Here is a 134,065-nt window from a genome sequence, read left to right as displayed (position 1 = left end):
ATACGCAATCGCATCGTCCCCAATCTCCGCAAAGACAGCATCGACAGCATCAACAACCTCCTGCGGAAGTGGCCCCTGCTCAAAAATCTCCAAGTTCTCGTTCAGCTGCTTGATGCTCGAGGCACCAATGATGATGGCATCGCCACGCTCGGCGGAAAGAGCGCTGTGGTAGGCAGTCCATCGAAGAGACGCCGCATGTCCAGAGATGCCATGATTTGCGGCGACTTCTCGCACGCGATCGGCGGCAGCATCGATGCTCGGCTTGACATATCTCGAAGAATAAAAGTTGCCAATGTAATGCTGAGTAATGATTAGCATATTGACTCCCCCTGTATAGGAGCTGGGACTTACAGAGGTGTCGTAGCGACCTCCAGCTTGGGCGTTCTTGTGGTTGCCATTGAAGAATCCCGCAGCGCCAGGACTGTCATGAAAAAAGTCAGTCATGAATCTTTCCAATCGCAGCTGTATTGAAACTCACCTCCAAGCGTAAAAGGCAATGTTGTGTTTCTGCAACACTGGGAGGAGCTCTTTTTCTCCACTTCTAACGATAGGGTTGTACTGTCCTTGGTAGACAGTTGGCTTTACAAATCCCTTTTCTTCGCTAATCTTGATGAACTGCTCAACCTCGGCAGCTGTGTAGTTGGATAGTCCAAATCGCTTAAACTTGCCCTCCCGATAAGCCTTGTCCATGGCCTCCGCGGTCTCTTCAAAAGGCACGCTCCGGTTAGGTTGATGTAGATACATAATGTCAACTTGAGGAACTCTCAATGCCTCCAAGGAACCATCAACGCTGTCTGCAATCTTGTCCTTCGAATGAGCTCCCTCGGGGCGTGAGACAACCTTGGTGCCGATAACGAACTTATCCCCGACATTAACTGCACCGAGACGGGGCTCACAGGACAGTGGAGCGTGTGGTGAATAGCCTCTGGCGGTATCTATCTGGCGGTAGCCGCTCTTGTAGAAGACATCGAGAAACTCTTGAACTTCTGCTGGTGAGTCAAACTTGGCCATTGGGTCTCTGGACATGTCTCCAACCTATTGTCGATGACCGTTAAATGGCATGATCTTGGATGTCAAGGCCGTGATAGCTGACTCACATTTCCTGTTCCCAGGACAATCTCAATTGGTGATTTAGGCATATTGGCAGTATATTCAGTTCAAAATAGCTTTTGATGGTATAAGACAGATTTTTTGAACTTCTTGTCGCTAACCAAAGGTCTTATCCTCTCTTCTGTGCTGGATGGCGCCAGCCAACACTTATATACTTATCCATACCGGAAGGTTCCTCGGTATACATAACAATTTATGGGCCGAGTTGCCGACTATTCATTGGATGTTGCTCAGTGTCGCCATCTGAAAGGGCCAACCCGATACGCGTAGCTGACAAATGCGCTAGCAACTCAGAGCCAATCGTGTTAGTTAAAACGACTCAAGCATAGAAGATTGCAGTTGCCTAAAAGGAATGCTAGAGCGAAAATACCTTGGTAAATATGTAAAGACCATTATATAATCCGATTTTTATATAGTACAGAACCAGGCCGATTGAGTACCGAATAGTAATCACAGTCTGGCGGAGACAGCTCGGCCACGAATTTATAAGCAAAAGGGTCCTGCTCAACCTCTAGGATGGTTCACTAAACTGGTACGAGCTGAATTAGCTAATGCCTTCTGGATTGAGGGGCGCCCTACTTGTGACTTATATTTCGCCCTATAGATGACTTGGAATTTGAGTTCGCCCTATTTCTCGAGCGACCTCAGCTCTTTGACTATATTGTGTTTCCGATTGCCTATTTTCCACCGAACGGGTGGCGTGAGATCGATCTAAATCGACGATCAAATTACCTACATGCTCATCACATGGAGTATCCACAGCGACATGGTCCAGGCGGCTGAATCTATTAAAGTCAGCAATTACGACTAAAGGAAAATCGTCTGCAGATTCATTTACCATATCTGTATGTTTGCATGGGATGGCACCAGTAAGACAGCAACGTTACGGTGCACTGGCTACGTGCCTGATGCGACCATAATGTCTCTTTCTACAATAGAACACAGCTGAAGGATCAAGTATGCTTTAATCTGGCTGCCCTTTTTGGCCAGCATATATATATGCACTATATATTTTGGATGGCATAGTCAATCCTGATGACTTTCCTGGTCGCTGCCCTAAGCCAGCACCTCATCGCCTCAGCACCCCAATCTCAAGCAAGCATACCGTGCTACTATGTGCTGATGACGATGACCCAATTGGGCGACTTGCATCTGGTCTGCAGCGAGCTATTTCGATATAGGATTGTGAAGAACGCAGTAGATCGTTCAACGTAAGCTTTTAGCTATTGGCCTCAGCTGTGGTCTCGCCTAAGGCGTCATGAAGGTAGTATTTTAGGCTATTGATGTGCGATGCGACACCTCGTGTTCTGTTCACATGATAATTTTCCCCAAGGTGGCGAGTGAAACGTGGTGTAGGAAATAGAAAGGTGTCACGATACTCACGAAAGAGATTCCTTCACGATGAGATTGAAGATCTATTATATGCACTTGAGCGCAGTATATGGACACTGATTAGAGCAGGTGTTGCGAGGACATTGCCCTCCAGTTGTTTCAGGTAATCCTGCCGCATTTGAGGTATGACATGTGGTCAGGTATCTTCTAAAAGGAGTCTTAATGAATTATGCAATACACTGAACAGTATATTTTCGGCATAGAGGCTTACTGTAACGCCACAATACCAAAACAAGACAATATTTAATCTTCGCGCACAGCAATGGTGTTACTCAAGGATTTGTAACGTTGTATTTTCTATGAGCTTGGCATAATGGTATTCTCGGAGTATTAGAGCATAAAAGATCTGCGCCTTTTATGATTGAGTGATTGCAACTGAGCAGCTGGGTTGTCTTTAAACTTGATAAAGTTGCCTTTTGATCATCAGCAAGCATGTATGACGATAAAGCACCTGCTCGGTCGGCAGAAATCGGTATGTCAGTGATCACCCCACAAACACATCTTCCGGATGGAATTGCACTTTTATCTCCGGACAAGATTGATCATCGCTCGGACGAAGAGATTGCAGCATGGCTTCAAAAGCGCCACCCCGTTACCTCTGACAAGAATATCTGGACATTCTGGCACTCTGGCTTTGCTCAAATGCGGCCATGGGTACAGCGAAATGTTATTAATTGGGTCAAAAGGCTGGGTCCCGATTGGACTGTCCATGTAGTGGATCGCGTTGATGGCTCGGAGACAAGCATCTTCAATTACATTGATACTTCTCTCTTTCCGCAGACTTTTATTGATGGGACTATGGATGGTCACAAGGCGCATCAGGGCGACTTGGTACGCTTACCTCTGCTATGGAAGTATGGGGGCCTATGGATGGATGCAGGCCTGATACTGCTGCGACACGTCGATGATATTTGCTGGAAGAGAATTGAGGATCCCGAATCTCCTTATGAACTGAGTGCGGTGGCTTTGATGCACTTGCCGGATACTTACACTCCACTCAACGGCTTTCTCGCCACCAAACGCAACAATCCCTTCATCAAACGATGGCACGATATCTATGTTGCGCTTTGGGATGGAGTCACCAACGCAGCCGGGTTCCATAAACATCCGCTGTTGTGCCATTTGCCTGTGTTTTGCCCTCCCAAGGATGCGGCCAATATGACACCCGTGGAGGTGAATTATGAAGCCTTTACCGACTATGTGGCCCATTACATGTGCTGTGAGCGACTGAGAAAGCTCAGCGACCCAAATGATGGCTTTAACGGCGCAGAGTGGTATAACAAACACATGCTCTTACTCAACGCCCGAGAAGAAATGTTTTACGCTCAAGAAATATCTCATTGGGATGCACAACGCCAGTTCGATCTCTTGTCGATGCCCCGGTCTGGGGACGATGTTGTTGTTGATAAGGAATGGCAGGAGGCTGAGGATTTTGTAACATCAGTGCTGGCAAACACCTCCATGGTGAAGCTGCCTCACGGGCCGGGGAGCGGCGGATTGGTGTTGAAGATGCTAGCTGATATTTGGGATGACGAGGAGAATCACAATAAAGACAACGAAGAGGGAACGTTTGCTGCTTATTTGAGATATGGTTCTACGCATTTTGATCAGACGCGGGAGGTTAAGAAGCTTGATTGGCAGAATCCGGAAGAAGAAGTTTATACTGTCGGCTATCTGGAGCCTATAAAATGTTAATTAGCTACGATATTTTAAATTGTCCTAAATATGGCTTTATTAGGCTAAATCTCACAAGTCATAGTGCTGTTTACTATCAATTCAAGAATAGCCTGTCTGACATGAGCTGGCGCTTGATCAACAACATCTTCACATTCGTCATGGCCTATTTAATCTCAAATCTCTTTCAGCGTTTTCATCATCGAAACGGGCCTCAGAGATATAGTATTATTAGCCAAATGATTTAATTGCGCTTCTGACACATGTAGCTGCATGTGAACTCAATGCGGATTGAATGTTCAAGTTATAGTTGCAGACAACCTTACACTTATTCCGCCATGGGAGCCCTAAACGACGTCGGCTTTTTGGTTAGAAGCTAGACTACATCATCATTCCATGGTCTAGCAGGAAGTTTCGAAGGAAAATAACTCTCCAAAGCGGTGTGAAATAATCTCCTAGCAATAGGTAATTGTCCTAGCCAAGTTCGCTCTTGTATTTAGGATATCCAGTCCTATCACATAATCGGAAAAAGCCGATCTTGATAGGCTAGTGTGGTCTTTTAGGCAAGATCTGCTACTTATATGTCCCCAGCTAGCAGCCTGAATCGTATCTATGAGGCAGATTGAGCATTAAATTTGCATTCTACGTAAAACCTTTCAAGAAATGAGTATAATTCTGCTAGAATTTTGTAAATTCGATGGAGGTAAGAGGAAAGACGCCCTCGAAACAGTTTTTCGGCTGTGGAGTGCCGTTTGGACCCGCCTTCGCCGCGGCTCATGATGAATAAGACGCATGTAAGACATTGAGCAATTTGGGTATGCGGGGTTATAAAAGAGAGGAGACCAGCGACATATATCTGTTGCCTTTATCTCTCAGCTCTAGCAGTAAAGACTTATCAGGAAAAAATGCCCTACTCACTGAAAGGAAGAAACGTTCTAGTCACCGCTGGCTCTAGGTATGGTCCGATGATTCTGCTGCCTCACTCTGAAAGAGAGCTCCACACTAACCACCGCGATAGAGGTCTTGGGGCCATCATCTGTAAGAAGTTCGCCGAAGAGGGGGCTAATGTCGCAATCAATTATTTCTCCAATTCAGCAGCAGCTGAAGAATTGGCCAACACTTTGACCAAGGAATATTCTACCAAGATATTCATCGTCCAAGGGGTAAGTATTTCCGGTACGAATGCGCTTTGTACTACTCAAGTCTGTGGCTAATGCTAATACTCTAAATATAGGATGCCGAAAAACGAGAAGACAATGTTCACATCGTTCAAGAAACAGTAAAGAATCTTGGCGGACTCGATGTGATTGTTGCAAATGCCGGATGGACAAAGCTGAGCAAATTTGGCGATCTCCATGCCTTGAATGATGATGAGTGGAACAAGGTATGGGTGTAATAAAGGAGAATGCTGGAATCAACAGTGGCTGACATCTGATATAGTGCTGGGCAGTCAATGTCATGTCTCATCTGCAACTCATGCAAGAAGCCGCGCCAATCTTTAATGCGAATTCCGAAGGAGGTGTCTATCTGATTACTTCTTCCATCTCAGTAAGTAAAGCCATCATGTGCATTCTGGGTGAGTACGAGCAAGGGTTGAAACAAGAGAGTAACATTTTCAGGGAATAAGCAACCGCGGTAGTAGCATGGCCTACTCTGTTACGAAGGCTGCTGGACTGCAGCTCATGAAGAACCTCGCATTAACACAAGGGCCCAAGATTCGAGTGAATGCCATTCTCCCTGGCCTTATGCTTACTGAATGGGTTTGTTACCTCATTTTCTCTTACCTCTCCTGTTGATTTTTTTGTTTGAAATGATAAGTATTTTTAAACATCGCTCACCTGTTCGATGATAGGGCCAGCGTTTTGGGCCAGAAATGATTGAAAAGATCAAAAGTGCATCTACGCTGAAGCGCGAGGTATGTGAAATAGCCCCTTCTCTCGCTCATTTCCCAGTAATTAACTGGTTTGACAGACTGATCTTGATGACACTGCCGACGTCTTCATTTCCGCGGCTAAGAATTCTTCCATGACTGGCCAAGAGATTGTTATTGGTAGGTCATACAATCACTCCGCTATAAGATTTTGCTAATACTGCGTTTAAAAGATTCGGGCCTCACTATGGGAACGTATTGAACCAGGTAGAAAACAGGTTCCCATTCAGTGTCAATGCCCGGCACACCTATTTTATTCGAAATGGCCATTCACCAGTGGCAAAGACTTGTGTTGCAGCCGTATAAGAGAAACTTCTACGCCAACTAACAAATCTGTCTCGATCAGCCTGCGATCATGAAGCAATTCAGCTTCAGAGTTTTCAAGCATCACAACAATTGGGCGAATGGTCTAGTGGTATGATTTTCCCTTAGCATCTTTCTCCGTCTCAGAAATACTTGAGAGGGACCCGCTTGGGAGAGGTCCGGGGTTCAATTCCCCGTTTGTCCACTTTTTGCCTGTTTTAACCTCCCGACCTTGGATTTCCTTTCTCAAATTTTGTTTCTGTGTATATTTTGAGCTTCCGGGAATAGTGAAGCCGATATTTTGCAGCTCAATTGCAGCTCAATTGGTACGGCTTCATTCTTTCGTCCTTCTTTATAAACACAATCTGAATGTGACGCTCACGGTCCGTTCCCTTCCACACTTTTGACAACTCATTTGAGCTCTCAATCAAGCGGATTTAAGATAAATTATATGAGGGATATGTGACACCCGTGATATCATCTACTTGGCGAGACCGCGTTGACTCAAAGTTTTGCTGCTGTATTCTTAGGGACTATCCGAATGGCACTACGCTGAAATGTCTCTTAGCACAGCATGTGGGCTAGATGCATGTATCGGGTGAGGCGTATATTGTTAATAGCACTGAGCTTCAAGAGGCCATTAAATGCATGTTTCACCGGCATCGTGAAAGCTGCTAAATGCTACGTCTATCTCGCAGATGTCACGAACAACAAGTTCTGTACCCAGGCCTAGGAATCGAGGTTTTGGAAGAATAGATAGTTCACGCGTGGATGGACCCTTCAGGAATTTGATGCTCCAGCTTTGATTGACTTCGTTTCTGAACAGTGCGCGCACCAAAGAAACAAGCGCTCGCTGGAACAACATATCCATAATGAATGGGAGTTCCCGTCGAAGCTTTTTGGGCGGCCCGTTATGTGGCTTTAGTGTTCCAGAGTGAGTTGCTTGAATGGTACATCGAGAGACAACACGCAAGAAGACAAGGCGTACTCATTGCCTGGAATTCTCGACGTTCAAATGTCGCTTATATGGCGAAAGGAGGGATACGGCGTTCAGACGGCTGCTGGAGGAGGTCAATAAAGCTGCAAAGGACGAGCTAGTGATACCAATGGCCAAAGACGCCGCATTCAAATCCCAGGCCGAAGAATACAATGCGCAATGACATGTTGACCCCCGCATCGACTTGTGAACCCTGATAGAATTGTGGATTGATGATGCTGAAAGTGGCTGCATCTTCTAGCTCAATGGCATGGCAGGTACTGGGAAGTCAACTATTTCGTGCACAATAGCCTCAGGTTTCAAGGAACAAGGGTTCTGTTTCTTCTTTAAGAGAGGAGAGCGTGACCCAGCTGATGCGGCCTTATCCTTCACGACAATTGCTGACCAGCTTGTTTCGAAGAAGCCCCGGTTGTTGCCATTCGTTCGGGAAAATGTTGACCTCAGTCCCAGGATTGCCATAGGCTCTCAAGGAGTGGTTCGAGAAGCTCATCTGGCAGCCGCTTTCTCAAATCCTTTCCCAAATCCACCGTCCTGCCGAGAGTCACCAGACAGTTGTCATCGTCATTGATGCGTGCATCATTTGAAACAAAGTGGAAGCTGAGTCGCGGATGGAGGCTAATGCCACCTCTTGCTAAGCTCATCTTCTTCACTGATTTGAAGCATACCGCTTGCTGGAGGCAAGTTATTACAATGCATACGTGACTCTTATCGCACTATATCTGCTAATGTTATTAGCTAAAACTGCGAAAGATATTTTAAATTAAGCCAGCTGAATGATCAACAGGAGTTACTGCTAGAGTTGTCGCGTACATAAAACAAAAACTGTACCTCATGTTTATTTACTCATTGTATTTGAAGTTAAGAATGTATTGCTATATGCTATTTGACTAATCTTCGTCTTCTTCATCAAGCAGCGAAGTCCATGGAAGACGAATACGAGGCGGTCTAGATGCACCACTCACTTTCTGAACGGCGCTACTAGATCCATGATCCATTTCTTCCAAAAGCGATTTGGCCTGCAATATAATAATACATAACAAAATATTGTCCTGAAGTGATACCGGAATGTCGACCTCTGGTACGGTCCGCTTCGTAGACTGTTTGGTATCTTCCTCAGAAGACTTGGACTCTGTGACATTCTCATTCGTATTAACATCATTTGTTGTAGTCTTTGCAGGCACCACAGAACTCGACTGGGAAATTGTATCCTTGACAAAGTAGCTGCTCGCAGCGTCTTTAATCTCACTGACTTCTTCGACGCCACCCCTGGCAAGTAGAAGAAGCGAAGTGATGAAGAGTTCTTTGAGATATGCGAAACTGTATTCTTCTGTCAATTGTGCAATAACAGTGCACATTTCGTCCGGAAAATCCACGGTATCAGATTCGCTGAACTTTTGGCGCCAATAACGACAATACGCGATGCGCTCATCTTCATTTGGAAGCTTGAAATGATACTTGCGGTCAAACCGGCTAGGTCGCTTTGTCACAGCTGGATCTAGTTGTTCAATATGATTTGTAGAGCCGATCATGAGAATGCCGTCATTAGACTCAAGGCCATCGACCTCGTTGAGAAAATAACTGCGGGTACTGTCACCAACAAGGCTGTCAAGATCTTCGAAAATAAGGAGGCACGGAGCCATTCGGCGGGCCTTCCGAAATATCTGCTTAATTGACCATTTCGGCCCGGAGCAGGCGTCCAGTGATTTCACATAGAGAGATTGGACAGGATGCGGGCGCTTAGCAAGTGCGTTGATTATCGCTTTAATGGATATTGTCTTGCCGTTTCCAGGCACGCCGTGAAAGATCAAGCCACGCTTCCAAGGAATTTTTAGTTTTCCATACATATCTCGGCTGTTGAAGAATCCTTCAATGTCTTGAACAAGCTTGTCTTTCATCGCTGGATTGAGAATCACATCGTCCCACGAAGAGCCTTGAACGCTCTTCCAAAGCCCCTTGCTCTTAATCCACTCTGAGTTATCGTATACCCAGATTTCTTCATGGAGCTCAGTTGTCCATGAGCCTGAAGCAAGCAGTAGCGCATCAGTGAACTCATGGTGGCCATGATGCACAAACTGAGGCAAGTTGGAAGCTAGGACAAAGAGGAAGTGGATATTTTGGTGAAACTGGTTAACGTAGGCCAACTGATATACGATGAAATCTTTGCCTTGCCACTCGTATTTCCAACGGGCAAAATTCACAACGTCTTCAAGTTTTCCGGATGTTTCGTCCATCCTCGATGAAGGCAAACGATAGACACGAGTCGCGTCAAGGTCTTCTTCAAACTGGCGGATGGACGTGGCATGCCCAGCTCGGGCGTATCCCAATAAGTCGCACTTAGACGGAACGGTGCGTGTAATGTGGTATTCTGGATATGCTCGACGAAGAAACTCATGAGTGGTAGATTCAGTATCGATACGACCCACGGAATTATGGGCATTCCAAGCCGCCAGGGATTCTCGGTGATTTGTGGATTCGTCCGCCATTATGTCGGAACAGTCAAATAGAAAAGACTCCCTTTGTTTTTTTTATAGCGAAGTAGTAGGTTAAGAATTGTGAATGACCTTCCATATTGTGTGCTGGATGTACGGGTTCTTATACCCGTTGTAAGATAGAGGCATGCGGCGTTTTCCGTTCTTGGTTGGGCAGTGTTTTATGCTCTTTATTGGTCAAAGATCTGTCTACCCCGCAGCTGCTGCCTAGTTATCCTAACCTTTAGCTATTGAAGTATTATTGGTTAAAAGTATTTTGAACAAGACGCTGTCATGTCACCCAATGCGTTGAAGATGGGCGGTGCGATTCTGGGCATCTAGTCCTATTCCAAGAGCGTAGTTACAGATACATACCTATTACACTACCAATGTCCTGTTGAACCACTAGCAGCACTCCCATCTCCTTAACCTTTAGAATCACAGAAGACCTGAGTTACGACAAATGATTTTTTTCTTTTCTTCCTTTATTGATCTGCAGCTACTACTTTCACCAAACTTCCGACATTGTCATACACCTACATACTATATAACGATCTCTTTATTCGCCGCAAAGGACAACGCCATCAAGGTAATAACAAACACCATCATTAACTTTACACTAGACATATCATTTATGAGAATTTCAGACAGTACGGGTGATATGCTTAGCATTAGACTTACGTTGTATCCATTGTTGCAGCCATAAACCTTTCCATTTGACAATCTGCAAGTATTCGCATTAGGGTCGCAAAACTGAAATGAAACGAAGAAAAACAACGTCATTAGCACAATATCGACAACTTTTAGCCTACACCATAGATAGGAAGACATGATAACAGGTAAACTTTCCACTCACTCCTGAAGATGTCTGTCGTTTGACTAAATCGTTGGCGGGATTACTGGAGGGTGCTCCATTACTTGGAGCAACTACCAGCATGAAAAGCCAAATTTTTTTGACAAAAAGCATTTTGGATGGTCAAACGATCTCTCGAGTAATTGGGAAAGAGAGGCTTGGTGAGTAAGTTATTGAAAGATTTGGCGTTCAGTTTATGTATCATACGGTGGGCTATATAGGTATACTTATCCATTTATATACTACAAGCACAAAACAAACAAACGCAATTACAAGAACACGGGTCCTACTGCTCTAGGAAAATATTCATAACCCACTCTACATAAAGATAAAGAGTACTCAAATACATGCAGTTGCCTTCTTGGGTATAACATTTTGTAATTTTCTTCTGTCAGCTGCAAGTAAGAGATTCACTGTCAGCCATATGCTTTTCTTACTCAAGACGCTGATCATTGCAATAGTTCGCTGGATATCCCAATATAGGATCATACTATTTCTTTCGTATCGACATGAAGGAAGGCGACTCAAGCCCGAAGGAAGAACTTTGAAGGAAGATGAACTGAAGTTTGAAGGGAAGGATTCAAGTATGATGGAAGGCGATTCAATTTTGAAGGGAGAGGATTGCGATCTGCGGATTTGTAGGATTTAATTACGTTACCTTTTGATCTTGGTCATTTTCGGCTTTGCATGCCCGCTAGTTTATTTATAGGGCGCGCAAGTGTTAGGTGGGTGTACAGCCCACTTCAGCATATGGCTATTACTTTCATGGTACTAGAGTATAACGACCTCTATTGTATTGTGCAAATGTATTACAAAAAGAATATTAGAAAATATTGAAAATAAAATGGATATATTGAACTGAAAATAGTAAAGTATATCCTTAGTTTCAATTGCACTAGGCCTTAAAAACAACTGTTAACATGCTCATTCATTATCGCGGTTATTTAAAGAAGACTTTTCACACGCCGTATCCCCAATCTTTCAGCGTTATACGTTAACTAAATACCTCTTGTATTCTCCATTAGTAACTTCGAAATAATTTTACTCTTTACTTTACAACAAACTTGTTCTTCTTCGAATATCTGGACAAAATGAGAGCTTTCGCCTTTGCGTCCTTGGCTTTTCTCTTCACCGTAGTCACGGCGAATCAGGGAACTTGTGAAAACCAGTTCGTGGCTGCTCTTACTCTTTTTCGCTTATGATTCTAATCAACACATAAAAAACAGAGCCGACCCAGATAGTGGCATTGGAAACTACTGCTATTGCAATGGAGATGGTAGAATTACGTCTCACTGTGGAATTATCAAAATTGGCTAACTTGGTGCCTTTAGGGAAATGCTATTTTGACAGTCCTTCCACTGGCTGCAACCCTCCTGACTCGATTTCCATTCCCTGTCCTTAGTGGTGTTGATGACGGAGTAAATAGACCAACAAACGAGATAGACTGTTTGGAGGGAATAGTGCGCTGAGCATAGATAGCGTCAATAATTGACTTGAGAATATGCAAAAGTTCACGGAAATTCCAGGCAGTTAAAACACGATTATGTGAAAGCTAGAAGCATTATTCCGCTAGCCCTGTTGTTGCCGCAACACTCGTTTTTTCGTGTCGTATCGATGGTTAGACTAAATCGAGTTGATACAGGGCATCGTGGTCACTACATGTAGCTAGCTCCCTCTATATTGTAGCCAGTTTGCAGAGGAGTGCCGCACCTAAAGTTTGCGATGCTATTATGCGCCAACATTAGCTCATTATTGGTATCTAGTGATGGTACATGATGAGATAGATTATTCGTGATATTGTATTATGGTGAGCTAAGCTGAGTGGAAACAGTGAGAACTATAGTGTCGTGCATTAAAGCACATCGCGAGTTCAATTTGCGTCTTCTGAAATCAAAATGCTAGGTCATGACTATTATTACTACTTTTGTAACTCTACCTAGATATTAATGAATCTCCCATCAATATTCCTTTTATAGTTGTACTTAATGGCTCACATGAGATGGAAGAACGTCAATCGACTTAAAAATCGGTAAAGCAATGTACATATTCGGACATCTTTCGCTGCTCAAGACGTATCTAGCTCTAAAGACTCACTACTGCCACTGCTAAAATGCCGAGGCGCTTTGGTAGTAGTCTGTCATGGAAACTAACATTAATGACACCCGTTTCATCAACTCTGATCCTCAAACTTATTAGATATTCATAAAAACGTTCTTTAATCTCGCAAAGTCCGGACTACCAAGACCTGTCACAGCGTCCCAACCTTCAGTAGCCCTAAAAGCAGGATCGGCGCCACACCCCAGATTCGCGCCCGTTGTAATATCGTTCAGCGCCTCAGGGTGAGCATACAAAACTGGATTCACGAAACCCACTGTAGGCTTACCCGCGTTCAGTCTCTCGTTGTTGATGAGGGCTATGATAGAGGCAAAAACGGGAGCCGAAGCTGAGGTTCCGTAAACTGTCTCGAGCACGCCTTCGATATAGACTAGATATGTGGATGCGAGGGTAGAGACGTCTGGGAATCCCCGACCAATTCTTGTGGCATTGAAGAAGCCATTCTTTTGAAGGGAAGTTAGGTGTGCACCCTCGTGGCGCTGATCGAAGTACGTGGAAATTGCCTTCTGTTGATAAGATGGTGCTGGAAATACGTTACTGAAACCTCCACCCGATGTGGAATGCACTCCTGGTAGAACGGCACTGAAAGCAGTCTCTGCAGTCGCCAGTCGTGAGTTTCTTTTCATGTCTGTAGTTCCGGTGATGGAATCATTTGCGCTTGCAGACAGAGTGACACGCTGAGTTCCGCCTACTGAAGTGATCCAAGGGCAGCTTGCAGGCCATTGGGGGCTGAAGTCACCAGTCGTGGCGTTAGAGACGCCCGTTTTTCTGTCAATACAGGTTCCAGGTGAATAGCCACTTGCTGTTCCGTAATCACCACTGCTCACGACAACGGTGACGCCCATCAGCCCCAGTTTGAGGAATTCGATGCACTGCCGTTCCAAATAGGCTGCGGGGAAGCTGTCTTCAGGGTTCGTATATGAGATTGACAACACTTTTGGTGGCGTGACATTGCCGCAATCAGTGTGGTTGTAACCTCCTGGCTTCGTATCAGGGTACTGGGGATCCAAGGACGAGTTTAGCGATCCGCAATAGTATCTGAAAGTGTGTTAGTGCATTTCTCTTTCTCCTTGACGGCCACTCGCCTGCAATGTATGATGGGGACACTAACTTATCGAAAGCCGCCAACATGTTATTGACGTCTCCTGAGACAAACTCATCACCAACTTGAACATCCAATACTGGCATGGGACTCGTTAAAGCTAGCGCATATTGGAAGTCCAAATCGGCTTCTAGGTTGAATGGGGTAGAATTGTAATTTGTCTGCAGATATCCACCGTCGATAGGATCAACGACAGGGCGCTGGCCAACCAAATCTGGCTGAAACAGGCCGAAAAACTTATCAAGATCTTCAGGAAGCCAGGTCATCCAAGCGATCTCGTAGATTCCGAAAGTATTAGACGTGTTGACAGAAATATTTGTGCTTGGGGGAATATTGTAAAATTCTCTCAGGCACGAAGGAGCAGTGTATAAGCTGCAATTTACTGATGCATTATTGGACAACTCAATCTTGTCTTGCATCCGGTTTCTTGAATTGGTCCCAAGGGCGGCTCTTCGTTTCTCATTGTTGGTTGTTCGAACTGGCCGAGACGCGTTTAGACTGCTTATTGTGATGTAGTCGACTAGATGAGACAAAGATTTCGGAATGGTGTAATCTGTGCATTTTATCATATCCGTCTGACGGCTGTTGTAGGAACAAGTAACATTGAAGATCCGTTCGGCTTCGCCCAAAGTGGACCGGATCAAAAAGTGTCCTCTGGCGTGCGATGGCGACAGCCGAGCAGGCAGAATACCCTCATTGCTTAGCCAGTCCATGACAGTTTTTAGGCTCTGTTTTGAAGGAGCAAAAGCTGTAGCAACCTTTTGTGCAGACCAATGCTGTCCATATTCTTTTGATGTTGGATCTGAGATCTTCAACAGAGAAGCTATTGCTAGATCCACATTATCTTGAGACATGGCAATTTGAATCTGAACCGGGAACTCAGGCTCCGATAATTTGTTCAGGTTTCTACCTGCCGAGAAACCATTTCTGGGACGCGACGTATCTGCATTACAACATACCAGGATATAGGCTAAGGAAAATATGAGAGTCTGAAACAGGCAAACCATTTTGAGAGCTGTTCGTTCCAGCTACAAACAGAAAAGTGTCACAATGTGAAGCTTGTGTCGCTATTTTTCTGGCAATTGTGTATGTTATGTTCATATACGGCAAGGCAATTTGCAAATATAGTATCAGATCTTTTTAAGCAAGCACTAGACATGAAAAATGGTATATTATTCTGCATGTAGTAGTTTTTTATTCTTGTACTAAAATAATACTTATATACATTTAATTTACGAGGTATCCATATGCATTTTCTCAATATTATGACAATGCATGTTAACGTCTGGTTACAATAAGGATCAGTTGCTTACTATACCGTGAAACTCATATATGCCTTATCTGGAAAAAGGTGATGCACATCATATATTAATGGTAAAAATTATATGCGCTTTGTTCCAACAAAGGCATGCTCCATAGTATGTCATCGGGTGCCACTTCAAACATTAGACATTCCAACGGTTTAGTCTTCACTAAGATTTTGGGACATAGCTTCGGGAATATGTAGAAGGAATTGGTCCCACTCTTCCATACATACACTAGAGAAAAGTAACGAATAAATTATAAGCCCCCAAACATTGAGCTGACTTGTTGGAGGAGCTAGTTCTGCAGATCATGAATCCTTATTGCCGTGTGCTGAGCCCCAACTACTCACAGGAACAAGCTCTTGCCGATCATAAATCCTCAGCCTCTGCGTAGGCACTAAGCCTCGATATCTAATTCGACTTTATAAAGGACCTAGCTCTGCCGATCATAAGTCCTAGGCATAATTATTATAATCTTACCAATAGTGAAATGGTAATTTTTTCAATCTGAACTTTTGTTAAGTTCTCACCTAGCTATAAACATGCGCTTTATTCTATTCCTTTAGGATTCATTCAAGCGATTCGGTAAGGAATTGAAGCATTCCATTAGGATTTACAATAATAGTTTACTTTATTCTATACGAGAATATGACCAACAATCATGGAAATATTATGTAAATTGTAATGAAACTGCCTTTATAGTATATTTCGAACAGCTTGGGCTCCTGTAGGATTAGGCAAGTCTCACGAGATACATCCATCATTCTATTATCCACTCATTTGTATCTTTTTGTACAATATTGGAACAATAGCGAAGTAGAAGACAATAGCTTGCTGCAGAGGTATGTACAAGAAATATATATATATATTCACGTTTGCCCTTCTTTATTGTGCAGTTCAGTCAAGTTTCAGGCAAACGCGTACCCATTTACATTTACTTCTACACTATTTGAACTTGTCAGACTATTGTCACTCAATATGAAGTTTCTATACTGTTCCATCATTTTCGCTGCAGGCATTGCTTCTGCTGCCTCTATTCCTTCAAAGCTTGACCAACGCGCAGCTGGTATTCCGGTAATTCTTGTTGTATCACACTACAGAGCTCATAGCTCATGCTAACTTTTTGAGTGATAGGGAGCCGCGGTATGAGTTTTTCTCACAAAATGATATATCATATAGTACAAACCTAACGAATTGGTTTTCTAGCTTGCGTGTCTAGCTGAATGCGCACCTTTGGCTGAAGCCCTCCCAGCGTATGCTGCATGCCTCGCAATTTGCACTGCTGCTGGTGAAGAAGGGGCTCCTGTTAACTCGACAGCGGTCATCTCTACAAAGCGTGCTGATTAAACATATAGAGGGTTTGACGCAGAGAATCTTCCTCTCACTGCTTCAATCCCATGGCCTGGGGATTCAGTGTCTAACATTGTACCATCGGTCATACTTGGGAGGATCTGGCACGATCTTACTTTCACTCATTCTCGTAGGTGTGGAAAAACTGAGCTGGAATATAGCTGAAGTTGTAGTTATGTAGTAAGAAGCTTTTTGAAGTCATCATGAAGAATTATATACGTCTTTCAAATGTGAACTAGGTCTCATTTCAGCTGCTCGGCTCCCTGGCAAGCCCGGAAGCGCTGTGGTCATGGTGGTAGCTTATTGCCGTGCATGTGTAGAGTGAAATGGCGAATCACTATGTAAGTATCATTACCTACATAACTAGTAAAGGATAGAGAGAAGATGGAAAATCTAGTCCCTTGTTAGTTAGTACTCACGGGGCGAAGCAGACGATTCAGGACTCACTCTGGACTGCATCGACCGCCTCGTTATCGGGCATTGCGATCTCCCCGTGGGGTGGCGCCTTGACCAGGCTTTGCTGTCGCGCAACAACGCCAAATTTACAAAATATGACACGTTAAGGCTGGCCACATAGATCGGACACGTACACAAGGTCAGTCGTGTAAGTCAGTGCTGCCATACCCGGAGACCTGAAGTCATCAATAGCGCTAAATAGCGGATAAAAAAGGATATTCAAGGAGGATATGACTGGACTGACCTTCTTCAAACGGTTGGAAGCGGCAAGTGGGTCTAGGAGGGCAAAAGGCAGGCCTAGTTTGAGAGTATAACTGGGGTAATTCCAAATAAATCCAACCACAGGAGACTCCTGTTGAGCAGGAGTAAAAGTGGGCTTGCTGACACTTTTATAATCTCAAATTAGGAGATCTTACTGTTAATGTTACGAATAACATCACGATTAAATCCCCCCTTTGAAGATGGGTATCAAAAGTGGAACTAACAAGTAGTTCTACCCCAACTTTTTGTTGAAAGTCATTGAATGTGCACGTGATCGATAGGCGAAAGAATGGTTCTTCGCATCCTCCAGACCGTCCACGACTTCTCCAGATGTTGAACTGCGTTCAAAACACGAACCTAAAGCGGTTTACAATGTCGGCTCCAAGCCCCACAGGAGGCATGCCTGCCTCCAATACTGCCCATCATTACTTCAAGAGAGCTTATCAAGCTTGCATTAACTGCCGCCGTCGAAAGGTAAAATGTATCATGGAATGCAATGGTCAGGGGCTTTTGCAAGCATCTTGCACAAGGTGTAAGAGAGAACTACGCCATTGCACGTTTAGTGCAGAAAGAAATTCTCAGACCAACCCTCAAGATGGCGGGGATATGCAAAGGACTGTAAATGTTATCGAAGGTATTGCAAGCTAGTTACCCATTCAAGGGAATAGGATCTTTTATTAATGTTTTGACATTGACTTGCAACAGCTATGCCTGCCCATCCGGTTGAGGTGACAGGGCAAAGATCAAGGCAAAGACCAAGGCATAGGTCAGCTGAAGACTTCATTCATGCACAGGCTCGTGAAGAAAATACTGGTATAGACTATTTTGCGATTGCTTTTGCAAGTTTACCATGCCATTGTCAAGTTAACGGAATAGAAGTGTCGAATAGATCACGCAAACGCCGGCGTCAGAGTCCAAGAAGAATCACGAGTAGAGCAGTATTCAACGCGGCGGACGTCCAATCGCCGGGCCAAGAGAGAGAAGACCAGCAACCCGCAACAGGATGCTTTCCTCAGCAAAGCGGCCTCCCACCCATTGGTGCTGCGGATGAACACGACTTGAGGCCCGAAACACATATCCGGTCGAATAACAGCAGTTCAAAAACACCGGATCCGACAGAGAGAATGGGTATAGATGTACAATTGGCGGACCACGATTTCAGTTCCGCCGAACATGTCACCATATCGGAGCCCTGGCTTTCTTTTCGCCACCCACTCTCATCCTCATCCCCGGATACGTTACACCTCTGGAGCTCATGGCATTTTGTGAGAACTGGTCTAATCACTGCACAAGAAGCAGTCACGTACATTGATTTGTTTTTTCAGAACATGAATAGTCTATCCCCAATCCTTCACTGTTTCTATAGCAATCACATGAAGCACGGTGATCTCATCTCCCGAGAACCTGTTCTTTGCTGTGCCATAATTGCGCTTTCGGCACGGTATCATATATTGGATGTACATGGGGCCGTCACACGGGGCTTTTACATCCATGACCGCTTATGGGAACACTGCCAAACATTGTTTCAACGCTTGGTTTGGAACCAGCGGCGAGCGATTAAGGACCAGATGGCTCACCTCGGTACAATTGAGAGCCTTTTGTTGGCTGCGGAATGGCACCCACGCTGTGTCCATCTTCCTATCGAGACCGAATATTGGCAGCCAGAGATGGTTCTCTCTGATGACGAGCAGACGGCATGCCGCAGCAAAGGTGCGGAATGTCCCGCTTGTATCTTGTCGCTTCAACTGACGGCATCAAGTGCCAAACAAATGGCTTCGGGAGGTCGAGGAAGCCGCGCATAGATCAGATCGCATGTCTTGGTTAGCAGAATCCCCTCTCTCGCATCTCATTCCACGATTCTGAAATAATATACATTCCGTATTTTTCGCATTGTGTGCAACGCAAGGGCTCACTCACTATTTAGGATGCTCCTTGGAAATGCTTTATCTCTAAGTCACGAATTAGACATCTTTTCTGATCAAGATGATGCCCTAGCAGGTGCGCTTGAGTCAGCATCTGAACTGTCATTCACAAATTTTCTTCATCTCCGGCGCCACCGAGTGGGTAAACTTTTATTCGTATATATAAACCAGCTTGCTTCACGAATTGGTTGTGCCTTACCAAGAACGCCGTTTCACGATAGTGTGTTGCGCTCATTCCAAAACCCCGAATCCAAGTTGGACCATGAATGGCACGAGTGCATGACTTCATGGACAGAACTCAGCCGGCTAATAAGGACATCGTCCGACTTTCTCTTTCCCTCGAAGAAAGTGACGCAGGAGCTCTTACGAAGCGGCCGGTATGCAGCCTTTCTGGGGCATTTTAGCCCACTCCTTTCCCAGTGGTTGGACAAGTTCAAGAGGCATGCAAGTAAGTAAACGTCCTTTTTAAAATTATTCTTTATGCCGTAGTCCAATGGCTTATGTGTAGCAGCCAAGGCCACTTGCTGGCAGCTTATACTGGTTGATTACCATTTTGTTCGTGTCTACATTAACTCCCTGGCATTGCAAGCCGTTGCGGGAAGAATGTGGAAAGATGACGGGCGAGTGAGTCGTTCACAGGTTAAGGATAGCCAGGATTGCGACTTTGTTCGTGAAGTCATCGATGCAAGCAGTACAGTCCTGGAGATGGTGATCGAACTGTCTCGAGATGGCAAGTTAAAATACCTGCCTGTCCGCATATTCATTAGGGTCGCTTCTGCCTCGATGTATTTGATAAACGTTTGTTATACTCTTCCAACCATGGTGGATGGGGTTCGGTCACTCAAGCTGATTATTCAATTTTCTAGGCTTTAGCGCTGGGTGTACGCGGTAACGAGTTGGACCGGTTGTTAGGTCTGTTAGATCGTACAGTTGAAGCGCTATGCCTGAGCGCCGTCGATGATGTGCATCTCGGCTTTCGATATGCCGTATTATTGAAAGAAAACACAAGGGGCCTCCGGGAACGGTTCATCCGGGTTCATCCCCCGCCTGTGGAGGCGTCATTTACCTTCAATGATGCAGATGCATTTCTTCCAAACCTCGCGCCGCCAAATGAAATTGAGGTTGCACAACTTAGTGTTCAAACAGATATACCAGACCATGGAGCCGATATAGGGCCGAATTTTCTAATGTATACTCCAGAATCAGGACAAGAAATGCTCAGCGAGACCTCTATACCCAGTTACCTCCCAGCGGCAGGTGACTATTCCCAGGATGAGTGGTTTGCGTTGCCATTCACTTCTGAAGCTGAGCTTGGAAAGCCTTTCATGTCATACTTTTTTGGCATTGATCCTGGAGACGAAAGGTACTTTTGGGACGTTGCCTAAGGGCGTTTTAAGGAAGTGTTGGCAGAAATCAGGCAAAACCTATGCAGATAATCTATTAGCCGGACATGCTTAAGTATGTGTGAATAGTCTCTTTCCCTAGTTCTCCATCTAACTCTCGGAGATACTCTTCAATGTATCGTGTTAGAAGCAGTGGCTTTGGAAAGCTCTCGTGATATGAATGAGCTGCGGAATAAAAGTGCCATGCCATGCCAAACAATTTGCAAGTTGTAAATACTTTTGAGATGATGTTTACTGCGGCGGTGGATGTTTTGGAAGACTGGATCTTGAACCCATGTACCGCGCTGGTTCTTTCACTATGCGCAATCAATCCAGTGTTTGACCTCGCAAAGAGCTGAGAATGCTGACCACCCTGTTCATATCCCAGTATTTTGCTTCCATTTTATCCCCAATAACTGTCAACTGCATGTTCCTCGTATCGCATTTAGGCCATGGAGAGCCATCTGAGAACTGAGGTATTCCACTTTGAGCAAAGGTCACCCAGGCATTCTGGACATCGTCCGCAATCTGCACGTCAATCGCATCAAAGTCTCTGTCCGTAGCGGATAGACCAACATCGACGGCCGATGCCTTGTTTGCGAACCATGGCTGCAAAACTCCATTGTGTGACACGTTACCGAAAATATAAGGTATTTCGGCACCATGGTAGGCAAGCATGCCGGAACGACGGGTAGCAGGGGAAATACGCGAAAATATGAAGCAGTAAGTCGTACGCTTTAAGGCAGAAAACCTGTGGTAAGTAGCCATTGCCGGCTCCGTCCAAATAGCTGCAGTGCATAATTCTGTGAGCGCTTGATACGGACTGAACTTGGCATTGGTAAAATATTTCGTCATCTCATGGTCGCCACCGCGTGCTAAGATCTTGGCCATATTGGCCAAAGTGTCAACGGTATATATTTCTGACGGTTCTTGACCAGGACTCGTGTGAAGACCCGTTGGACGCCAAAAAGCTCGGGCTTCATGCTGCGTGCAGCCAAACAGAACTGGGACATGTTCATCCCAGCCGGAGAATTCTCTCGTTACAACCTCGTCATCGGGCACCGGGTACCATGCTAAATTTGCCGGAGAATGAAGGTATCCAGGAGGCGGTCGAGTCCCGCATACCGTAAATGAGGCGGCCCGAATCTGCTCTGTGGGAACACGACGGAGTACCTCTAGATCTTGGCTTCCCAAGAGATTCAGGAGTTCCTCGCTCGCGTCGTTGACACGCTCTGCATTTGGCGATGGTGTAGCAGCGTAATCCTCAAAGCCAGCACTTTGGATGATTGCACGGTGAAAAAGTCCACGAGCAGCTGGGGTACATAGCAAAGTCCGGACTGCGACTGCGCCAGCGGACTGGCCAAATATAGTGACATTCTGGGAATGTCCGCCAAACACCTCAATATTCCCTGATACCCATCTCAAAGCGGCAACCCAATCTGAGACGGCAAAATTGCCACCGGCCTCTGGGTGACGCAGAAACCCAAAAGCGCCGAGACGATAGTTGATGGATACGACAACCACTCCGTGACGAGCGAGGTTTCGACCGGAATAAACGTCCATCGAGGAAGATCCATTTAGGAAACCACCGCCGTGAATCCAGACCATGACAGGTTGCTGCGCTGACGGATCCACAGTCGCAGTCCAGATGTTCAGATACAGACAGTCTTCACTAGACTCTGCGCCAAGTTCTACCCCAGTATCAACAATTTGAATTGCCGCCTTTCCGAAGCGAGTTGCATCCCAGACACCATCCCAAGCTGGTGGAGAGGAAGCGGGTCGCCAGCGGCGGTCGCCCATGGGCGGTTCGCTATACGGGAGACCCAAGAATGAATAGATGCCATCTAGTGCAGACCCTTGAACGACACCCTGCTTTATGCGAACAGCAGCCATTTGTCTAGTGAAAAAATGAAAAATTGCAGAGCGAATGTTCAACAGAGGCACTGCAGGAGAAGCTTAGGCTTGACATTGTGGGAGGATGATGCCGGGTTTATAGGCGCTTTCATTGCAAAGTAAAGTGACTCCACCTCATCCGGTCTTAACCCACCATAACCGGTGTTCCAACGTTTTGGCTCACTGGCCTTGTCAACTTTGAGTTGTTTAATGGCCCTTCGGCAAGGTTTCCCTGGTGTGGTGGGGAGAAAATAAATGCCGCTGCATCGAATGTTAGGTTCATTTGCCCTTTTAACTATTCTGATCCTTGATGTAGACAGGCAATTTTGTTTGTCACGTTATCGTCAAGTATTATGCTACGTCTCTTGAAGTCCGATATATGTGATGAATTACATTGATGCTTTCCGATCATACTTGCTCCTCGAGCTGCCTCGTTTCTAGGTCTACTTTTACCAGCTACTTTGACAATTGTCGTTCAGCGGGTTGTCAAAGTTACTGTGTTAGTCTCGAGCCGGGAAGCTGGGCTTGTTGGTTTGCGTTACGGAAGTACTGGTCCGTGAACTAAGACATTAAAACAAAATTATAAACCCATCAGAAGCTTCGTTTCTATTGAATGATACTACATGATCCTACATAGAGTCCTTCAGCCAAGCAGCCAACCCATTCCGGAGATATGGGTTGGAATTGCTGGTGGTACGTCTGGTCCCACGTCAATGGAACATATTAGAAAGCCAGGTTGAACGCAAGGCTATCCTCGCATATTTGTTCGCGCATGTCATGGAGTCTTCTATACGTAAGTATTCATTCCGCATATCTAGAATAACCTTTGCTAACCTGAGATGATGTGGGTCTTTAGCGAACGATTTAAGATGCTCTTGGGTCTCCAATTGGAGAAAAATACCCATATCGTACCCTTGAGTCCTCTGCATATCGAGAGCTGGGCCTACTTCTAGCGACAGAACACCTGTAGAGGCCAAAAGATTAGATAGATCCAACCGGCATCTAGGCTATTTCAATTCATGGCTTTACCTGGAATCTTCCTTCCTCCTTCCTTGGATTCGGTGATAAATTGTTCAACTTGGGCTGCTGGAGCATCTTTCTTTAACCGAAAGAGTACTACTTATGGGGTGGAATTAGCAAGGGACAAGCATCAGTCTCACTTGAAAGGAGACATACCAACACGATAGACTGGCATGATGCAGTTGGCTGTGGGTGGGATACGAATATTGTAAGGAAAGCAATGGGCGAAAACGGATATTGTTCTGTAAGATTTTCCTCTCTAAATATGAAGCTGGAGATGACGACTTCACCATACAGCCCCCACTGTATGGTAAACGCCGGGATTTATACCTGGGAGCCCGGCTATTCACGGCCGTTCAAATAATCATTGTGATAATCTACTCGTGCTACAACTGGAATTTTTTGCCTTGTATTAAAGTTATAATTGTTCATCGCGGGGATGAATTTCTGATCATCTCGAACGACTCCATTTACTTGCCAAGGCCTCATTATATGATGCATTGGCTTACCATCACTATTCTCAGCTATGAGGAATGAGTTGCCGTGAAAAAGAGAAAGAAAGGGCGAATAGCTAACAAATTAGACACATATCTTTGTACCTAATGAGCAGACTATTCCCAACTTTAGCATCACTCCCGTCTCTTGCCCGGAATAGCCAGATAATTGGGGTATTGGGGTCACTAGATGGCCGAAATTAGATAGAGCACCGGCTCCCGCGGTTCGTTCCCACTCAGGCAACGAAAAGTTTGGTCGACACTGCGTAGAGACTTTCGGCACTGAAGCAAAACTAGTTGTGATTTTCATAGATTCGAAACCGGGTCTCGAAAAGGAGGTTTTCTTGGATATCTAAGTCCCCACAATGTGAGCATAGAAAATTGCAAGCCATACTTAGGTTGCTAGATGTCAGAACATCGTAAAGTGGTTGTTAATTTGCAAACTCAACGATGAACTACAAAGAACGACAAACATGTATTTACGAAGACGGGATGGTGTTCATCCGCCTCCGTGTATTCTCAGTCAATTTCGACGGACCAGTCAACAGATCATTCCGCGAATGTTTTGCCAAACTACTCTTCGCGACTTGAGTGTCAAATTATTTGGTCTCTTGTATAAAAGTCCAGTTATTATGGCTCCGATTGGCGTACAGGCAATTGATCACGATGATAAAGAGCTCGGCAGTGCGGAGGTCGCAGCTTCACTAGGCATTCGCGACTAGCAGCATTGTAGCAGAGGCAAATGCGAATGGATCAGGCCATCGCTGGTTCCAGCTTTACTGGCCCAAGGAGGTATGGGAACACATAATGGGTTTTCAGGTCCCATCTTCCAACAGATAAACAGACAGACTACCGGGAACGAGATTGAGGGCGATGTGGTGGCTGCAGCCCGTGCGTGGAATGGTGACCTCTTCTCTAGCCAAGGTGGTAGGCACACTTGGGAAGACATTGCATTTTTGTGTAGCCACCGGGATGGGCCAATTGTTCTAAAGGAGATACAAGACGTGGATAATGCGGTGATGGCGCTTTAATCTGGTATCTAGAGCATCATGGTCAGCAATCTTGAAGTGCGACAGGTAGATGGTGCCGTCAGAAGCCTAGATGTACTACCCGAAATCGTTGATGCCGTGAGAGATAACTTGGTCGTTCCTTTTGACTGTGAAATCCGAACCGGATCTGATATTGTGACACCCTTAACCCTTGATGTCAAGGCAGTACTTGTTGGACGGCCTTGGGTTTGTGGGCTCGGCATTGGGGGCAAGAAAGGGGCACAAGGCGTTTTACTAGGCCTTCTTGCGGTAAGTCGCCCCAAGGCTACCAGTGATATTGATTCTAACGTTTGCTGGGATCTCAGCCTTACGTTGGGCTTAGAAGGCCTGCAAGGAGCTCAGGACTGCAAGAGAGCTATTCTTCGGAAAGTGGCCTTCGGAAAGTGGCTTAGGGAGGCGATATTGGCTCAACATATTGAAACGCAGCTGCTCAATTCTACGCAATCTGACTTGAGGGTGAATCTTATCGATTTGTTCAGAATCTATTAGTCAAAAGACAGGTAATCCAGTCTAGTCGTATATGAGTAGTCACACAGTCCGATTATAAACTAGTTAAATGAAGGGGAATAAAGTATCTCGATATGTTTCTTTGCATAATTCGCGATGTGGTGTCTCCTTCTGCTCTTGAGTGGTGTGTTGAGCTCCAGCTTACAAGTTCATCTCTCACAGCAATTAGGCACTTGATATCTTGCTATCCTATCGAAAGATGCCTTACGATATCAACTGTGGAGATGTTTGGTTCGCAGCTAAATATTTGGGACATTTTTCGCAACCCTGGGACATGAGCTCAACTGGTCTGGTGCTTGATATTCGATGTGAGGGATCTCTTCGGCTGCCACAAGGTCAGTAAACACATAGTGTATCCAACAGCGAGGAAGTAGCTATACCAACAGTCATAAGGATATCAGCCAAAATAGCAGTATTAGAGATACCATGCGGTTCTCTTCACCGATCTACAACAGTCCATGACGTGTTACTCTCAGTTGGTTCCCCATCCCGCCTCGTGCCGAGCTTCGGTCAACTCCATCGCAAGCGGGCTTGTCTCGGACGGATAACAACGGGGATCTGGGGACCATGATGATCGCCACGATCAATCCTATGGGGCTAGCCTCCACTCCCCGGAAACACACGGGGTTTAATACTGGATGTGTGTACTTAAGCTACATGTTTTGCTAAATTTAGCTTTAGTTCAACAAATTCTACGCTCATCCGACTCCGTATCAATATCCCGTTACTTTAGAACATTGTATCTACTACCAGACTTACAAATCTCATTCCCCAACTTCAAGTCATGTCGGAATTACCGTATTTGGCAATCGTTGGAGGGGGAATTGCGGTAGGATAACGACGAATGTTGTATTCGTTGTTAGACACAACTGACAGCCATACATAGGGACCTGCACTGGCCCTCAGCCTCAAGAAACATCACGGGATTTCTTCTACTGTCTATGAGCTTCAGCCCAAGTACGACGTGCGAGGAGTTAACATCACTCTGGCACCTAACGCGCTGCGTGTTCTCCAGCATGTTGGAGTCTACGACACGGTCCGCCCCCAGGGCTACAAATACGAAAGCATTCATATGAGTAACGCCAGATCCCAGGCCCTTGGAACATTACTGCAGGGAAGTCCAAAACACTATAATTTTTCCAGCCTCAGGATACACCGAGCTATTGTCCAAAAAGCGCTATTGGACGAATTAAAAGTACAAGGAATTCCAGTTGTTTTTGGCAAGAAGCTGGTTCAACTACACGAAGAGGAAGAGTTTGTCGAGTTGGAGTTCGCTGATGGAACTGCCGCAAGGGCATCTTTTGTCATAGGAGCTGATGGCGTGCATTCAAGGGTTCGGGATGTCATCATGGACACTAAAACAAGCTATAGTGGGTTCATGGGCATCATTGGTATGGGCGTCAAACGCGAATCTCTTCACAAGTCAGCGGCCAAAGTGCCACTGCCAAACTTTGTATTCGGCAGCAGAGGTTTCGTTGCCATCATGCCATCCAGTTACGAGGGGGATATGGTTGACTTTTTCTCGACTATGCCCTATCCTGCCCGGTCGAGGGAAGAATGGAATGAGCTCGCCAATGACAAGATGAAAGTCCAAGAAATCCTTCAACAGAGATTTGGTAACGAGTGGCCCCAGTTTATTTGCGACATCACCAAGGATTATGACAAAGAAGGTCTGAGCCTGCTGCCGTGAGTATTGTAACCGTAGCGCATTGCAACTTGCATTTCTGACATGATTGTAGCTTTTTCGAAGTGCCGCCTCTAGAGCGCTGGACGAGTGTCAAGCGACGGGTGATTTTAATCGGCGACTCCGCTCATGCCTTTACACCTCAGGGCGGACAGGGTGCTGCGATGGGTCTTGAAGATGCTGAGACACTCTCGCATACTTTGGCTCGCCCGGATTTTAAATCAGACTACATGCGCCTGCTAGCCGCCTGGGAACGCCACCGGAGTGAACGGCTGCGCCTCGTCAAAGATTTCACTGACCTGAACGGACGATTGAGGACACCCGACACTGCCGTCATTCAATGGCTCAAAGAGTTACTTATCTGGGGCCGCTTCAAGTGGACAGGTGAATTGGGAAACTTGCAATGGCTCCATGGATACAATGCTGAAGACATTGTCCGCTGTTTTTAGCTCACCTTGTCATAGTACTTTAGAACAGTTCTACTGTATATAGGATCAATTGCCTCTATGCGAGACTTGTTATGAATCTACATGTATCATGGAATTAGGAGTGTGGTTCATAAACAGTTAAATAGGTGTTTTAACAATAATAGACTATATACTGCATCTTTCAGGCTAATGAGTTCATTAGAACCAAGTATGGAAGCTTGGTTGTTATATTATCTGGAATTGAGCATCACGCTACACTATGTTGAATCCTACCACAAAAACGAGTAGTGGTTACATTAATTAGTATCAGCCATTTAGAACGAGGCCAATTTTCTAACAAGATTTGCCTGGTGATGGTAAGCGTTATCATTGTTAATACTGTGTAGGTAGTCTTCATATGTGTTTTGCTTGTACTCTTATCCAGCTGCTGCTGCTTTTCCTAAAAGAGGCTGGCTTAAAGGCGGTGAGATAAGCCTTTTTGCAGCGACCTCTGTAACAAGTAAGTTTCTTTGACGCTAAAAGCATTGTGTCATGTTTAACATTATAGTATAACACCAAACAAGAAAAAGAAGCAAAAGTAACACGGACTGACTCCATGGCATCTCCTAGAAATGCATGCAAACCATGTAGAAGTAGTAAAAGAAAATGTGACCGCACTTTACCAGCGTGCTCTACCTGCCTGCGGTAAGATACGCCAATGATCCCATCCAGCTCCATAGGGCCACAAGCTAATGGCATCAATAGCATGGGCCGGCTTTGTGCGTATGACGAAATTCCGGAGCAGGGCTCGGCCTACAGCATTATTCCAGAAGAACAAGGCCTTGATAGCGCTAGAACATCAGTATGTCCTGCTCTGTTTGACGTTTGTAGATTCGAAACCCGCTGACAACTAGCAGATGCTCAGCGCCACATTTGGAATAGCGCTGCAGAGAGAAGTTCGCAGCTTCCTAGGCACGCCAGATGAGATGCGCCGAACCTCGAATGCCTACTTTAGTTCCATTCACTACCGGCTACCTATCATTTCAGAGTCGAGGTTCAATCAGAACTTTCCAAAATTGTTCAATCCATCAACCATAGACTTTACGACACTATGTTTGTGCATGAAGCTCGTTCACACAAGTCCTTCACAACAGGCTGTAGGAGGAACAGATGCTGTATCGCCATCCTATCTTATTGCTAAGAGCAGTATTGGTTTACTTGAAGCAACCGGCTTTCTTACCTTGGATGCCATTCAGTCTAGACTGCTTCTTGTCTTATACGAGGTGGGCCATGGCATTTATCCGGCAGCTTCTGTTTCCATTGGTAGCTGCGCAAGGCTGGCTCGTCATGCTGGCCTGAGCCGGGATTTCTGGCATGCTCAAGAAGCAGCCGTTGCAAATCCTGATGCAGAGGAAAGAAGGCGGACATGGTGGGCCATACATAATCTTGACAGGTACGTTTGGAAACAGTGTTATCAGCATCTCAACGCCTTGGAAATAACTCGAACCATTCATATCAGATTCATTGCTCTTTGTGGAGGAGATGCGATACTTGCTTCCGAAGATGCCACACCAGATACTCATTTGCCTTCCGACCCTGAGCAATTGCCGTGCATAGTGAGTGTATAATTGTGGAAAGAAAGGCCGGCATGTTTAAATCAGAGTCTCACCAATAGTCGCATATAGGTCACTTCAGAAGCCGCCAGGCCGACTGTTTCTACGCCAGCCCCGTTTTCTGTAGGACCATTTGCGAGAGAGTGTCAGGTAGCGCATCTGATGGGTCGCGTTGTTCAGCACATTTATCATCCGGTTGCCGACCTTGAATTTCGCTCTCGCGAAAGTTTTCAGCTTGAAAGTACATTGAAAGCTTTTTTGCCAATCTTAATTGAGGAAGAACTCGAATTTAGCTCCTACTGCGGTGCTCTGGGAATTTGTATAAGGTAACAATCTCGGCATTGCTCTTACATGTTTTCTTTCTTTTCTGCCCTTTTTTCTAAAAAATAAACCATTCGCTGACCATATCCAGTTCGCTCTACGCATTATATAGCGCTCCTACTGCTCCTATTAATCACAACAGTGAGGGCGATAACCACAACTTAGAAAAGATTTCTACGCAGATGACAGGACTTTCACAGCATCTGCTCAAAAGCGCCGGTGATGAAAACACTCTAACAATGATGTCGCTTTTCATCCCATATGCCTTGTATCAAACAGCTGCGATACAACTGAATTTATATCAGAGAAGCCGAAATTTCGCCTTCAAGGCAAACGCTGAGTTAATCATCGAAATCTTGACGTGCATGAGTAAGAGATGGCGTGCCGCAGGTCAGTATTCTGTTTCGCTACCTTAGCAAAGTATACCATAACTAATTGAAAATACTCCCGCAGTGAAATATCTGGCGGCGTTAGAGTCTGACAGCCCTCTGGTGATGTTACCACCTCAGGGATTTTATCTCGGTTATTCGATCTTGGATGAAGATGCTGGCAATCAGTGACAGTCTAGCGATTGAGCAGCATCAGAAGTCATACCACGATAAGGCTCGAAGACAAGATGTGACAACAAAGAAGCTAATGCACCTATAACAAGCTCTGTCGGGAACACTGGTTTGACCCGCACTCTGAGCGGAGAGCTATTCGAAAGGGGCGGATATTCATGCTCAGATTGGCAATCAAGTGAACAGCCTTGCCTTGTGTTTTGGGACTTAATGATGCTTTGGGGTTATAGTCCTTAGGGCAGTTAAACACTGTCCTGGGTGGCTTTCATACTCCGCGAGACTTGTTTCGCTAATCTGTTGGCGAAGTCTGGACTGTATACATATAGGCAAAACATACAGGGTGAGAATTTCTTACCTTACTATAGAGGTCTAAGAAGTCAGCGTTAGGGATAATTATATTAAAGGATTAATGCTTTAGTTAAGTTAATAATTATCTGGTATTGTACCTGCTTCCCTTTCATAAAGGATATCAACCCGTCTGCCTGGAGACCGTAGATTTTGAGAGCTAATTGGCCACTGGCAGGTATACCGTTCGCGATTCAAATGGATCTGGCGCACAGTGCCGCTTTTCATCGGAGCATGATTATATATAATTTATAACACATTTATTATGTATAGGGACCTGTTATCAATGCTAAATTACTCCTGCGCTATCCTTATAATAAAACCACTATTAACTAGGTTGGTGACTATAACTACTACTAGTGCTGTATTACAGCGCTCTTTTACTCTAGCATACTTAAAGATACTTCAGGGACTTAGTAGAAAACTAATGACTACCTCAAGTAAGAGATGAAAAGTCTCTTTACTTTGCGGGCTGATTATAGAAATCTGCGGGCTTGATAAGGTGTCCTTGTATACATTATTCTTTATTCTTTTTAAATACTTTTTGCTATCTTTGAGTTATTAAAGCTCTTTAAACTATCTGGTATTACCTTGGAATAGCTGAACTATATGGAAAAGCAATACGAAAGGCAATCTCGATTTCGTCTAGTATAATACAGCAGTATTGTTAGTAATAAGTGCAAAGTTATATATTATAATATCTGTGGAAGGCCCTTGGTAAATAATTTAACTCACCTCGCATGCCCGCAATTGCTTCAAATGCAGTTGCAAAGTTGTTCATTGAAGAAATGATATCTTCCAAACCATGCCGAAGTTCGTCAACAGTGCGCTCTGTATCTTGGGACAGGTTTCCCAATAGTATCGGCTGAGCATGGGCGGCGTGAAGTTTATAAAATTGCATAAGTAAGACGTAACTAGCTTGCATAGCACAGCATGTGCATGTAGGCATTGCCCGAGAACTGGTTATCCCGATGGATGTGCTAGGGAAGGGTAGTCTTTGTAACTGTCTTGCGATTGTTAACGCGGATGACACACAAATCTCGGTCGACTGATCATAAGTGAAAGCAGGCGATTGGAGTATATCGTATGGAGCAATATTCGTCTCATTCGAGATGTTGGCGGAGGTATTGAAGCTGTTTATGGTCTTGAGATCACAGTGATTCGCGCTGAAGAGGGGAGTATCCGAAAAGGCTTGAAATCGATGGAGGCGAATTCTCGTGCTGTCGTATGAGAAAAGGAATTAGTCTGAATCCTGCTACGGCATGGGATTGGAGTTATAAAAGACCTAGATAATCTGATTCGTGCAAGTCGTCGCATTACTTGCGCAGTAGCAGACTCGTATGCAGGATCAAGTTCCACGGAGCCTGAGACGGGTACATAGCTCTCTGCGCGATTAGAGACTTGTAGAACCCATCTGTCGAGTAATTTCATCTGTTCATTGACAGCGGACATGTCCGCGTGGGAATGTAGTTGTTCGTTATAGCTGGACGTAAACTTGACACTTGCTACTCCGACTCGCAGAGCATCGAGGAAGATTAACCATGCCTGGAAGTGTCAGAGCCTGATGTATATACTAATAATACACTGAGTAAAAACTGACTTCTGGATCGCATTCTAATCGTGGATAAGGTGTTGTGAATTGGCTGTCGTCATCAATATTTAAACATGCCTAATGGGAACAGAGCTAGATCAGCTTGTGTCTTCAACTTGCAGGACTAACGTTGTGTGTATCAACTCACGCTTTGTCGAACCAAGGAACACAGATGCGCGCAAAAGTAGGTCATCCACCAAGCCCTTCTCCTTGCTTCAGAAAAAGTGTCATTTTCGAGTCCCAATCGATGGAGAGACATGTTCTTTGCTATTATCAAAGCTTGACTTGCTCGGGCTGTCATTTTCAGCAAATTGGCTCGTTCAGTGTGCTCATAGTTGCTCAAGAGAAGTAGTGCTAAGATACTTTCCAGCTCCACTGGTGCTTGTGGATGAAGAGGGTCTCGGGGTACTGTGACTTTCCCAGCGACGGCTGCTGAGCCCACATGAAGATCTGAAATGAAATCAAGGAATTCCGAATCAGCGTCGACGCGCTGCAGTGCCGCTTGTACAAATCTTTGGGCTAGAGATTTTCGAAAAGAAACACATGCCGCCGAAGCACAGCGCGCCTCTTGTGGTAAGGGAATAAGTGCAAGTATGGCAGAAAGGGCGAGACTAAGAGGTGATTCTGATAACTTCGGAAGAGCCTTCTTTGTTTCCGCCAGCGGCCAAGGAATAGGGCAATCGGGTGTTGAGCGACTTTTCGGCGGAGGGAGTATTGGGAAATAAGGATGAATGAAGATGTAATAAGCGTTTAGTCTTTTTCTATACATCAGCCCGATTCAAGAGAGACAGTGAAGTTTTGGATATGATAACAGCCACACTTACATCTCCTCTTCCTTTTCATATACTCTAGCTCCATGATTACCAGCTGGACTGGCTATTGAAAGGGTTTTGTCTTTCCTATATGATTGTCCCTGTTGTTCAATTGTTTCTGGTCGCTTTAGGCCGGCTCCTGGAATGACAAGGTGTTCGATACTTTCAAGAGTGAGAACTTCTAGGATGAATCAGCAATCCTGTTTATAACACAAATCTGGCGGAGATGACAGACGTTGAGTTGGAGGTGACCTTGATATTTCGTCTTCGGTTACGTGTTCTTTCTGGACGCGCTTCCTTCGTGAACCGCCCCTCCTACTGGGGATGTAGGAGCAAACCCGATCTCTTATCTTACACTGCAATAGAACAATCAGATCCTAATTTGTGCAATGGTCATGCTCTTCTTCCTGTTACTTACCCCATAGCATGGTTGTTCGCCGTTGCAGCGTGTTCTCGCTGTCCGGCTATATTCTGTTAGAAGTAAATATCAAAGGGAAGAAGAAAGCATATGTACCAATGCAAACATGCGACCTTGGCCGGCGGCATCGGTAATTTTCCCCCTGTAATCTTTTTCTGAGACATAGTGTGTGGTAATTGGGTTAAATAATGGGGTGAATGTGAAGCAATTTTTTCTTTCACAAAATATTGTAAACGCGCGCGTCAATCGGAAATGTATTTGTCTAGTGGACACAACCAGGCTGAGAAGTGCGGCTGAAATATATCCATGGTGTTCGCTCTTGTCCGAGATACAAACGCCGCGGGATCTGACTTTTGGCTAAGGAGACCGACTGACTAATAATGGTGGCAAAACGATGCTGCCGCAGAAAGCTTGCGGGAATACAAAGGTAATAACCCGCTATTTCTATGTTGGAAGCGCCTTACGCCGGAGATCCTGCTTGCGGAGCCTTTTTCTACATAGGACTTAGTCCATGCGGGCCGGGGATTGATCTTTCTCGGTGTTTGCTCTGGTGATCAAAACGCGCTTCTCATTGGCTCATGGACATGGCCGATGGGGAGTTCTTATACGATAATATGAATTCTTCAGTCTACTGTGACGCGTGAAATGATTGTTGATGGGGCGAAGTCTTTGCTAATCTTGTGTATTTTAAGAGAATTGTGCTGAGTCTGGTCCGGGCCGATGTCCCATTTAAATCAGGAACATGCCGCGGCTTTCAGGCGATATTGAATGCTATATATATGGCCATTGACACCTAAATTGATATAAATTTATCACCCACCATATACAGCCTTTTCTTGTTATTTCGGACCTGACACCATCTTCCGAGCGAACGTCTATTCTTGTTGGAAGAGGATGCGCAATGGACGGCTCTCTGGGACAAGTATCTTCTATTTATAGAAGTAATGCCCTAGCTGGTCCAAGACCTGAAACTACAGCCGTGGCTACGTCTTCGACATCTTCGAACGGCAACCTTACAATACATTCCGCGGCCAATGTTCCGCATGCCGATATGGAGAAGCCAGATGACGACCCCGTCCCTCGTCAACAGCGCAAGAAAACTGTATGGACTGTTGTCCATACTTTTGTTCCAGCGTAAGTGGGCATCTCAGATTCTTCGTTTCATGTTGTCTGGCAATTAGAGCATCTCCAATGACGCGTCTATAATATATAATGTGCGAAAATTCTAAAGCTTCTTTTTTTCAGGTGGTTCACCGTCAACATGGGCACTGGTATCGTCTCTATCCTCCTTCACAACCTCCCTTACAATGGGGCTTGGTTGTATTGGATCTCAGTCATCTTTTTTTGTCTGAACCTCTTTCTATTCATTCTTTTCACATTCATATCTGCACTTCGGTACCTCATTAATCCAGGTCTATTTATGACCATGATAAGACATCCTGGTGTACCCCTCTTATTGGGAGCATTTCCGATTGGTCTCGCTACAATTGTTGAGATGATTGTTTTGGTCTGTGTGCCCGCGTGGGGCAGCTGGGCAGTTACCTTGGTAAGCTGAAACGAGACTTGATGAGACTTGAAATAAAGCTTACTTTTTTTTCTTTAGGCATGGACGCTTTGGTGGATTGACGCTGCGATATCGATTATAATCTGCTACTGGATACCATTTGTCATGTAAGTGATGACCATCGGCTTGTTGCTTCAATTAATATAACTAAATGAATTTTCTAGCATGCATGTTCACGATGTGAAATTAGAGACTCTTTCTGCAACCTGGCTTCTTCCCATAGCTTCTGCAATCGTCGCGTCAGCTATCGGCGGAGTTCTGGCTGAGGTCATGGAGAATGAGCGACATGCTCTTTGGACTCTTATGACTTCATACTTCCTCTGGGGAACCGCCATGCCGCTCTCTCTAACCTGCTTGGTTATTTTGTATCAACGTTTGTCAATGCACAGCTTACCGCCTCCGGAAGCCATAGTATCCATGTTTTTACCAGTTGCGCCCCTTGGCCAAGGTGGATATGCGATTATGCAGCTCGGCAAAGTAGCAGCTCAAGTTTTCCCCAAAACCGGCGTCCTCGGGAAAATGGGAACCAATTCTGGAGAGATTTTATATGTTACAGGTTGGATTCTTGGCTTCATTATGTGGGCAAATGGTCTGGCGTGGATTTTCTTTGCTTTAGCCAGCCTGAGTCGTTGCAAGTTCGCGTTCAACATGGGCTGGTGGGGATTCACGTTTCCTATTGGTGTCTGGGCTGGTGCAACAATAGCAATTGGCCAAGAAATGCCGTCTAGATTCTTTAATGTTTTAGGAACTGTAAGTTGCATCCTTTTTTCTCAACGCCCCTTATGTTTAAACGAGTTTTTTGGGGATATTTCATACCAAGCAATGTCTTGAGAAGCTAATGCACATGAATAACAGATTGTTGCGGTTATAGTAGTACTGCTGTGGATTATGGTTGCTGTCCTTACAATAAGCAAAATCATAGAGGGTAAAATATTTATGGCACCAGATTACGAACAGTGGAAAAAGAAGAAGAGCCAAGCCACTGAAGCTGTATAAGTAAAACAGTGGCAGAAAAGATATAGCTGTGTTTAGATATATAGAATTACTTAGAATGTATATAAGTGTGCTGTGCTTATCGAAGCTGATACATTTCTCCCGTCTTGCATCATGACCGGATATGAGTGGATTTCAGAATCAACCACTAGCTAGTCCAGGTAAGATATTGCTCTATGTCACCAATACCTTTCCATAGTCTTATCTATGAAGTAGGCACTTGACGAATAAACATAATGGGACTCTAGTCTACGTTAGCGATGGGGCAAAAACGAAAGGACATGCCGATACATTGAGCTGCTCTACTTTACTTTTCGCCTTTGCCGATATTTACTTGTATGGCTCTGCGAATCTCGTCATTGTCCAGCCCCTGTCTAGGATATTACCACACCTGTTAGGCTGACAATTTCGAGGCATAGTGAAGCCATGGTGGGCTTATTGGTATCAGCTCTTTCATAGGCTTGTTCTTTTATGGGCCTCCTCCACAGCCAGCGCCTGAAAGAGGGAACTGGACCCTTACCGGCGGACTAGCGTTCTGGTGAGCAGCGGACTAGCGTTATGTTAATGTCGAAGTCATCAGGGACAAGTCGCTATTTATCAGCCTGGGCTTGAAGATGCGACGCTACGTTTATATGTTGGAGCTTGTCACCTCAAAGACAAGGATATTTCGCTGATAGATATGAGAGAAACTATGGCACATGTGACGTAGCTGGACAGAATTATGCTTACCAACATTACCAGTCAACGACCAATCACGCATACTGCAGTATATAAACTCCATGCGACCCTGGCCACTCGCGGCCTGATCTGTCTCATAAATTGTCCAGTAAAGAGTATTCACAGATCCCTAACAGTTTTCATTACACACACTTACAGCACACAAGTACACACGCACACACGCGCAAATAACCATGACGACTGGAAGCTGTTATTGTGGAAAAATAACAATCGAGTTCACAGGCGAGCCTGAAAGGAAGGTAAGTATGATGCCCTGCGATTATGTTTACGCCAAGAAGCAGGCAGCGTTGACCATGATGCATAGGCAATATGCCATTGCTCAAATTGCCGCCATTACACCGGCAGTATGTTCAGCAACAATTATGTCATTCCGAGTGATCGGTTCAAAGTTTTCGGCGATCCAAAGGAAATATCGAAAATCGCCGATAGTGGGAAACGAATCGTAAACTGTTTCTGCAGCGACTGTGGTAAGCCAAATTTTCTTGCAACGGCTTTGATGGCCTTGGCCTGCGCCGAATGGTGTGAGTAGCTTTCGTCAAGAGCTAACAAAATGATATCAGGAACCACAATGTACCGGTGGGGCGACGCTTTCGGAGGCAAGGAAGGGATGAGAATCATCCAGCCCGGGATTTTAGACGACAAAAGTGTCATAGACGGTTTTCGACCGGATCTTGAGATGTTCACTGAGGATCGAGTGAAATGGATTGATGCTATTGACGGGCTTGCGCAACATGAGAAGATGCCTCAGTCATAGTAGAGCAATGCGAAGCATCAGGATTTATGATAGTAAGAACGTAGAGGCAGCACAGTATATGCAATCGTTGGCAGATAAAGGAACTTTGAGTAGTATTGTCTCGTTTGAAGGGCGTTGCTGTTGCATAATATAAATAAATCTCCTTTATACTTCTTAATTCTTCATAATTCCTGCTGTAGCCGTCAGGTAAAGAAGTCTTAGGGCAATATTTAGACTGCTACATGGATAAGTTGGCTTAGTTGTTGTAACATTCAACTCAATTGAGTAAAAGTGCCAATGCCACGTATTACAAACCGACGTTTCGGCCTTTACAAGACACAATACAGGCTCCATGACCTTACACGTAGTCCTGCAGCCGCCCGTCCGTAAACTCCTGTACCCAACAAAAAGACCGCCTTGGCTAGAGACCTGTAGATCTCAGAAACGAGTGTCAATTTATTAACAGTAGCAACGATAGGGCAGAATGCTTGTACAACAAAAGCCCCAAGCGTTGTTGAGGGAAGTTCTTCTTAAGCGAGCTGTCTGTAGGCACGAAGAGTTGGATACGTGTCTTCGCAGCCGGTTGACACAATCGACTTTGGTGACGACGTATGCGCACTAGCGTGCGGATTAGCGGCGAGTTGAAGTCGTATTGCAAATGCCGAAAGAACGAAGTTGAAAGCACGAGTTGAAAGCATATGCCAAGGACAGGGGTCACCATTAACTGCAATATAAAATCCTCTGATACGCCTCTGCATCAGAAATAATCCATCTTCATTTCAGCAATATTCTATTAAAACTGAACTCTCAAACGTTTTCAAGATGGCTCCGTTTGTTTTTCCAACCGAGAGTGTTACTTTTGGTGATCTTCTCCTTCGTAACGAGTACGTTCTTACCCTTTTTTCTCTCTTGTTTTTCTTCTTCTGTGGATTGAGAGTCAAATCTGACAATAAACACAGAGAGAATACGGAATTAAAACCAGTCCTGCATGTTTCAGACGCTCCGAACAATGCTGTATTTCCATCTATTGCTATCTGTACGCTGTTCCCAAACACGGACGTCTTAAGCAAGTTAACTGACACGTACAACAAAGTTTCCTGCTGTGACTTTCGATTCAACCCTGAAGAACTCTTTCAGATTAAGAAGGGTGGTATGTACCGCAAATTTCTGTTTAATCTGATGTGATTATTAACTAGATTTAAAGAGGCTTTTATATTCAGCACGGTTGGCGGCAATGTAAAGCCTTGTTTCAACGATTTACTTTTCCTGGAGGCTCTACTCGGCAATAGCATGAAAGAAATCATTGTTATTCATCACGAAGGTGCGTAACCTACAATGGTAGCGAAACCCCGTGGCTGACCGTAGTAGACTGTGGAACAACTCGGGTCACGTCACAGATGATTCGGGAAAACACCAAGGCGAATACCAATGCCCCAGCCTTGGAAAAGGAAATTGACCATTGGCATTTTGATATGCATAATGGGCAAAAGTAAGTCACGGTTCAAAAAGGTAGCACAGAGAATTCACTGACACAGCGATAATTATAGCCTCGAGGAAAGTGTTCGACGTGACTTGCAGTTTCTCAGAGACTCGCCGTATCTTCGAAAAGAGCTGAGTGCAAAGGCAAGGGGTTTTGTATTCTATTTGAAGGCGAACAAGCTTGTCGAGGTCAAATTGTAACTAGGACACGCTATTTACGTAGGCTACATGTAGGCTTTTACAACCAAACAGGCAGTACACGAGCAATCCGCTATTATCACGAATTGAGCACTAGTTATTGCATTCATCTGTCAAACTAGGAAGATGCCATTATACAGTTATAGTTGCAAGCTAAATATATAAATGCGTCCTGAGATTCCTCCAATATGTACTAGATATGGTCTCTTCTCTTTCACTTGACAACGGGTCTAAATCTAGGTCGGTGAGGTTAGAGGAAAAGGTAAGAGTTATTGCTATTGGAACTGCCATAATCGCTCGCCAATAGCGCCCTTGGTTCGTCGTTGTATGGGGGCGACGGATGATGCTGCTCAAGCCTTTTTCTTATCACAAACTCATTATTACTGATCTTGCGCAACTCTTTATATCTTCTTAGCCTCGCAATCGGCCCAGTCATATTTGGACTATTTTATGAGCACAGCGGCCGTAGACCTGTGCTTATTAGGAATCACTTGGCTGTATAATCTTCACCTGGGTGTGCCCGGTCATATCTACATATGTTGAGCATTCCGACTCAGCCCTGTTTCTGGATGTGATGATAAGGAACCGTTCACCGGCCACAGCCGAGGGGGGCAGCTGAAGTGCAAAGGCCGTCAAAATTTGTTGGGCATGGCTAAGAAACTGACCGAGTCCTCTGCACTAAGCACCTTTAGCCGTGGTTCATGCAGCTAGCACCCGAGTGGCCACTTCTCGGCGAGGCATCGATGACCGTCTTGTATATCGAGGGATATGGTAAACTGACTGCCAGCAGCCGTTGGAAGCGCTGCTGCAAAGGTTCGACTTCGGGTGTAGCCCTTTGGCCCTTGGTGCCACCAGCGGCATGGTCCACCTTTGCGAGAATGGATACTGACAATGGGAGCAGGAGAAGAGTTGCTGACCTAGCGTCACATCTCGGGCCTTGAGAGGCGCTCAGCACGATGAGAAGCTGTGCTACATTCACTGCAGGTATAGCTGGACAAGGTGGAGTGGCAACGTCTCGCAGGAAACCAACAGCCACTGAGCTTGGAAGCAGTTGAGACTGAAAAGTGCGACGAGGACGGCGACGAGGATACGAGGATATTCATCATACTGTAGTTATTACAGATGGCTTAGGGCGCAAAGCTCATGCTGTTGTCTTCGCAACATGGGGGCCCTTGTCACCTCGCATCTGCAGACTCGTTTCCCCTAAAGCCAAGTTCAATGTCAGCCCTGCAAGATCTGCGGTTTATTGGCGGCAAACCATGGAGTTCAGCGTCGGGGATATGGCTACTGCAGACTGCTCTGTACGGTGGTTACTATTCTACGAGAGGAGTTTATGAGAGAGAAACAGATGTAATTTCCATAACTATAGTGTGTAGACCCAGTACATATACCGTACTGAAATGGCTAGTTCATAAGACAATCAAGTTTGCTGCAGGTTCCTATCGACACATTTGGCTTTTTCCAATTTGGCTTCTTCAAAGCACATTTAGCCATCCAACAATACATCCACGGATGAAGAAGCCATCAGCATTCAAATACGCGTCTCATGGCATCGATGCCTTCGGCCGACTGACCAACCTTCTCCAAGACGGTAGTGAGTAGCACGACCAGGTTGAGGTGGCTCGAGTCAATCTTGCGCTGAAGATTTGCCACAGAAGTCTCAAGCGCATCACATCGACTTCTGAGAAGTGCATTTTGATTGCTGAGAGCTTCTTCAATATTGATGACACGTGCTGCTATGGTGGATAATGGACATGTTGTCGGCGTGAGAGTGAGATCGGCAGCATTCCGGGCATCGAGGGGAGAGCTCTGAGTGTGAGTCGTGGTGACGGTTATCTTCTCGGCAGGCGTAAACTTGGGCGATTCCCTTTTGACAAGACGTCTGGGAATGTCTTCATCATCGTCCGTTTCGACTTCTTGTTCTCGTTTGCGCTTTTCGAGGTGCCACCGGTTGTATATCAAGGTGAAGTCTTTGATTTCGAGGGAGCCAAAGACTGGTTCGAGATCAATCTCAAGCTTTACCAGGAGTTTCTGGTTGAAGGTTTCTTGGTCGTAGATGGCTTTCAGCATCACGTACTTGGGCCACGAAGGGCTGGTTTCCAAGTCTTTGTACAGCGGATGATTGCTGGGATCGTCGGAGGCATTCTCTGCAACCTTGAAGTAGCCCTTCTTGAGAAGTAAAAGGTAGATTTCCTGATCGACTTTCGTCATGTTGGCCGCCTGCGCCCGGTATGCACTTATAGCGCGATGTGATCGGCGCCAATGCTCGTAGCCATTGGCTGGGAGTTGATGGCGGTCGAATCTGATCGGCGGGATGTGAGGATTTGGGCACGGATTGACCGATGCTTTCTGTTTGTTCATTGGAGGCGCCATATTGGCAACAGGCAGCGCGCGATGTTGGGATTTGAGGAAACAAAAGAGAAGTCCGCGGTGGATATGATGATGGGATCAAAGGGAGAATGTGGAAGAAAAGATCTTCGTGGGCAGGGTGAAAAGTGTGGAGAGAAAACGTGAGATGGAGAGTGAAAGAAAGGTGAGAGCAGGGAGCGATAAGGCTGCTTCCTTGGAATTCCCTGGAACAATAGCAAAACACGTGTCTGATGACAGCTGCCGGCGGCGGTTGCAAGCAGTTGGCGGCGTGTTCTAATTATTGCAGGCGAGGCTTGCTGAAGAATGATGAAGAGTGCTGTGAGTTAAAGGAGAGGAAGAAATGAGATGCTGTGGTGGCACCCGGACTACCGTTGATGACCCTGCTATTGTTATATATGGATGAAGGCGAGTTGAACCAAATGCGGACGTGATTGCATCGAAGCTTATTACTGCCAATTGAAAGCTTGTCGCAACATGTATGACATCGAATGGAGAAGATTCAAGCAACGACTACAAGCTGAGGCTTTCTCGCGTGGGTGTGCAACTGCCCTCTCGTGATGATAAGCTTCTGCCTCCAACATAGAGCAGTGTATTATTACTCGCTGTCTAAACTGTCTATTGTACCATTTACAGCCAAAATAGATGGATTTATACATCTTTATAGCATCTCGTCAGTCATCTTGCTCGATCCTACAACAAGTGGGCCATACACGGCACTGTTTTCGTAGCCAAGAACAAAATCCGGAAGAACGTCTTCAGAGAGGTAAAAGCCCGGGCTCAGCAACTGGTCGACATCGCTAAACTGCGGCGATTCGCTAAACCATTGGTTCGCTGGCTGCTGGTCGCCCATCATCATCGAAGTGTCTGGTGTCATGAGCATGGAGATTCCATCAGGCTGGGGCTGTTGTGGCGCTGGCGCTGGCGCTGGCGCTGGCGGTGGCTGCAACTGCAATTCGTGCTGAACCTGGATAAAACTTCTCTCGTCGATGCTTTCAGATGTAACTACTCGATTAAGCTGATGGTCCGAGATCTTTTCTCGTTTTGGTAGTTGGGAACTCCCTTTCTTTAGGATGGTCTGAGCTCGCTCAAACAGCCGATACATGACATCCGCGCTCCAGTACGTCCCTCTTAGATTTGAGAGCACAAGCATATGAAGCTGAAGTTTGTTCTCTGCAAGGCCGCGGATTAAAGAGTTGGCAGATTTGCAGTCATAGAGATGAATCTGCATTGCCGGTATCATTGCAGTGATTCTTTTATGGTCAGTGTCAAGACTCGTTGCAAGTTCTATTGAAGAGAAATGCTGTCACTCACATCATTGGTTTCAAGTACCGTATCGCGTCAAGCTCAATGAGGCTCTGTAGCAGCCCATTCGTATTTGAGGCAGCTTCACGAGCTCGGGTCGTGGCCGTTTGTCGCCAGTGTGGAAGTGCTCCAGCTGGAAGAGAGCTAGATCGACTCAAGGCGTAAGGCCGATATAAGATTGCGATTGAAGCTCTGCTAAAATATTAGCTGCCGTTGGCAAATCGCCATCATGGTCGGGGCACAAACTGGTAAAGTAAATCGATCTGATATGCATGAATGCTCAGCTCCTCACTAGAATCGCCCGAGATAACTTCGTCTTGCGCCAGCGCTTGTAGCTCTTGTGCATATTTGTCAATCTCCGCCATAGTAGGTATGATGCCGTTCACACGATAATGAACTCTTACGATGTTCCCCAGAGTATCGCATATCTTCACAAGCCGAATCCACATCTCGGTCAGAGCTCTTGAGTCAGTGGGGATAAACTTGGCGCTCTCTGGGCTTGTAACGGCTTCTAGCTCGTTCAAGACGTCGTCTACTACAGGAAATGGTGTATCGCAGTCTTCGCTATGAATGCGCATCGGACGGCCCCGAGCCAAAGATACCCATCGATCTCTGACAACGCATGCCCACCATATGCGACGCATCAGAGATTCTCGTGCGGTCGAAAGGGGCTTCTGTGCACGCCCTCTTAGGCGAACAGATCTGTGGAGGCCAATGTTTTGGGCTAGAGAAATGGCAATCCCTATCCAATACCAAGCTCCAGTATGGTCTTGGGGATCGGTATACCAAAACCCTAACAGAATGACTGACTGGATAAGAATGAGCTTTTCGGTTCCTCGATCGACATCGTAGAGACACTAATTCGGCTTAGCATGGGCTGTAGTTAAACTTTTCGTGACCCAGAGTTAGACGACTCACTTTGGCACGTTCATACATGGCGGTCTTCATGGCCTTCCTACTGGTGAACCCTGCTTTTTGCAAGACGTCTGTATCGACAAACTATAAAGAAGCGTCACATAAGTATTTTCAAGTGTTTTTGAGTTGAGAAAGCAGACTCACATTTGCTGCGGCCAAGAGCATGCTCCAATACAGCAGCAGGCTCACATTGCGGGAGCCATTGCTGCGATACTCGTTGAGAAATGCAGGAGCATCGATGATCGGGAGGAAGAAGTGGACATGCTGAAAGTAGCATCGCACGAGCTCGTCGCACACGTCATCTGGAAGTTTAGAAAAGACGCCCTGGAGGCGCATGTATTCCAGCTCATGGGGTTTGTGTGATATTGCTGCGGATATACTGGAGGGCATATGCAGGGTCTCTTCCGGGGATTCGGGATGACAAAGGTCGTATACAGAATGACGTGGACCTCGTCTATCACCTGACAGCATAGTATAAGCTTTCTTCTTACGCTCTGCATGTCCCAACTATTGGTAGAGAAAAGAATGATGCCTACCGATGTAAGTGAAAGAGGTGTCTTCAGTCGAAACTGCCTCCGTCACGGCCTGGTCATAATCATCATCTATATTCACGACAGTAGAGTTAGACTCTGGCCCTGACGTCAAGAGAACGTAAGTATCAAGGTCTCTGGAATGACTCTACTTTGTATAGCATCAATGGGTTGCTCCAACATCCTGCCAGGGGCAGTCTTTGCGTACGAAGTCCCAGACCCATCTCGGTTTGTATCCCGTAACGCGAGCACTTCGCCCTTTTTCCTTCGAGGCCTGATAATAATCAAGTCACAAGCGTCAACATGTCTTAGTCGAATTGTTGCAACTGAACTTCTTCTACTTACCGATGCTTTTTCCGAGGAAGTACTACACAAGATGCCCCATCGCGTTGGCAGTTTGAGCACGGATTACCGCCAGCGTGGACCACGTCGCAACGCACTTTTCGCTGGTTACAGCTCTGGCAAGCAACACGTGAACGGTTTCGTGGAGCAACTACGCCCGCATTGTTGGTACCCCATGCGTTGCTGCTGCTGAGCCGAGAGACAAAAAGTGCCATCCCCAGATTCCATGATCGGTAAAAGATGAGTGAATATCTGGGGAAGAAGTTTGCCGTTCGGCAGAAACGAAGATGAATGCAGGGAGTCGATCCAGCTTACTTTTTACCCCGGATGAAGGATCCGAGCTACCCCACAAACCCCCATCTTTTCGGCGCCGCGAGACTACAATGTCGCGAGCTAGAGCGGCTAATTCGGCAATTAAGAATCTTAGTTCTGTTGTTCGATTTCTGCCGATGAATCTTCACGTGGATAATTCTGCGGTGGCGGTCTAACACGAGTTCTCTCCTTTCATGCTCTCTCGAATGACAGGCAACAGGATAGCCCATCGAGACGAGGAGCGGGGATGGGCGTGATAGGCATTATTCCGCTATTTTCCTTGCGTTGTAAACTTTGCCGAGATAGAGTCAGCCTTATTCCTTATTGAGCCACACGCTGGCTACGCCTAGCGAATCAGTATTATAAGACGTCTACACCACTTAGCAGCCAGTATCTGGAGCATCACGATCGATCCGTATCATGCAGCAAGACAGCCTCTCAGCAGATTACCCTATGAACATGGAGCCTCGCAATATGGAAGCTGTGGACGAATCAAAGATTGATGCGGCGGAGGAGATTGAGAAGGTCGAGGACGATCCTGCCAATATGAAGCCGAGTAACGATCCATTCACTCCGGAGGAAGAGAAGCGACTTATACGCAAACTCGATTTCTGGTACGATATTGCCCTTTTTAACAGCTTAAACTTGATGTGGCCTGATTCTCACCAAAGTCTACAGGATCATCCCCCTTATGATGGTGACGTATACGCTGCAAAGCTACGACAAGGGCATCATGAGTGCTGCGACGCAGTTCAACTTCAATGCAGATTTGAAGCTCACCACCATTGTTGGTTATGAGCCTAATGGCACTCCCATCACCAACAACCAAAAATACGCCAATGCGTCAATGATTTTCTACATTGGATACCTCGTTGGCACATATCCCATGATGTTTCTGTCACAGCACTACTCAACCTCTCGCGTGGTGGCGTGTGCGACTTTTCTGTGGGGAGTTGTCCTCATGTCTACGGCCGGATGCTTCAACTATGCCGGCATCATGCTGAATCGCTTCTTCCTTGGCTTCCTCGAATCGGCTGTCGCGCCTTCGTTCACTGTCTTGGTAACTTTTTGGTGGACGAGAGAAGAGCAGGCTTTGAGGACCGGTTTCTGGTACAGCTGTGTTGGCGTTGCCACGGCCATCTCTCCGCTTATCAATTACGGTTTGGGCCAGACTCATGGCTCTCTTCCTTCTTGGAAGCCCATCTTCCTCATCCTCGGCGGCATCACAGTTCTCTGGTCCATTGTTCTCTTCTTCTTCCTTCCAGACAACCCCATGACCAGCAAACACCTGACCGACGCTGAGAGGCAAATCGCCATTCGCAGACTCGAGCGAAATAACGCTGGTACCGTCAGCCACGAATTCAATAAGAGTCAATTCTTCGAGGCTTTCCGCGACTATAAGCTCTACAGCTGCTTCTTCATCGTGCTTCTTACCGGTGTGCCGTCCGGTGCTATTGGAACTTTTGGGACCATTGTCATCAACGGCTTCGGCTTTGACCACTTTGACTCTCTAGCTCTGACATGCCCCATCGGCGCGATTACCGCCATCTCGATTCTTCTTTCGGGCTACATTACGCGTAAATGGAAAAATACGCGTTATCTCCTCATTGTCGTCTGCGGCTTGATTTCTATTGCCGGGACTCTCATATGTTGGTTTGGGCCCCGCGACAACCGAGGCCTGTTGTTTGCAGGCATTTTCCTTATTGCGGTACAAGTTGCCTCTGGCGGTCTTGCGGTTTCTCTAGCAGCATCAAACATGGCAGGGCATACTAGTAAGTTTTCTCTTTCGCACATATTATACATGAAGCCTAGTATCTTATTGTTTCCCAGAAAAATCCACTGTCAGCGCATCAACTTTCGTTGGATACTGTGTTGGAAATGTCATTGGCCCTGTCATCTTTGGTGCATCGCCAGGGCCAGTTTATCACGCAGGGTTTGTTGGAAGCTTTGTCTGTTTGTGCGGCGTAGTCGTCATTGCATCGATTACGTACTTTCTTCTGCGCAGAGAAAACAATAAGAGGGATCAGCGGGTTGGCTCGCCAAGAGGCCTGCACTCCATTGATGAGGATCTTACGGATATGCAAAACGAAGAGTTCAGATATGTACTCTAATCTATTGGTTCTTACTCCTACAACAGCTATTTAACTTGTCATTTTGACAGAAGAATAAATGTAGTAGCAAGGAGAAATATACAAAGCTCATTCAATTAATTTATGCCCATTATGGTGCTTACTTATCCGAGATTACTAAGAATCGATACACAGTTCTAAATCAGGCAACACTATAATATACCAGCATGCTCTTACCAAGCAATGTCGTGGCTATGCTCCCACAGGGTCAGTGTATGATGTACGTGTTGTTAATTGAGAAGACCAAGACAGGCTAATTTTGCAATATCCACACGGAACCATGCGTAGTGGCTGATTCTAGAAAACAATAGCGCGTATCCAAGCTAGTTTGCCGACTTTCCGGCCGACATTGCCAAGCTTCCTTCACAACTTGGCTTCTAAACACGAGAATCTATTACACGATAGCTCGTAAATAGCGGACGATGGGCTTATACTTGCGGTGAATTCGGTACTGGGTCAAAATAACAGGCAGAGTTCGGCAGAATGTTATAATTTAGTCTCTACTAATCAGCCTTCGCCGGCTCAGACGGCTCATCTGTCCAACATATAGGGGCTCAAGGGGTAAAAGCTTTTTGGACGTGAATGCAATTGTACATAAGCTGGACATTCCGCTGAGACAATTGACGTCAGTGGAAAGTTTGTTTCATTGTTCCCCTGTTCTCTCATCCCAATCAAGAATCTACCTGTCTCTAAATCGTTGGCTCAATGTTGTTGCTTAAAGTTGCATTTGTAACTGGGTTGGTTGAAGCCTTGGTGATCACCAAAGGCTCTTCACTAATCCCACTTGAAGGATGTCTTAAAGCTTTACCTCACGGCCAAGCGGCTGGGAAAGTTGCCAACATAACGATTAAAAGCGGTGGATTGTCGCGCTACTATCTCATCTCCATTCCACCGACCTACCAGGCAGAGCTGCCAACCCCTGCCATCTTATCGTACCATGGTGGCAACCGAACTCCAGAGAGTCAGCTAGAATTGGATCAGTTGACCAATCCAAAATTCAACACGGATACATTTGTAGTCTATCCACAAGGTTTCAATGTATGTGTCTCGAATACGCAAAGCTGCAGCTACTGTGACAGCGCCAACTAACAGACCCAAGGAAACATGGCAAGGCGTTCCGGGTGTCAAGATAAACGACGTTCAGTTCACCACAGACATCCTCAACCATGTCCAGAGCCAATATTGCATTGACCCTTCCCGCATCTATGCAACTGGAAAGTCGGACGGCGGTGGCTTTTGCAATGTCTTGGCCTGCGACCCCGTAATGTCTCACCGCATTGCGGCCTTTGCTCCGGTCTCTGGCGCTTACTACATCGATACGCTGCCTTGCGAACCCAATACTGTGCCCATCCCGTGCCAATCTGGCAGAAACGACATTCCACTGCTTGCATTCCATGGCGGCAACGACACGACGATCAGCTACGACGGCGGCGAGCGCAAGAAAGAATGTCTCCCATCGATTCCACATTTCATTCAACAATGGGCTACCCGAGACGGACTTGGTCTACACAATGTCACAACGAAGATGGCCTCGAACACTGTATCCTACAAGTTTGGGAAAGGGGTCAATTTTGGCATGGTGGAACATGTATATGATGCAGTTATCGGACATGACTGGCCGAGTACTGAACCAAATGCGGATAACCTCGCCGAGGGACACCATGTTGCGAGCTTCAACGCCACCCCGATGATTATGGATTTTTTCAAGCAGCACCCTTTAAACTTTTGGGATCTGATTTCTGAGATCTAGGGTTGCGGGCATGGAGATGAGGAAATTAATTTACGTATGGAGAAAGAATACGGTATACTTGTGTAAATAAGAATACATTCTAATCTGTTGCTGATCGCCATCGCATATTCATGCTTTACTTTGCCTTTTCATACTACGATATAAGCTTTGAACACATTCTCTTGGTTCAACCTGCAGAACCATGGATATTCGATTAGCAAGCGTACATTCAATAGAGTGTCATAGCGTAGCAAGGACCTAATCTCAGATGCCGATCACATTGTGTGGGGTGCGTGGCACTAGTCGAATTCCAAGATGTCTCAGCTGTCAAAGCATTGATGCCAATATTAGAGTAGTCGCGTATTTACTGGAGTTGGCCGAGTTTGCCGAATCTACCGAATCTCCCTGCTCGTCGGTTAAAAAGGAGGTGTGTGGCAGATAATTGCCGAGTAAGCGTTTCCTTCATTAGGATTGACTTGGACATAATCGTCTGTCTCTTTTACTGCAAGAAATGATAATAAAAATGAAATGATAGTGAGCTATCCGTAAGCCACATCTTATTACCTTTTTATTTCCCAATATTTCTAAGAAAGGTCTTGGCAGCCTACCTCTTCATCTGTACACGCATTCGAGAAAAAATCGGGCCACCATGTCAGATTCGCTGCCCTCTCCAAGCACCACGCCAGATGGCCTAGAACCACGATTCTCTCTTCCGAGCACGACTCCACGTTCTAGTAAAACCTCCATTGCCATAGGCGGCGTGATAATCTATGTCTATGGATTAGAAGAGCTCACACAAAAATCCGGAGTGGAGGTGGGGGTGCTTTATCTAGCTCACAACCGGACAAGAACGTACTTGGTGACGGAAGGCATTGCGCATGAGATATTGCATCGGTATAGAAATGATGGAAGAAGGAAAAAAGTCGAGATGATTGCTGTCACGATGAATATGAGGAACCATGGCGATCGAGAAGTATGCATCATCGGCTGTGCTCTACAAGACGGCAACTAACATACTATCTAGGTCAGTCGAGACGCAAATTTGACTTGGTCAGGTGGGAATGAGAATCATGCGTAAGTCATGGAGCACACCAAAATGTGATCTGAATACTTCCCTCTTATTTTGTTAAAGGTTGCTAAGACACGTCTTGTTGGTGTATACAGCATGGATCTGATGTCAATGATCTCTGGAGCCACCCAAGACTTCAAGCTCGTTCTCGACTTTTTACCAGCATATCTTCCACAATTCACCACATTTCACAACATCATGCTTGGTGTATCCCTAGGGGGCCACACAGCTTGGCGCATGGCCTTGGCCGCACGAAGCCAGATCGAGGCTTTCGCAATGGTTGTTGGCTGTCCAAACTTGACGTCTCTCCTCCTCGAGCGTCTAGGCATCGACGCCGCAGTATTTGGCGTAAAGGGGGAAGAATTAGAGACGATTGAATACAGTCAGCTAGAAAAGGTCATGAACGAGCAGCAGCGAAGACGGTGGCCACGAGCGCTGGCCGAACTGACCCGCAAAGACGATCAAAGGATACTTGAAGAGTTTCCCACTGATGTACCAGTGTTTATGTGCAACGGCGAATACGACAAACTGGTTCCTTCGCGGTATACATCGGCATGGCTGGAAAGGAGAAAAGCGATGCTGAAAGGAGACGTAGCCTCAGAAGAAAGCAAAGCTAGGCTGTTTGTGCAGGAGAACACGGGGCATAGCTGCACGAAAGAGATGGTGGCGATGCTGGCCGACTGGCTAGGGGACTTATATAAACTATAAGCTTGAACATGGACTGGACCGGAATGTCTCTTTGGTGGATTTTTAAACGATTTCACATATTAACAAACGGTATAGGAAGAGGGTATAAGGGAGGCTGGGCATTGATACCTTCCAGGCGTTATTTAGAGCTTTAATAGTCCCGTAGTATTCAAGTTCTTCTAATAGCTAAAGTTCTATCCTAACGTCTTGAATTGGAGGGAAATGCTAAAGTGATAAAAGTTCCTTGGCATCTCAGGAGCTGACGTGGAAGTCTCACGCTAAGCAGTTTTACGGTCAAATCTTCACATTCATATGTACTGCCCTAACAAACAAAACAAAGATCAATTAAGCTATATGTTAAGCTGTTCGCCCTCCTAGGCGTGCACACCTCTGGCCAGTCAAATATTGCCCAGCAAGTCACATCCAGGTACAACGCAAGATAGGTATGTGACATTATCATATATTGATCAAATTACTCTCAGAAGATCCCCCCACCCCCATTTCATAATCCCATTCCATTCTCTTTCTTTTCTCCTTTCCGCATATTCCAAAGCAAAACACCCTTTCCCTATCGGCCAACTCCCCCAAAAAAGACAACGATTTTACAAGATACCTGGAATGAGAATGCCGCCCAAAAGGCCGCCCCTGCGAACACCGCCACACAGTCCTCCAAGCCCACCCGTCAAACCTCCCAATCCTCCAGTCAGTCCTCCCAATCCTCCAGTTAAGCCTCCCAATCCTCCAGTTAAGCCTCCCAATCCTCCAGTTAAGCCTCCCAAGCCACCAGTCAAACCTCCAAGACCACCAGTCAGGCCGCCTAAACCGCCAGTAAGGCCGGACAGCCCAGAAGTCGCAGATCCTAGCCCAGAAGTAGCAGATCCCAGCCCCGAAGTAGCTCCTCCAGCAGCACTCGTCGCATTCGCCAGCAGAGCCCCCAAGCCCGGGATATTCTTCAGAATGCTAAGCAAATCCGTGGCCGAACCAGCAGCCCCAGCAGCAGTGTTGGCCACGCCAGACGCAGCACCACCAACCGCGCCAACGATGCCAGTCGGAACAACAGCACCGGGAGTCACCCCGGTCAAAGCACCAAGCACACTTCCAAGGCTGCCCAGAGCAGTAGCATTGACGACCGTAGGAGTAAGATCTGTGATCGCAGTCGGATCCACATCCGGAGCAGTAACCGAAACCGAAACCGGAACCGGCTCTTGTCTCTTGACAGTAACAGCAGCCTCATCATGGAGCACAGCCATAAAGGCATCCATTATGTCCTTCTCCTCCTGGCTCATGCCCAGCTCCTGCTGATGCTCCGAAAGAACCCTGAGCACGGCCATCTGGCGCTCGTTAAACAGGCTGGCCAGACGCATGTTTGCGATGGAGGAGGCGTCTGCGGACATGTCGGATGCCTTGTTGGCGTTCATGTCCGTAGGGGCGGCAATCGCGGTGCCTGCGAGGAAGGAGACGGCGGAGACGGCTGTGAATCTCATTTTGGCGTCGTTGTGTTATGGGTTTTGCAGTGAATGGGTGGTACTGTTATGCTGCTTGGCTTGGTGCCTCTCAATGTCTGAATGAGAATGGAATATCCGTGGATTTATATCTGCATCCGCCGTATGCACAACCTCCTGCATTGTCGATCAATTTATTCGGCTTGTATGAGAGGAATGGTGATCTCGACGATGCTATGTTTCTTGCTGTATCCTGTTGTATTGGCAGCAACACATTCATCGCAAGAATGCATGTTTCTGTTAATGAAAATCACTAGGAATGTAAAACAACAAGCTCCTTGCCAATGCTGAGACACACATCATACCAAGTCGCAACGAGGGGTCTCATTTATAAGGGGCTGGCATCCATTCATTTCTGATACCATGAGTAGGACTAATACGATTAAGATTGTACTGCACCTGTCAGGTATCCTGTGAGCCTTTCTTAGTCATGTCTTCATGGCCTTTTCGATATGAATTTATGCATCTCCCTGGATTGGTGAAACGTGGCTCAAGACACTGCACCAGTCACGGCCGAGCTTTTACTGGAAAGATACACTGTTGAATTAACGATTGCCTCCTTATTTGCCCTTGTCATAAAAACAAGCCATGTTCCCATATATGTGTCAGCCATCAACTTCAACCGTCTTCTTCTGCGTATGCATCTAGACTACATGTATTTCATCTAGATCAAAGAGTTGTAGTTCATAAGTCTCATCATGCGTGTCTATGTGATTCATACAGTGGTATAAAGAATATGGCGTGTCATCATCGCTTCTCAACTATTCCGACACCCCGCCTATATGCATCCAAATGATCTATTAAACAACACATCAGTGCTCCTCAAATACTATTCATACACAGACATGATATATATAAATCGGTTTCATCATCCCAGGCATAGTTGCGCCGTTGAAAGTATGCATCCGTCTCAGCCAAATCGAATCCCCGAGTTGGCACTCCATGTTCCCTCTTGGCCTTGAGGTCCTCCCGCCGGCGGCGATCCTCCAAACTTGATTCCCATGGATGGGTTCCACGTTCCAGGCATTGCGCTCGACTGCGTCTGCCCGGGTTGAGGCGGCATCTGCTGCTGTTGCGTTGCGCCCCCAGCCCAAGATTGAATCGATGCCTCCGCGGGACTCTGTACTGCAGGCCTAGGAAATGTGGTCTGTTGCTGCGGTTGTAGCGGTTGTTGATACTGTTGATGCAGTGGCGGCTGCTGCTGGTGGTATGCCTGCTGATACGACTGTTGAAACTGTGGCTGTTGCTGCTGTTGCTGCGGGGCAAATTGATGGTTGTGGGTGACAGGCGGCGATGTGTATCCTGGCGACGGATTACGAACAGGCTGCTGGCTATGTTGAATGTTGAGACTCGACAACGTCGGCATATTGAGTTCCCTGCAAACATCTTGATTAGCCCTGAATCGATCAAACATTAAGATCCCAGTTTTCCAATGGTGCTCACTCTTCCAGGCTCCTTGCCTCCATCCGTCGCTCCGATACCCACGCTTTGATAGGGTCCCGAAAACCATTGGCAACGATCCTATTGAGATCATTGTAGAATTTCCTTCCCACTTCCAAGTTGTTGCCAATTTCCTTGTACTTAAAGTACGCGCCGTTCAGTTCCTGTAACACCTGTTCGCGCTCACGATGGCCTTTTCCGTCAACGAGACGCTTCTGCGACTCGAATTCTCTGTTGGAGCGCTGAAGCTGCAGCAAAAGATCCTCCTGGTCTTGCGCTTCCTTTTCAATGGCTTCAATCTCAGGCTCGTAGAGCTTGTCTAGTCGCTTTTCAAAAAACTCTTCGAAATGAACCGTCTGCAAGGGCGTCGTCGTATAAGTGCGCTCAAGACGAGCTGCTTCTTTGAGAATATCAGGCTTGATATCGTCGCGCCGGACTGCCTCCCGTAAGGTCTCAACCTTTCTTCTCCTCTTGCTTTCCATTCGAAGGATATCATTATAAACACTTCGTACGCGCCCGACAGAAGCTTTCAGATCGCTTGAAGTTTCAATAGGCGTACTTGTGGGCACGTGATTCATCAGAGATTGGTTTGAGCCCGACAAAATCTCCAGCATCTCTTTATTTGCGATAAACTTGTCACGCACGGCATCGTCGCTGGCTGCGCTGTTTTGAAAGTAGCCTCCGATTTCGGTAATGGCAGCCCAAAACTTTGAGCCATTGGGATCGACTTGGCTCTCGGGCCTCAGCCATCTGCTGGTTCCGTATTTTTTGCGCAACTGGTCATCCTCCTCTTTCTCTGCCGCTAGCGCTGCCTTGCCCTCCTCATATATCGCCCAGTCGTTGGATCGCAGCTTGTCAATGTCAAGTAGGCTTCTCTGAATCTTGTTTATCGCGTCAGACTGTCGAATCTCCTCTGCATGCTGAATCAAGCTCGGTGGAAGACCAAGTGGCTTTTCCAAGGCCATTAGGGATCCGGGCAAGCCAATGGTGCTAAGGAGTGTATGTATCTTCTCTGTTAGAGTCTCTAGCTCCTGTATGATGTTTTGGTTCACCATACGGTCTCTGCGTTCCTCATAGATCGATATAGCAACATGAACCGAAAACGGGACTAGCTTCGAGAAAAGCGCTGGCCCAAGCTCCCCATGGTCACTCAGATAGTCGAGAGGATTGGCTACATGGAGGGGCGTTCGCGCGGCGGCCATATTTGCCCTCTCTAGGATCTTCAGCTCGGCTTTCGGAGGTACAGGGTCTTAATATGTGTTAGCGCGAATACCCGAAGCACAATGAGCGATAACATACTGAGGAAGATCAAATCGTTGTCCTTTTCCGCTCTCTTCAAGTCTTCTTCCAGCTTGCGCTTCAAAGCCTGTAGGTCCTCCAGGACTGTCTTGTTTAGCGATGCAACACGACCTTCCTTGATGCCATCATTGGCGCAAATGACGGCGTCCTTTAGCCGAGCAATCTCTTCTCCGTATTTTCTCTTCTCTAAGCAATCGCACGCGGCGCGGTACTGAGCAGCAGCAGCAAAGTGGTGATGCTTTGCGTTCATGTGATGAATCCACGCGCTGCTGATGGCCTCGCTACTAACCGCGGCATCTGCAGCCAAGTTGTACAGGTCAGACACTCTTGCTGCCAGCTTCGCAATCGAGGCGTCCTTGTAGCCGTCCATGACGGCCTTCTGCCAGAAGCACTCTTGGCTCTGCGCCAGAAAGAGCTGCACGAGGGATTCAAGGGTGTTGTTGTCCATATCGTCGGGCGGGTCCGACATGCGCAGCTCGGGAAGCACGGCTTTCTGGACATGCGAGAGGACGCCTGCGGCCAGTGAGAAGTAGTTTGCTGCCGTCTTCAGACCCTCCGTGTCTCCTCGAGGCGTGTTGAGGGCAAGCTGGGAGTAAAGTGCGGCAAGATTGTAGAGAATGTTCATCAGTTCGTATTTGAGGTTGTTGCGCGCCATCGGCCGCTCGGTGTGATAGCCAAGAGCGGGATACCAGGTGAATTCGGCACCAATCTAGATGATTCAAATAGTCAGTACCTGGAGCATAGCACAGCACAGAATCTTCCCCTCGTCTCTGCCTCTTCCCGTGCCGTGTTTCACAGAAAAAAACAGTTCGCATAGCGACAGTGACGCACGTCGATTGGAAACTTGCCGCCTATCCACACGAGCTGTCCCGCATAGACCTGGAGCTTCTTGATGCCGCTCAGATGCGGCTCTCGCACATTGGTGGCGTCTCGCCGCAGCGCGTCAATCATCTCCAGATCGTGCTGGAACATGTCCGGGTGCTGGTCATATTTGGTGTTTATGTACTGCCGGATCGTCGTCGAGAGAGAGAGCTGCAAAGACCGGCGGAACGGGATGCTCAGGATGTTGTTGGATGGGCTGCGTTGCAAGAGCTGTTAGCACAACGCTCGAGGCAGAGAATAGGCAGACGCGGGATATGACATACGTAGACATGGTGGGCGCCGGGCCGCCGTCGAGAAGACAGACTTTTTGGGGACTGCGAATGGCGAATGTTGTAGAAAGGAAGCGCCAAAGCCATCATGACATAATAAAGGCTTGATGTTGGATCTTTTGCTGGTTGGCGGGGCATCTGCCGGACACCCATCGAGGGGCGTGGATGACTCAGCAATGCTCTTGGCGATGGCCATTATGAACGACAGTACAGTTAGCTAGTAATTACTACTAGTAGGTAGTAGCTATACCCTGCACTTGGACACTGAATGATATAGTGTCACGACACGAGCCTGCATCATTGAATGTATAGTGTATCATTGTCTATGTTTCTCCATTTATCAGGAGTATTCGGGTCTATAATATGGCCGGGTTGCCTCCTTCCGGCCACTCAGTAGCCCCAAAGCCATCTTGCATCATATAAGTCAAAGCGATGCGGCGCTGCACTAGGCCGACATCACCAAAGCCAACAAAATCTACATGACATACATCCCAAACCCATGCTCCGAGATGAAGAAAGAAGAAAAATAAAAGAAACAAGTACAAAACAAGAAGTTGAAGCACACAAAGCCGGTTCAAAAGAGAAACATAGCTTCATCCGCTTTGGCCACCTAAGTAGACAGAGGAAAGCTCCGAGTACCTAGCTACCGCATAAAGCCTGAGTGTTTGCTCCGTGTCCCGCGACTAGACCCTGGTTCCCGGTTCTATTACACGAGATACAAGTAGAAGATGATATCCAGCCCATTTCCGGAACGCCAGCCCTTGGGGAAAAGAAAAAAGTAGAAAAAGGAAGAAAAAGAAGATGCAAGCTTTCAAATGATTGCGTTTAGGAGGGCTTCAAGTTCACCGATTGGCCTTATAACGGTCACTTTTCTTCGCCGCCTGTCTTCAATGCGCTGCGCTATGAAGGCCCTCTCTCTGTTGGGAAAAGAAAGTGGCCTACAGTCATGTTGTACTGGTAGGTAGCACAGCTCACCAGAGTGAGCATAAATGGTGACATTCGGAGGAGATTTAAAAAGGAGCCCGCCTCCAGATCTGTTTCAACGTTGCCAGTCTCGCCTCCAGACATGAAGAATTATTTGGAGGTAGTGCCAATCATCATGGGGTGTACAATGTTGCATCGAGTCAGAATTTCCGTCTTATGATGGGATCCAAACAAGCTCAATGACACCATCGATATTGCTCATCGGCTGTTTGTCGGCGTGGACCCATCTCTCGTCATCCCTCTTGCGCGTGTATGTTTGCAGCACGGAACCATCCGACTGGACTTCAGACTCTTGAAGCTCCCAGGAGATCTTGCGGCCCGTCTTCAGCAGTGACTGTCGGCGCGGTCCAAACATGAAATCAAGGTTCCAGCCCTTGTTTTCCGGCGCCGCGTACAGAGTAGCTTCCATTTGGTTGGTGTCAAAGGTGATGCCCTTTGGGTAGTGAGAGATGGAGTAGCCCGAGATGATAAAGTCGTCGGTCGTTTGGAAGCGCATCAGAGAGCAATCTTCGCCACAAGCATGGGCAATCTTGGTGTACTGGCCAGGCTTGGCAGTGTGCCAACCTCCACCGCGGTAGTGGTGCAGCGAAAGCGGCTTGATTCCCCATTCGTAGAAGCCGCTGGGATGGCCGAAGAAATCGAGCTGCCAGAGGTCCCAGAGAGTGGTCAAACGGACCTCTGTATTCTCGTAGATGCACTTGCGCAGGATAATGTCTCCCTGAGGACCCCAGCCAGAGTTGGACTCGAGGATTTTTGCTTGCGTGGTGCAGCTGCCGTATAAGCTGGTGATTTTCTCAGCCATGGACCGAGACAGGAAAACTCCGGCACCTCCAAAGGCTTGTGAGCCGTGGCGCTCAATGGCGCCCACGTCCTCGGACAAGGTGCCAATATACATGTCTCTGGTATGGTCGAAAGTAGCCATCTTCTCAATGAGGCCGTGCATGTTGGGGAAGAAGGTGTCATCGTCGCAAGTCACCAACCACTTCTTGTTTGCCGCGTCAGGGTGGGTGTAGAGCGTCGGCACGAGATTCAAATAGCGGACAGCCATCTCGACGGAGGAATTGGAGTGATAGACGTCGACGTCAATGCCGACATCGCCCAGCATGTTGGCCACTTCTTGAAGCTGGTCGTCGGTAGCGTCGAGAAGCATGAGAAGCAGCTTGCCGCCGTTGGAGTTGCCGTGATTGTCGGTGAGCCAAAAGATCCACTCGTTGATGGGCGTCGTGTTTGGATCCAAGAAGCGTTTGTAGGTGGTCGAGACACCAAACATGAACTGGGAGGCGTCGACGCTGCGAGGGTAGCCAGAGGCAGGGACCTCGACTTCCAAGGGGGCGGCACAGACATCGCCTCCGCCTAGCCGTTTCCCCAGCTCAATGGTCCGGAAGCTATCGGGCAGCAGCTTTTGTGAAAGCTTGGTCATTCGCTTGCGCTCCAGGCCATCCTTGCGGGTGAATCGGACATAGCGCTTCATGTACTGGAATCTATCTTCAAGCTGGTAGCGGTCTTTGATTTGCTTGAGGTGGTCTAGGTCAGCGTTGCAGTTCATCTTGACGCTGACCTTGGGAGCACTGGACTGCTCGGTGGTCTTGTTTTCGAGAGGCTGCTGGTTCTTGGCGTGCGAATCTGCTTCTGTCCTTACGCCAGCTTGCTCGAGGATCTTGGAACTGACGTGGAGGCTGTCGTTGCGCAGGGTGGCCATGAGAATAAAGAAAACGCACAAGGCGCCCAATATCGACCGGACGATTGGACTCTTCATGGTGATAACTCGATGGGGGCCCGGCAGCAGTTTGGCGCCCATGCTAGAAAGATCAGGATAAGTCGAGGATTGTATTCTGGCGCAAGATGTGGACTAGGAGGCCCGTGTTTGGCGCGAAATCCAGCAAACAAGGCGTTGCTTCTGGTGCAAGAGCCTCTTCTCAGATATGGCTCAGGAGCGGGTGAAGTCGTGCTGAGAGTTGCGAGTCGACCTGTGGGTGATACGAAGCGAGTGTAAAGTGTAATGAACGGTGGTAAATGAGCAGGTGGGAAAGGCGTAGGCGAGCCGACGATGCAAACGAGGCTCCGCGGCTTGCGAAAAGAGGCGTAGGGTAAAAGAGTGACACAATCAAGCCGGTCCGAGGGAGCTTGGTTCGAGTTGGGGAACAAGAGGAGAAGCAAGCAAACACGCAAACAGCCGCCGCAAGCCAAATCCTACATAGGACGATCACGATCCAGCAGACTCGACTGCGAGTGATCAGCGAGGGACAGAGGGAATGGCGAGGATGGAAGAGGAGAGAATAGAGAATGAAGAAACGAGTTGACGAAGAAGTGAAGAGAAGAGGAGTGGAAAACGATCTGGTGCCACAACTGGCATGGGAGCTCAAGCCATAAGGCAGGAGACGGTGGCCAGGCCGGAGTAGCAAAGCGAGTCAAAGGAATTGCCAGTCTGGTGCAAAAAGAGGGTCCGCTGAGGGTGGAATTGCGGCAGGGATTCTGGCTTGTCATTGAGGTGGGTGTGGATGGATGGATGGGATGGGGATGGAAGATTTTGGTGGGGGCCTGTTTGGGGCCTGGACATGGGCGGAGGGCCAGCTGAGATACGAGGCACAAAGGTAGAGGGACTTGGGGGCTGCAGCTGCAGCGGGAATGATACGGAGCCGTGCTGGGCTGTAGGTACAGGTACTTTGCATCAAGCCTCAGCAGGCGTACTCCGTCTGGGACTGTCTGTGACACTGTGCTTTCATTTTCCATGTCGAGCTGCAGCACATACTGTATATACTGTACCTGGATTTACTGCGCACTCCAGAGTGCTGCTGCAGGTGGTGAGATGCAGGTAAGCCAGCTGAAGTGGTGCATTGTCCATTGGGTTTTTGCAGAAACAGTTTGCGAGCTGTGCCAAGTTCACTGCCCGTCCGGTCCTGGGAATATTGTAAGTACTGCCTACATGTAATGACGCTGCATAGGTGTTGATGCTGGTTTCTGTAGATAATGTCTAAGGTAGCTTTGAGTGTACCTGGTCACTTGCTATAGTACTCTTCAGCCTCGTATATCGCACTGGCCTTATCGTACAAGCATGTAAGTACGGTAGTAGTATGTATGGTAAATATGTATGTCCTCGCTTTAGCTCTCCACATCCGGGCTTCTGGAATTTCTTAAGCCAGCCTCGCTTGTGTGGCTTGGCCCGCCGAGACTTGATGATGAGAGCACGGGCCGAATGTTTGTTTGCATCAAGCTTTTTGCCTGCGCCATTGCTCGGTGTAAAGTGCGCAACCCAGAGTTGAACTTGCTAGGTGGCCGTTATATCCAATTATTTGCTGACCACTGAGATAGGCATATCCAACATAAACAGATCAATAATAAGAGAGAATGGCCACTACACCGCTGAGATACACTCCGTCTAGGGCTAGCATGGCCATCAAAAATACTCACCTGCCATATCCATCAGCGATGCTACGCGCCCGGAGCACAGTGCCCGGAATCAGGGGCAGCAGTTGTTCGTCTGCTCTGCCAGCGTCCGCCAGCTGGTTTTCTCCTTCTCCTTCTTCTTCTTCTTCTTCTTCTTCTTGTATCTGCGCACAGCTAAACACTCCTGGCTCTACTATCACGTGCTCGTTGTTGCTCTTCGACATCTCCTACTGCACCTTTATCCCTTCTTCTCGACTATTTCGAACACAGCCTTGCTATCACGCCTGTGGATCCCTCTCTTTCCACCATGTGCCAGCTAAAACCCCCTGGGCGGCCGTTGATCGCTGGGTCCCCGCGGGCAATGCCCGTAAATCCATGCCAAGAGCGGGACGGTTGGACGGGGTCTCATTTCGTCAGAGCTCGCATCGAGCAACTCCTGAGCTCCCTGGCGCAGGACTGATACTGTGCGAAAAGGTACGTGTACGACATGTACGACAATCTGAAGCTCTGAAGCTCACTACTATAGTACATACTGACCGGCGCGCTAGTCTCTGTACCTGCAGACACAGTTGCTCTGCCTCGTTGACCGCTGAACAGCAGACGAGGCCTGCGTTGATAGGCGAGCAGGCGGATGCAGGGGCCAAGATTACAGCTGCATGAAGCATCTCGTCTCCTGCCTATCAGCCATCTTGACGTGATGTCGAGGCTGAGATGGCTGAGATGGCTGGTGCGAGATATGCTGTCCGCATGGCGTATGGAAACTTGCTTCGCCCTGCGTCAACGCCGCAAGCCTAAGCCAAGCCAAAGCCAAGCCAAGCCAAGCCAAAGCCAAAGCCAAAGCCAAAGCCAAAACCATGCTTCTTGAAATTTGCGTTGCAGCATCGTGCTAAAACGACAGCAGAAGCAGCCAAGCCGCACTTTTCGCCCGCTCGTTGCAGCTGCTCACCAACCGTCTCCCCCTGAGTTATTAATCCTGCTCTCTTGCCCTCCATCTCCATACAGTGTCTCTGTTGATATTACGCATTGCTCCGATCGCCGCCATCCTGTAACGCTCGAGGCGGCGCGATGCAGAATCAGAAACGGGGCGCGCGATAAAAAAGCCAAGTTTTGGACCCTGCCTTGTCTGGCGGGGCTGCGGATCCAAGCCACGATCCACTGAAGAACAGCAAAACAGACTTTTCCTCTCTTTGCACGTCATTGGCGTCTCTCATTTGCCTTGTGCGGTTGAAGGATCGGCGAGAGAGCCGCGCAATCTGCGCTGAGGCATTGACTCAGGGGGAGATACTTTGCCAAGGGAGCGTGCAGAACCGATTGGAGGGAGGTTCACGGAGAGATGGAAGCGTTCGTTTTTCGTCGCGAATGCGGTCCAAGATTGAGGTTGGGGCTAGAACCTCGAGATTGGAAATGGACGTTGGCCGTGACAGGGCTGTTGAAGCTAAAAGTTGACGACAGGGGCAGCACTTTTGATTTCTCCCCATCTGTGATACCACAATGCAGCAGCCTGCCTGCTACTAATGCCAGTGCGACAGCAATCGTTTGCCCGAATGCTGATTAGGGTGTCGAATATTACCGCCTTCTTGGTTCATCGAAAGGAGACGCCGAGTGCGCTACGACGACAGTGGAAACTGTACCTACACCTAACAGTACTGTACCGTATTGCTCCTGGTATCCACAGACAGGGGCGGCTGGTTAAGCATCAGCCAAGGCCGGCTTAAGCGTTGCGATCTACGTTTCCAGTGCTTGCCAAGAATCAATCTGCCGCCTGGCTCAGTTAGACTTGGCTTTCGGAGATCCTGGTCGTGCTACCGTTCTCCGTAGAGGCCACAGGGTTTGCCAAGGAAGTGGATTGCAGCCCACAACAGTGCCGAACTGCAATGTCGTCCCTGACTTCGGTAGGCAGGCCAAACCAGCAATCTTGTCAAGCTTGTGTCCGTCTACTAGTTCGCCCGAGGCTGTCGAACCGAGCATCTTGGCCGTTGGACGCCACAAAGGGCGCTTCTCAGATTGCAGCCATTCTCTCTCCATCAGACCGCAGGCTCCCTGCGACGGCTCCAGACTGCTGACAGCATTGCAAATCTTGCCCAAAAGGATGGCGGCATCGAAAAGCATATTTGGCACTAGGTTGCGCAACGCCCGCTACCACCAACGGTGGCCTAATACTTGATAATGTCAATGGTCTTTGTTAGTATTTGATGGTGTTTGATGGTTGCCATCAAATACTACCTCCCGGTTGGGGCACTGTTTACAGTACTCACATACAACAAGCAGCGCCGCATGCTATTGGTGGCGCTTCCGTTCATCACAGGGTGCAACGTTGGCGATGTGCGGGTCGGCGCCCTCAAGTCCAAACATGTTTCACTGCCCAGCGAATCGTGTGATGATGCTGCACATAAATAATCAGCTGGCTGCCGTTCCCACATCGCCGTCACATTTCTGCGATTCCACATACTCGCTGTTACATCTACACAGTACAAACATACACAGTCGCAGCGTGCCGTGGCAAAACATGTTGAAACTCGAAGAACTATTTAATCTCCCGACGCTCGGAGAAACAATGTTAAACGCATAACACGCTACCTAATCCTATTTTTAGCTACACTAACTCGACTCGGCGAGTGGCGACACTTTTGGATGTTTGAGATGTCAAATCTGGGTTTCGTATCGCTTCACCAACGTTCTTACCTGGTTGCATTCGCTTCATCTGTTCATCCAGAGCGTGATGAGGCAGCCACTCAGCATGCGCCTTTTATTGAAAGCGCTCAACGAGCGGCGGTTTATTAGCCACAGCTCCACTCGCTTCTTAACTTCTTCTCCATGGACGCGCGTATGCAAAGTGGGGTTCTTTAAAGCACATATGATGACTACTATCAATGGAATACGTGAGTCTATGGGCAACGCCTTTATCTTCGCAGCCACCTTGGAGCTTGATAAGAACTCGGATCAAAGGGCACTCGAACTGGCCAGATGACAATATCTAATCGCTTATTGCTCAAAAATTGAGGGTCACCAGGCGTGTTTTCCCAATACAAATGCAGAGCTTGGCAGTAGACTTGGCGCAGAGAGCTGCAGTTGAGGGAGCTGGACGTACGTAAGTATTCGATACTGACTAAATGTTGGCCATTGCTTGATGTGCTGCAGAGAGCTAGCTGCACGCTGACGGGCCAGAGGCGGTAATGCGACCAGCTCTCAATGGTTGGATTGGTGTCTTTATGTGCGTGGCGGTGGCTAGATTTTTAATCGAGCATCAATTACCTTGGCCAGTCAATCCGTCGCATCAAGTTTCTTTAAGACAGCGCGCAGATATCCGCGGTTTACATTTGGCCACCGGGTGTCGGCTTAATCGCAGCCAAACATGACGCCTATCGCTACGCATTATATATACACATGTGCGTTTGGCCAGGTAAGTTCCTCATGGCTCCCTGCGCGCAAAATGCAGGGAGTAGCTTCCTGCAAAGCTTAGATGGCTGCTTCATCAAATCGGAATCCATGAATGTGCATCCACCTACGCGGCTACCAAAATCTATTCAGCTTCACATAGGACGGCCAATGTGATGCTGGCGCTTACATTTGGGCAGCCAAACAGCGTGACGCTTTTTCTTCTTCTATTCTAGTCAAGAGCCAAGCGGCTTGGCATCTGCAATATGACCAGCCTTCCCCTCATTCTTGACATTCAATATGCAGATTCTTAGAGATAGTGCACGCCTCGTGATGCATACCTTTTAAGCTTAGTTGGCATATTACCAGGGACTGAAGAGAGCGCACTTTTTAAAGTTACACGAATTTGATATGCTCGGCGATAGATTTTGGCGCCGATGGCTTCGTTCATACACTTTTTTCCGATATTGAGACGAAGCAGCCTCTTGGGAAGTTTTGTGGACAGCGTAGTGAATAGCATGGTGATGAACAGACGCTCTTGTCAATGACGAAAAGAGAAGTAGCTGCTTTAGTCAATGCGTTGCCGCCAAAGCTTCTAATTATGTAAAGGAGCATATAATGCTCCTCTGTTTCAGAAGGGAGGCTAGAAATACATATTCCTAGTAGTACCCAGGAAGTAGCAAGTGACTAGCAAGTATGGCCTCGCATGAAAGAATCGCATGAATATATCCACTTGATCTTATCATCGCCTTTTCTGTAACAACCTAGCCAGGGCAATCCCAAGTTATAAAGCTCTGATTTTCATCTTTAGGTTGCTTAGTTTAATAGCAAATGCTCTCTAGCCAAACTGCCTGCGAACAACAGCATCAACTAGCATCGTCATGAGCAATACCGATGAGGATTTGCCTCCAGACTATGGAGCTGAAGATCAGATTATGCTGCTCCCTCCGCCCTACCACCGTCGGCACGATGATCCTACTGCTCGGAATGACGGGGTTATAAGATTGAACAACATTCTTCCGGGGTCTGGAAAAGCGTCTAGCACGATATCGAAGTACTGGAGGTGGATCGCTGAAGAAGTGGCGTCGTCGACGGAGCGTCACAGAAAGAGTAAGTCTATCTGTCTATATATGGCGTTTAGGTTCTATCTAACGTTGGCGTGTTAGATTCAGACATGTGTTTTGGGGCTTGCTGTCGCGGCTGATGCAGGTCTCGACCTACGGGTACCGTTTATAAGAGAGCATTTTTCCTTTGATGTAGATTTGGAAGATGAGAGGGTTATTCGCGCACGCATGGGTCATTTTCGGAGAGGGTATTGGGATACGATGGATATAGTATGTTGGAGCTGGAGTAGTTGTTGATGTAATTCCAGGCTTTGTAGTGCACAGTCTTGTGAATGGTGATACGTGCTGCAGCGGGCATTCGCAGCCGAGTCAACTGAATGACTTCGTGTTGCAGCCTTCAATGTCCTTTCTTCCTTCCAATCTCCCTCTCACACGTCAATCAGCGGCTTCGCTCCTCTACAGGAATTCCATCATCGTCTTGCTGGCAACTGACGGCACGAAGAGAGCAACCCTAAGACTTCCACATCTTCTCAACGTCGCCCGCATATTCGACAATGTCGCTCGGCTCAAGCGTACTCCATTTCGCCTCATGCTCCACGGCGTCAATGAAGTGCTTGAGCGCAAGCACCGTCTGGCCCGCCCACTTGGCCGGGCTCACGCCCCCAACGCCCGTGGCCATGGGGACCATGAGCAGGCTGTGAATCTCATCCTGCTGCTGCTGCTGCTGCTCGCGCGCGCCGGCCCTGCGCACACTGCGGTTGTGCTTGTCCACGGCGCACAGCAGGCTCCAGGTGCACTCGTAGACAACCTCGCGGTCCCATTCGACGTTTGACGGCACGCGCATCAGCGGACACAGCGCCAGGTACTTTGTGCCCCAGGCGTTGCGCGAGCGCTGGTGGAACTCGTCCGGAATGCGCAGCAGCGTGCAGGTGCCCGGGGGCGCAAAGCCGCGCCAGTCGTCGTACAGCCTCGCCTGGACGGCTCTGGTGAGGGCGAGGTAGTCGTCGCGCGGCGAGAAGGAGCGCGAGATTGCGTCGTCGAAGCCGCCGTCCAGCCGGCCGTACGAGTTTGCCGGCGACACGATGAGGTCGAACCGGGCCTCGACAAAGGACAGCGCGCAGTTGTGGTAGGTGATTGCGAGGGACGAGAGGCCGTGGGATGCGAGGGCGGCGTGCAGGGCGGCGCTGTGGGCGTCGTTGATGCACAGCATGTGGATGTGCGGGATGGGCGCCGTGTTTGGCTGGGATGGCGGCATGATGGCGGTTGCTGTGGTCTGTCTGGTCAAGGCATCTAATGCAAGATTTGTACTGGAATCTATATATTCGATTATCTCGTCTGCGTGGATTGGTGTTGGCGTTGGTGTTGAAGCTGTTCTCACATGATTGTTGGAGCGGATTACATAAAGCTGGGGCTAACGACGTGATCCCAGTCTCAATAACATTTAGCCAAACGCACGAACACCCCGGCGAGACGAGAGCTGTTTTACATACGAAGACCGGAAAAGAGCATTGATGGCGAGCACTATCAAGGCTTCAATCGTTCTTCTCAGCAGGGCAGATCAACGGGCCATGATAACTTTCCTTCGGTATGGGGATCCATCGCGGGATAACTATTGGCAGCCTGAAATATCGCCTCTAATAAGTTCTTTGCGGGGTTCTGATGCGGCGGGACATTGACTGTATAGTAATCCAGTGGCGTTTCCATAAACTCATTGAAAATTACCTTGAGGTAATCACCGGCGAGTAAATTAAGCTCACCGGAAGTTTTAACATTGCACCTACACCATAAAAGATGACATGGGGCTCTTCTCCATCAAAAGAGAGCAACTGTCAGTTACACAAGTTACCGCAATGTCTTCATTTCAGCTGTTCTCTCTACTGCCCGCAGAAATCCGCTGTAGAATATATAATTTTGCCGCACCGCCTCGGGTCGTCCATCTTCATCAACAAGTCGAGAGTTTTGAAGATTTCGAAAAGAGACTGCCGCACATAACAGTCGCGGAGCGTAATCTGGGCCCAGATGTTGTTTACTCTTCATTCTATCATCATCTTCTGGAAGCATCAGCCATTCTTCGTCGTCAAAGACGATCATTCTTCAAGCAAACCAAGCTCGAAGCATACGGATTCAAACAAGCGGGCACAATTCTCTTGGGAGTTTGAATCCATCGTTCCATTTGATGTCTTGATGCAAACCCCCACATTGGCATTTCCCCTGTATCAAAGAGCCACCATCTCCTGCCACGCAGCCATTCCACCGCTTCTCCATACTTGCTCCGAGTCACGGTCATATCTCATCCGGTATGGGTATCAGCTTGCGTTTCCTTCCACGGCTCAGGGCCCACAGACGTGGTTTCATTTTGAGCAAGATACACTGCTACTTGACGACGATTTTGAGAGGCCGGAAGAGAAGAAAATTGCAAGAATCCCATATACTCCTCATCATTTCAGACCTCAAGATATAAGTCGCGTTCAGCGACTGGCATTGGCCGTACCTACCCACTCTAGTCCTATATTTCTTGGGCACAAGCTCAACCCGGAGCTCAAAGAACTCACACTCGTCGAGTGGGGTTCTAGCGAGTCCGAGCAAGCACTGCGTCAGTCAATTGTTGACCCAGCTATGCTTCGCCCAGCACCAACCATCTCTCAAAATTATTACAAGGGAGAGCACTTGTGCATGCTACCAGTCGAGGAGACTGATTCTCTGTGGACTACATTGGAGCTGGAAGTGTTTGGGGTCCGGGAACACTGGTTTTATACAAACCCAGAAGACGCGAAACTACTCAAAAAGCATAAGCTTGACAATGGCTTCCACAGCCATTTCATGAAAGACAAGTTGGTTATGCTAAGAGAAGAATACGAGCAGCAGAAGGCGGACATTGAATATAGCAACAAGGATTATTACAATTATCCTTGGCTGCCATTGCAGAAACACGAGGAGTACCCACCGTGGAGCATTCATCAGATACGTTTTGCGCATATTTGCACACCATCCACTGCTGAGAGAATAAGGGAGAACCGTTCGAGATTCATGGAACAATTTACCAAGCTGGCAGCGGATGCAGCGCAAGAGGAAGATGGGTATGATCTCACGTGGACTAAGCAGCATCGTCTGCCACATCCCTTTGTCCTTCAGAGATACAGCAACTGGCCTGGGGTTGATGAATCACAGCATAGCATAGAATTAGAATGGTGGTTTAGGAGGGGGCTCCCTGTGATTGGTAGCTCGATCTAGACAGACACATATCTAGCCATATAATATTGAGTCGCTATGATCTACTAGACACCTCTGGACACAACCCTAAAAACAATTGCAATAAACGATTGATACCTACCTCAATGTCCTAACAAGCTACTTTAACTCTCCCTACTTGACATGGAAGATACGAAACGTAATCTACTTAGCCTTGTCTCTTAGTCACCGGATAATTTCTTTCGATGCCGATTAAAGTTGCATTGTACTTGAGAGCTTAAGTCTCCAAGGAAAGCGTCCATAACATGGCCTTTGATGGATAACTAAGGTATATAGCACTTGTATATATTTCACTTTTCATGACCTCTTATCAACATTAATTGACGCTATCAACGGTATCTGCCCCATGCTTGCTGTCCTCGGGCGCTTCGTATATCCAAGGCCCCCCCGTTTCATTTGGCTTGTCAAATCCTTTGTTATCATGTGCCTTCAGGCATGAGACTATGAGCTTCGAGTGATGGATGGCACTGCAAGCTCCGACAAACTTTATTTACACCCGGCTGGGCCGGTGATAAAAAGCGAACAAAGAAAAAAAAAAGATGCCTGGATCTTGAGTACAATCTAGGTAAAGTCGGATGGCTACTACCTTGGGTAATTGGCGGTTGGACAACATGGAGATTGCCCCAGACTTGAGCATCTGGTTACACGATGCTGATAAATGCATGCATTGGCTTGGCAATTGACGCTCATCTGAAAATGCACAGACAGCCGTCAAAGCGCAGGTGTATTTCCGTTGTGCGGCCTCTGCATGTCCTTGAATTCTGCTGCACAGTACGCTAGCTCTCGTCTTGAGCTCGCTGTAGCTGTCAGCCGTCCCTGGCCTAGCCTGTGCTGGTTTGGGCTGCCGTGGACTGGCCCGAGCGCGTGCAGCGGGTGGCGCGGCGTGGCGTCTGGGCTGGCGCTGCGGTGCCTCTCACATGTACCTGATCTCGGTCAGATTCCTTGGCCATCCGTGTTGTTAGTGCCATCGACCATCATATGGACATCAAATGTTAATTGCGCAGATGGCCTTAATCCCAGCCTACATGACTCAGACTTTGATATATCAGGCGTTAAAGCCTCAAGTCAGCATGAAGAAAATGCCAGTAATCCACTCATCCCACTGCCGACAAAAAAAAAAAGCCTTCTACATCAGGTGAGCCTTGCACATTGTGCAACTTGGGATACAAAAGTCGCATGGTGCATGTGATTATAGCAATAGCTAACTGAAAAAAGCTCAGTGGTACGACTGAGCCAGGTTCTAGTAGGATTATGCTAATTGCTCAAGCCAATCTCAAAAACTCTTGCTCACGAGCGAAAAATCTTCAAAAACATATGCTTCATATGGAGCACCCATGGGACATAGTTGCCATACAAGATCCCCCTCCTGGACTGCTGTGGTTGATGAAAGGTATCGACCGCACATATTCTCTCCAATACGGTACCAAGCGTCCTGCTACAGAAAACGATCATCCAATGCATTACGGTTATGACAAAGTATGTGGACTTATAGAGTTATGCAAATTCTGCCTTTGATACTTTCATGGATACTAATAATGTGATAGAAGCCTCCAGGCGAACTAAAGGCACAAGTTGCCTTTCTCATATCTCGTGAAATTCCTAGTACTGACTGGCGAGCTACGGATCCTAAATGGGCCGAAGGGATGCTAAGCTCTCTCTCCCTTCGCGGGCCGTTTGGGATCATACATGTTCATAACATGTATAGGAATAATCACCCAGCAGAAGAAAAGCTTGATATGGCCAGGCTTATTCAGGAATGCTGTTCCGGAGATAACGATTTGTTACTGGGCGATTTCAACCTGCATCATAAACTATGGGCCGGTCTGGATTTGCCACCGAACAAAGTGTGCTCAGATTCCAAATTGCTGGCAGAGAAGACGGAAGAGTTTGGAGTGAAGCTCATCACAGAACGAGGTGCGATTACTTACACTCGCTCTGAAGAAAATCAGTCTACAATCAGATCAACCTTGGACCTTGCCTTTATTAGCAGGCAATTGCATCCTCAACTGATTGACTGGGAGGTCTTAAAGGTCTCTGGATTTGGATCTGATCATCGAATTTGTCAGACTCGTTTGAAAACAATCCCAAATCGAAGACTCGGTGCACGGTTTCAATGGGACAAGACGAATATATGTCAACTTCGTCAGATGGTCGAAAAAGGCCTAGGGAAATTACACCCTAAAAATGTGACAACCACGGACGAGACTGAATTGGCAACCGGGGAAGAGGTCGACTTGCGAACCACAGACGGCATCGACTCCTATGTTCAACATATTAACCAAACCCTAACGAAAGCTATAGATCACTTGGTCCCAAAGAGATATCCTTGCAAGTTAGCTTCGACTTACAAGCATCAGCCTCAGCAAGAACCCAAATCGTTCAGGGAAGCTATATCATCTACGGATAGCCATCAGGCTGCGTTGCGATGGTCCAAAGCGGCCCAGCTAATGGCTAAATCTGCGGGTCTTCCATATTGCCCAGACTTCCAATACAATGGCAAGTGCGCAAAAGATGGCCTGGAAAAGAGCATCATGTATATGGATGCTATATATGGGCCTGGCAATACGTCGCAAACTTCGCCCATCAACCCCGACCTCCCCAACAATCTTGACTGCAGCGTGCCTTCCGAATGCAAGCTGGATGAGACTGACATTTTGTATGTCATTAAAGATTTGCCCAATCGAAAGTCTTCTGGAGTTGACATTATTGGAAATGAAGCTCTCAAGATGGTTGCCGATCTTGTTGCTCCGCATCTGAGAATACTCTGCGACGCTTGCATGAACAAGGGCTATTGCCCAGCTCACTTCAAGCGTTCCAAGACCATCTTTTTTTTAAAGCCAGCAAAGACAGCCGACAATCCAAAAGCTTACCGGCCGATTGCGCTCCTTTCTAGTATTGGCAAGATTTTCGAAAAGATCATGGTCAAGCACATCACAGACTTTGTTGCAGATTCCGCTTCAAAGAACAAGCCATTACTTCCACGGAAGCAGTTTGGAGCGCTAGCCGGCAGGTCAACAACGATGGCGCTGCAAGCTTTGACAAACTTTGTTTACACCGGCTGGGCCAGTAGTAACAAGCGAAAAGTGTCCTTGTTGGGTCTGGATATTTCCGGAGCTTTCCCTCGCGTCAACCGCCGTAAGCTTCTCAGGACCTTGGTCCAGAAGGGCCTGCCGGGCTACATTATCAAGTTTGTATGGTCCTTCCTTTGCGACCGCCAAACTGTTTTGGAATTACCCGGCCACTATCCTGTGGATTTCTATGAGAACAGTGGCCTTCCCCAGGGCAGCTCTTTATCCCCCATTCTCTTACTCTTCTTTGCAGCTCCGCTTCTTGACAATCCGAAAGCTTCATCTCTTTCCGGCCCATCTACCATGACTTTTGCCTTTGTCGACGACACATACATCATGGTGCGATCCAACTCGTGGGAGAAGAATTGCGAGAAAATAGCGCAAGTACACGACGTGCTCAATTCGTGGGCAGAAGAAAATGATGTCTCGTTTGCGCCCGAGAAGTACGGCCTGTTACACTTTCTTCCTCCCAACACAAAGCCAGGCAGTGTCAAGTGTGTGCCGAATATCGACAAGCTACCTCCTGCCGAGAAGCTCTTTGAAAGAGAATACCTAGACATCTTGGGTGTTCGAGTGGATACCAGGCTTTCATGGAAATATCACGTCGACTTGATTTTTGACAAAGTGGCCAGACATAGACGCTATTTGAAGTGCATTTCTGGTTCAATGTGGGGTCTCAGCCTGTTCAGAATGCGACAGCTCTATGTTTGTAAACTTCTGCCCATCATAGCGTATGGCTGCGCGGCATGGTTCTTTGATTACCAGGGGACAATTCGCCAGGGACATATCCTACAGCACTTAGTCAAGAAGCTAGACACGCTGCAAGGCGAGTTGCTTGTCCAAATATCTGGAGCGATGAAGAATACATCGAGGATTCTCCTACGAAAAGAGCTACACATTTACCCTCTTTCGCAATCCCTTCGAATAAAGGCAATTGCTCACCACGCAAAGGTCTATGACACTGATCATGCCAAAGAACTTCGCTTAATAAGAGAAAGAGCTGGCCTTGGTGCTCACAGGCTGAAAGCACATCCATTTACTCAACTCGACATATTGGCAGAGAGGTTGAGAAATATGGCCAAAGGTCTTCATCACAACGTCAAGGAAACAATGTCTGACATTTTGAACTTTCAGGCTTCTGCTGAGTGGGACCAGTATCGAAACAGCCATGTGCCATCCTCGCCTGAGAGCAAGGCTCTTACCCTTAGAGAACCTTGGAGCAAACGGAGTTTAAACTATTATAAAAAGGTCAACCGCAAGCAGAGTACCATGTTGCTGCACTGCAGAACGGGCTGGATCGGCCTGCGAAGCCATTTAAAACGGCTCAACCTCGAACAGTCAGACCGGTGCCCCCACTGCAACAATGGCCCGCATTGCGTCGAGCATCTGTTCATCCACTGCAAGCACAACAGTCTGGCACTGCCGCGGATGAGGCTGTTCCGCGAGGCCGGCACTAAGAACTTGGATGCAATTATTACAAGGCATCCGCAGCTGGCTGCTAATTTTGCCATTACCAACTTTGGCATTGAGCAATTCTCAGTAAACAGGAGCTGGAAGACTGCTGTTAAGCGCCCCTGCACAGATAGCGAGCCGCTGCCCCCTCGGAAAAAGCAGAGGACCCTTGCGACGGGAAGGAGTTGGACAACTAAAAAGGCATAATGGGAAGGGTTTCTGCATAATGTTGAAGACATAACTTGCACGATAGGGATACAGTGAGTAACAGTGCATATAGTAATATAAGCCTTATTTACCTTATTCCTCCTGGGTATGGAGAGATAAACTACCTATTATTGTGACTTATTATTGGACCTTTTTTTTGGTGTTTTATTGTTGTTGTTGTTGCAGTTGCCTTCCTCCATTACGTATTCGGTATGGTACGTCCAAATATTCATTCCTCTCTTCCATCTATTCTACGGACACAAAACTGTACTTTTAAGGCAGCATATGCTAATCTGACACTAAATGCCTTGTGTGGCATACAGATGACGTTGCTGATGAGATCATGTTCTTCACTGACTCGTTAAAGGTAAGAAATCCAATTAAATCTTTTTGGTTATTCCGAATCTTACTGAGATACACTTCAGAAGACCAAGTCAGGTTTTTAGCTGGCAGGTATTATTCTTATTGAAAATTATTATTCAAGCCTTACTAACAGCTTATTCTATAAACCAGCAGTCTTGTTCAACAGCTTTTTAATCCTCCTAGGCGGCTGGGGCGCTCTGGTGTTGCTTTTCTTGCCCTTTTGCCCATTGCACCATTGCTTCACTTCTCCGAATTTATCAATTTCAACCCGGTTGTCAGTTTGCTGCTGCAACTCTTCAATTTTAGCAGTCGTTGCCGTTGCTTTGTTATCTCCTCTAGCCATTGTTATCTGTATGTGGTAAGCTTACATGATTGACTATCTAGTCAATTGGAGCTGTGTTTTTGCTAACCCTGCCTACGGCTAGGAAGATCACAGTTAGTTGTGAGGTTATCCTGTAAGTGCATCTTCCTTATATATATATTTGAGATTTTATTAATACCATTTCGAGAAGCTGTTGCGAGGCTGCCTTACTGTATTGTGAGTGTTCCTATTTATGTTTTTGAAATGGATTCTCCTTTCTGAAAAGGTATGTTTGACTTCTTCTGGGTAAAGAAACGACTAAGTCTATACAAAGCGCTGATTGTTAAATAGCCCTTAGCTAACCTTTCAGGAAAAGGGATAGTGTAGGTAAGATATCAATGTTTCGTTCTGTAAAGATGATAGTCGACTTGGGATCTAATATAGAGCTTTTGTAGGTAAATCGCACACATGTTTTGTCTCCGATCTCTTAAGTGCTAATCTATATAGTTGAAGTCAGGGTTTTGTGCGTTGTAACAGGGCCTTGTCTATTTGATCGTGCCTGGCAGTTGGTGAGTAAACATATACAGCTCCTGCTTTCAAGAGTGAGAGTTTCTAACTTTACATCGACGAGTTCTATGAAGAAGGATTTCTTCCATCTTCCAAGGTAATTCCCACACTGCGATCTCATCGGAGCATCTGCTTACAAGATAAAGAAGGGATCATCAAGGGCTTTTATACCTGCGATTAAGCCTCGTTATCCCAGGGATATAGGACAATGAGCTAACAAGCTCAAGGCTGGCTTCCGTATAGGTGGCCTTATCATTGGTAAGCCTGGCTACATATTATACACCCTCTAAGCATCTTATTAATAGCTTTGTTACTAAGTTTAGCTCCAGCGTTGCGTTATTGAGTCACCGGCGAAGAACTCTATCTTCGGTGTGGAAACCTTATCTTGAACCTTATAAGTGATCTTGACGATCTGGCGTCGTTGGCGTCGTTGGACCCAACGAGGCTGAACATGGCGCTTTTTTTTTTTTGGATATCCTTATCCACCCAGTCATTGAACCAAGGGCTAGGTACAGTCCTCTTTTGCACCGGCCTTTACAGGTCTTTTGAACCTATACAACTGCATTAGAAATAAATCTCGATAAAGTGGCGGGTACCTCCGTCCATTTGCTGGTCCCCTCATGCAAAGAACTGTGATGTTTGGTGCCATGTACTACATGCATTCTTCTGTCTTACCCCAAAACAACATGAAGCTCCGCAAAACTCCACGTCGACGATTGGGCACTGTGATACTAACCTAATAATCTTTTTATGGCTCCACGTGATAAGGAGTCCCGCATTTCTAACTCAGCTCTCGATTGCACGGATGAGTCAAACGCTGCCTTTGTTCCAAACTCTAACTGAACACTACGGCGGCCTGAGCCAATGAGCCTGAGCCAACGCCATATATAATTGTCGGTGTGACCCCAGAACAAAAACAGTTTTTCATCCTTCTTTATTGTGCTGTCGTCGTAAGATACATTGTCGGAACATCATTTATTTGCAACACAAGTCATGTCTCCAAAGCTCTCTTTTCTTGATCTCCCCTTCGAGATTCGCCATGCGATCTACTTGCATTATGTCACTGTAGAACAAGGCTATGCGTTTAACTTGAAACAGGAAAACTGGCCGCTCTCGGAAGCGACAAAAAAATGAAGCCAATCGACCACGCTCTCAAGTTTACATGCAAAACAATCGCAGAAGAGATAATGGGCCTCGATTTCCAAGTGAATCCTATCAATTTTTCTACTGGCTACTCCGACCAATGGCGCGTCAATGCGGCTCGGTTCCACAATATGCAGGCTTATTTCACCTATGCGGCGGTCAGTATGCTACAAGGGCCCCGACCAACTCCGGAAAATGATGATGGCGATGGCAATGCGGACCAAAAAGATCCAAGGGAGAGTCAAGATGAGAACGTGATTGGCGAAATAGTCAGCGATGATACCCAGGACCACGACCAGGATCCTTATCCAGAACAAGCACAGGAACAAGACGAAGAAGATGACCAAGATGAAGATGAAGATGATGATGAAGATCAGGGCGAAGACCAGGATGAGGAGAACCCAAGCGAGCAAGTCCTCCTCCCTCCTTGCTGTACAGATGCCATAGTGGAAGAAGTAGCACAACGATATCCCGACTTTAAGCCCATCCTCGAAATGATCATGTCGGGCAGAGATATCACTACCCAAGGTCAACACTTTGGCTTAGTGCCAACATTTAAACGGCAAGCAGTTTTATATACGCTAGAGCTCGCATTGCAGCACGGGTCGATTCCAGAAGACTGGTATGACCATATGTTTCATCGCCCCAGGCAATTATTCGCCCTACAGAAACGTTTCCCTCCTTGGCTCTGTTGTCTAACCGAATATGAATTTTTCGATGTGATACGCCAGTCTGTCACTACTTGCTTTACTAAGAGGCAATATGAGGATTACTGGGACAAGCCTCATTTAAGCGGGTTCGGACGTCGCGAATATACGCAGGGCAAATATCGCTTCTCCGCAGCGGCGCTGGCTATAAGATTTCTTTCCAGGCTCTCTGTGGATTTGCGAATGCATTTGCGGAAGATTCGCTTGCATGAAGATTCGGTGAGCGTAGCTTATCCGGAAACACATGCTCAGGGGCTTATCAGATTTTGCATCGAAAACCCAAAACTTCGTATAGAACGTCGTCTTGATTTGTGGAGGAATGTTTTCCAATCTTTGCCATGTACAGATGAAGTGGAGTCCTTTGACTTCACATTGGAGAAGAGCTGGATAACTGACACCACCAATAGCGGCAGAGGCCCCGGATTGTGGTCTCTGACGCTTACAGACAAAGTTGCTCTCTGGATAATGGAAGCCTTGGCCCTTGTCCCACTCGGCATGCCCAAAGAATCTTTCACATTGGTCTTGGATGGAGGAGAGGCACCCGAACAATGTTCAGAGATTTTTCAGCAAATTGTCCAACGTGATGCTACATGGCAAGCCGCATGGGAAATGGTGGCAGCCAATGAGTTTGCCGAGGAATCTTTCTCAAACAAGAGGATTCATCACTGCTGTATGTATCTATGACTTATTTGCCAATATGCTTTTACGCTGACACATGTATTCATACAGACACGATGGACGGCTTTCCCGAAGCGATGCGAGACATGGAGAACGACCTCCACGGGTTCATCCAATGTACATTTGACCTGCGTCCAAATGTTTGGGATGTTGACAAAGAGACTGAAAAGTTCCGTCTTCTAACACTGCAACAATCTCATGCGATGCCTGTGGATCACCAAATGTTTTTCCAGCCGCCGGAACCGCTACCGAGTTGGCGAGATCTTCTTGCTGAGAATATACTGCCAGAATTCTTTGGTGAACAAGCAATCGTCGAAGGCGAGGTTGATTACGACCGATACTTGGAGGGCAGCGACGATGAGGAGTCAGAAAACCACGAGCTAGGGCCTAATGCAAGCGACGAAAATTATGCGAAGATCCTGAAACAGAGAGACGATCTGTTGATGGAACGGTTAGCCCAAGGCTTTATGTTTTTCAACCTCCCCGACCCCAGTTCCGACTCTGATGACGACGACGACGACGACGACGACGACGACTAAAAGTTACATTCGGTCGCTAGAAGCGAGTACTAATGAAGAATCGTTTTTCCCTTTCCTTATAATATTTCGGTGCTTCTGTCTTTGGGAGGGAGCGGCCAGTTAGCTATGCCAAAAATAGCGGTTTGCCAGTTTGTCTTTTCTTTTCTTTTCTTTTTAAATTGTCCTATAGAATTATCAGTTACGTTACTCATAATAAGCATTGCGTATCTTCGGCTTACGTGTGTTGATTGTTATCTCTTGTCTCATTGGAAAGGAATTTCTGGAGAATGCTTGTGCGCGCAACACACACGTCACCAAAAGGGTTGCCATGTTCGGGTCAACAATCGTTATTTCGTAAAGTGTAGTCTACTTAACAAAATCTACCGAAATCACCGGCTGTCAAATGAATGAAAAAGTTCTGCAGCACCCTAATTCTGTTATCCAGCACTCCAGCATTAGCACCAATCTATACGTGTACATGTAGGCTATCAGGTACTGCTGCTGCTACATTTTTGGTATTTTTGAAGGGTGTTTAGTAGTTATGTATTTTGATAGGCTGGTTGGCTGCTTTATTAAGCTACAGCTGGGGTGTCGAATAAAGAAATTGTGGTGCTGGATGACTTCTCCCTTTAAAAAAAATAAACCATTATGCGAGCCGTAGGGATCGAACCTACGCGGGCATGCCCATTGCGGATCAAGTTATCTCAGCTCAACGAACCAACCTAAACACAACGCCTTAACCACTCGGCCAGACTCGCGAATATTTTAATGGATTGTTAGAGATGAGTTTAAGAATAGATTCGAGTGGCCACACTTGCGAATTGAGATACACTAATACTATCATAATGCGTCCTCTGCATTTGATGTAAGTAGATTCACGCCAATTATCATGAGGAGTCGTAATTACGGTAGTCAATAATACAACAGAGTTATATAAAACTGGGATCCGATATATTGACTATAGGAGAAAATATATACTCAAACGAGCAATGCATGCTCTTGTCTTTCAACTAGCGCAAGCACCCTAACAGTTCCAGAATTGCTCCATTCTGAATAACAACAATCTCTCGCCTTTTGCGTCTTTTCCCAATCTATCTTCCCTTTTTTTTTGGCGTTGTAGCTTTACCATTCAGTTGATCTTTTAACCGGTGTAACTGCAGGTAACACCGCTGCTGCTGGCAGAGCAGTCAGTCAGGACCTTGCCCGACTGGCTCTCGATATCAATGATGGTCGAGCCGCTGGGCGTGATGGTGCCAGAGGAGCCAGAGGCAGTGGCGTTGGAGAAGGTGACCTTGCCAAAGTTGGCAAAGGGAACGAGCTGGCTGCCCTCCTCAAAGTCCTCGACGATCCACTCGGCGTTGGTCTCGCAAAGGGTCGAGGGCGTGTTGGTGAAGGTGTGGGAGACGGACTTTCCGGTGGTCAGGTTCTCAAGAGTGGCAACGCCGGTGGTCTTGGACGAGGCATCGACAGTCATGCGGATCTCGTCGCCAACCTTGAGGGAGAAGCCGGAGAAGCTGTAGGAGTAGTCGGGAATCCACTCGTACCAAGCGTCGAAGCTGCCATCACCGTAGAAAGAGACACCAGTCTGGAGAATGGCACTCTGGCAGGTGTCACCGTCAATTCCTACCCATGCCGAGGCAGCAGCGTTGGAGCCACCCGAAGCACGGGGGACTGTGATCGTGCCGGTGACCTTGGTGAAGCCCTTGCCGATCTGGACGGCGCCGGCCCAGTTGGAGGAGTACTGGGGGTACTTTGTGTTCCTCTGGTTGGGAAGAGAGTGGGCGCCGTTGCGGCGGCCGTACTTGGGGGAGACGTTTGAGGGGGCGGCGGCGGCAAGGCCAGCGGCGGCGAGAAGAACGGTGGAGTACTTCATGATGGGTGGTGATGGAGGAGATGTGCGACTCTTTCTAATGGAGATTAAGCTTGGCTTTGGAGCTGAGTGCTGAGGAGAAGAGGATATTTGCTCACGGCATCCGGCCGACCTTTTATATATCTCGAGTCTTCAATGCCAAGGCTGGTAACCGGCACATCTACCCATCCTCCCTAAAACACCACGGGTTTGCATGATGCTTGGTTTCACGGATCACTTTCTTCGAAATGGAAGGAGGTTGTCGAAAAACAATGCCCAATGTCTTTGCCAAGCTCAACTCGTGGCTCTACTTCCTCTTCCAGCAACTCACGAGCGTGCAGAGTGGTAGCATACCTCCTCTACCACTGCAAGCCAAGACACCGGAGGTTAATCGAAGCCATCTCCAGTTGTTATCTAGCTCACATGCTTGCCCAAAAAGGTCCAACACGAGATTGGCCTTTGCAGTTAACGGAGGCAGCAGAGATATGGACTCAGAAGCTGATAGGCAGGCTGCTGCTACTCTGGCAGCAAACTTGAGATAGCATCAAAAAGCAGGCTTCAAAAGATCCAAAGACGACAGCCCTCACCTTCCTGATTTGCTTTCATCCGTGATGGCATCAAGGAGTTTAAGATCCGCTTCGAAGCTACACCATCAGCCTTCAACCTTCTTTTTAGCGCCTCCTGGCCAAACAAGCCGCATATGCCTTTAACCAAGCTTACTATCCAGAGTTATTCACCCCTGGCAGAGTCGGATAATTCGGATCTAGTGCCCAGACTTTAAGGTGGTGCTAGTACTCATATGTCCGATGGCCAGCCAAGGGCGTGAAGAATGAATACTCGGATGATAGAGACTTCTCAAACAATCAGCACACGGCTCTCAGAATCATGAATCGCCACAGCGCTGGGATTTGCTATCCAACTGGTAAACCGTCGTTTATGTTTCCAGTTTATGTGTGTATTTTTCTTTTGCGAGTACCTTCTTCTCCCTCGTAGCAATTGCCAGCCTCTTGTCATCGGTCCATCGCTATGCGAGGTACAAACGCCAAACTGCAACTCGAGAACTGATATGAGCTGCCCCTCCAACTCATATGCCATGTAGCCAGCACTAGCACAAATGCGTTATAACTCGCCCCCCCAAAGCGCCAAGCGGAGATGGCTTCCCGCTATCCGTAGATCGTGTCTCAACAGGGCCAAACGAGCTATACAAAAATGGTAGGTGGCTGCACACTGCGGGGCGTGAAGCTGGACTTGCCAGAGCGCCAAGGAGAAAGCCTTCATAAAGGCGATTAGTACGCTCGGCAGCGGTTCTGGAAGGTAGTATTGGTCCCGGCACTGAGATGCCGATTTGTTTGTAGATAGCCTCAAAGGAGTAAACTAGTTGGGCACTTTCAACGATAAACTGGAACATTTGAAGAAGGGAAGTGGAAGAGAAAAGAAACAGTGGAATCCTGTTTCGCGAAAAGGCGTCGGCTTGACTTCTCCCGAGCAGCCTTGGTGGAGCGCGTTCTTGAATTGGCTCTTTATGGCATGAACAGACATCTTCGGGCGGCTCCGGACGCATCCTCTTTAGAATGTTCTAAAGCGTTATTTATCAGCCAAGTTACTAGATACAGAACTCATTGGGTATCAAACTTGAGAACTGGATAGACTCCTGCGTCCCAGCAAGCCCAGCCTTGTCAGGTCTCTCATTACTGATGAACTATATTCGTATACATGCACTGTGGAACTAGAATCAGAACGCAAAGTATTCGCGCACAGCAGCGAAAAGACGAGTAGAATTCGTCAGGTAGACGGCTTAGCTACAGACTCACCTCAGGCATAACAACCGAGGAAGAAAGCTACAGGCTGGCTTTGTGCAGGGCCCTTTTGCATAGTGTCGGGGATCAATCCCCCCAATGGGAGTAGGCAGAGCAGCTAAAGCCACGGCATGAGAGCAGGCTGCTCCTTTCAGTGTTTCATGCTTTATTTTCGTTTTGCGCCTAAGCCGCCGCGGCTATTGTGTCCTGGTCGTAGTCGCGGTGGCGGTTCAAGTCGCGTTACGTTTAGAAATATTCTAGCATGGGATTCAAGTGCGACCATATATGGCGCTACGGAGCTATTTACGCTCCAGCTATGCATAAAATGGTTAAAACGAAGCTGGGGCCCTACCCGAGGCTCATCAGCACTATAATTGCAAATGCCTCTTTGGCCGACAAACTTGGTGTTGCTTTTGCAAAGAAGCAATGAAGGCAGAGTATTAGTAGTAATTGTACTACTCATAGTCGTAGCCGGGCTAAATGGAGGAAATGCCAGTTTGGACTGTTCTGTCGTATCCCCGCCCTTTCTTGACCATTTCGTAAATCCCCGCTGTGAGCTCTCCGCACTGGGTTTAATCGCTGACATGTGATCTTGCCATGAGCTGTGTAGCGAGCCGGGCTCATCTTGCGATGATCTGAGAGACAAAAATTATTAAAATTGCAATTTCACGATGCTGGTGTAAACAGTGTTATTGAATACTTTCTGCTAGCCGTCTACGCAACGATCATTTCAATGAAGATCTACTAATCCACTGCTAACGGGACCTTTTCCATTTTCCAAGATTGCCGCCGTAGAATAAGGCTGAGCCAAGCACGATGGCCAGCTTGGCGATTTCTGGGCAACGCACTAGCATGCATGGGACTGGAGAGCGAGATCCGAGTGTGCTACAGTTGGAGTGACAATTCAGAGAGAGTATGATGGTTGCAAATTGATATTACCTGATATCATGGCTGCCGTAGTGCCAAGATTGTCGCCAGCCGTTGAGAAATGAATGTCAAGCATCAATTCATGTCGAACATCAATCAATTCATGTCCAGCCACAAGCGAAACCAGCGACCAATGGAATAAGCAAATGCCCATCTCGGATGAATCATAGGCGCGAAGACAGCTTTCACCCACATTGGCAATACTAACCTAGAGTGAGTGCGAGAGCGAGAGGAAAAGCCGCAAAATCACTGTATTGCTGCCTTCCTCTTTTGTTGTCTCTCATTTTCAGTGAAAGACTGCATGTGCCCTACATGCTCTGGCTGCAAGTTGTTGTTTCAAACGTCAACTGATCTCGTATGCTTAATTCTCGCTTGGGCCATCTATCTCGTCTTTAACCGGAGTACGGCGCAGCTAGATCCTTCGAGGTTTCCACCTGCTCCAGGGTCTTTATTACAAATGTGAGTGGGGGCTGGCGTCGCATTGATGACGGAGGTGTTTTATGCAGCGCGGTATTTTTTCCTTGCTCTGCGCCTTTATCTCGCGGTCGCGAGGTATCCGTAGCCTGTGGCCTGATATGACCTATTTTGGCTTCATGATTGTGCCCAGCTTGTGGCAGAGAATTTATCCACTACATTTACGTATAATTACCGCCGTTTTCCAACTTGCCATGACTAAAGCTTTCCTTGGACACTCTCCAGGGTTATGGCGCTTATCTTGACTACCTATATAGGCACCAGTCTCAGATTTGCTACTCTCTGTTGTCTGTTCACTATCACTATCAACTGTTTTCAAAGTTTCATACAGACATTGTATATTCAGCAATCCTCAAGATAAGTTTTGTAAAGCGGCCTGTTGAGCCTAAATGTACTACCATTTCACCGAAAGGCATTCAAACGCAATTGATATTGTAAAGGTCACAGAAAGTCGTTGAAGAAATAAATATCGTATGTTCATTGCATTACTCATAAACATCATTAACATTCTTAAACAGCTTCACCCATCATACAGCCCATCACTGCCCAATCTTGTACGGCTTCCCAGACTTCAAAACTAAATGTGGCTTTCGCTCCGCCAGGTCCAGGATCATTTCCGCAAAGTAGCTGTTTGCCCAAGCGAACCATGGACGAGTATACACGCTCGTATTGTAAATGTTGACGCTCTCGTGGATCAGTCCCAATCCGCTTGTATTCTCCAAGATAAATGCAAGTCGCTGCTTGATCTCATTATCGTCGTCGGTGCCGAATATGCCAGAAATATGGCTCATGGGCCAAGGATAAGTGGCATTGACATGAGGGCCGCTATGTCCTTGTGATTAGCATGGATTTACGACTCGTAGAGTTGTCTCATAGAAGGCGCTTCAACTCAAAACTCACCCAATGCCATTCCAAGATTTTCCAGCTGCATAGTATGGATTCGCCCTCGAAAACATAGCTGCTTTGGTCTTTTGGTATGTAGGATCGCTCCTCTCCAAGAATCCCAAGTAGGGTAGCGATACAAGACTTGGGACGTTGGCATCGTCCATGATGTATTGAGCGCCGATGCCATTTGTCTCGTACGCAAAGATACCGTTGGTGGCGCGCGTATGCGCCCATACAGCCTGTTTAATAGTGTTGGAGTACTGGCTTAGCTGTGTGGCGAGGCTTTTCTGGACTCCAATCTTGCTAAGCATATTGGCAACGTTGGCCAGCTCAACAGACATCATGGCGTTGTCAGATGTAATGAAGTCTGCCGAGGTCAGTAAAGGTTGATACATGGGTATTTTGCTACCAAATTGGTGACATTAAACTCACTAAATACGCAGAGATCGTCTGAGGGTCGGTGGCTTGAAGCAACCAAGCCATTCGCCTGCTTCGGTTCGCCATTACCACTGTTGGGCACCATGGGAGAAAGGGCCCCAGCGGTACCAGTCCAGTTATAGTAGCTGACCCATTCAAAGTCGCTTGACCAGCTGCTCTGTGACTGTTCATACAAGACTCTGACGATCTGGCTCATCGCAGCATTCCCTATAATAAACTTGTATTAGCATCTCAGCTTGTTTCAAAAGGAAGATGGACCTGTGAATCGTTCGTACAATTGTCATTGATAAAAGACGAATCCTTTGTGTTGGCATAGTATGAGCGCGTGATTTTGAGAAATCCTGCCAGAGAGTCAAGCTCGTACTAAGAAATGTGAGAAACAGCCTCCTTATTACACACTCTATTATCATCATACCTTGCATTCAAACACCGTCTGGTTGTTGACAGGCCTAACAAGATAGAGAATGGCGTTAACTTCTTGCCACATGGCGTCCACGAGAATACGTACGGATTCACAACAACATCTGTCGCCCAATCCTGAATAAGCCATTAATACGATGTTCATCCACAATGATGGTTTGGCTTGTAGCTCACATTGACAGATGGAGCCAATCCACTCTCAGGTGGTGGCTGAAACGAACCTAAGATCTCGTCGTCAGTTTTGTGGTCAATCGCAAGCTCGCATAACTCAACACACCGCAGTAGGGATACTGTGAGATGTATCGCGCCTCTGTATTGATCACGGCTTTGACGAGAGCCTGAAGATTCTTGTCGTGCGGCAAGAGTTTATACAGATGCGCAAATTGATTGCCGGTATCGCGCAGCCATTGTGCACTTTAAGCAGTTAATTAGCTTCATTTATCTATACCATCGCGCCCTAGAGCTCAGGAATGTACCTACGTGATATCCTACCCAACAGTTAGAATTAAGGCAATTAACTATAAGGGCAAAAGAATCCAGCGCGTTACTTACACCAGTGATGATGAATGCCAGGTTCAGCGAGGGATCAAAGTACTTGACCGTCGTGTCCAGAGTAGATGGAAAGGTGTTTTCGAAAAGCCGAGCAACGTCTGGGTCTTTGAGTTGAGATTTCAAATCACTAATGACTTTCTATAACAAGTTTGTACGGTCAGTATATTATCAGAGAAAATTACGCCTCCTATCTCTCTCCTCTTAAACATGGTTCCAAACTCACCTCGACTGCCGGGCTCTTGAATGTCCTGCATTCCTCGCTCGGCCGCATGTACGGCAGCTTCAACGATCCCGAGGAATATGGGCCATGCGGCTGCTCCGAGTAAGAGCTGTAATCAGGGCACGACGATGCTGTGCGGCGATGGGGCGGGAAGTTCTTCCAGCCAGCAGACGCGCCAACCGGGAACGCTGCCAGAATGCCGAGCGCGGCGCCGAAGACGCTCTGAGGAGACATGTGGAGCGGCATCGCGATTTCTCAACTGAGGCTATCCAGAGACGAATCTTTCTCGCGACCTGCCAATGGTCACGCACTAAACAGCTTAAACAATTGACGAGTTTCGCGTTTCTCCGTGAGAGGAAGCACTAATAAAGAGGGGTTCAGTTGCGAGGGCAGGTCTCACCGACCATCGTCCTCACTTTCACTGCCGGGCCAGCCCTTTTATTTATCGTCATCTTGCCTCGTCCAGAGTTACACCCAGATCCAGTTAAGTGGGGGAAAAACAAGACATGCATGTCGATCTTATCCTTGGGAACTCGTCCTTGGGTAAACAGCGTGCGGGGGAAGCGGGGAGAAGGACAACAGGGAAGCAGGGAAGCATCGCCAACAAGCTGGGATTGGAGCGTTTGCGGGCGGCTTCCGAATGAGAAGAAGGATCGTAGATGTTATGCCGAAGTCTGCTGTTATGTGGAGAGACGCGAGGGTTTGGGGTGTTGAATGAGGCAGCTGGAGAGAGGCATGGTAGCAGTGCTAGCAGTAGTGGCAGAAGTTGCTGTTGGTTGTCGCCGTCATGCTTGGCTACAGATGAAGCTAGGCCCGGGCAGTGTCTTGCGGAGAGACACGATTGTTTTGTTGTTTGTTATTCTCCTGGCTTTGTCTGAGACCAGCGACTTGCAGTGCGCATAAAGAGCAGCGCGGGAACTGGCATTTGTTGAGAAGACCTTGACGCGAATCCCAGTTTGTAGGAAGCAATTCGTACTGATAACCTACCTGTATACACGGCGTTGATTATGGCTTTGTGGCCTTGGAGACGTTGTGTAAAACGTCCAGGCCGAGAAATACCCCATCTCGTCTCAATGCCTTCTTCCCCCGCATCCGACGGCTGCCGATATCTAGGCTGCAACGCAAACTACCGATTCAACTCGGCTCATTTGGGACCTGATGCCACGTCTTGGCGCCACATGCCGACAACGGTTGATGTAATGTACGTTGGGAGTAATTATTGACTTAAAATAATCTGGATAATGAATTCGATTTCTCCTATTCTGATGCAACGTAGAAAATATAAATCTGAGGAAATTTATGCGGAACGTCTACCCTAATAAAGTCTGTTCAAATTGATCACATTCGGATCATTAAATACTGTTCCTAGCTGCTTCAAGTGCTAGTAAATGACATATATGCATGTGTTGAACAGTAACATGAGATAATCTACAGTGTTTATTTATTACTTCATGGTATTAAGTTGAGTATAAATCCCTTTTCTCCCTTCTGACAAGGTCTCTGCGGGTACCGGGTCTAGTGCAAAGCTGTCGCCATGCTCTCATCAATTATTGCTAACAACACCGCAATTTCTACTTGCGCCAAGAAGCAGCAGATCCCCAAATCTACATTTTCAAGCTTTTTCATCCCTGAAAGGATATTGGAAATGCCCAGATTCATTTTTGTTTTTAATTGGCGGTAAAGAATAATACGCAGAAGTGGTGGGTCAATTGTCCGAGAGGTCCAAGTACGGGCAAACTTTGGTTTTGACAAAATGTGCCTCCAAATTTCTCAATAATATTGCATTGCTCTTCCATGTTGATAGAGTGGTAGATGACGCCATACCCTACGTATTGGAAGCTAGACTTGAGTCGCGACACTATAATAATCTGCTCCCTAGATGCCCGTGATGTAGATCAGGTTAAATTACCATTAGCAGCATAGTCCAGGCCCTGCAGGTTAAGCATGCTGGTAATCGAGTGGGACAGCATGCAAACAGTTCTTTTTAATAAACTCGTTTCTACACGACGTGTATATATTAAGAGGAATCTTAAGGCCCCTGTGTAGAAAATGAGAGCAATAAAAAGCCTCATAAGCCTTATTACTTTAGCATCCAGGCTAAACTATCTATCTCATGATGTCCCCTGCGCACTGATTTGTTGCTGAGATGTTTGTAAGCGGAAACTGCGGCAACAACACCAACAACAACTTCGCCGTTGGAATCTCAGCTCATCGCCTGCCCACAACTATATTCTTCTGAGGGATTACCCCAGACAGCAGGACCGTGTATGATGACTGTCTACAGCTTGAATAGGCCGATCGAAGCATCGCGTTCGATTTTGCGATCTCATATAAGGGCGCGAGGAATAAAATGCAACTCTACTTATCTGTATGTCACTGCGTGTATTATATATATTCTTCAATCAATAAACATAGGTGGCCTCGCTGTAAATGACGTGATTGAACGACACGAACAAACCACCCCATCTCGAAACTGCGGCCCCGGCATCGAGGCATTAGCTGGCAACCCCCTCCGGCATCCGTTGGAGCCGCGACGGCACGATGTCACCCACCATGAGTTCATGTGCACTTCAACTCTGATTTCGGAACAAAATGTTCGGCAGATGAATCCATCTCACATAGTGGCGCAACTACTTCAAGCACCGAGTCTCTATACTACGGTCCACTATTTTCTTTACAATCAAACTCTGAAGGGTCTGTTACATACTGTATAATGTCGTTATTCGTAACTATCTAAGCAGCATACCTAGTAAATACATGTAATAAAATGTAATAAATAACACCAACTAAAAAGCCATCAGTCATGCTTCTTCCTCAACATTTGCCCACCTATCTATACATACACAGCCTCTTCTCACCATCTAGCCAATGGGCAAACATCTCTTTACTCAGCCAACGCCTTCAACACCACGCCCGTCATTGCAAGCACCTTTTCCTCTTCCAACCTCCGCGCCACCAGCTGCAAGCTGATCGGCAGTCCGTGCATCAGGTCAGGTTCATCTACACCCATCTCTGTCAGTAACAGGCCAAGGATAAAGGATAGCAAGGATTAAAAGGCCGTTGCAACACGTACAAGTCGCATGAATGTCTTTGCAGTCGTTGCTGAGGGGCGCGTAGTCAGGCCCATCTACATCGACACCTTCAATCACACTCAAGCCGGTGGGAAAAGACACGGCGGAGTAGTCTAGTACGTTGTAGACTCCGGTGTATCCAACTAGCACAACGTTTGTCAGCAAATTATAAACGAAAACAGGGAACCACTTACCATGCTTAAAAGTTCCATGCCTGACCGTATTAAACGGTATCGTAGGCAGCAAAAGAGCATCAAGACCCGCCCTGTTCCATCTATCCAAGTGTCGGTTCTGAAAGTCTGTCCTCTCCAAGTGCAGCCTCCACATTTCCGCCGTACCCAGCTCCCTCGCCACAGAGTAAGGATACATCTCGTCTCTCCAGGGTTCGCCCGTAGGATCAAGTTGCGACTTGATAGTCAGGCCACCGTCAGCCACAAACATCCGCTGCAGCAGCCGGGCTCCCTCAGCCTGATCAAAATTATCCCACTCCACAATCTCATGCCCAGCTGCCTTGAGCTTGGTGACTGTGTGTTTCAGGGCACGAGTTACAGGAGCCGTAGGCTGAACTATCCCGTCGTGCCACATAACACCAATCCGAAGCTTCTGGGGCAGCTCAACGTCTCTCCAGGGGATTGGCAAACACTTGGGGTCTCTCAACCATGGCTGTCCACCGATAACTGATTTGCTGTACAGCTTCACATCTTCAAGCGTCGGAGCCAAAGGTCCATTGACAGAGGGCACAGCTTCCTGGCCAGGCATGCCAGATCGACAGTTTCGCACGGGAAACCGACCCAGCGACGGCCGAAGAGTGAAAATGCCCGTGCAAGCAGCCGGAATCCGAAGCGAGCCGCCTATATCTGACCCAACACCAATAGGGCTGCCCTTCATGACAATGAGCGCAGACTCTCCGCCCGAGCTGCCACCGCTCGTCGTCCGCCTGTTTCTCGGGTTCAGCGTGCGCCCAAACACGTTGTTTACCGACTCGGCAATCATCATGGCCGTGGGCACGTTTGTCTTGACATAGAAGACGGCGCCGGCCGCCTCCAGCACCTCGACCAGCGTTGCGTCAGCTTTGGCGGGATCGCCCACATGCGTGGCCATGCCCACTGTGGAATCAACGCTCTTGACATTGATGTTGTCTTTGAGCGAGATGGGCAGGCCGTGCAGAGGGCCGATTGGCTGGCCGGTTTCTGCCAAGTGTTCGTCTCGAGCACGAGCCATGGCGATGGCGCGATCGAAGCACGTTTCAGAGAGGCAGTTTGTCTGCATGGGGTCAGCATTGCATTCTTCACCAACAGAGACACAGAGAGACAAAGGCTTACAAGCTGGTGAGCAGCAGATGCTCGCTTGCAAAACGCTCTGGTGACATCCTCTGATTTGAGAGCACCCGAGGATAGTTTCGACACCAGCTCGCTGGCGGTCAGGCTGGTCATGTCCAGTTCTGCTCTGGTAAACCATCCAGATGTCTCAGGCCAGGTCGTCACGTCGTCCTGCGAATCTGGAGGCAGCAGATTCTCTGGAATGCGCCATTCCGGCGGGATAGAGGCCAACAGCTCGCTGCGCTTCTTGGCGCCGAGCTCTTCCCACGACAACTTGACTCCATTGGTCTTGGCCCCGTTGACTCCATTAACACCATTGGTGCTATTAGCACTGTTGGTAATGATTGAGTCTCCAGAGACTGTCATCTCGACTCTTCCACGCTATCAATAATGTTCTTTGGAGAAGCAACAAAGAAAGACTAATAGGGATAACAGAAGAACAGCAAGTAAATTCCAGACAGGGCGTAAAAGAGGAGAGTGTATAAGGTCAAAGTCGGGCTGCCGCTAGCTTCGACTCGAACCACGAAAGCCGTCTCCTCAGCTTTAAAGTATCTCTTTGGCTCCCCGTCTCTCCCCAGATATCTATCGCGCCACTTTCCAGCTGGTCCAATGTCCGCACCGATGCCGGATTTCCTGCCTACGATAAGGTCAAGCCCACAAGTCCCATATCCGCAGTCTATACGACGGGCTTGGTGGCGGCCCAGTGCGGGGTCTTTCACAACTCCGAGGTCAGAGTATCTTTTTGCGATGGGCCCCGTCGCCGGTGTGAACAGCGGTAGCGGTAGTCGTAGTAGTAGTAGTACATGGTATGTGATTCGTAAAGAGAAAAGAGGAAAAGCCAAGATGGTAGTACGAGTTGGTCTGGTCCAGGGGACGGACTGACGAACAAGCAATGAGGGGTTCCTCGATTTCCAACCCCCCAAAGGGGGACGAGGCGCCCTTTTTGCTCCACCAACGATCGCGCGCTTGGCGAGGAGACACACATATCACGGTAGGTTGATTGCCTGATCAGGCATGGGCCACGACGGCCTTTCGGGGCAAGTCGTGGTACAATAAGGTTCTGATATCTCTGTTGTGGAGAGTCCCGGAACTGGAGCAAAGAGGGGGGGGGGGCCGTGCTTACTAGCCGGTGGCTTGATGCTAGGTATGCACCCCAGTTTTTAGCTGGAGATGCTACTGGAGCACTAAGAATGGGTAATGCTGTAGAAAGAATGTGCTAATCAGTTGGCACGGCGTGGATTTGCTTGCTTGGGCAATTCTCGATGATACCATGTTGCCCGGATGGGTCGCCCACTGTGATTGCATTGATATCCCGTCTCGTCGACCTGCAGATTTCCAGTTGCTAGCCTGGTTCAGCTCACAAGCGCGGCAATGAACAAGTCGTTTATGCAAGTCCATCTTTATTAGGTTTACAAGACTTGTCATTGCAGGGCGTCGCCCATCCATGTTGAATGCAGCGTCAGTCTATGGGTATCAGCTCTATCAGTCTTGAACAAAGAGTGAAACATGTTTGGAAGCAACAAGAGTTGTTACTCGTGCTCAAGAGACGTGATGCCTTGTATGATTCTTGCAGCTCTGCACAATAAGTTGTCAAAGATTCTCAGAATTTCAGCAAACATCTCAAACAAGCCATCAATGAAATGCTCTAAAATAAGGCAACACAAGAGCCAAAGAGAGTGGGCTGGTCCTGCACATGTATGCCGCCAAGCAGCAAATATTGCGTAATAACGCATGACGCATCAAACCGTAGGTGGTCCGTAAATCCGAGAAACATGTCTTTCTCTCAATGCTAACTTGATCAAGATACATTGTATATGAGATATGAAAAGTCCTTGCAATGCTGATATCTCATTCGGCCAAAACTTTCAAACAACACAAACCAAGAAAAAAGCGCAAAATCCGTTCCACCTTTTCAAACGTGTTTTTCCATACTTTTTGCTGGCTCCATGTAATATATTCCTCCAGAAGAATAAAAGTAAATAGAAAAACTCCCTGTTCCTTCGCTGTCCCTGCTTAAAGATAAAAGAGCACTAAAGAAAAAAGAAGAATGAAATATTGCTGCCTGACTCACCCAGCCTAAGCCAGACTTTTCAACTTCCAGCGTTCTTCGCATCTAGCCAGGCCATCTGGATATCTTCTCACTCCAGCATGGCTACAGTTATGCCAGTATGACCTCACAACGTCACATTGCTGCGTCGAGGTTGCGTTCATCCCAGCTAAATACGCCGGAACAGCCATGTGGATGTAAAACTGCGAGGATGACGGCGTTGCTGCGATAATCTGACACGTCCGGTCCACCGCCTGCGAGATTGTGCTCTGCGTGGACGAAGTTATGGGTTCACCACCGGCCCGGGTTAGCACGGCAATGACAGCAGCGCAGCGATATGCGTCAGCTGAGCGATCCCAGTCAGAAGTTCCCTGCCCCAGGCTTAGCAGCTGCTTGATGGCAAGAAAGGCACTATTGGTCGGACTAGAGGCAACCTCGCCGCTGGCTACTTTAGTAAACAGCTCAAAGGTCTCTGCCGCGCAGCCAACAGTGCGGAAGAAGCTGTCAGTCAGCAGCTCGCGGTGCCAGTCCTCAAAGATGAGGTCCGTAGTGCCCCGGATGATGCTGCCGCAGGTGTCGAACCACACCAGGCGCACCACCATCTCGCCCAGGCCCGTGACGCTACGCGACAGGTTGTCCAGCTCGGCCCGGCTCTTGCAGTGGTAGTCCAGCAGCGACTTGGCCCCGTACAGATGGCGCTGCCAGTCGCCGAAGCCGCTGTCACACACCTCGAAGAAGGCAAAGGCCGCGATGCCGATGAAGGCAAAGGGATTCGTCGCCTTGAGCGCGTCCTTGAGGCTCATGAGCGCGTCCAGGCGGTACCGCGCCAGGCTCTCCGACTCCCACATGTCGGCGCGCTGCGGATGGCCGTCGATGCGGGCCTGCACAAAGTCGCGCAGCCGCGAGATGAGCCGCAGCGCCTCGACGGACAGGTAGTGGTTGCTGCGCAGGGCGTCGCCGTCCAGCGAGATGATCTGCTGGCACAGCGTCGCCAGCGGCTTGATGAAGCTGTTCTGGTCGGCCTCGGACCAGCTGATGGGCGAGGCGTCGTCGCCGGGGCTCGAGGCCGGCCGGTCCGGCGACCACGAGTCCGAGGCGCGGTCTGGCGGCGTCTGGCCCGAGTCGCTGGACCGCGAGATGGCCGACTGGGACCGCGCCAGTCTGGAGCGCACCGCTGTCGACGAGGGCGCAGAGGCCGGCGACGATGCCTCCTTTACGGACGAGCTGGCGCCAACCCAGATGACGCGCTGCGGATAGCCGCCACATGGCACCCCGGCGGCGACGCACTGTTACACGCACAAAAGTGTGAGCAATCGTCTCTCATGTCTCCAAAAAGAGTAATCAGGATTTCGAGATCAAGATCATCATCATGATATCCGCGCAAAAGGGGGGGGGATGGGAAGAGAGAGCCAGCTTCACGGAATCAGGGGCCTACCCACTTCTCCGCACGAGGGCCTGTTCAGATCGCATTTCACGTTTCTTAGCTTGCAGCTGCGACAGTCCCGGTCCCGGCGCATGCCGCGAGGCTTTCCGACTGGCTTGCTGCGCTGCTGAAGGACCCCATCGTTGGTGTTGGAAGCCATTCCCACATCCAGTTGCTCGATTTGGTCAATTGCCAGATTGGGAAGGCTAACAAAAAAAGAGGGTAAGAAACATTTGGCACAAGAGCTAGGGGGGTGGGAAGGGGGAGGGGGTTTAGTGGGCGTGAGCGAAAAAAAGCCAAAAAATAGAAAAACAGAAGGAAGAGGAGTAAAAAGAAGAAGAAGGGAAAAAAGAAGGTTAGTAAAAAAGGGAAAAGGTCAGGGGGGGAGGGCAACTATGGCGAAAAAAAATTGGCGTCTAGCAACGCCCGCCGTAGGGCATTGGATGGAAAAGCGTGGAGGATTTTTTGGCTGCTCTTTTTTTTTTTTGCTGCGGGGGTTCGCAGCGCGGACCGGATCTCGTTATCGCAGCTCCATAGTGCGAGCGACTACGGATATCAACTCCGTGGACTAATAGATACTACTCCGCATGGACATGATACTGCCGTGTACTATATACTGTGGCCAGTAGGAATGTCTGTTGGTTGTGTGTAAAGGATGAATGGAGCCTCGATTCGGGCTACACTTGCGCCGGGACCCCCAACCCAGCTACCCCAGCTTTTTCCCATCTCGAAGAGGATCCTCTCGTCTGCTTCCCCACGTTTCTGATTAACGGGAGCCGGTAATAGCAAGCCTATTAGTGCTATATAGTTGGCTGGTGACGCCTCGTCGTGGTGGCTTGCGGCGTGTGATAATGGGTGAGGGGGACGACCCTTTTCGATTTCTTGTTCCAGAGTTCTTAGCCTAGCCTAGCGGAGGGCCCTGCGTTTCGACAGCATGGAAACACGCTCGCGCTGCAGACAAACGACGCTAAGGCTGTCCATGCCAGGGATCTCGCCTCGGCCAACTTTCGAGCTGAACTACCGTCAAGCCCTGCCGGCAGTTTGGTTCCAGCGGGAAGGCTCTAGCAATCAGTCTATCAGTTTATCGCCGCCTCGCATGGCCAGCAAGTGCTGTATCTGAACTGATAATCTATTCGTATTTGCACCAAAGCAGATTGGAGATAGCGGTGGCTGAGAGGCGGTGGCTCTTATCTGGCTACTACGATAATGCTACTCCCAAATAGCACCAGTCACTTTTTTTTTTTATCCGGCCTTGACTCCGTAACAGTACATAGTCTTAGCCGGCAACGGCGCGTCAACACGGTGCGACTGATCATCTCTTTCTCTGGTGGAAGTCCAAACTCATAAAGATCCACCGAAAACCCTCGTCTTTCGGTCACTCTTGAGAAGGGGAATCTTGGCTTTAGATGCTTGACACGCTGTTGTAAACTCGCCTTGGCCTTATTTGCCGGCGTTTGGCGCTGCCCTTGTCTGAAACGTTCTTCTACATACTTTTTTCTTCTTGCTTCTTGTCTCTTCGCTCTGCGGTTTGAGGTTTTGGGGGGTTATTAATCCTCCTCGGCAGTTCAAGATGGTGTCTCAAAGGATTCGCGATTACCTGCACACCGATTACCAGCCTGGAGAGCGCACGCTGTTGCGCAAGATTGACTTTTTCATCTTGACGTTTTGCTGTCTAAGTTACTTTATCAACTATGTACGCGTCTCTGCTCTGGTCCTTCTCGTTTGCCAATTTGTGTGAGTCAGCTAACGCTTCAACCAGCTTGATCGTTCCAACCTCTCCAATGCCTATGTTTCAGGAATGAAAGAAGACTTGGGCTTTGTCGGCAACCAGCTCAATGAAATCAACACCTGCTTCACAGTTGGGTAAGTGGTTACTTTTTACTCATCGTCTTCTGATTCATCCATTGACAATATTCATTCACCACAGCTACGTCTTGGGCCAGATCCCGTCCAACCTCTCCCTCTACTACATCAAGCCACGCATCTGGTTCCCCTCCATGATGCTCCTCTGGGGCGGCCTCACCATGGTCACCGCCTCGGTGCACAAACCCCAATCCATCATGGCCATTCGCTTTTTCCAGGGTATCTGCGAAGCCTCTACCTTTGTCGGCACGCACTACATCCTCGGCGCCTGGTACACTGAGCGCGAGCTCGGCAAGCGCAGCGGCATCTTCACCTCGTCTGGCCTGGCCGGCACCATGATTGGCGGCTTCATCCAGACGGGCATTCACCAAAGCCTCAATGGCCGCGGCGGCCTCGCTGGTTGGCGATGGCTGTTCATCATTGACGGCCTCCTCACCGTCCCTGTTGCGCTGTACGGCCTCATCTTCTTCCCAGACACGCCTCGTAACACCACGGCATTTTATCTCAACGACGACGAGAAGCGCCTGGCTGTGGCCCGCGTACCTGTCATTGAGGAGAGCTCGCCCATCACTTTGCGCTTCCTCAAGAAAGTGCTTACGTCCTGGCAGTTCTGGGGCTTCGTCATGCTCTGGGTCATTGCCGGAGAAACAGAGTCCTTTTCCAGCAACTCTCTTCTCGCGCTGTTCCTCAAAAGCAGCCCTACGCATAAGTATAGCGTCCCCCAACTGAACAACTACCCAACCGGCGTACCAGCCGTTGGCATCGTCTCGACCCTGTTTTGGGCCACGTTGACTGATTTCCTCAACGGCAAACGCTACCTTGTGGGCTACTGGATCGGCATCGTTGGCATTGCAACCTCCATCATGATCCTGGTGGCCTCTCACCACCCTACCAGCTCGGGCTCTACCCCGGTAGTAATGGCTGCTTACTACATTGCCGGTTCCGTCTACGCGTGCCAGGCCACCTTTTTCGCTTGGTGCAACGATTCAATGCGTTATGAAGAGCACGTTTTCCGTGCTATTGTGCTGGCCGCCATGAATCTAGGCAATAATGCCGTCAACGCTTGGTGGAGCATCATCTTCTACGGCGCCGACATGGCTCCTTGGTTTACAGTGAGTTGTCTTTCATCTTGTTAAGCTCTGTCCTCTTTGAGATGCCTGGTTGCTAACTTTGTTTGTGCTATTAGCGCGGTATGTGGGCCATGATTGCTTGCTGCATTGCCCTTGTCATCTGGACGGGCGTGCTGTCTTACCTGGATCATCGGCACAGAAAGACTATTGTGGAACTTGATGAAGCTGGAGGTAGCCTCAGCATTGTTGTTGACGGCAAGGAGTGATTTGTGTTTTGCTTTTGTGTGCTAAGTAGGCTTTTTTTGTTTGCTGTAATTGATTAATACCTTGTGTGGCGTGTTTCTGTACATCTATTTAGCAGCCTATTTTTAATCTAATGACGCGTTACGAGACTTGGATTGCAATCTTGGTGTTCATTAACTACCGTGAAAAGCTGTCATTAGAATCAGTTGATTTTCTCATACTGATACATTGAGCTCTATCTAAATAATATGCGGCAATTACGGCAATTATGTACTCATGTTTGCGACTATTACTACCGACGTAGCATTCAACTGCTGCACAGAGAACAGAAACAAGCACACGGACTGCTGTACCCTTGCCTGAAATACTAAATGAGAATTGCTACAGCGTAGAATACTACTGCCTACTTTTAGCCACTGACAGCGTTCCGCGCCTAGACGAGCAGTCCAAGGTTCAACTCGAAGGTTCAGCTCACATTTGGCTATCAATCGTACCGCTACCTACCTTGGATGACACCTTGGCCTTCAACTCGCTTGCAAGAGGCGTCGAACCTCGCCCGCAATGGCATTCCCAGCCTCCTTCGTCCCAGCATCACCTCCCATGTCCTTTGTCCGAATGCCGAGCCCACCAGCTTCCTTCGAATCAAATACTCTCTCGACAGCCTTCTCAATGGCCGCTGCCTCGTCCACAAGCACGCATGAATATCGCAACAGCATCGCCAGACTGAGAATCTGGGCAACCGGGTTAACCAAGTTCTTCCCAGCAATGTCTGGAGCGCTGCCATGCACCGGCTCGTAGATGCCATTGCATCGTCCCTCTCCAGGAATGCCAGAAATACTCGCGCTCGGGAGTGTCCCAAGACTGCCTACGATTCCACCCGAGATATCGGACAAGATATCGCCAAACGTGTTGTCTGTGTGAATCACGCCGTTGAAGCCGCGGGGATTCTTGACCATCAACATGGCCATGCTGTCCGCGAGCTGATGCCGCAGCTCAATGTCTGGGAACTCCCTCTTGAAGACGTCTTCCGTGACTCTGCGCCAGAGTCTGCCGCTGGCGAGAACATTTGCTTTATCAGCGCTCCAGACAATGGCTGGTCCACCCCCGCCTTTGCCATCACCATTCTTCCCCAATATCTTGGCTACTGCGGCTGATACACGAGCACACCGCTCGACTTCTCGAGGCTCATACACCCACAAGTCCGATGCAATCTCGGGCTTCTCGACTTTGTCCCCAAAATAGGCACCACCGCAGTTTTCTCTCACGACGATAAACTTGGTGCCTTTAACAATCTCAGGCTTGAGAGGCGAGGCTTCCAGCAGAGACGGCACGAGGATCTCGCACGGCCTTAGATTGGCAAATGCATCCAGCTTGTGTCGAAGGCCCAAGATACCAGCTTCTGGATTGGGCGAAGCATTTGCCCACTCTGGCCCGCCCACGCTGCCAAATAGCACCGCGTCACTCTTGCTGGCCTTGTCAAGAACTTCCTCTGTAACTGGGACGCCGTGCTTGTCGATGCTGCTTCCGCCGACGAGGTCAAAAGTGCGCTCGAATCTGAGGTTGGGGCGACACTCTTCCACGACGTCGAGCACTTTGAGGGCCTCGGCCATGACTTCGGGACCGACGTGGTCGCCTGGAAGGACCAGGATGCGGAAGGATTGAGCCATGGTGATAGTACTGTTGTAATTATGGATTTGCGGATTTGCATACAATGGCAATGGTAAGATTAGGCAATAGGCGTGAATAAGCAATTGATAGCCAGACTTTCTATCTTTTCTGCTATACAATCGTGGAGGCTTACGGTAAGCACTGCCTCTTACAGTCGCCCCGTTGGAACCGATTCTCTCGTCAAGCTCTCACGGACCTGACATCGGCGCATCTGATCCGAAATCGGCTCTTTTGTCGAGATGTTTGATCGAATTACACTCCCCAATGCCAAGTGATATCCATAATCGTCATCACGACGAGCTACCAGGCGACTAGCTAGCTAATAGCGTTCACTTCATCTTTGGTCCATCGGAACTGTCCAAACTGCTTCCCCCGCATGGCCCCCAAACGCTTCCCCACACAGCCGATTTGATAAGTAGACGCAAGTATCTAGTCTAGAGTGAAGAGTGGTTCTAGCCGAGCCGGCCTAAATTGGCTCGAGAAACGCCCGCACTGTGTGTGGCTTCGGGATGTCTCTTTATGCACGTCGCCGGCTTACGCCCTCGAGAGGGGTCCGTTGTGATACATGAAATCAGGTTTTGATATTCGCCTTATACAGCATCTTCATTCACCAATCTCAATTTCTATATCCTAACTAACCCTCATCTCATCAGTCTATATCGCTTTCTCTCATCAAAATGGCGTCAAACCGACTCGAGGGCAAGGTAGCCATCATCACAGGCGCTGCATCTGGCTTCGGCAGAGGTATTGCCACAAAGTTCGCCCAAGAAGGTGCCAAAGTTATTGTAGCAGACCTTTCAGAAGAAGCCGGTAAAGCGGTTGCTTCTGAGCTTCAAGGCACCTTTATACGCACCGATGTCACCCAGAGGGCCGACTGGGAGGCCGTATTGGCGCTGGCCATCAAGGAGTACGGACATCTGGACATTGTGGTGAACAACGCGGGCGCAGCTTATAGGAATAAGGCGACAGAAAGCGTCACTGAACAAGAATTCGACTTGGTGATGAATGTCAATGTCAAGTCGATTTATTTGTCGACCAATGTCATTGTGCCGTATTTCTTGAAGGAGAATCGCCCTGGCAGCTTTATCCAGATTGCATCAACGGCTGGCATCCGGCCTCGTGGTGGACTATCATGGTACAGCGCATCCAAGGGAGCTTGCATCACGGTTACGAAAGCGCTGGCCTCTGAATACGGCCCCAAGCAGATTCGGTTCAATGCCGTTTCTCCAGTCGTTGGCATCACGGGAATGTGAGTATAAATGCTGTCAGCCGTCTTAATCTCTGACTCTTGCTAACTATGTGATACAACAGGACTGATCTTTTCCTTGGAGCTACTGATATATCCTCTTTTGTCGCGACAGTTCCGCTGGGTCGACCATCAACGCCAGCAGACATTGCCAATGCCTGTTGCTATTTGGCAAGTGATGAGGCGTCTTTTATCACTGGTGTCAATCTTGAGGTGGATGGTGGACGATGTGTGTAAAGCTCTAATGACCCATAGATTATGAAAAGCATTAATCATACTGCACTTTGTTTGAACTTGAATAACCATGTTTACTCTTGAATCACATGTTGATGCGTAAGGAGACGTGGATTTTACGACGAATTACTACACCATTTTTTTAGCCATCAGGTAGGACTATGCGTACATAAAAAATAGCAGGCTTGATAGCGCACAAGCAATCTCAAATTTGGAAACACTATCTTGAAAGTCCAAACTTAGCTAAATTTACAAGCCTTCAAAAGTAAAGGTTCCTGTCTTTGTGACCATGTACTCGTCTACAGCCACGTCCTTTCCACTCTCCTTTCCGGATCCGCTTTCCTTAATACCTCCAAATGGTGATTCGGCACAAGAGTTGGTGCCCGTATTCTAAACACCGAGCTTGCATCAGTAAAGTTTTCCTTGTAAAATGAATCATGTAACTTTGACTTACCAGACCAATCATACCAGCCTCTAGCCGTTCAAAAAGCCTCCAAAGCCTGTCCACATTCTTTGTAAAAGCATAGCTAGTCAGTCCCATGGCCGTATTGTTGGCCCTTTGAATGACTTCCTCCTCTGTGTCAAACACCGAAATTCCCAACAGAGGCGCAAATATCTCATCCTGACTCATGAGCATATCATCGGTGACGTTTGTCAAGATTGTAGGCTTCATGAAGTAACCGCCTCCATTTGCCGATTGATCTCTGAGCCCCGTGCCAACTACCATCTTTGCTCCCTTGGAAATAGCATCCTTGGCCATGTCTTCGGCTCTGTCGAGACTTCTTGGTGTCGTGACTGGACCAAGAGTGGTGCCCTCTGTCATTCCGTGACCAATCTTCAGTTCAGATACGGCCTTTATGACTGCATCGACAAACTTGTCATAGACTCCTCGCTGAACGTAGACTCTATTTGAGGAAACACAAGCCTGGCCTGCGTGACGCCACTTGAGTGGTATGAAATGCTGCATCGCTTGGTCGAGATTGGCATCATCAAAAACAATAAAAGGGCAGTTTCCTCCAAGTTCCACCAACGCCTTTTTCAGGTTCTTCGCACAATGACTCGTTATAATCTTTCCAACCCTTGTGCTGCCAGTGAAAGTCACCTTTTTCACGAGCGGATGGAGACAAAGCGCTTCTGCCAATTCCGGCGTCCCATCAAGGCTCGTCGTCAGGACATTAAGTGCACCTGGAGGGAAACCAGCCTTCAATGCCAATCGTGCCACTGCGAGAGCTGTGATTGGTGTCTCGGGCGAGGGCTTGACAACCATGGTGCAGCCTGCAGCAAGGGCTCCGCTCGCCTTTCTGAGAATCAGAGCAATAGGAAAGTTCCAAGGCACAAGAGCGGCGACAACTCCAATAGGCTGCTTGATTGTGATTGCTCGTCGGCCAGGGACGGCGTTGACGATTGAGGCTCCCTGAATGCGCTCTGCTTCGCCTACAAACCACCAGGTAAAGGTGGTGCCGTAGTCGATCTCGCCATAAGCTTCTGCGAGAGGTTTGCCAGTTTCGTAGACCAAGATCTTGGCGAGGTCATCCCGCGCGGCGACAATTTCTTGATGCCACTTCAACAGCGTCTGGGCTCTTTGTCTGGGAGTCCATTTGGAGTATTCTTGAAAGGCCCGATGTGATGACTGGACTGCGACGTCGACGTCTTCTTCCCGGCAGTCTGGGCACGATGCCCAAGATTTACCAGTTCCAGGGTCAATGACATCGAAGCGTTTGCCTGATTTGGCGACTACCGTCTGCCCATCAACGACACAGTCTAGATCGCCGAGGCTTGCGTTGGCCAAAGTAAAGGGAAGCTCACTGCTGCCCATGGTTGGTAACTGCAGTGAAAAACAATTGATAGAGTTATGAGTATGACTAGAGAAGTTGATGTGTAAAACAATGGTTTTTCGTTTTAAGTCACCTTCCGTATCTTTCTAATTGTTTTTACTCGTCTGCTTCTACGCTCTTTGTCATTTCCAGCACTCAACCTTTGCCCCAAACCTGAAATATCAGGTCCGATGTCATTCTGCGGGGATAATGCGGAGGCCAGTGGAACACTCCACGTCCGTCCAAACAGTGCGGTGGAACACGCCAAGTTGATTCTAACAGTGCGGGTCGAACGTTTTTCAATCTTCGAAAACTCCCCCTCCGGGTGGCTTCCCGTTGCATAAGCCACCAGCTACGCCGTAACAAGAAGGGAATCTATCGCCATCTTTCCGAGCGCCGGGGCTATTTTTGCGGCTGGCGATGGCTTCATTAGCTTCACGGGCTCTTGCCGAATTATCACAGGGGCGCAAGTAAACCGTATTAGGCAACTTTTCATCTGGAAGGTTATCTTCTCCTGTAGACTGAGATGATGGAGATGATCTATAAACGCTAGATCATCGTATTCTCGAAAACTTTTGGCTTCAGCGAGGTCGGAGATTGCATTCAGATCGGCCAACTTTTCCTCAACGCCACCTTTTGGATCACAGGATAAGAAGAACTATTTCGTGACGGTTGGCAGCGGCTCGTTGCGGTATGCCCACAAGTCCTTGTTTCATTCTTCCATCTCCAAGTCTAAGAAAGTCTATCCACTTGCCAATCTATGCATCTATCCGCTGCGATATGTCATGTACGACCATTTACATGGCTGAGACATCCATGTCACAGCCCCGTACGTCGACCAATCTGTCCTACCACCCCTCATGCGACTGTGTAGCTGACCCGGCTGATACCTTTACTTCTTCCGATCTTCTTCACAGTTGTTGCGCCGCACAGATCAGTCGTGTCGACGTGCGTTCCGCCACAGGGATACACTTCAGCGCCTACGATGCGCACAACGCGGAACTTGGTCTCTCCTGGGGGCAACAAGCTTCGGTCCGGGATCAACCGCTCTAGGCCTTCTCTCTTGAAATCGTCTTCCGTCCAGAAGTCAATCTCCACAGGCATTGCGCGGCGCAGATAGTCGTCTACGCGCTCCTGGATCGGCTGCTTCCATTTGCCCTCAATGAGGCCACGGAACTCGCAGGCGGCGCTGTCGGGGAAATGAGATGCTTTGAGTTCATCGAAGCCCTCAATCTCCTTCTCCAGGAGATGTCTTACTGCTGATCCGAGGACGTGACCGGCAGTATGCAGTCTTGAGTAGAGGAGGCGCTTCTCTGCATCGATGGACTGCTCAACAACATCGCCGGGCTGAAGTGTTGTCGCTGTTGAGTCTTTGAAACGGCCGAGATGCAGCACCAGCCCGTCGTTGACAACGTCCATGCGTGCTGCCCTGATGTTGATGGAGACAGCAGGAGACGCAACAGATGTGATTGATCCCTCATCTGAGGGCTGGCCACCGCCCTGAGGGTGGAAGATGGTCTCCTTGGTTACGACGACATAGTCGTCATCCCCACCGTCCTTGAAAATGGCGCGGTTCTGCTCCTCTAGATCGGAAAACGGCCGTATTGAGACCACTTGAGTCTGCAGATTGAGCAATTTTCCGTCGTGGTGAAAGGTCAAGATGGTCCCGGATGTCTGTTCAGAGGCCATGATGGGTGCTTATTGCCAAGTTGTCGTCTCTTCCCAACGCCTATTGTGGATTATAGAGATATGTCGCTAAACGCTATTCGCAGCACTGTAACTCAGCGTCGACATGCCATTAATATGAGCGTTTCGTTGCTTCGATAAGGCATTCCCGCTTTTGTTGTCGATTTTAGTGTGGGGCTTGCGCGCCCTATTTGTCATGAATTTACAGCGGTTTCTGAGTCATGGTCCTGGCTTGCTGAAGTTAGATAGGAACGTCTTGTTGTTTAGCCGACGAGATAATAATATGAAAAAGGACAGTAAACCATCAAAATGTCAATTCAAAATGCCAAATTATTCTTTTAAATTCTTCACCTTAAGCTTCTGCTGGCAGGTTGGGTTGGTGGCTTAAACCAGCTAGATCAATGGGCTTACTATGCGGCCCTCGCTGAGAATAAGACAACAGGTGCAATCCGCGGCCATATACTGATTTTTTTTATTACTAGAGACGTTGGCGTCAAAGCAAAATGACAAACGTATGTGTGAAGAAATAAGAAATGACCATGAGGAAAATGTGAAGTCTGATGAAAAGCGTGGAGCTCCCAGCTATGACTCTATCATGATCATCCTAACTGTAAGGCATGTCTCGCTCACAGTTCAAGAAGGTACTCATGCCGTCGACAGCTTTACATGATTACTTTAATATTTTATATTATTTCTGAGTTCTTAACAAATTATGTTAATTGATATAAACTCCCTCATCTTTTATTAACCTCACGCATTACCGTCTGCATTACTGTTGAGACACAGAGAAGAAGCACGCATGCATAAGCTCAAACAATGGTATCTTGAGTTTATGAATCCAAACAGAAGAATATACTTCAACAGTAAATGACCAGCCGATGTGGGAATCCGTAGTGCTGGACTTGACTGCTGTTTTGACATATCAGCGCAGAATTAAAGGGGAGATAAGTCATACCCTATGCCTCATGTGCCATCATAATCGCTGTTTCGGCATTACTTAGGCGAATAATTACCCCAAACATTCGAAGATTGTTTGATAATATTATATTATATTAAGGTATGATATGAAAACATGAAAAAGCCCAGCGTTGCTGACGCATTTTGGTCACGAAATAGCACAGGAATATGCGACAATACCAGCTCGTAAATAATGAAAAGACTTGCCTGCAACCGAATACAACTAAGCACGAAGAGAGAGAAAAACGTTAATTCTTCTCTTCATTGAGTGGCTTCCTTCCGTAAACCGCCTTGAACTTGTAATATGCATGAGAGTTGTTCGACCGGATTTCCCGCCGCAGCAGGCTGATGTAAACCAAGATTTCTTCTCGAGTCCATCCGAGTGTGTTTGCCATGAAAACAATGTAGCCCTCAGTGTCCTTTTCAATGACTAGTTGCGCAAACTGGCCGAGTTCCTTCATCTTGGGGTCTCTGGCCCAACCTCCTATTGGCATCTGCAGAGCAAAGATTGTTAGAGTGAATCATTTTGCAAAATTTTGTCCTAGGGGGGAAAAAAATGGCATGTCACTTCGAAGCCAAAAACTCACCTTGTAATTAAATTCCTGAATATCGACAAAACCAGCCGCCTCCATCGATTTTCTCTGTGTCTCGTCTTCAACCACAGTGAAACTCCTTCCAATCTGTTTACCACCGTTGATAAAAAACTTGCCCCATTGTCCCAAGGCGCTTGTCTCTGTCACAGTCCCATCATCGCTCGTAATGATGGCTGACGGCTCCAATATCTCAAAATATGCGCCCGGGCGCAGCACGCGATATGCTTGTCGCATCAGGGCGTCCCAGTCTTGAATGCTGCCCAGGAGCCATCTTATGTGGACATAGTCAAAATGCTCGCTGCGAAATGTCCAGTCTTGAGTACAGTCTTCAATCTCACTATTTCCATTGATTGTTAGTGAATCCAAAATAAAGCACGTTTAGTAAACTCACAACTGGAGATTCGCAGGCACCCAAGTCGGCTGAATTGGAGAAATGTCTGTGCCTATGACTTGAGCATCGGGAAATTCATCGGCAAAGTCGCTGTAAGACGTCAGTATCCATTCTGCTAAGATTATCCGAAGGGCATCAAGTGCTCACATAGCCCATATGCCTGTGTGAAAAAAAGGGATTAGCTTTATGAAAGATGAGAGAACACTTGTTATGAGCGAATGCTAACCTGTTCCAGTGCCTACATCAAGTGCTCTCTAGTTGCGAGACATATGATGTCAGTATTGTCATGCAATTTGCGCCTGCGAGCATATCAAACGCTGGGCAGTACTGACTTTAATCTTGTCTTTTTCGAGGGGAGCTAGATACAGCCTATCTCTCATTGCCATGCAAATAGCATGGTGGCTGCAGCGTATCAATTAGCTATTATCCAAATATCTTTGACCAGAAATCTTTATTGTCAATAATAATATTGATTTGGGTCGTTAAACTTACTTGATATCAAGTGATTCGCTAGCTGCCTCATCGTTGGACTGCCTGTTGCTCTTGGTCAATCCGCTGCCTGCAAGTCGCCAAACCGACTGGTGGCTCACCAATACTGAACAGAGCCCATTTCGCTGTGAAATCTGCGTCCATTAATCTCTCTATACTGCAGGATAGTCGAAGTTATCGACGCGGTTGAGCTGTCCGCATCTGAACCAAGGGCAGAGTCGCCATCATCGTCGTAATCGTCGCCTTCTTGTTCGGCAACCTGTTTGCGTGAGTATTCACCTGAAGCAGATGCTGCCGAAGCGTATGAGATGCACCAACCTCTTGCCAGTGCGCAGCTGGGAGGATGCCGTCCGAGGGCGCTGCTTGCTGTTGCTGACTGCCCTCTATTGATACCCCCTGCGTAGGCGAGACAGGCGATTTGGGAGACTTGGGCGACTTTGCCATGATTGCTCGGCAGCGAAACAACGCAGTGCGTGCGCCTTTTTAAGATACCGCCCCTAGCTCTTCTATTTCCTTTGTCGTCTCTTCAAGTCTTTTCTCTTTTTCCTTTCTATTTCTCTTTCTCTCTGCCCTTCCCTCTCGTCTCTCAATTTGTTTAGTTAATTACTTGTCCCAGGCTCAATTGTGGGAGTCGCTATTAGGGGAGCACGGTGCTTGGGCAAGCTTCGTTGCAAATGATGAAATCGGATGTTGGAGTTCCGCAGCTCAGCAGCTTGTATGTCCTCCAATCGCCCTTCTCAATGTCATGCGGATGAGCAAATGATTGAGTAAGCACATGCAGTTACTTGCAGCTGCGTTCGCCTTGTCGCACAATCATGCGTCGCTTTGTCTGCGAGTAGAAAAGTCGCGGGCGCCCTGCCTAAACGTACGATTCAATGAGCTAAACAGCTGGTGCGTCTGTGGCCTGCTTGGTTGCTTCAGCTCTGCCGTCGCTAAGAAAGTTCTGGATGCCCGCAGGATGCTCGCAACAGTCATTCGCATTCGCGTGTCATTTATCAGATTGAGTCGGCCAAAAGTCGGTTGTTCATGCCACCTCCTACATATGTATGCAACGCAACGTCAGGTCGTCTAGAAGCAGATGAGAAAAAAGCTGAAGCCAAATCAGGAGCGCACGCGAGGGAGGGATTAGGCGCTGGGGCCGGGAGTGTGTGGAGAAGAGACAAAGGCTTCTCCGCCTATTGTTGGCTGGCAACGCTATTAGCCTGGACATAGTGCAATTTAGCTACAGGAAGCAAAGGGGCCTTGCTCCGCATTGTCGTTGTTACGCGGTTATCGACGAGTTTTCCGCAAACTAAGGAGAGTCTAAGCTGCCTGATGCTGGTCTTCCCTCGCGGCCCGTGGTCGTGCATTTGCTTCGGGATGGACAGTTCGCGGATTTAATTTCTGGGTCTCTGCTCTTTAGCAGACGTAATTCCCGGGGACTAAAATAAGGAGAGATACAAGAGGCCAAGCTTGTTGTGGGCTGCCGGGCGATCTCCGACCGAGGCGCTTGAGTTCAGCCCATTGACACTTGACAATCGCTAGACAGGGCATAAGGAAGCAAAATGTAACCAGACATCGCTACAAGGCTCAGCTAAATTTCCCCGGCAAGTTTTTCTCCGAACTGCAGACCTGCAAGCTGGCTAGCATCCACGCTGCATGTAACGCTGCAACATGACGACCCTCGTCAGGTCTCCAGCTTCTAGAGCAAGTCCCACTTCTGGGTTTACAGCACGTTGTGATGGGTATAGAAACACCCCTAGCATTAACACTAGAAATCTGTTGGCGAAAGAGCCGGCGACGGATGCGGCGGATTCGTTATTGATAACTTATAGTAAGTAATCAATTGCAGTAATAGTTCAGATAGTCGAGATGCGCGCGGCAACTCACAGAAAGGCAACACCACGGCTTGCTGCAATTCCGCCTGTCCGAAATTCTACAGCCAAACCGTTGTTTAATTGCGAGAAATGATGCAAACTTCTCGTGTTGTCGTTTAGCTAACCGTTTCAAGCAACTACCACAACACGAACAAAAATACAGTGTCTCAAAGTGATTCCGACGAATTCAGGGCAAACCTATGTATTGGTACGCGATCGATTTTATCAGCTGCGCAGCTAATTTATAGATAATAAATAAAGTAAGTAAGATATTTTGTAGTTTATTCAGGTTCAATCGAAGCCGCACACCGACTATGCCTCATCCGCAACTCCACGTCCGTCGGCCTTTTCCTCTATTCTGGATTAATAAACAATAAGCAGAATCCCATAGGTTACATTGATTCTACGAGGGAAAAAAATGTGCAAATCTTTTTAAATGGTACACCATGCCGGTAGCCTCGGTGGTTCTCTATTGTTTGAGGGTGCGTCATCTATTAGGTACTACATTACATTCTATCATCCGCTTCGTAGCTCATTTTCTGGCCCTGTGTCTCTTCTAGACGTCTTCAACTATTACTTGTCTTACATCTCCTCTTCTAGCCTGTCTATTTCGACAAAATCGCTGTCGCCTTGGCCATCTCGGATGGATCGGCCAGCAGCTGCACGGCAATCTGGGCCTCTGCTCTGGCCACAATCTCGGTCTGCGAGTACGCCAAAGCCGTATTAGCCAAATTTTTGAACAGAGGCTCGTGGTTAAATGCGCAGCCAGCTCCAGATGCGTTGGGGCAGATGCCGTAGTTTGCGTGAAGCACCGCCTTGGCCGCGCTGGTCAGTTTGTGTGTGACAGAGTCAATCACAGGATCCTGCACCCACGAGGCATCTGTCGAGGCGGGAGCAAATGTGCTGGATGGAAAGTTGCCCAATTGGTAATCAGGTGTCTCGGTCAAGTCGATAAAAGCCTGTCCGAGGTAGGGATCGACCTCCAGAGATGGGTACTGGACATCGTGAGAGACGCTCTTAGGGAGGGTGCCGAGAGCAGCGCTGACAAAGTTGGCCACGGAGTTCAGGTCGGTGGTGTAGCGTGTGCGCATGTCAATCGTGATATCGAGCTCACTGATGGATGTGTTGCTGGGCAGGTAAAAGGAGACTCCGGGCGTGTTCTTGAGAGCGTTGTATGTGTTGATAGACAGCACCAAGGGGCCCTTGGTGGCATCTGAAGCATGGCCACCGGGGCCATTCATCGTAATAGCTACGCCGTTGGCATCGGTAGTAGCTGTGAAGGTGACGTTGGGATAAGTCGAATCGAGAAGCTTGGCAACGGTGCTGTTAACTGTCGCGAGACTCAGGCCAGCCACGCCAAGATCGATGACGGTCTGCACAATATTGGTTGCATAGACGCCAACATTCTCAATGCTAACGGCGCTTGAGCTAGTTCCCGGCAGCCCAGTCAGATTCTGTACAATACTCATCGCGTTGTAGGCCTTTGCAACCGCCTCAGAGTGTGTGCTGCCCACGAAAGAGGTAAAGTAGTTGAGACGGGCGTTCATGGGCTGGATAGCGCTCGTTGTCGTAGGATGTGCCATCAGCCAAACATCTGAATCAGCAAAGGCGTCCAAGTTGTTGAGCTTGAACTTGCCTGCTGCGTTCTCTTCGTCGGGGGTTCCGACGATGATCACGCGGCCAGGGATGCCGTAGTGTACCAATGCTTCACTGGCAAATGTGGCCGCTGAGATACCATTGAGGGCAATGAGGTTGTGACCACAAGCATGGCCAATGCCGACCAGGGCATCGTACTCGGCCAAGAAACCGACAGTGGGCAGAGTGCCTGTGAAGCCGGATGGTCTGTTATCGAACTCGGCTCGAAAAGCTGTAGGGAGACCATTGCTAGCGTAAGCCGATCCTGACACCGTCCAGCCTGAGAGTGAAGAAAGGTAGTTGACGATGCGGTCGTGTGCATGAGTTTCGTCAAGGCCAACCTCTGGGTCGTTCCAGATCTGCTGGCCAATGGATAGAAGGGTTGGCCAGTTAGTACTTGAGCTGGACTTCAAGAAAGCCGGGAGATCGGAGAGGTCAACAGTTGACTGGGCCACCGCTCCAGCGGCAGCCATCAGGACTGTTGAAGATAAATGCATTTTGCTTTGAGGCTGTGAGTCTCAAGTGTAGATGAGCTTGTTTCTGTTGCTGCTGCTGCTTGTCTCTGATGAACGGCAAAGAAGCAAAGATCAGCGGCTCTCTTTATACTGGTCGACTACTTGGCGTTCCCTTGCATCATCAACTATGGAAAAATTCCCCCTTGCCACTCCGTACAGGGTCTTGGCTGATATGGGTTCGAACAAGGTTGTTCGCACCTCCTTACAGCTCTAGCCTCTACGTGAGCATGGTTCAAGTGTGTTATAGTATCTACGATAGTATCTATTCTATTCCGGGAATACTGTCTTGGGGGTACGGTGGACTAGCTGCCCATGGCGTTCTATCATTATCTATATAGTTCGTCTTCTAAGAACACACAACACACGAGTAACTACAAGGACAAGTTGCTATTAGTATAAGTCTGGAATTTGGATGCTTGATGTTTTATTTGTTAGGTATACTCCTAGATAGCACAAAGAGGATCATTTAGGAGGACGTAGTTGCTTAACATCGATATCCCCGGAGGCATCGTCATGTTATCGCTCTTACTTGAGCACTAGAAGCTCGAGCCCCTTGGCAACCTGGACATCTTGGCATACCCAGTTCTTCGGACCTGGGCTCACCAGAGCAACTCTGCTCCATAGTAGAGTCCACTTTCTTACACGACTACATCTCGTACCTGCTCTAGAGAGCCAAGTTAAAGTGATCTGCAGAGTACACCACATATTCTCCTGGGCCGGTTCCGCAACGGGAATGACGCCGTAAGCCCTAGGCTTGGCAATTCTAACTAGCGGGCGTGTTAGTATTGCTAGTGTTGCGATGCCTATGAACAACGTGACGTAGAAACTAAAGCCCAGGAGGTATTCTATGCTAGGCAGAGAGAGGTAGTTTCCCAAAGATCACATATCAAGTGCAAAATCCAGCTTGTTTGTTGGGGAGACGAATGTTCTATAGTTTCTCCACGTGTAGTTGTCTATCCGCCAACAGGGATACAATGAGCGGGAGATCCAACGTAATGCCTGCTTCTGAGGAGATTCCGATGCTCTGGAGAAAACAAAGGGGCCCGCGGACAATAGTCGTCCAGCGCCATGTGGAGTCCATCGGGTCAGTACTCGGCACAACTGGAAAAAGGGACGTCGGCACCTTTGGGTCTAAATAGGGCGGCAGTTCCTAGCGTAACCACTGGAAGCATTTCTGTAAATTTTGACACCAGTCGGCCTGGACTTGTACGGATTTAGAAAAATGCCAATCAAAGGCAGCGGGAAAGCAAACAAAACTCGTCGTCTTCTATTCAAGTTGACGATATTCAAATGCAAGATTCCTATAGTTTCTGCCCATTGAAGAGGCATCAGGCAACCACTGAATCTCGGTCGCTTTTAATTACCTATTACTGAACGCCCACATAATAACCTTGTCATAAGCAACAAGTCGCAGCGGCAAGGGCCGTTGCGCTTACATTACATACGCGATTAATAATCCCGTTACACCGACGTTAATTTAAGACTACCTACTGATTTTTCCTCAGAAGCCGTTGTGGCTAATAATATTTTGTATTCATAATGGTGGCGATAATTCATGAGGATAGGAAGATGCTCTATTATATGCAAGCTGACGGTGGCTTGCGTGAATTTGCGACGGACTACTCCTTACACTAGGAGTTCGTCCGGAGAATTTATCCTTGCCATAAAGTTGCCAATAACATGAATTGAATCAAGATTCAGCTGCAAATTCTAGTACTTTTGCACGCCATTCATCTTCCGGCCAACACCTATAGGTGCCGCCGTACAAATAACCATGGAGCGGATATGGGCCGGTAGGACTTCCGGAATAATACAACAATGCACCGACACACTCCGTATACAAATAGTTTGTCCGGCATGATCAACCGGATCAGCAAGCCGTGGCTGTAGGGCAAGTCATATCTCATTTCCGGAAGCATATCCGTACGCATATAAAGTTCCATGATATGTTCTGGACCGGTACTGGCATCGCCTCTTTGGAACAGGGGGTGCTACCCTAGGCGCAGGATGAGAATCCTAGCCAATCACTATAAACGGAGCTGTAGGGATCTGCAGCTACTCAAAAGTCCGTTTGTCTGACACGGGGCGTACAAATATAGCCTTGCAAGTAGCTATGTTGTTCAGTAAACAAATGCACAAATTATCCCTTCTTGCTCTTCAATATCGAATAGTATATCTGATTCGACTAAAGAGGAAGTTCATACGCCAAGAAGAAGAGCTCGGACCACGAAACGCCATATATGATGCGGAAGCCGTTGAATCAACCTACATATCCCACCGCCACTTACGGAGTCCAAAGCCATGTCATGTCTGTCATCTTGAATAACCATTTCCAGAGATCGTGGTGCCTACGGGTGTTACCTTGTGAACTGGGCATTAGAACTATACATATCTTAACAAAGTATCACTACTCTTCTGCTAGGACATGGAATTAAAGGGACATGAAAAACTCCACCGGCTAGGTTACTGAGGTAATACAGATTTTGAGGTTTTTCATGGACTTTGCGCATACCTTATTATGTTCCGCGAGACACAGATGACTCGTATATTCTCGACCACGCACTCGATCGAAAACTCTCAATAAGTTCATTCCTATGGTCAAAAGAATACCACCAAATAGCATACTCTCTTGAATCCAACATAAATTTCTCTGAGGCCGTAGCCATCTCGACTTTATTGACAAGTAGAAAGGTGCTCCAGTCACATTTTTAAACCTAACATGCTGTGTGTTACCCATATACTAAATAAGAGCTGAAATGATTTAAAAATCTGAACTATGGAGAAACTCAATCAGAGACTTGTTAGCAAAAAGAATACATCGTTCCTGTGGATTTTGTAGGGTAGATGACTTACATCCACAGTCTTGCTCCAAGACTTGGATACCATATTTGGCAGGGCTCGCTGCTTATTAATGGACACATCAAGTAAATATTGCACCGCTTAGCTCTTCTCGAAACCTAACCTATGTTACGTTATGCGACTTCGTCTTTCGTTATGAAACCCGCTTTCGGGAATGGATCCGATCGAATGAAAGGACATCAAGATGATATATTAGGTTTATTAACTATGATGTTGTTATGTATAATAAGTAAGAAGTAGAATCAAATAAGTAACAGTGAGTAATGTTTTTGCCTGACCTCTTCTAATCCTTGCCGCAGTCCCGAGATTAATTGCAATAGGGCGTAGCCGCAAATCTTATCTTGCCGTGCGGCACTGTACCAGCCCAATTTCAGTGTCTTGTTCATCCCGATTATGCCCATCATTGCCTCCCTTGAAGCTTGCGCTGGCAGTTGCAATTGCCAGGGATATCACCCCCAGCCTGCCGTTGCCAAAATCTCCCCTCGCAGCCCGATGCGCGAGCTTTTCTTTATTAGTTCGTTCGCCATGCTCTTTTTCCGGCACGGCTTGATGCGTAAGGCCAGCATACAAATACAAGAAAACGACAATCATCTCCTCGATTCTTGCCATGAAAAATTCTGCGAGCACAGCTGATGTTGATCCCTCTGCTGTCGAATTTTGGAAGTTTTTGTCGAATATGAGAAGAAGCGAGTTGATTATGCGAACAAGGAGGAACGGTAGTGATAATGTTATGATGACCAGCATTGCAGTCTCTCCACGCCGTTCTGTGACACGGCGCGTAATATAGGCGCCTATCGTCAGCAGGATGAGGAGAATCAAGACTACCAGGTACACAATCACTCCATCCTTTACCGTATCCTGGGTCATAATGTCTGCTGGAGTATCTGCCGAGGTTGCACCAACAATACAGAGGATGAGGGCGACAACAGCTGGTATTTGGACTATTCTTGCCACAAATAAATTGAAAACAATGTTGTACGGTCGCTTAAGGAGATAATAGTATCTATAAAACAATTAACCATGCAGACTTCATAAAGAGCATAAGTGGTTTGGTACTTACACTCGGGATAAAATGCCCAATGTGGCCAGTAAGAGCGGCGACAGACCCAAGAAGCCAAGTATGGTAGCAATCGTCTCGGCAGTATCCGACGTGGCAGTTATCGTTGCAATCTGCGCAGAGCATCCAACGACACGTATGATGCTGAATATCGTGAGAAAGATCCAACCGGAACTCCGTGCCAGCCCGTGTCGAAAAGATACAAATATGCTGCAGATGAGAGCCACAGCGTAGTAAACGAGTTGCCAGATGGCCAAGCCATCACTCAGCGTAACGTGAGCCATTGAGATGCGAATTTGCAGAGATATGTAGTTTGACGAAGCAGAACAAACGCTGCTTGATTTCAGGTTATATATATGAAGGTAACACACCTCATATATCACTGCACGAATTGACCATTCGACTCTTCGAAGCCAGAAGACATGGAACATTGAGGCTTCCCAAATAGGCAATGGCTGAGTTTCGCCCATTCCCATCCAATCATCATTCTCCTGTCGCCAGTCTTACAGGGGTTAGTTGCGTAGACCTTCCAGAGGCTATGCTTAGCGCCGAACTGCTCTCCCGCGATGGTTTAGCTCAACACGTAATTGCGGCGCTGGGACTTGGTGGATAATTCTCCGAGCAGGAGTCTCTTCGCATGCAGTACGCGTACGCACCTTCAAAGCCGTTACCTTTCCGCGCGGGAGTTATACGTCTCTGTCGTCCTTTTTCAGATATTTAGTCCCGTTCCCGGCAATGTAGGCCGAGCTGGTTGCCTGAAACGGCTTTGCTTAAATACATAGGGAGGCGGCGCTGACACAGTCATCGCCTCCTGTCTCTTTATTCTGTCAACTTACCTAACATCTCTGTGTTGCTAGTCAACGCATCACTTTCTTCTTTTAGTAGTTCATGGGCAGAGGTAGTTTCAATACGGATCATGGGTTATTGTGGCAAGCCGAGTGCTGCGTGTGAGCGCTGCCGGCATCGCCGCCTGAAGGTGTGTTTAGGCTGCATTTTGCGTTTGAGACGCCAGTGACATTTTGAGATACAAACCCTAGTCTTTTGTCACTGTTTAAGGGAAAGTTTGAGTGAACTCTTTGTACTAATTCACATGGTTTCAGTGTGATTATAGGACGCCTTCATGCACACAATGTGCTCGAGCCGAGGTCAACTGTCCCGGATACAGAAATTTGCTAGACATCAAGTTTAAGGATCAGGGTGAGGAAGTTATTCGCAAATATCGACCTCCCGCGCGCAAGAAGCGCCCTATCTCAACGAGTAGCGCTGTGGAGCCTCAGCCGTCAGTTCCAAGTAGAGAACCTCGGGACTCGGACGGTTCTGGAGCACTGCGCCTTGATAAGACAGCTTCAATCATTTCAAGGCCCAATCCTGAATACCCTGAGCAAGACATTGCGAGAAGTTTTCTCTATGCTAACTACATGACTGGAGGTCCTCGCTGCGGCCACATGTCATATCTTCTACCGCTGATGGAGAGCTCACGAAACTCGGCTGCTAATGCGGCAGTAAACGCCGTCGCATTAGCAGCCCTATCAAATATTCGCCTTTCCCCCAAGACTATGCGGAAGGCACATCAGGAGTACACCACGGCCTTGTCTTTAACTAATCTAGCCCTACAGGACCCAGTTATGTGCAGGACAGATGATACACTGGCGGCGGTAGTTATGCTTGGCACATTTGAAGTAAGTTGGCCCCAAAATGTCAATGCATTGCCGACTAACCCAGGAGGGAGAAAAAAAGATCATGACGTGTACTGATGGCTCATTTATCGATCGCTGGGTGAACCACATGGATGGCGCAACAAAGTTGATTGAGGTCCGTGGGCCAGAGCAGCTTTCACGGCAAGAAGGGCTGGAGTTATTCACTCAGTTACGTGCTCAAGTGGTGAGTTTTTATGAAGCAGCTGGCATTTAGAGAATCATGCTCATCGAAACCAATATAGAGCATTAGTCGAATATACCAGGAACGATATAGCTCATCAGTTTTTACAAAACTAGCCGAAGATGCCCACCTCGATCAGAATCCCGATGAACAAGTGCTGCACCAGCTTTCTATTGTGATTAACCGATTAACGGACTTTTGCGCCCACTTGAAGAATGGCTATATTGTCAAACCTACGGAGATCATCCGCAAAGCGCTGAAGATCGACGCGGATCTGGTCTCATTAATGATCAGCGTGCCTCCGTTGTGGGAATACGCCACTGTAAACGTTCCAATACTCGATGGAAAGCCTATCGTACAGGGCTTCTGGGGTGATAATTATCACATATATCATACTATTTCCTCAAGTACCATCTGGAACAACTATCGCTCAGCTCGGATCATTATCCAAGAGCTTATTATCGAAACCATCAGGGATCTGGACACTTTGACAAACGATGACATTGGCTCCCCGCAACGCAGCTACTTGGTAAATCAAACCAGACAAACTGTCCTTCAGATGGTGGAAGACATCTGTGCTAGCGTGCCATACATCTTGGGTATGGAAATAGAAGACTCCGGGCACTTGAAAGTCTCTGCTCTTGGCGCATCTATTGCTCATGGGGTAAATATGAAGGCCGCTTTATCGTCCTTTCAAGTTACTGGAGCAGGCGGCCTCACCATCATGTGGCCTCTCTTGGTTGCTGCAGACTCGGTAGTCGCAGGCAGCGAACTTCGCATATGGATTACGGCCTGTTTGGACAAAATTGGTCATTCGATGGGCATCAATCAAGCGCTGGCCATGTCTAAACTGATACAAGATGGGGTTGAGTCTCGGGCTTTCTTATCGCCAGATTATCGAGCTCAACTCTACAAACTATAGCAAATTTACACATTTATAAACTACTCAGTATTGTATTGGAAATAAAGTATACTTCTCCTACTTTTTTTTTAGGTCATATAGACTTGGAGTACTATCATGTTTCCTCCTTTGGTCCAAGCGCAGCAAATCTTCTTCTAGGAAAAATAGTAACTCTAACACCTATTTGCGCCCTGAAACTGGAGAAGCTTACTTGATACATTGGGTGGGGCAGCTTGTCTTATTCATAGCCATCGTCGTCTATGACTGTTGGCCAGTGGTAAGGAATTGTCCCGTGTGTTGCTCTATACTACAGAGACTCTACTTAGCATAATGAGACGGCGTGTATAGAGCTAATAGGCACTTTATATATAGTGTCCCCAGAGGAAAACATTTTGGGCAGACCTTCTTACTAAATTGGTAAACTTACCATGCTCTTGGGGGCGCATTACACGAGTCTTATCCTATATACTACTTTTCACAGCGACGGTTTATCAAAATTGCACCCCTGAAAGAATAGCCTCGTATAACGTGGATGCATCGATAAGGCGAACAAACGTTGTCACCTTAATTGAACCAAGATCGATAGACTAATCTTGGCTGATACGATAAGGGAAGACTTTGAACTATCAAGCTTATGTCCTAGCTTCAAATAGTAGCGTTACATGAAATCCATTGGGAAGGGTGGAAGGGCTACACGTATTCAAGGTGACTGGACTAAACGTGCGACAAGCCATAGTTTAATGGTCCAAGTTTCACGACAGCACACCTGCATTAAAGCAAGCACATTGTCCTCAAGCCATCACACTTACCATTCTATAAGCTCCGCAAAGAGCAACAAGCTAGAATACCTTGAAGAGCGTTAAAAAGCATTTGTCATAAAGCACTGTGAGAGGTAATAGAAGAGACGGCTTGCTCATGGCCTTTGCTAGATGCGCCAAGCCTGAGCAAAGTGAGCGTGAGCTCCGGGTACTAATGGCAAGAATCTGAAAAGCGTATTACGCAATTTCTTCGTATGAGAAAGCACTAATGCTTAATCAGGTATATCAATACGTGTAACGCCGCTAAGATCATCATTCTGCTACGGCTGGCAATTGGCGAAATTTATACTAAATAATTAGCAGCTGATTTGAAGAAGATGTATTAAGGGAGGTTTCTATAACTAATCAAAGGTCGTTGATTACAAACAAATCTGCTAGAAGCTTAAGAGGATGTATGACAGACGCTACAGAAGGATTAGTACATTGAGTACTTGATATACCTATTCAAGGCATTGCCATAAACTTCTAATTCTGACACTTCGTCTAAAGTGTGACAACTACGCTTCTCCTGAAAGCTATGCTAATAGTATACGAATCAAAGTGCATGATGGACGGAATGCTCTGGTGAGGGGTCCTTCAGGCGACAACGCAAGATTTTCAACAAGCTTCCGTAGTAGTTCCTTGGGGATCTCGGTCCTTGATACAGAGTGAAATTATGGATGACTACCTAGCTGTTTTGCAAGAGTCCACGCACAATATTGGACCCGCAGCTTACCCCATCCATGGAACAGCGTAGCCCAAGTGTGGTTAAGGTTTGATGTTAGATCCTCGATGAATATGTCGGTTTACGGCAAGGCGTCATGGCTTCCCAATAAGGGAATCTTTACCTAATGTGTTCTGAGCAGGCATACTGGTAAGGGGGCTGACTTGCTTTCAGATGATCCGTTGGCTCTACGCTGTATGCTAATCTATCTTTCAACGTCAGCCGCTCAACGTGACGCTGACATAGTGTTTAAGAGGAAATTAACAGCAACAAAATCAGGAGAAGAAACAGCAATACTTGGCAAAACTGGTGGCCTATTATTTACTACTGTCAAAATAAAATCTATTCATGACTATAGATTGCACAGAAACTTGTCATGGCGGAAATCCGCCTTTGTCTCAGGATCGACATGAGGCATTGCGAGTTTATTTGTCATTTAGGGTGCTACGCTAAGTTGACGCTTACAGGGCTCATTATTTGAATTCCAAATTCTATTGGCCCTCCGCTTGAATCGGCATCCAAGAATAGCACAAAGTGTATTTTTGGCTTGTTGTCGACTATCTTTTTCCAGATTATTAATCATTCGGAACACAATTCTCCACCGTTAAGCGACACGATCAGTATTTTCCCAACTTATACCTGGGCATGATTCATGACGGTAGTGGGAGTAACATAGAGTTAGGTTCACTATATGCTTATAGACATGCGTGGCGGGCTATTGCAATTCTACGTCTATTTGGTTCTGCTAGTGATGCTTCGCAATGAGTTCAGGCAACCACGAAATTGCCAACATTCATCCTTCGGATTGGGATTCTTAGCTTGATGTCCACCACTTTTACAATCCTTCAAACTTAGATTTCACCCAAGTATTGCTTGGAAAAGATTACTATTTCTTTCCTACTGCCTGTAATAGGCCACTATCGCATCATTATTTGCTTACTTACTTGGTCTAGATCATCCAGCCCAATTATCAATCTTGGAGCCTGGTTGTGACCCTGGTCCTTCGCATCTCTGAAATGAGCGCCGAAAGCAAGTCCCACTTACACGCTTAAGCCCGCGCGACACTTGCTCATGACTACCTAGTGAGATGAGCTAATACTGCTTAGTATTCAATGTCATTAACCAGCCTCACATGGCATTTGCAGAACGGGATGGCTAACGTACTGCGGTAAAAAGAAGGAACAATCGACAATGTTGATTCTATTATTCTGCCCTTCGAAAGTTATTCGAGTTTACAAATGAATACCTTTTTAGGAAACTTGACTTTCGCAATGAAGCGTTTTCGGACTATTGTCTCAGCCTCAAGTTCGCCAAAAAAGTCGTGCATGAGTGTAAGCACTAGTTGGCGCTTGCCCGAACCCCATGGCCACTCGTGTGGACGCCAAAAGTGACACGACATAGTTGAGATGATGAGATTTTCCGGCAGTCATTTCATTGGAAAAGAAACCGGTTTGGCAAGGAGATGCCTGCGTTGCCAGCGCTGTTTGCTTGTTGCAAACGACACTAGCCGTGCTCTAAAGTCAGCCAAACACTAAGGAAGATAAAGAACGAACGCCAGAGTCTTTGATGAGAGCGTCGCTGCAAAAACTCTGCAGCTTCAAGTGAAGGTGCACAACTGCTCTTGTAGAACTATTTTGTCTATTTACTGTATGAGATGAGTTGTTACTATCTCGAAGCCAAGCCACTATTTCGTCAGTGCTCTGCGTCCAAGATCTATCCCAGATCCCCATACTCCATACATACTGCTCAGCCCCGATCGCCGTTTTGACCTGTCTCTCTTTTCTTGTTGCGTTTCACAACATGGAGTAAACTGCCCCAACAATTAGGTGCTAGCCACAGAGCCCCTGTCCGCAAGGGCCACAGAGCCTCGACAACGGCAACAGAAAAGGGAAGTCTAGGAATTCATTGGCGCAAGGCTCTGCAAGTCTAGCGGCAAACCATGCCCCTCTGTGCCTATTTTTGCAGCAGGCTATGCGCTTACCGCAAGCTAACGCTCCACCACGTCTTCCCCCCCCAGTCTAGGGCGTAGATGCGAGTGTGAAGAGATGAAGAATGAAGGGAGTCACTCGATAAGGACCACTCCATAGTATGTCTTAATTTCAATGAGGCTCTCGGCTGACGGCACCAGGGCTGGCACAATCGCGCCCGACGTGGTCTAGCTTTGCTTGTTTTATCACGCCAATCGAATTCCTGGTAGGGCTTCCTGGCTGTGATAGCCAAAGGTATTAATACCATAAGCTGCATCCAACAACTTTTGCTTTTGGCATTCCTGTCTCAGTTGCAAGACTGTATAGTTGGTTATATTATATTTGCAAATAGAATCACCTACCAACATGGCGGAGAGAGAAAGTCTCGAGCTTACTCCTCGTGAGAAGCTTCGGCTCATGAAGAGCCCGCTTATCGAGGATGCTTCCGAGCGGCGAGGATCAGAGCAACCGAATCTCAGCGAATTTGGGGATCGCTTCAGCGACCCGACCATACAGTTTCAGAGGGTAAGCTTTCAATAACAGGCAAATATAGAAATACGATTCGATTCTGATGATGGTTTTTGGGGTGTAGCATGAAGAGGCTGGTATGCTGGAGGTATTCACAGACTTGTTTTTCGCCGCAAACTACGTCGTCTTTTCGAAGGAGCTGGCAGTCACCAGTATCGACCGACTCGGGTCTTATGCTGGATACTTTTGGTGCGCAACGAGAAACAATTGTAACATGGGAGTGATGCGGATTTGCTAATCTGTTTCGTGCAGTATGCTGTGGATAAGCTGGCTTGTCGTTGGGCTTTACGACGTTAGATTTGTGACAGACAGCATATTTGGTACACCTTTTCTTCGCCCAAGTGGTTTTATGTATGCCATTTTCTAACCGTCTTCTATAGAACGACTGGTCCGAGCTGTTCACCTTGGAGTCTTTGTGGGATTCGCAGTGGTCGCCCCGAAATTCAACCCAAACGACCAGGATTTGTCTTCTATGAGGGCAATGTGTAGGCTCTTGTACGCTCTTAAAATACTGATCATATACTGATATTTCTTTTTGATAGCTCTCATTCTGATGGCCTCTCGACTGGCTTTGGCGATCGAGTATGCCAGTATCCTATGGCACCTGAGAAAATTTAAGCGCACCCACCTCCCATTCTACATCCAGATTGCGATCCATTTCATCGCATCAATGATCTATCTCGGTATTACATTCCGCTTCAGCGAAGATAAACAGAGCCGCGTGTTCATCACGTGGTACGTTGTTGGTTCTTTGGAGGTTGTCTTAACCCTTGGGCTATCGCTTGGGTTCTCTGTTCTCAGTCTTGTCAAGACTCACTTGATGAATCGTATGAGCCTTTTGACGATTGTGATTCTCGGCGAAAGTATCGTTGCTCTGGCTGAAAAAGTCGTCATCATTGTTGAAGGTCCTGATGCGTGGGGTAAGTCTGTTGAAGTATTTTGCAACATCGCTATCTGGCAAGACTAACAATATTCCTTCTTGACACCAGATGCTGCTACTATTGGAATCCTGACTGCTGGCGTGGCAACAACTTACATGCTGTTTTTGATCTATTACGACTGGATGAAAACCGCATACCTCCCTCCGTTGCGCCAAATTATATGGACACTGCTTCATTTTCCATTCCATCTCGCACTGGTTCTCTTCATGCAGGGATTCACCCAGTTCATTCAGTGGTCCAAAGTAATAGACGTCATTAACCATCTATCAGTCAACTGGATAGTCGAAGATCCTCGCGCACTTGAAGATACTACCAGCGTTGAAGTGCAGAAGAATATTACGGAAGAGCTCAACGAGTTCTTCGAGTTGTACCATCCCGAGTACTCCGATACAAACGATCTCATCAGCGATGCACTGGCCAACATCACAGACATTCCTAATTCCTTTTGGTCTAAGCTGTCAAAAGCCGAGGTTGAACCCGACTTCTTTCTGCCAAACGACACAACTACAGATCTGTTTCAGAATATCATGGATTCCCTTCAGACCGCAATGTACAACAGCATCTTTTCGACTTTTGAAATTGACCTGGAAGGAGAGATTAGCAAAGAAAACGAAGAACAAGGCATCGAAGACACCTCAACAAATGCCCAGTTTGCATCACAGGTCACCGACGAGACCTTGGAGCGTTATTTCCTAGTGGTATGTGCCTTGTGCTACACGCAACTTACAAATGTGTCCAGCTAACAATTATCAGTTCACTTATGGCTATGTCGCCGCTGGTCTCTGCCTAGCACTCATGACTCTTCTGGCAGTCGTTGCCAGAGTCACTCCCTGGAAACCCTGGCCGGTCATCCGCACAATCATCATCTTCCTCTTGGCTCTAGGCATGGGCCTCGTTGCGTTGCTCAGAACCAACGACGACAAATTGAATGCCTATCTCGACACCCCTTGGCTGTTGCCCACGCTCTGTATCGCTTGGGGCGTTGTTCTCATTCTCACGCATGTCCCCCACGACGCCCCGATTTTCTTCAAACGACACGGCCCCATTCCGATGCGCCGCAGATCTCGTGAGGATAAAACGAGCAGCGAGTCCGAACACGCTCAACCCATGGTCAGCAACATGCAAGGGCCAACCTCTTACAGTGGAGCGTCAGGCATGCCTTATGAATATCGGCCTGCACCACAGCCTCCTCACAACAACGATTACGTTTAATCGCGGAGTTGACGGTTGAAGAAGCCACAGTGCAGGGTTATCCCTTTTTATTTCTTATTTTTTGCGAACGGTAAACATAAAGTTTCGGAGCGGCTTGCACATAATGTGTAATATTAGAGGAAAATATGCGCGAGCGAGCGAGCGAGCGAGCGAAAGTTTAGATACCACTTTGTCGAAAGCGACTAGATCTGTATATATAGTTATTCAATTTTCATTCAACTTTTCTCTCCATATCACGTTGTCTACATAACGTTTGAGGCCTTGTGCCAATATCCTTGTGCCTCTTTCTTATATCCATATCTAGCGATATTCTAAATCTGACGGACATTTCTTAGTTATGCATAGAGATTTGAGTATTGGCTGAGCTGGAGCTCCTCAGTCATAGTGCACCACAGCGCCAATTACTCGCTCATCTCTACTTGTTAAGCTTAACTTTTATTTCCTCATTCTTCTCGCCGTCCTCTAATTTTTTTCCTTTTCTAGACTAACGTCGGAATCTGGCAGAGTCATTTGCCGCTTCCCCAAGCGCACCCCACTCGGCCATATAGCTCGGAACGGTCTATTTATTGGCTGGTTGCCACTTGGAACACATTCGATTTGCAAGACATCTCGATTCCTGTTAGCTGTGCTTTGATATTCTTCATCTTCTCTCTGCCATATATCCATTGGCAATTTTCCAAGTTGCCGAAAGTGCTGTATCGGCATGGCGCAATATGATGTCCTCGTCACAGGCTCGTCGGGCCATTTGGGCCATGCCCTCATGATAACACTGCCATCACTCGGATTCACCCCAATTGGAATCGACATTCTCGCTTCTGCTACGACTACTTGTGTCTGCTCAGTAACAGACCAAGAGATTATTGCCGAAATCCTTCAAAAACACCCCATCAAGCACATTCTTCACACGGCGACTCTCCACAAGCCTCATGTTGAATCTCACACCAAAGACGACTTTGTGCAAACAAACATCGCAGGAACTCTGGTCCTACTCGAAGAAGCAACAAAGCTCGGGAATCAACTAGAAAGTTTCGTCTTCTTCAGCACAACCAGCGCCTTCGGAAGCGCTCTCAGCCCCAAGCCCAGCTCTCCAGCGGCATGGATAGACGAAACCGTCACACCCATCCCCAAAAACATCTACGGCGTGACAAAAGTCGCCGCTGAGGATATCTGCCAGCTCTTCCACAAACAGCATAAACTGCCGATTCTTGTCCTTCGCACGAGCCGCTTCTTCCCGGAGCAAGACGACGACGAAGACCGACGCAACTCAATGGAAGATGACAACTTGAAGGTCCTGGAGATGGCATATCGCCGCTGCGATATCAAGGACATTGTATCAGCAACGGTATGCGCAATGAGCAAGGCGAGGCAAATTGGTTGGTCGAAATACATCATCAGCGCACCGCCACCTTTCTCAAACGATGCGGAGACGCTGGCTGCGCTAGATAGGAACCCAGAAGAAGTGATTAATAGAGTGGCGCCTGAAGCTGCGGCGGTATTTCGTGAGAAAGGATGGAAATATTTGGATCGAATGGATCGTGTGTATGATTCGAGCAAGGCGGTTCGCGAACTTGGCTGGGAGCCTGAATACACGTTTTCGCGGACGATTGAGAGGATATCTCGAGGAGAGGACTGGCGTAGCGATCTGGTTGGAATTGTGGGAAAGAAGGGATATCATTCTGTCAGTCATGGAGTGTATACTGCGTAGAGAGTTCTTTGTTTTGGATGCAATGATATTGTTGTATGTAAAGCTTTTGGTCTCAGTAGTCCCATCTTAAATCACCATGTACCATAGACTATATGTATAGTAGCTTATCAACTCTTTCCTCCTTTTCGCTCTGCTCCATAATATCTAAAAGACAACTTCGCTTGAAGTAACTACTGTAGAAACTCATCTCTTCCCTGTTCTTTGAGCACATCTTGCACAATCCCCAGCACCTTGGCATGCAATGCCACAGGCGCAGCCACAAATCCAAAGTTGTTGCTCAGCTTTCTTCCCGCTGAGAAGTCAATATCCTTTCCATGCACGTCAGTAATCTTTCCACCCGTCTCTTCAAAGAGAAGCATAGCACCCGCATGGTCCCAGGCCTTTGCATAGCGATCACGACGCTTATACACCCAGACAGTGACGCTGCCTATGCTGAGTGCCAGAGCAGCCCATCGCACAACCCAAGGGACGACGTCACTGCCGGGGAATTGAAGCCCCAGGCGCTGAGCAACAACGTCGTGTACTCCGTCGAGAGCTGAATCAACAAGGCCAGTACATGTGACGAAGCCACTATGGTTCCCTGCAAAGGTTGACGGTATTGAAAGAATCGGGCTCTTCAGCTCTTTGTGATGTGAATCCAAGTATCTGTAAAAGGCACCGTGGCCTTTGATGGCAAACAGGATGCAGCCACTGCCTTCAGGATTGGCACTTTCGTTTTTGAGATCGCCATTGTGCCGTAATGACAGGTTCGGACATGAAACAGCTCCAAAGGCCTGTTTGCCGTCGACAATGAGGCCGACGTTGATGGCGTACAGCTGGCCCTTCACATACGTCTTGGTGCCATCAATAGGATCAAACACCCAGACCCTGCCGGATCCAGGTCCTCCGGGGCTGCTCGAGCCGGCCTGGTCGATCAAGTCGCACATGTGCTCCTTTGACTGGGGCAGCTTACAGGCACCCTGCTGGGTGAATTCGTCTTGGGCAATGGTGTTGAGGAGGTCCCAAACGCGAGTCATTAACGCATCGTTGGCGCGTAGATCGGAGGCATCTTCTTCGCCCACAAAGGTGTCGTTGGGGAAGATTTCTTTGAAAGAGGCAATCAGGAGAGCTTGAACAGCAAAATCGGCAATGGTGACGGGGCTGAGGTCGTCTTTGGTGATGGTGCCCTTGTCGTGGGACTTGACGATGAGTTGGCTGAGCTTGGAGGCCTGGATGAGGGCGCCAATGGCGGTTTCGACTTCTTTGGCGAGTATATCGGGGGGTGGAGCCTCCATTATGTGTTATTTGGTATGCTTCTTACTTGAAGTAAAGGACTGAGAACGAAAACGAGAGACGACAAATGCGAGGCTCACGCTATTTGAGATCAATGGGAACCTACGTTGGTTTTTATCTAGATCAAAATTATGGGGGCATGTCACTGCGAGCTACAGCGGCGTTAGTGCCTGAAGGGAGGCCCCGGTTTACAGCAAGCTCTGATAGATGCATGAGACATTTCACGCTTGTGGATTTAACGCAGCTCAACGCTTCTGGCTGCCAACCACCACGCCCTTATCTTGAGTCTGTGATTCGTGCTGCTTTCACTGGTTCTTGGCGAGAAACCCTGCTCTTGATCGAGCCTGTAGAATGACGCTCGCAGGCGGCAGCAGCAACTAGCCTTGAAGCCAGCGACAAAAATGCCGGCACGGCCAAGCCCCATGCAACGATGGCTCGCCTCAATGCTGCCGCCATAACGCCTGCGCCGGGCTACGAGCCATTCACGCTCCAGCCGCTCATCGGGCACCTGCTCCAGACTCGCCGCTGCATCCCGGGCTCCATTTTTCTGGTCGAGGGCATCGACGTGATGCCCGTGGCGGCTGCGTCGCCGGATGAGGACGACTCGCATGCCATCCGATTGGTGCTGGGCGACGGCGAGCTGTGCGTTCAGGCATTGCTGCATCCCGACATGTTTCACCTGGTCGAGCAGAGGGACGTATTCGTGGGATGCTGCGTCAGGGTGGGCGACTTTATGCTGCGGCTGGAAGAGCCAGATGGGGGTGGCGTCTTTGGAGAAGGAGGGGAGGAGGAGGAGGAGGAGGAGGATGAGGATGGAGCTGAGGATGAGGAAGAGAGGCGAGAGAGACGGGAAGAGGACGCAAAGACCATGGCATACCTGATTGTGAACGAGCTGGAGACTTGTGGATGGAATGAGACGTACATGGCCTTGTGGCGAAACCGTGAGAAGAGCAACAGTCTCACGGACAGTACCAGCGCCAAGGGGGCAGCAGTCGTGGAAGAGGATCGAGACCAGGGGGCAGCACCGGGCGAGGCAGCCACCACAACTCCCAAGGCATCCAAGCCACAGAGCAGCAATGTGGTTAGATTCGCGGATCGGCCAGATTCACCGTCAGTCAGCACCCCTACCAAGACACCGAGCAGGACGCCGACCAAGACGCAGGGCAAGGTGCAGGAAAAGGGGAAAGCCAAGGTTAGCTTCCAGCTGCCGGGCTTTGACAATGACAATGACAATGACGACAACGATGATGACGAGGATGACGAGGACGACGAGGACCTGGAGGAGGCATTCGAGGCATTCGAAACACGCACATTCCCCCTTCGGAGTGCCATTACTGGTGCTCGTAATCGTACTGCTGCTGCTGCTGCTGCTAGCACCAAGCCAATGACACCAACATCGGATGCAAGGGAGATGGCGGCGGCAGGCGACATTAACACCGACAAGTCGCAGCAGCAGCAGCAGCAGCAGCAGCCCATTGCGCTACCCAGAGACTGGCATAACCAACAGGTCCCTCTCAAGCTCACAACCCTGCGCCTGATCCCGCATCTGCCGTATGCACAAAACTGGTCGTGCAACGTGCTCGCCATCATCGCCTCCCTCTCGCCCGTGGAGTCCTCTCATCTGCCGCCAGGAAAGCAGCGAACGGCTCGCATCGCCGACCCGTCGACGGCAAAACAGGTGCATCTAACGGTATTCCTGGACCCGGATGGGTTCACGCCCAAAGTAGGCAGCGCGGTGCTGCTTGTCGGCGTAAAGAACCACCGCTTCGATGGCGGCAGCTTGAAGAAGTATGCTAGCGATGGGAAGAAAGATGCTGGCGAGAAGAGGTGGTGGTTTGAGGACCCCTGGGAGTTGGAGTGGCTGGACGTGGCAGGGATCAAGGAGTGGTGGAAAGGCATGGAAGAGTATTACAGGCAGACGGGACCGGCACGAAGCGAAGGCCTAGAGCAAGCGTGAAAGGCACTACTGCTGGCTTGGAAGAGAGTGTGTGGGGGATCAGTCGTATGACTTTTGCCTCCTTTGTCTTTTGAATCAGTTATGATCTTGTAATGTTTATGCTAATCTAATGCTGGTATAATATTTGGATGGTTGAATATCAGTGTATAACTCTTTACACGTGTCACTACACACATATCTTGAGTATAAACGGCTGTGCTGTTGCTGTCAATGTGTGGTATTATCCAACGCGGCGTCAACCGCAAGGTGTGTGAGACTGCATCCAACTCACCGAAGAGACACAGCCGGCTATTCCAGTATAGTCCGAGCTGCATGCCGAGCTGCATGGCGGCGCCCTCTATTAGACAGGCTGGGCCATCCGGCTGCCCCAGACTCCACATGGCCTCGATCAGCGGCGTAACGACATGCAACCATGGTCAGATGGCGCCCGGCAAAACGAACGCAAAGCATGCCCAACATCTCATATTCATGACTGTTACCGGACAGACAGCCAATTTATCGCACATGATAAGGCAGCCTTGCTTGTATGCGTGCCGGGATGGCAGCGCAGACCGGGGAGGATTAAGGTATGGCGCTATACAACGTAGCAACCTGTCGCAGTTGTAGTTGCATGCATGCACGCACGCGAGTAATTGCTAGAACCATGGCCGGCTGCCCGCAACATTCCTTGCTCGTGCTGTCTTGGCAATCAACCGCAATTCAGGCACAGGTACCCAACCCAGAGGGATGAGGTGCCGCCAGCCCCATAGTAGGGCAGCGACGCCGATCGACGAACAAACGATGGACAGGAGACTCTCGATTGACAGATTGACACACAGATTGCGAGATTGAGATACGCCTAATACTCCGAGTACTCCGTCTTCTCCTGGAGCCAGAGACAGGCATTAGACGCAAGGGCGGCGACTTGTCTGATCTCGGCATGGAACCGAGCCACTGGGGTGGAACCACGTGTGTCATTTAGGTGCAGTTTTCTTAATAGAGCACATGCGGTGGAATTGCAGCCGTGTTTGCTTGTACTTATTTTTGTCTCTTGACTCTTTGTATTACATGTATTACATGTATTTGGTTGTATTCTTTTTGTAATATGCAGCTACCCCTCTCCGCCTGAACTGTGGCTTGCCTTGGCATGTTTCGATCTCATGTCCTCTAGCAGAGGCCTGGGTTCTCAACCAGCGGATATTGAAGCCCATATAAGTACCAAGATGCAAGCAGTTCAGCTTGTGTCTTCCCCTGCCGGCCTATAATTGAAGGTCCTTGGCAGGACGTTGGAGGCTCGCTCACCGAAATACCTACACGTGACGGCCTGCTCTACGGCACTCCCCGTCCTGCTCCCCGGCTTCTGCGCTACTGCCGACTCTCGTACGAGTATCCGCCCCGTACAGCGCGCGTACCTCGACTTCAGGCTCTATCGACGGCAGCCGAGAGGCTTCAGCCACTCAGTACCACCTCTTTTCTTCTCTTCTTCTTTCTCATCTATTCTCCTCACACTCCTGGCTGAGAGTAGAGGAATAATTCTGTGACCTTTTTCTCGGCTTTTTCTCGGGCGGCTTCCCTGGTCCATTTCCGCTTTATTTCAACCACCCAAAATCATGTATCCAAACGCTCACATCAAGATCCTCAAACGCTCCGTCAATTTAGTGCCCGCAGACGACTCGATCCCCTCGCCGCCACGCTCGCCGTCGCCTCCACCGCAGCCTCCACCTTTACCCTTAACGCTCGCCCAGCGCATGAGGCAATCCCAATCCCAATCCCAGATGCCAACTGATCGCCCCAAGCGGCGCGACTATGGCCCGCGGCGCAGGCGAGAGTCGCTCGACGCCCTGCTCGACGGCCTCAGCTCGTGGGACCTGCTGCACATCCGCAGCCGCTTCATCGACGGCTCCGTGCGCCTCGATGGCTTCGCCGGCCTCAGCGAGCTGCCGCCCGAGGTCTTTGCCTACATCATCCCGCACCTGGACCTGCAGGACGTGCTCAGCTGCTATCTCGTGAGCAAGGACTGGCGCGAGGCCTGGATGCAGGGCGCCGTGGCCTCGGCGCTGTGCAGCCGCTTCTTCCCGGGCCTGCTGGAGCTCTACCACAACGACGTGCCGGACCGCAACCAGCTATTCCGCGCCACAGCCCAACAGTACATGCGCAAGCTGTACGTCAAGCGGTCCTTTATCGCCTGGGACGTGGGCTGGAGCAGCGACATCTTCACCAACGCTGAGGACCCGCCGGCGAGTCGCCAGCTGGGCAATTTGCGCGAGGTCAACTTTGGCTTTGGGCCCCTGACGGTGCACTACAGCAGCGGCAAGCTGGCGTGGCAGCCGGATAACTGCCATGTCATTGTGGATGATTTGTACACGAGAGAGAGGTCGCGGTTCAGCTTTGGCATGGACTTCATCTCGGGGCGGCCGCTGCAGCTGCAGGCTGTGACGGACAGCTTGGTGGTGCTGGCGACGAGCCTGCCTCAGCATCAGAGCAGACACCGGACGACAACTGACAACGGGCAAACCATGTATGTTATATCAATCTTGCTTGTCCATATCATACTAAACACATTCTGTAGAACAGTGTTTCACCTGCAGTTCCGGCAGTCCAGGAATGTCGTCCTCCCGGGCAAGTTTGCCCACTGCTATGCTCAGGGCGACACAGTGGCGTTTGTCACCAGGCAGGGCCATGTCATCATGTGGGGCTGGAGCGATACTGCCTACGAGCTGAACGTTGATCACGAGCAGCACTTTTTCGAGCGAGAGGGATGGGAGAGCGATTTGGGGGGCATCCCGGGCATCGTGTTTCACCCAACAGACACGGACGTCGTCTATGCAGCGTGGCTGCATTCAGCCTTGCAGCCCGGTAAGCATCACTCTGACAACTTTCTCTCAAACTTCTTCAGGCTAATACATCGTTGTGTCACTACATTGTAGATCCTCTTATCCACATCGTCGTCGTCATCAAGTTTGAGCGTGGCAAGCCGGTGAAACGATTTGAATCATCCATCTCTCATCCGGAATACCACCGCGACCCTACGACCAGGTATTCGTGCCCGGCCATGCGCCTGACGCTCACTGCCCAGAAGATGGACAACTACGGCGGCTACGCGCTTGGCATTGTCCAGCTCGTCTTGGACAGGGGTAACGCTCCATGGGCAGACAAGCAAGCCAAACCATATACCGACTGGCTGTGTGTCACCTTTAACGTCTTGACCGAGACTTTCCTCCACATCAAGTACGAGAGCCGTCGGAGGCCGAACCCCGCGCAGGCGAGACACTTTGACTTGTGTGCATGGGAGGACCAGCTTGTCATCAGCTGGTTTGACGAGTACCTCGTCAGCCAGGGTTATTCCCACGGCCTGGAGTGGCTGCAGCCGGTCCCCATTGGCGACGGCCCCTCTCGCTGCGCTCACACAAGCAAAGTTTCCAAATCAATAATACGCCAGCAGGTGGAAGTCGAAGACTACATGTCCGACCATGGCTTTGGGCGCAGGATCTTCATGGACAAAGACTTCTTCATTGCCACGACGGGCCAGGGCTTCATGCTGATTTCGTTTAATGAGAGTATGGATCTTCCCGGCCTGGCCACCAGGGATGAGAATGGCAAGGTGGCGAGGTGCAAGAATCCGCCGCCGGCGACGGAGGGAGAGGACATTGAGCCGCCGAGAATGTCTGCATCGTGGGACACGCGAAAGGTGACGAGTTTGGTGAGGATTGCGCTGGATAAGTTTCCGGAGAATCAGCTTGATCAGCCTGGGTGGTGAAATGGCTGGCTGAAAAGGGTGATGAGTGATTGAATTGATAGTTGTGAGCCATGTAAGTGACATACTGCGAGCATATTTCTCTTTGTCTCTTTCATGGCGCCGGAAACGACTGCGATGGAGTTTTATTTAGATGGGCTTGGGAAAAGGGACAACAAAATAGGCGATGGTAGGCTAGCGTAGCGATGAAATGAGTTCTTTCTTCTTTTTTTATAGCATCAAACACGACTTAAATGAGTGATTCGATCGATCTGCAATTTTTATCTTGTGTCTCATACTCAAGTGCAGTCTCATGATCACGTTATGCTGCATCTCAGAAGGGTACAGGACCCAGCCATCGCCCCTAGCCTCCCCTAGCACCCGTCCTCAAGCGTAGATCCCCAGCCAACCCCCCCTGAAGGCTCCACCGCCGCCGCTACGGAAGACGCGTTCCAGCGCTGATGACGGAGCCCATTTACGGCCTTCCCCAGACTTTGGCAGTGAATCGTCGCTATCAGCTATCGCTATCGCGTCGATAAGAGCTCGACTTGTGTCATCCGGCCATCCATCCATGCTCCACCCTTTTAAACTCGCTCTTCCCATCAATGCTTGCTCTTCCGCAATTCCTCGTCGTTTCAGTCTCTTTGTGCCCCCTTTCTTCGTCGCGCTCCTTTTCTTCTGTTGTTATTCTTTCGTCTTTCATCTCGAGCCTCGAATCAAGCATGCGAAGCCACTGATCGACTCCATCTACTTCGACCGATTGATAATTCAATTCCCGTCTCTTCGCACTGCTGATCGCGCGACGAATCTCCTCCGAATCGCCCGTCATGCCGACCTCGGCGTCGCCCTCTGACCAGCAGCACTTCATCTATCCGAGTCCTCCCACCGCTACCGACGATGACGACCGCTCTTCCTACCTCGCCAGCGACGATGAAGGCGACTTGTCCTCCAGCGTGTCCGACCCGCTGATCCGCCGCCGCCAGCGACGGTCCAAGCAGATTGCCCGCTTCATCTCGCTGATATCTGCCACCATTGCTGCTCTTTGTGCCGGATCCATCGTCGTCTTCTCGCTCTACGCGCCAAAATTCCTGTCACGACTTCATTACACGCAATTCCAGGTCAATGGCGTCGCCATCGGCAGCTCCGTGGCGCTATACCTGCCCATATCAATCATGGGATACGTCTGCGATCGCATGGGCGTTGCGCCGCTGGCTCTTCTGTCTGCTTTTTTGTTCGGAGGAGGCTACGGACTCGCAGCGGGTATATACAAGAAGCTAGACTACGAGTACAATACGCTTGGCAAGTCTCATGGCGCAGAGAACGGCTGGTCATATCCGCTCATGGTGCTTGCCTTCATCATGATTGGAGCCGGCACCTGCGCCATGTACATCAGCTCCGTATCGACGTGCGCCAAGAATTTCGGCAAGGGCAAATACAGAGGCCTGGCGCTGGCCATGCCCATCACTGGCTTTGGCCTCAGTGGCATGTGGCTGAGCCAGTTTGGCAGCCGCTTCTTGGCCGAGAAGAATCCCGACGGGTCCAGGGGCGATGTTGACGTCTTTCGCTTCTTCGTTTTCCTTGCCGCCCTTCTGTTCGTCGTTGGCATTCTCAGCGTCTTTACTCTCAAGGTTGTCGACGAAGAAGAGCTGATTGAGGAGGCCATTGAAGAGCTGGAGCAGAGTGGGCTCCTAGACGGAAGCTCTCTGCTGGCGCGATCCGAAAGCCGAAGATCTAATGGAGGCTACGGCGCAATTCCGGCCATTGCTCAAGACGACATTACAGAGGAGGTTGACGACGACGCAAAGTGGAAGAAGAATTGGGTCCTCAACGCCGAGACGCGTCGTTTCTTGTCCGACCACACAATGTGGCCGTTTGCCTTGGCATTTCTGCTCATGATTGGACCCGGCGAGGCCTTCATCAACAACCTAGGCACTGTCATCGGCACTCTCACGCCTCCTATCACCGAAGATGTCAACCACGGGACCTCAGCTGCCACTCATGTTTCCATCTTTGGTGTTACCAGCACCATTGCTCGTCTCACGATTGGCACCCTGACCGACATCTTGGCCCCAGCACCAGAGACTCAGCATATCCAAGTACCTCCTTCGCGACCCTCGTCTCCGCTTAAGCGCTTTGCCATCTCTCGCGTTGTCTTTATGCTTTTCTTTGCTGTCTTACTTGCAACCGGACTACTATTCCTTGCCAGCGGTGCTGCTCAGAATCATGCCGACCGATTCTGGGTTGTCTCTGGCCTTGTTGGAGCGGGCTATGGAGCTGTCTTCTCTCTTACTCCTCTCATCGTCACAATCATCTGGGGTGTCGAAAACTTTGCTACAAACTTCGGCATCATCGCTATGCTGCCTGCTTTCGGATCTACATTCTGGGGCCTTGTCTATTCGGCCGTTTATGAGGCTGGATCGAGGAGCTCTTCCACTGATCCATCGCAGCCTGGTGATGGCGGGTCTGATGACTCCGTTTGCTACGGAAAGCATTGCTATGCTGTTACGTTTTGGGCAGAGGGTGTCTGTGTGGTTGTTGCGTGTTTCCTATTGCTTTGGGCTTGGAAGGGCAGAGGAGGCTGGAGTCAGCGTGGTATTGTGATATAAATGGGCTATTGTGTTTTTTTGAAAGCTTGCTTCACCATACACTGGCTTTTTCAGATTGTAGCCATCTTTTCATTTTTCTCTACTTCTCTTACGCATATGTGTTACCACCATCTAGATTGGCCTTCTCTTTCTCTATTTCCTCTTTCTCTTTGTTTCCTCTTTCTGCATTCATTACGGAGAATCTCAACGGGACCGAAATTGAGACTGTCTTCGGGTTCGCACCCACATCTTGGTTATCTTGAGAACATTGGATTATCTTTCTATTAATAGCACACTTCATATACGGTGCTGGTGGCGTTTGGAAATACTACTACAATATACTGCTTAACTGTATAGCACTTGATGCAACTTTGTCCTCCTTACGTCGTAATGTCGACCCGTAATGATTTGTTTGCCACCAGCACGCAATATATACCAAATCGTGTCGTAATGGTCGTGTAAGACAGCTACACATAATCAAGCATGCTGCTAGTTGCTCCGCACATCTTTGCCATTGCGTGAGTCATTTTCAACGACGCTGAATGGCCAGTCTCTTTCCCTTGCGTACAGTCGACCCGTCTCGTATTGCACAAAAGACTGGCGGTGTGACAGGAAAAGGCAAACAGGCAAACACATGCAGCTGCGGCAGAGAGACCTTCACCTAGATAGCGAGAGCCGTACGGCGACCAATAGAGCATCCTGTTTTCGGAAGGAATGCAAGCCGGCTTTGCAAGTTTGCATAGCATTGACGCAGGCTTCGTAGAATGCATGGCACTAAGGTAGTTGTGGTTTGGCTGTATGCGGTTACACGTGTGAAGGTGAGTTTGGATGATGGGTTTCTTGGCTTGCATGTGGCTTATCTGATCAGGAGAATCCCAATTTCCGCTACGTGTACTAGGCTTCAGACGCATAGGTGTAGTGGTACCGAGTTAAATGTACTGCTTTGTGTAAGTTTGTATGAATTATTAATATACAGAGATCGTTGTGTGTATTGAAAAGGAAAACATAATAGTGTTAAGAAGGCGTTGTGGCCTGGACGCTTGAGCTTGGAGAGGCGAACCATCTGCCTGTCATACATGTCATGATCATGGCGTACTGCTCTTTAGAACCATGCTGAAGATTGGAGCAGGAGCCAGGTCTAGGTCCATAGCCCTGCTGTGAAGGTTTTGAGACTTAGTTGAAAATGGATAGACAATATTCTTCTTTTCAAGGTTTCCGCTCCAAGATATTATTGAAATTGACCCCTTCATGGTTCTGACCTCTATAAGTCATACACTAGCAGTGGGCAGATATAGTAGATATAGTAGATATAGTAGATATAGTAGATATAGTAGATATAGTAGATATAGTAGATATAGTAGATATAGTAGATATAGTAGATATAGTAGATATAGTAGATATAGTAGATATAGTA

At 48.0% G+C, this 134,065-nt stretch overlaps 49 protein-coding genes across 49 annotated transcripts in view; 24 read left to right on the top strand and 25 right to left on the bottom strand.

The window, feature by feature from the left end:
• TGAM01_v208180 (aflatoxin B1 aldehyde reductase member 2) overlaps positions 1-1,139 on the bottom strand; it is a gene marked incomplete at both ends in the record, with an annotated part of 1,148 nt that extends 9 nt beyond the window's left edge. The window contains 4 exons of the mRNA XM_018809468.1: positions 1-300; positions 352-421; positions 479-1,035; positions 1,098-1,139. The exon at positions 1-300 is cut by the window's left edge and continues 9 nt beyond it. Of these exons, the coding sequence (XP_018657352.1) occupies positions 1-300; positions 352-421; positions 479-1,035; positions 1,098-1,139 (969 nt within the window). The remainder of the gene's footprint in view (positions 301-351; positions 422-478; positions 1,036-1,097) is intronic.
• A 475-nt stretch (positions 1,140-1,614) lies between these two features.
• Positions 1,615-1,754, bottom strand: TGAM01_v208179 (hypothetical protein; the record flags this gene model as incomplete). The annotated part of the gene is made up of 2 exons (XM_024550273.1): positions 1,615-1,639; positions 1,690-1,754. Coding segments are annotated over 2 exons (90 nt in total), but the record flags the coding sequence as incomplete, so codon positions are not given.
• Positions 1,755-2,934: 1,180 nt separating this feature from the next.
• Positions 2,935-4,197, top strand: TGAM01_v208178 (capsule polysaccharide biosynthesis protein; the record flags this gene model as incomplete). Its single annotated transcript, XM_018809467.1, has 1 exon — positions 2,935-4,197. The coding sequence occupies one exon, from the start codon at positions 2,935-2,937 to the stop codon at positions 4,195-4,197; it is 1,263 nt and encodes a 420-aa protein (XP_018657351.1).
• Positions 4,198-5,081: 884 nt separating this feature from the next.
• On the top strand, positions 5,082-6,308 carry TGAM01_v208177 (hypothetical protein; the record flags this gene model as incomplete). The annotated part of the gene is made up of 8 exons (XM_018809466.2): positions 5,082-5,131; positions 5,195-5,339; positions 5,411-5,560; positions 5,617-5,724; positions 5,796-5,936; positions 6,029-6,091; positions 6,148-6,226; positions 6,280-6,308. The coding sequence occupies 8 exons, from the start codon at positions 5,082-5,084 to the stop codon at positions 6,306-6,308; spliced, it is 765 nt and encodes a 254-aa protein (XP_018657350.2).
• Positions 6,309-8,293: 1,985 nt separating this feature from the next.
• Positions 8,294-9,889, bottom strand: TGAM01_v208176 (ATP-dependent Zn protease; the record flags this gene model as incomplete). The annotated part of the gene is made up of 1 exon (XM_018809465.2): positions 8,294-9,889. One exon carries the CDS (start codon positions 9,887-9,889, stop codon positions 8,294-8,296), a length of 1,596 nt encoding a protein of 531 aa, XP_018657349.1.
• A 3,030-nt stretch (positions 9,890-12,919) lies between these two features.
• On the bottom strand, positions 12,920-14,798 carry TGAM01_v208175 (aorsin precursor; the record flags this gene model as incomplete). The annotated part of the gene is made up of 2 exons (XM_018809464.1): positions 12,920-13,880; positions 13,954-14,798. 2 exons carry the CDS (start codon positions 14,796-14,798, stop codon positions 12,920-12,922), a joined length of 1,806 nt encoding a protein of 601 aa, XP_018657348.1.
• A 1,428-nt stretch (positions 14,799-16,226) lies between these two features.
• TGAM01_v208174 (hypothetical protein) lies at positions 16,227-16,595 on the top strand (the record flags this gene model as incomplete). Its single annotated transcript, XM_018809463.1, has 3 exons — positions 16,227-16,322; positions 16,383-16,391; positions 16,455-16,595. The coding sequence occupies 3 exons, from the start codon at positions 16,227-16,229 to the stop codon at positions 16,593-16,595; spliced, it is 246 nt and encodes an 81-aa protein (XP_018657347.1).
• A 1,050-nt stretch (positions 16,596-17,645) lies between these two features.
• TGAM01_v208173 (hypothetical protein) lies at positions 17,646-20,622 on the top strand (the record flags this gene model as incomplete). Its single annotated transcript, XM_024550272.1, has 7 exons — positions 17,646-17,949; positions 18,021-18,128; positions 18,195-19,025; positions 19,075-19,135; positions 19,240-19,685; positions 19,749-20,035; positions 20,104-20,622. The coding sequence occupies 7 exons, from the start codon at positions 17,646-17,648 to the stop codon at positions 20,620-20,622; spliced, it is 2,556 nt and encodes an 851-aa protein (XP_024404979.1).
• A 324-nt stretch (positions 20,623-20,946) lies between these two features.
• On the bottom strand, positions 20,947-22,419 carry TGAM01_v208172 (hypothetical protein; the record flags this gene model as incomplete). The annotated part of the gene is made up of 1 exon (XM_018809461.2): positions 20,947-22,419. One exon carries the CDS (start codon positions 22,417-22,419, stop codon positions 20,947-20,949), a length of 1,473 nt encoding a protein of 490 aa, XP_018657345.2.
• Positions 22,420-23,222: 803 nt separating this feature from the next.
• On the bottom strand, positions 23,223-23,707 carry TGAM01_v208171 (hypothetical protein; the record flags this gene model as incomplete). The annotated part of the gene is made up of 3 exons (XM_024550271.1): positions 23,223-23,476; positions 23,542-23,628; positions 23,689-23,707. 3 exons carry the CDS (start codon positions 23,705-23,707, stop codon positions 23,223-23,225), a joined length of 360 nt encoding a protein of 119 aa, XP_024404978.1.
• A 1,368-nt stretch (positions 23,708-25,075) lies between these two features.
• On the top strand, positions 25,076-27,715 carry TGAM01_v208170 (hypothetical protein; the record flags this gene model as incomplete). Its single annotated transcript, XM_018809460.1, has 3 exons — positions 25,076-25,531; positions 26,469-27,268; positions 27,322-27,715. The coding sequence occupies 3 exons, from the start codon at positions 25,076-25,078 to the stop codon at positions 27,713-27,715; spliced, it is 1,650 nt and encodes a 549-aa protein (XP_018657344.1).
• Positions 27,716-28,391: 676 nt separating this feature from the next.
• TGAM01_v208169 (hypothetical protein) lies at positions 28,392-30,167 on the top strand (the record flags this gene model as incomplete). Its single annotated transcript, XM_018809459.1, has 6 exons — positions 28,392-28,535; positions 28,591-29,126; positions 29,193-29,289; positions 29,359-29,612; positions 29,699-29,997; positions 30,061-30,167. 6 exons carry the CDS (start codon positions 28,392-28,394, stop codon positions 30,165-30,167), a joined length of 1,437 nt encoding a protein of 478 aa, XP_018657343.1.
• A 1,482-nt stretch (positions 30,168-31,649) lies between these two features.
• Positions 31,650-33,497, bottom strand: TGAM01_v208168 (hypothetical protein; the record flags this gene model as incomplete). The annotated part of the gene is made up of 7 exons (XM_024550270.1): positions 31,650-32,057; positions 32,113-32,181; positions 32,252-32,858; positions 32,928-33,096; positions 33,151-33,271; positions 33,334-33,379; positions 33,430-33,497. The coding sequence occupies 7 exons, from the start codon at positions 33,495-33,497 to the stop codon at positions 31,650-31,652; spliced, it is 1,488 nt and encodes a 495-aa protein (XP_024404977.1).
• Positions 33,498-34,234: 737 nt separating this feature from the next.
• TGAM01_v208167 (sulfite transporter Ssu1) lies at positions 34,235-35,893 on the top strand (the record flags this gene model as incomplete). The annotated part of the gene is made up of 5 exons (XM_024550269.1): positions 34,235-34,467; positions 34,579-34,879; positions 34,937-35,004; positions 35,062-35,647; positions 35,753-35,893. The coding sequence occupies 5 exons, from the start codon at positions 34,235-34,237 to the stop codon at positions 35,891-35,893; spliced, it is 1,329 nt and encodes a 442-aa protein (XP_024404976.1).
• A 908-nt stretch (positions 35,894-36,801) lies between these two features.
• On the top strand, positions 36,802-37,382 carry TGAM01_v208166 (hypothetical protein; the record flags this gene model as incomplete). The annotated part of the gene is made up of 3 exons (XM_024550268.1): positions 36,802-36,867; positions 36,933-37,095; positions 37,189-37,382. The coding sequence occupies 3 exons, from the start codon at positions 36,802-36,804 to the stop codon at positions 37,380-37,382; spliced, it is 423 nt and encodes a 140-aa protein (XP_024404975.1).
• Positions 37,383-39,726: 2,344 nt separating this feature from the next.
• Positions 39,727-41,411, bottom strand: TGAM01_v208165 (hypothetical protein; the record flags this gene model as incomplete). The annotated part of the gene is made up of 2 exons (XM_018809457.1): positions 39,727-40,073; positions 40,613-41,411. 2 exons carry the CDS (start codon positions 41,409-41,411, stop codon positions 39,727-39,729), a joined length of 1,146 nt encoding a protein of 381 aa, XP_018657341.1.
• A 655-nt stretch (positions 41,412-42,066) lies between these two features.
• Positions 42,067-44,712, bottom strand: TGAM01_v208164 (hypothetical protein; the record flags this gene model as incomplete). Its single annotated transcript, XM_024550267.1, has 8 exons — positions 42,067-42,658; positions 42,720-42,902; positions 42,957-43,567; positions 43,629-43,709; positions 43,770-44,086; positions 44,162-44,227; positions 44,308-44,429; positions 44,501-44,712. 8 exons carry the CDS (start codon positions 44,710-44,712, stop codon positions 42,067-42,069), a joined length of 2,184 nt encoding a protein of 727 aa, XP_024404974.1.
• Positions 44,713-45,229: 517 nt separating this feature from the next.
• On the top strand, positions 45,230-46,920 carry TGAM01_v208163 (hypothetical protein; the record flags this gene model as incomplete). Its single annotated transcript, XM_018809455.1, has 3 exons — positions 45,230-45,423; positions 45,488-46,581; positions 46,640-46,920. 3 exons carry the CDS (start codon positions 45,230-45,232, stop codon positions 46,918-46,920), a joined length of 1,569 nt encoding a protein of 522 aa, XP_018657339.1.
• Positions 46,921-47,134: 214 nt separating this feature from the next.
• On the top strand, positions 47,135-47,354 carry TGAM01_v208162 (hypothetical protein; the record flags this gene model as incomplete). Its single annotated transcript, XM_024550266.1, has 2 exons — positions 47,135-47,158; positions 47,250-47,354. Coding segments are annotated over 2 exons (129 nt in total), but the record flags the coding sequence as incomplete, so codon positions are not given.
• Positions 47,355-47,875: 521 nt separating this feature from the next.
• On the top strand, positions 47,876-48,688 carry TGAM01_v208161 (hypothetical protein; the record flags this gene model as incomplete). Its single annotated transcript, XM_018809454.1, has 2 exons — positions 47,876-47,899; positions 47,957-48,688. The coding sequence occupies 2 exons, from the start codon at positions 47,876-47,878 to the stop codon at positions 48,686-48,688; spliced, it is 756 nt and encodes a 251-aa protein (XP_018657338.1).
• Positions 48,689-49,610: 922 nt separating this feature from the next.
• Positions 49,611-50,444, top strand: TGAM01_v208160 (hypothetical protein; the record flags this gene model as incomplete). The annotated part of the gene is made up of 3 exons (XM_018809453.1): positions 49,611-49,640; positions 49,692-49,741; positions 49,832-50,444. The coding sequence occupies 3 exons, from the start codon at positions 49,611-49,613 to the stop codon at positions 50,442-50,444; spliced, it is 693 nt and encodes a 230-aa protein (XP_018657337.1).
• A 581-nt stretch (positions 50,445-51,025) lies between these two features.
• Positions 51,026-51,907, bottom strand: TGAM01_v208159 (hypothetical protein; the record flags this gene model as incomplete). The annotated part of the gene is made up of 1 exon (XM_018809452.1): positions 51,026-51,907. The coding sequence occupies one exon, from the start codon at positions 51,905-51,907 to the stop codon at positions 51,026-51,028; it is 882 nt and encodes a 293-aa protein (XP_018657336.1).
• A 928-nt stretch (positions 51,908-52,835) lies between these two features.
• On the bottom strand, positions 52,836-56,011 carry TGAM01_v208158 (pH-response regulator protein palA/rim-20; the record flags this gene model as incomplete). The annotated part of the gene is made up of 5 exons (XM_018809451.1): positions 52,836-53,301; positions 53,369-54,614; positions 54,665-55,373; positions 55,496-55,742; positions 55,851-56,011. 5 exons carry the CDS (start codon positions 56,009-56,011, stop codon positions 52,836-52,838), a joined length of 2,829 nt encoding a protein of 942 aa, XP_018657335.1.
• Positions 56,012-56,953: 942 nt separating this feature from the next.
• TGAM01_v208157 (hypothetical protein) lies at positions 56,954-58,555 on the bottom strand (the record flags this gene model as incomplete). The annotated part of the gene is made up of 1 exon (XM_018809450.1): positions 56,954-58,555. The coding sequence occupies one exon, from the start codon at positions 58,553-58,555 to the stop codon at positions 56,954-56,956; it is 1,602 nt and encodes a 533-aa protein (XP_018657334.1).
• Positions 58,556-61,950: 3,395 nt separating this feature from the next.
• On the bottom strand, positions 61,951-62,292 carry TGAM01_v208156 (hypothetical protein; the record flags this gene model as incomplete). The annotated part of the gene is made up of 1 exon (XM_018809449.1): positions 61,951-62,292. The coding sequence occupies one exon, from the start codon at positions 62,290-62,292 to the stop codon at positions 61,951-61,953; it is 342 nt and encodes a 113-aa protein (XP_018657333.1).
• Positions 62,293-65,133: 2,841 nt separating this feature from the next.
• On the bottom strand, positions 65,134-65,877 carry TGAM01_v208155 (hypothetical protein; the record flags this gene model as incomplete). The annotated part of the gene is made up of 1 exon (XM_018809448.1): positions 65,134-65,877. The coding sequence occupies one exon, from the start codon at positions 65,875-65,877 to the stop codon at positions 65,134-65,136; it is 744 nt and encodes a 247-aa protein (XP_018657332.1).
• A 764-nt stretch (positions 65,878-66,641) lies between these two features.
• On the top strand, positions 66,642-67,853 carry TGAM01_v208154 (hypothetical protein; the record flags this gene model as incomplete). Its single annotated transcript, XM_018809447.1, has 1 exon — positions 66,642-67,853. One exon carries the CDS (start codon positions 66,642-66,644, stop codon positions 67,851-67,853), a length of 1,212 nt encoding a protein of 403 aa, XP_018657331.1.
• Positions 67,854-69,185: 1,332 nt separating this feature from the next.
• TGAM01_v208153 (zinc knuckle) lies at positions 69,186-70,628 on the top strand (the record flags this gene model as incomplete). The annotated part of the gene is made up of 3 exons (XM_024550265.1): positions 69,186-69,347; positions 69,416-70,527; positions 70,598-70,628. 3 exons carry the CDS (start codon positions 69,186-69,188, stop codon positions 70,626-70,628), a joined length of 1,305 nt encoding a protein of 434 aa, XP_024404972.1.
• Positions 70,629-71,629: 1,001 nt separating this feature from the next.
• TGAM01_v208152 (hypothetical protein) lies at positions 71,630-72,598 on the top strand (the record flags this gene model as incomplete). The annotated part of the gene is made up of 1 exon (XM_018809446.2): positions 71,630-72,598. One exon carries the CDS (start codon positions 71,630-71,632, stop codon positions 72,596-72,598), a length of 969 nt encoding a protein of 322 aa, XP_018657330.2.
• Positions 72,599-74,959: 2,361 nt separating this feature from the next.
• Positions 74,960-76,896, top strand: TGAM01_v208151 (hypothetical protein; the record flags this gene model as incomplete). The annotated part of the gene is made up of 2 exons (XM_024550264.1): positions 74,960-76,349; positions 76,409-76,896. 2 exons carry the CDS (start codon positions 74,960-74,962, stop codon positions 76,894-76,896), a joined length of 1,878 nt encoding a protein of 625 aa, XP_024404971.1.
• Positions 76,897-78,016: 1,120 nt separating this feature from the next.
• Positions 78,017-78,748, bottom strand: TGAM01_v208150 (aspergillopepsin-2 precursor; the record flags this gene model as incomplete). Its single annotated transcript, XM_018809444.1, has 1 exon — positions 78,017-78,748. One exon carries the CDS (start codon positions 78,746-78,748, stop codon positions 78,017-78,019), a length of 732 nt encoding a protein of 243 aa, XP_018657328.1.
• Positions 78,749-82,460: 3,712 nt separating this feature from the next.
• On the bottom strand, positions 82,461-84,682 carry TGAM01_v208149 (hypothetical protein; the record flags this gene model as incomplete). Its single annotated transcript, XM_018809443.1, has 11 exons — positions 82,461-82,746; positions 82,822-83,173; positions 83,239-83,451; positions 83,520-83,607; positions 83,660-83,693; positions 83,753-83,781; positions 83,839-83,885; positions 83,942-84,078; positions 84,145-84,152; positions 84,217-84,354; positions 84,440-84,682. 11 exons carry the CDS (start codon positions 84,680-84,682, stop codon positions 82,461-82,463), a joined length of 1,575 nt encoding a protein of 524 aa, XP_018657327.1.
• A 2,638-nt stretch (positions 84,683-87,320) lies between these two features.
• TGAM01_v208148 (hypothetical protein) lies at positions 87,321-89,192 on the bottom strand (the record flags this gene model as incomplete). Its single annotated transcript, XM_018809442.1, has 4 exons — positions 87,321-87,436; positions 87,510-87,650; positions 87,702-88,770; positions 88,830-89,192. 4 exons carry the CDS (start codon positions 89,190-89,192, stop codon positions 87,321-87,323), a joined length of 1,689 nt encoding a protein of 562 aa, XP_018657326.1.
• Positions 89,193-90,902: 1,710 nt separating this feature from the next.
• TGAM01_v208147 (hypothetical protein) lies at positions 90,903-92,456 on the bottom strand (the record flags this gene model as incomplete). Its single annotated transcript, XM_018809441.2, has 2 exons — positions 90,903-92,159; positions 92,313-92,456. 2 exons carry the CDS (start codon positions 92,454-92,456, stop codon positions 90,903-90,905), a joined length of 1,401 nt encoding a protein of 466 aa, XP_018657325.2.
• Positions 92,457-93,866: 1,410 nt separating this feature from the next.
• TGAM01_v208146 (major facilitator superfamily transporter) lies at positions 93,867-95,495 on the top strand (the record flags this gene model as incomplete). The annotated part of the gene is made up of 4 exons (XM_018809440.1): positions 93,867-93,989; positions 94,056-94,159; positions 94,224-95,271; positions 95,346-95,495. 4 exons carry the CDS (start codon positions 93,867-93,869, stop codon positions 95,493-95,495), a joined length of 1,425 nt encoding a protein of 474 aa, XP_018657324.1.
• A 501-nt stretch (positions 95,496-95,996) lies between these two features.
• Positions 95,997-97,139, bottom strand: TGAM01_v208145 (3-isopropylmalate dehydrogenase; the record flags this gene model as incomplete). Its single annotated transcript, XM_018809439.1, has 1 exon — positions 95,997-97,139. The coding sequence occupies one exon, from the start codon at positions 97,137-97,139 to the stop codon at positions 95,997-95,999; it is 1,143 nt and encodes a 380-aa protein (XP_018657323.1).
• A 678-nt stretch (positions 97,140-97,817) lies between these two features.
• Positions 97,818-98,623, top strand: TGAM01_v208144 (3-oxoacyl-(acyl-carrier-protein) reductase; the record flags this gene model as incomplete). Its single annotated transcript, XM_018809438.1, has 2 exons — positions 97,818-98,389; positions 98,452-98,623. 2 exons carry the CDS (start codon positions 97,818-97,820, stop codon positions 98,621-98,623), a joined length of 744 nt encoding a protein of 247 aa, XP_018657322.1.
• A 246-nt stretch (positions 98,624-98,869) lies between these two features.
• On the bottom strand, positions 98,870-100,436 carry TGAM01_v208143 (succinate-semialdehyde dehydrogenase; the record flags this gene model as incomplete). Its single annotated transcript, XM_018809437.2, has 2 exons — positions 98,870-99,010; positions 99,075-100,436. 2 exons carry the CDS (start codon positions 100,434-100,436, stop codon positions 98,870-98,872), a joined length of 1,503 nt encoding a protein of 500 aa, XP_018657321.2.
• Positions 100,437-101,292: 856 nt separating this feature from the next.
• On the bottom strand, positions 101,293-102,123 carry TGAM01_v208142 (alanyl-tRNA synthetase; the record flags this gene model as incomplete). The annotated part of the gene is made up of 1 exon (XM_018809436.1): positions 101,293-102,123. One exon carries the CDS (start codon positions 102,121-102,123, stop codon positions 101,293-101,295), a length of 831 nt encoding a protein of 276 aa, XP_018657320.1.
• A 1,202-nt stretch (positions 102,124-103,325) lies between these two features.
• On the bottom strand, positions 103,326-104,994 carry TGAM01_v208141 (hypothetical protein; the record flags this gene model as incomplete). The annotated part of the gene is made up of 9 exons (XM_024550263.1): positions 103,326-103,571; positions 103,665-104,007; positions 104,062-104,151; positions 104,209-104,221; positions 104,288-104,315; positions 104,394-104,463; positions 104,554-104,595; positions 104,652-104,809; positions 104,869-104,994. 9 exons carry the CDS (start codon positions 104,992-104,994, stop codon positions 103,326-103,328), a joined length of 1,116 nt encoding a protein of 371 aa, XP_024404970.1.
• A 2,017-nt stretch (positions 104,995-107,011) lies between these two features.
• Positions 107,012-108,538, bottom strand: TGAM01_v208140 (hypothetical protein; the record flags this gene model as incomplete). The annotated part of the gene is made up of 1 exon (XM_018809434.1): positions 107,012-108,538. The coding sequence occupies one exon, from the start codon at positions 108,536-108,538 to the stop codon at positions 107,012-107,014; it is 1,527 nt and encodes a 508-aa protein (XP_018657318.1).
• Positions 108,539-111,751: 3,213 nt separating this feature from the next.
• On the bottom strand, positions 111,752-112,756 carry TGAM01_v208139 (hypothetical protein; the record flags this gene model as incomplete). Its single annotated transcript, XM_018809433.1, has 2 exons — positions 111,752-112,418; positions 112,476-112,756. 2 exons carry the CDS (start codon positions 112,754-112,756, stop codon positions 111,752-111,754), a joined length of 948 nt encoding a protein of 315 aa, XP_018657317.1.
• A 632-nt stretch (positions 112,757-113,388) lies between these two features.
• On the top strand, positions 113,389-115,272 carry TGAM01_v208138 (hypothetical protein; the record flags this gene model as incomplete). The annotated part of the gene is made up of 4 exons (XM_024550262.1): positions 113,389-113,448; positions 113,573-114,151; positions 114,198-114,353; positions 114,412-115,272. 4 exons carry the CDS (start codon positions 113,389-113,391, stop codon positions 115,270-115,272), a joined length of 1,656 nt encoding a protein of 551 aa, XP_024404969.1.
• Positions 115,273-119,105: 3,833 nt separating this feature from the next.
• TGAM01_v208137 (hypothetical protein) lies at positions 119,106-121,420 on the top strand (the record flags this gene model as incomplete). The annotated part of the gene is made up of 7 exons (XM_018809431.1): positions 119,106-119,264; positions 119,332-119,456; positions 119,520-119,587; positions 119,648-119,752; positions 119,810-120,187; positions 120,257-120,906; positions 120,962-121,420. The coding sequence occupies 7 exons, from the start codon at positions 119,106-119,108 to the stop codon at positions 121,418-121,420; spliced, it is 1,944 nt and encodes a 647-aa protein (XP_018657315.1).
• A 703-nt stretch (positions 121,421-122,123) lies between these two features.
• On the top strand, positions 122,124-123,125 carry TGAM01_v208136 (hypothetical protein; the record flags this gene model as incomplete). Its single annotated transcript, XM_018809430.1, has 1 exon — positions 122,124-123,125. One exon carries the CDS (start codon positions 122,124-122,126, stop codon positions 123,123-123,125), a length of 1,002 nt encoding a protein of 333 aa, XP_018657314.1.
• Positions 123,126-123,295: 170 nt separating this feature from the next.
• On the bottom strand, positions 123,296-124,399 carry TGAM01_v208135 (hypothetical protein; the record flags this gene model as incomplete). Its single annotated transcript, XM_018809429.1, has 1 exon — positions 123,296-124,399. One exon carries the CDS (start codon positions 124,397-124,399, stop codon positions 123,296-123,298), a length of 1,104 nt encoding a protein of 367 aa, XP_018657313.1.
• Positions 124,400-124,827: 428 nt separating this feature from the next.
• Positions 124,828-126,354, top strand: TGAM01_v208134 (hypothetical protein; the record flags this gene model as incomplete). Its single annotated transcript, XM_018809428.2, has 1 exon — positions 124,828-126,354. The coding sequence occupies one exon, from the start codon at positions 124,828-124,830 to the stop codon at positions 126,352-126,354; it is 1,527 nt and encodes a 508-aa protein (XP_018657312.2).
• Positions 126,355-127,943: 1,589 nt separating this feature from the next.
• TGAM01_v208133 (hypothetical protein) lies at positions 127,944-130,090 on the top strand (the record flags this gene model as incomplete). Its single annotated transcript, XM_024550261.1, has 3 exons — positions 127,944-128,851; positions 128,903-129,189; positions 129,261-130,090. 3 exons carry the CDS (start codon positions 127,944-127,946, stop codon positions 130,088-130,090), a joined length of 2,025 nt encoding a protein of 674 aa, XP_024404968.1.
• Positions 130,091-130,893: 803 nt separating this feature from the next.
• TGAM01_v208132 (hypothetical protein) lies at positions 130,894-132,672 on the top strand (the record flags this gene model as incomplete). Its single annotated transcript, XM_018809426.1, has 1 exon — positions 130,894-132,672. The coding sequence occupies one exon, from the start codon at positions 130,894-130,896 to the stop codon at positions 132,670-132,672; it is 1,779 nt and encodes a 592-aa protein (XP_018657310.1).
• Between the last annotated feature and the right edge of the window lie 1,393 nt (positions 132,673-134,065).

This window comes from Trichoderma gamsii (assembly GCF_001481775.2).
Source record: "Trichoderma gamsii strain T6085 chromosome Unknown Scaffold_33.2, whole genome shotgun sequence".
Classification (NCBI taxonomy): Eukaryota; Fungi; Ascomycota; class Sordariomycetes; order Hypocreales; family Hypocreaceae; genus Trichoderma; species Trichoderma gamsii.
Note: the sequence above shows the minus strand (reverse complement) of the source record. Positions and strands in the feature narration are given on the sequence as shown.